Source organism: Neolamprologus brichardi, chromosome 14 (assembly GCF_056152115.1).
Source record: "Neolamprologus brichardi isolate AB-2024 chromosome 14, ASM5615211v1, whole genome shotgun sequence".
In the NCBI taxonomy this organism is placed as follows: Eukaryota; Metazoa; Chordata; class Actinopteri; order Cichliformes; family Cichlidae; genus Neolamprologus; species Neolamprologus brichardi.
In genome coordinates, this window is record NC_142117.1 from 13,716,194 (window position 1) to 13,820,666 (window position 104,473).

Here is a 104,473-nt window from a genome sequence, read left to right on the forward strand (position 1 = left end):
CCACAGAGCAAAAAGGGTGGATGTTTCTTTTTTTTACAGGAACAGGAGGATGAAAGCAACATCATAGTTTTGCATGTCTTGTAGGCCATGCAGATCTTTTGGTTGCCAGTTTTTCTGTGTCTATTTACAAGCAGTGTGTTAATATGACCTTGTATTGTTTACAATGCAAAGGTCACTGTGAGAAAGTGTCCATACAAGATGCACTGGGCTAACATCTACACCACTTTTCTACAGCAGAGGGTTAATCATATGATTTAATCACATGATTTGCAACAGGAAACACCACTGGCCAATTTTTTAAACACAGGTTTACAGGCCTGGAGCAGAGCTACTCCATGGGAGAAGCCCTGGAATTTTTAAGAGAGAATGTGCGACTTTATTGTGCATCTCTAATTGTTTTGAATTGACACATGGCAAGGACCATGTGGCAAAAGGGGTTTGCTGGGGTAGTTTAAATTTTTAATTACAGGTTCAGTGACCAAACTGATGGAAGGAGATCACCCATAAGATGCAGACTGAGACCTGGAGAGAAGGCTTCAAGAGTGAGCAAGAGAGAGAGCACAGCTTGCTGCAGGAAGCACACTGTCGGAAGCCTGGTGGGTACGTCTGAAAGTGATCAAAAGAAAGTGGTTGGAGCCAAGGTGGACAGGACCAATCGAGTTGGTGGACAGGACATCGCACGCTGTTCGACTGAAGGGCAAAGGCGAAGCCGGGTACCACTGGAGCCAGTGTGCAGTAGCCGAGGAGCAAGGAGCAACTTGAGCACCAAAGGAGGAATCGAGCCCTGACTCAGACGAGTCAGAGAACACCCAGACCTCAACCACAGGGGCAGAATAATCCCCTGGTCTGTGGCAAGGTCTCAGGGTAGTCTACCCCTGAGACTGAAGAAAGAAGAGACGGAAGAACGCAGAGACTCACCCCACGCTGGAAAAAGAAGACTGAGGGAATAGATAGTGAAGGCTGTCTACTCCACACCACCCTATTCAAGCAGTTAAACAGAGTTTATCTCAGGAAGTGAGGAAAGCATTCACACCAAGTCTGGTCAGGTTTAGGAAACCAGTTATGCCCCAGGATGAAGGAGAGGTGTGATGTGATCTCTCATTGGAGAGATCAAAAGGGGGATTGTTGAGAATAGATTCCTTAATGTAGATCAGAGTTAAAGAGAATGTAGTTTGTGATTGCTTGCAACATTATAATATTGTGGTAATGGGTGTAAGTATACAAAATAGAAAATAGGCCTTGGATGGGAACAAAGAACTGAGGTGCAGGGCAGAAGGACAATCAACCCCCACCCCCAGGGCATGAAGCAAGAGTTACTGAGGGTGAGGGGCAGACAAAGGGCAAATGGACACTACCTTAAAAGGAGGTGGGGGTCAGGGTGTCAGCGCCCTTGGCCACTGTACTAGTGTATTTCCATTGTGGGGGTGTTTACTGTAAGGGGGAGGAGACCAGAGACTATAACTGTAGCTGCTGTGTAAAACTCTTCAGATCAGCCTTTAGCATAGGACTGCATAGGAATGCAGTGTGCGGATCTCCAGATGCATCTGTAAGAATAATGGGTAATAAAAGGATTGTGTAAAAATGGAAACATCTCAGAGTGATCTCTACCAGGACCAAAAGAATCGGAGAGACCGGCGTTGTCTCGACAGCTGCGTAGAAAAAGATCCTGGTGTAGAAAGTAATATTAAATAAATTCTAACAACAGCTTATCAAGCTTAATAGTGCTGCTGTTGTTCAGCCGCTGGTTTCCTCTTTCTGGTGAGAAGTGGGCCAAAAACTAAGAAGAGAGACGGACTCGCGACAGAAAAGCCGATCAGCTGATCATTAAGCAGTTTCGATTGAAGTAGCAGCAGGAAAGAGAGAGAGAGAGGCAGTCGCTCCATATATCGGTTGTTAAGCTTAACGGGAATGCTTTACAGACATTCAGAGATGAACTTACACACTTGCTTTACTTCTCTCTGGGAAAACTTCCTCGGAGATGAAATGCTGGTTTGCTAGCTAGGCTACAAATACACACAGCCGCTCTATCACGTGATGCACACTGCTGCAACGTGCTACGGTTATGAGCCGAGTTACGCCGTGTAGCAAGTTTTGTGAGGTGCTTTTTTGATATTTAATGGATCAGATTACATTTTTTATTTCTCGCCGATATCCGATCCAGTAATTTGGGTCAGTATCGGACCGATACCGATACGTAATATCGGATCGGTCCATCTCTAGTAAAAACATCAACAAAATAAGGCACAACAATTCTAATTTCCAGATTTCAGTTTTTCACAACATAAAGCCTTTTTCACCAATATCTACAGTAAATAATATAAATATATAAACAGTGCAAACAATTTCCAGTGACAAGATATGCTGCAAACTTTATATTCATTTTTGCTCCAAATGGCACAGCAGCCTCAGAGAAAACATTAGAACAGGCATCTTCAACATATGTTCATACAAGGCAGCTCAGTTTACCATAAATTGTATAAGTGTGCATTTATTTCTGCATATTTAGCAAAAATGTGCCATTTCTTCAGTCAGTGAGGTGATAGTTAAGCTTCAGCAGCAGTTTGCTCTCAAGGTTCTTTCTGTGAAGCTGTAACTGTTTAGCAGTGAACAGGAGTCCTGCATGACTAAGAAGTCCTTCACAAGCTCCAGATGCATGAAGAGCTGTATTGACTTTGATTGACAGCTTCTTGATGTGAGGAAAGCCATGCCATAGATCCACACCTCCAGTGAATGGACATGAAAGGTACCTCTCAAGCTCCCCTGCTTCTGGCTTTCCTGACCCCATGGATCCATCATCTTCGTCGAATAGGCCGCTGTTTGTGCTGGCCTTATCCAGCTCTGTGTCTAGGTGATGTCTGATGAAGTGGAGACCTGTGGAAAGATGTATGGTTTTCAAAAGTATTAGGTCTGATCATTATAGTGCTGTATACACTGTCGGCCCGAGTTTTGCCTTAATCGTGTGTCTTGCATCATGTAGTATACATGGGGTAACGAAAAGCAGTTAAAACCTCACGACCAGCTCCCAATCATCAATCGTATGGTCGAAAGATAATCAAACCTGTTTGAAATCCTGTCGCCCCTCAATGCAGCCTCTCACACTGCGCACGCACAAACACAGAAATGAAAGTGAAAAGGTGGAGCAGCACGGCAGTGCAGCGTGTGATCTGGACACAAGAGATGGAGGCACAACTTGTAGAACTTTGGCAAGCTCATCTGAGCACGTAAGCGTAGAGCTGCCACCCAGGCAAAAGAAAAATAGAGCTATATCACGTTATAACATTAAAGGTTTCTGCAATATACCTTTCGGATTTGAACAATATAATATGACGTCCGTACAATATATTTATATTGTATGAATGTGATAATTATGTATACTGTAATAACGTGATATTATATTGTTCAATCGTGAAAGGTATATTGTACTAACATGATAGTCTATTGTACAAACACGAAAAGTATATTGTTAGAACAATATACTTTTTTAAACCTAAAAGAGGAATTATGGATTTGATCAACTGGTCTCTGAATGCAATTGACACCCCTTCTCAACGAGAAGTCTGGGCTCGGGTGAGCCTGAGTGCTGAAGATATCTACCTATTGGGAACCATGATAACAGGGTTCTTGCTGATTGGAGCTGGCTTGGCCCTGGCTTATCGAAGAATTAAGGAAGCGGAACCGGCTGTTCAAACCCCCACAAGGCTGCCCGCTGGGATTGAAATGATGGGACAAGGCGTGAGTTTCTCAAAATGGGCTCATTGAGTGCAGCACAGAGAAGATCTTGGAGAACGCACGGCTGCCGTGAATACTCAGAACAAGACCTCTGAGTGGAAAACTGGATCACATCTGAAGGGGCTAGCTCGAATAACACCTTTGAGCGCAAATTCGATCACATCTTGGGGAAGTGCACTGCAATCGTGAGTTCTCAGAACCTGCTCTTTGAGCAAAAAGAATGACAACATCACAACTACAAATGGGAATTCCTATATAAACATCTACATGCACAAGTTTCATACACTACTCCCAAACCCTTACAGTACATGACACTGACTGCCAATACACCCAACAACAATATATCACAAAACACCAAATGGGTTTAGCTTACAGCTAGCAAGTATGTAGCATAACAAGTACCATTAGTAGCATGAACTAGCCACATAGCGAACAGGTCAATACACATTGCACTCCTACATCCACTAAATGTCCAAATGGCATAAAAGACTAAAACTGTCCTTTCCAGGCAGGGCTCCACGTCTACTCACAGTTCTTTAGCGACGCACACGACTCACACCGTGTGTAGACATCCCCTGCTGAGTCAGTCTGCCAGGTGGCTTTTGGCCTGTGTTAGCTCAAATAAACTCTGATCACTGGAACATGTGCTCAATAGTGCAGCTGTGCTCTCTTGCCACAAGGGTTCTCCCCCACACAGCTGACAGCCTTTCCAACATAGCCGCCCCCCAATTTGCGGTGCAAATTGGCTCCATGGAAAGGCTGTCTATACAGACGAGGGATCCCCCACCTGGTCATCCTCATCCTTGATCACTGGAAGCACAATCAGACGTACTATAGGCCGGGTGTATGTTCTGTCACGTATCTTCACCTCTGCCATTCGGGTGTGGCCATCAGAGCCAGTAAGAATCCTCGTCACTCTCCCAATCTGCCATGATGCTCTGGGTAGCTGTGGATCCACCAGCAGAACAACCGCTCCCTCTTTTATGTCCTCCATGGGTCTCTGCCACTTCATCCGAGTTGGGAGATTAAGCAAATAGTGTCCGATGAAAGATGACCAGAATCTCGGTCGTTGTGTCATTGGGCAAGACACTTCACCTACCACCTACTGGTGATGGCCAGAGTGGCCGATGGCGCGATATGGCAGCCTCGCCTCTGTTTTAATCTGTCCACCAGGATTTGCGAATGTCTCCATCTTCGCCTCCCTAGCACTTCTTCTTCGGGATACACTACCTGAGGTAGGGAGCTGTCAGGCCGCCCCATGAGCAAGTAGTTAGGGGTCACTGGATCGATGTCAGCCACATCCGCAGAAACATAACCTAGGGGTTTGGCATTCAAGATACCCTCGATTTCTGTAAGAACGGTCCTGAGCACTTCCTCACTCACGGTCTGAGAGCCAACAGAGGTGTATAAGGCGTTTTTGATAGAGCTGATTTCTCTTTCCCAAGTGCTTCCAAAGTGGGGTGCTGCAGGTGGGTTGAAGCGGAAACATACCTGCTGCATAGCCAGTTTCTGCTGGAGGTCTGGACACATGCTGGAGAACGCCTGCTGGAACTCCTTTTCCCCTCTTTTGAAGTTTGTCCCCTGATCCGAATAAACTTCTGCCGGTTTCCCTCTTCTCGCAATGAACCTTCGGAAGGCCATCAAAAAGGAGTCAGTGTCGATGGATGTCAGGAGGTCTATATGAACGGCCCGAGTAGAGAGGCACTTAAACAAAATGCCCCATCGCTTCTCCCTGTGTCTGCCTATTGTCAATGGAAAATTGTACTTAGTAGTCAGTATAATCTTTTAATGATATGAGTTTGCATATGGTAGAATACTGCATGTTGACCTTTTGATGTCTTAGGCTGTTGTTCACTACAAGACTTTGTGTACATTCCAGAGTGCTCTGGCATTCACACCCACATCCTGGGAGCATGGGAGAGGTCATACCTTCTCTTATTGTTTTGTGGTAGGATAAACGTATCTATGTCTGTTTTAGGCTAAGTGCCTTTTGTTTAGAACAACTGCTGGACTTCCAGACCAGCAGGTTTAGGGAAGTCTTTATGGGGTTACACTCTGACCCCACACACGCGCACACACACATATGAACATCCACATTCCAACGTATACACATATAAACATCCACATTCCAACTATACACATCCACATTCCAATGTAAGGAACAAACACCCACTGATGTCTATATATAAAGACCAGGCCAGTGGCAGAGCGCAAGTCCCTGAGCTCTCACTCTCGTGCGGGTGCTCTGTGGCTGCCCTTGCTGCAAGTAAAAACTGTGTGTTTCTCCTCACTGATTCTCAGCTGAAGAAGTGTCTTAGAATACATCTCTTGACATTATTTTGGTCGAATAGAAGGCAGGTTTGAACAGCCTGAGGTGGGCAGGCGGCAGGTCAGCCTTTTGCTGGGAAGCTGGGTTTGCCCTCCACCTACGGCAATCCATGCAACTATGTTGGTGCCGCTTAACGGCCTCTCTACCTCACAGGATCCATACAGTCCGCCGAAGCTCAGCGCCTCGGTGTAGGCCCCTGCAGTAGGTGAGTTACTCCCAGCTGGGTCACCCTGTATTGCTGCATTTTGAATCTCCTTAGCTGTGGCTTTTACTAATTCTGCCCATGTGTTGAACCGCTGGGCCTCTGGGGTTTGATTACCCGGGGTCGTGTTAGCCATATGACATATGGCAGAGCGTTTTAGCTCGGTGCCATCCTCTGAGCCTGATGTACTCAACGATGGGTAGGAGGGCCACTGGTCTGGAGGTAGGAGGAGGAAATCTGGTCCTTGAGTCCACCTATTTGGGCTGGCCAGTTCAGTGAGACTTTTTGCCCCTTGTGATGTCATCAGCTGGGTTTCTTGTAGAATCCACATATTGCCAGTCTTTGGGGTTAGTAAGCTCTTGAATTTCTGTAATTCTGGTGCCAACGAAAAACCTTGAAATGGCAGGCTGTGGAATGCAACCAGTTGAGGACAGTGGTTGAATCACACCACAGCGTACATGTGGTCACCTTGAACGTTAGCTCTGTCTGAAGTAGCTTTGCGAGTTGGCTCCAGTGAGTGCGGCGCAGAGTTCGAGTCTGGGAATAGATATCTGCTTCCTTGGAGCAACCCATGATCTGGCCATGAGGAATGACAGCTGCGCATTACCGTAATGATCTTCTGATCTCAGGTAAGCCACAGAGCCATAGGCTCGCTCTGATGCATCGCAAAAGATATGTACTTCTCTTGCAATGTCAGACTGATCCATGTGCGACAGTGTGTAACATCGTGGCAATGTTAACTCTGATAAATGCACCAACTCCCCCTTCCATGTCTTCCACTGGTGCAGCAAATCATGAGGTAACTGGGGGTCATCCCAATCTCGATGCTTGTCCCAGAGTTGCTGTACAATAATCTTGGCCCGGGTGGTGAAGGGAATGATGAACCCAGGTGGGTCGTACTGACTAGCCAGGGTTTGATACATGTTCCTCATAGTGGGCTCTCCATAGTCAATGGGTCGGTGCTTGAGGCTGAGGGTGTCCGTCTCACAGTTCCAGTTCAGTCCCAGGGTTGATTCATGCGCTTCTTGTCGGTCCTGTGACAGCCAAAGTTCCAGTTTGTCTGACCATGCCTCGGATGGCAGATGACTAATCACTTCTGGCCTATTACTAGCCCACTGCCGAATTTCAAAGCCCCAGGAAGCCAGAAGCTGCCGTAGTTTCTTGACCAACTGCTGGGCTTCTTCAATCGATGAAACACTCTGTAGACAGTTGTCCACATAGAAGCTCCGTTTGATGGAGAACCTCACCTCCTCTCCTGGTTCACTATGCAGGAGGACATGCCGATGTAGCGCAAAGGAGGCACAGCAGGGACTACATGTTGTCCCAAAGGGAAGGACTTGCCATTCATAGCTGTGAGGGGGCTCATCCTGATTCATATTGCGCCAAAGAAACCTCAGGAGCGGTTTGTCTTCCAGGAGTAGGCACACCTGGTGAAACATTCCTTTTATGTCACCACTGATGGCAATGCTGTGTTCTCTGAAGCGCAGGAGCACTTCAACCAGAGAAGGGCTCAGGACAGGGCCAGGCAATAGGGACTCGTTCAGGTTAAGTCCCTTGTGTTGAAAAGAGCAATTAAAGACCACTCTATTCTTGTCATTGTGCTGGACCATGTGATGAGCCAACTCTCTTGGCTCTGAGAGGCAACCTCTGGTTGCAGTTTGGCTACAAACCCAGAGGTCACCAACCTTTCAATCTCGGCCATATATGCAGCAGCCCTAACCGTACTCCTCAGGCTGGGCAGTGACGCTTCTTGGGTGGCCTGAAAAAGTGGTGCATCCTTCCTCCTCAATAAGGGTGTGGCATACCGGAGCACTCCCTTAACATCCACGCGCCTTGTTCTGGCCTCCAGTATCTGAAGGGCTTCATGATCCTCCCTCGACCTTGTCACCTCCTTTTTACTCTTATATGGTAGAACATCCACTTGCCACAGCTTCTCCACATTCCTCTGGAGTTCAACAGACAGGGGGCTGCAGGAGGTATACAGACACTGTTGAGACTCTAGCTGTGACTCAAGCGACTTTGCAGGCCCTTGCAGAGTCCATCCCAGTTGGGTTCGGATTGCAGCTGGCCCTCCTGGTGATCCAAAGCACACCGGCTCTATAGGGTTTATGAGATGTGGGTGATCAGCCCCAATTAGCAACAGGGGTGAAACTCTGCTGAAAGTTTGTAGGGGCGAGTCCTTCAGATGTCTGTACCTTCTCTTGAGCATGGTAACTGGATATGAATGCTCAGCTAAGCCAAGCCGCTGAACAGTGAAGGCATTAGCTATGTGGAAGGATTTCTGGGGCTGCATGATAGGGGACAGTGTGAATGAAACGGAGGCCCCATGTAAAACTTGGATATCCTGACGGATAGTTCTCAAGGCGAGGTCTTCAGGTGTGCCTGTTAGGCCCAGCGGCTGAGCAGCATGGTGTGATCAGAGCCATCATCCAGGATGGCATAAGTGTCCAGAGTTTTTTACCATTTCTCAGGAGAACTCTAATCACTTAGAACACGGGTAGAATCTGAAGGTTTATCTAGGTGGAGTATTTCAGTTGCAGAGCTCACCAGGCAAGTACCTTCATTCACACTCTTGACGTTGACCTCATGCAGGATCTGAAGGTGTTTGCCTTGACATAGGCTGCAAGCTTTCTTCAGATTGCATTGTGCTGCTTGATGTGATCTGCCATATGGCTGCTCGATTATGGCAAAAATGATCATAATAATTGCTTTTGCAATTGCAATAATCATAATTATTTTCACTGAAATTGAGATCTCAATTATTTGACGATATTTATTTAACAATAACAATGTATTGAATAATGACTTTAAAGATAGTCAAAAAATAATATAAAATAGTGTGCAAATACTGATAACAGTGCAAATGTTTGCAATATAAAAAGTAAATGAAAAATGTATACATCTATGCTTAGTGAACTTTGCAGTGTTGCTCTGTGGTGCAGCTACGACACTGTAGCAAAGTTTACTTGATCCACATCTGACTCCGCAAACCCATAATGTTTCCACACCACTGAAGGTTTTTTTTCATTTCCGGAACTCAGACCTCATTTCAGCTGGCAGCTTACTGAGGAGCCATGCCACGTGAGAGCCACATTTCAGTTCCACTTCGCCATCTGGACCAAGGGTCTTCAGCATACCGAAGAGATCCCGAATCTGCAGTGCAAATCTTTCAAAAGCCTCCACATCCCCGCGACGAATGTCCGGTGCATCCATAACACTGGCAATCTTCCTGAGGACTAACTGGTGGGGCTAACCAAACTTCTCCGATAGTACTGTCTTAGTGTCAGTATAGGGGAATGGAGAATTGAGGTATGCATCAGCTATGAGACGGGCTTCATCTAGTTTCAAATGATCCATCAGTATCTGAAACTTGAAAAGCTCTGTCCCATCTGGTGGCAGCAGATTGTCAAGTGCGATCTTTAACCGGGCAAATTTGCTTGGGTCCTTCTTAATGAGATCAGGAATACTTGGAGTTGGACCCCTGTGCACTGTTGGGGAATGGCGGGGTTAGCCGACTAGCTGTCAGTGTCTGCTCCTTTAACAGCTGTAGTTCACCCATCATCCTATCCAATGTATCAATCATTGTAGTATCCTTGGGTGGAATACTCTGAGCTGTTGTTGGGCGAAAGTATGGCCTTTGGTATTCTTGTTAGGCATGGATATCCTGCCTATTGTCATACTGCGGCCACGGACTCGTTCGTGCATCGTTGGGGGTGGTCTCTGGTCCCGTTGCTCTGACAGGTAACCACCTCTGTCTGGTTCACGTGTTTGGGCATAACTACATACTGCGAACCCGAAACCGCAGACATTTCCCATGGTCGATGGAAAGGAGAAGGAGGCTGATGGGTCAGGCCATTCCTACTGGACACATGCTGCCGCATATCATTGTAGTATGATACAATGATATGCGGTCCATTCATCCATGGTGTGTTCCCATCCAGGCTGACTTGTTGGGCTAGACGAGCGGGAGGTCTGTACAGACACTGCCGATGACACGTACTGCTTTCGCCCTTCTAGCCCAGGTGCATACTGTGGTGTGTACGAGTGACGGTAGGATGTCATGTCTCATTGGTGGCCCACCAAGCTCACCTCATAATCTGCAAGGTAGGGGGGAGGTTGTACTTGGCGCCTTGAGCGAGTTGATTCTGAGACATCTTCACTGGAGAAGAAACTAGGCTGCATCTTTAAGATCCAAGGAAAGCACCATCCGGCTCGAAGGACCAATGTTAATTTGGGTTGAACCCAGGACTGTATAGGCGTTGGCTGAATAGCAGTGGTGTTCACCTTGGGGTGTCGGTCAGAACAAACAGGACGCACAGATAAAGGTTATACCGTCTTTACTGTAGAGTGGTGATTCCTCAGCTTAACAGCACAGTACAGCAACACAGTAATGCAACCGCAGGCTTACAGAGTGGTGAGGGGTGTGGGTGTGGTCTGTGAACAGAACATATACAGAATACTGAATGTAATAAACATCTAAGTCATGAATTATGATTCATTAGCTTTCTTCAAATCTAACTAGAACTACAAATGGGAATTCCTATATAAACATCTACATGCACAAGTTTCATACACTACTCCCAAACCCTTACAGTACATGACACTGACTGCCAATACACCCAACAACAATATATCACAAAACACCAAATGGGTTTCGCTTACAGCTAGCAAGTATGTAGCATAACAAGTACCATTAGTAGCATGAACTAGCCACATAGCGAACAGGTCAATACACATTGCACTCCTACATCCACTAAATGTCCAAATGGCATAAAAGACTAAAACTGTCCTTTCCAGGCAGGGCTCCACGTCTACTCACAGTTCTTTAGCGACGCACACGACTCACACCGTGTGTAGACATCCCCTGCTGAGTAAGTCTGCCAGGTGGCTTTGGCCCTGTGTTAGTTCAAATAAACTCTGATCACTGGAACATGTGCTCAATAGTGCAGCTGTGCTCTCTTGCCACAAGGGGGCTCCCCCACACAGCTGACAGCCTTTCCAACACTGCTGTTTCACATAATAAACCCTGTCAGCCGCAGTATAGAGATTGAAAATGTGACGTCATTCAAGGGTAAAACCGCAAAGAATTCTGGGAACTCGTGGCAAGAGGTACTAGCGCACGCAGGCTTTCAATTGAAATCAGTTACACAGCGATAAAAAGAAACACAAAAAACTGTCAAGAAGCTGTTGTATTATTAACTGCAATAGCCGGTCGCATGACAGCCACGGGAAGCTGACGGGTAAAGAGATCGTTTTTTTTATCGGATTATGTCGTTGAAGAGAAATTATTCGAGCCATGTTTCTGAAGTAAAAAGAGGCAACAGATCGCCTGGATTGCAGCCATTCAAAGACCAAATATAACGTCCCAGAACACTCCAGCTCACAGGTTAGTCTGCTCCAAGCATTTCCACAAAGGTCAGTGTTTTGTAGTAGTTAATACGTCATTTTTCATAACATAATTGGTGATATAGGTTACAAGCAAGTCTGGCGCTGAACAGAAATTGTGGCGCTATGCTATCACTAATTGCCCAGTACGATTACAGCATACAATATTATTGTCACTGCTACATTTCTGTAATGCGAACCAGAAATTATTTCCACTACTAATTAATTACCGTTGAGCTCAAAGGTCCTATTAATAAACGGTTAACGAATGTGTATTTATGAAGACGATTTGTGAGACTGGTAAACTTATGATAGGTACGATGGTCTTTCGTTCTACACGGTGCATTTCATGGTCCTGTACCCATCCGTTGGTAAACTGTTCCTGGGCTTGTTGCAGTGACCTGAAGTTACTGAACTTCATGAGTGTATGCACTCACTCCAAGAACCGTATAATTATAAATATGATCGTGGTTAAAGTTGGGCAGCACGCTAACGTATTTTGTCCACTCTGTGTGCTCGTAAGGGTATAACCCTTTCACTCCTTTGATTTTTTCCTCGTATCTTTTCTTTGCCTTTTCATCAAGTCTGTCTTTGTAGGGACCGGAATTGTTCTCCTTCGTTTTCTACATAACTTTTTTGGGGGGCAAAGAAAAAGCAAGAAGGTATTGGAACCGGAGAATGAACGTTTTGCGGTGCTGCAAATGCTTGCATTTGATGCGGTACTTGGATTGTTTTGCCACGAGTTACCGGCATGCAATGCGCGAAAGTCACGTGGTCTGTCAATCTCTATTGCCTTCTGTTTTAACAGTTAAAGCAGTAGAGACGAGCTGTTTGCATGTTTGTGGAACTCTAGCGTCATTAACCAGGCTAGCTGTTAGCTTATAGGCTAACCAGCGAGCAGTTAACAGGACAGCCAAAGCTGCACAAAACACCCACAGACTTGTCTCACTACAACGAAGCGCCGAAAATATGACTCGCAGATCGAGCTCGAAACAGCTGCTGTAACATAAGACTGACATTCAGCTAACCACAGCTAAAAAGATATTTAGAGAAAACTTACCATTTCCTCAGGTTACACGAGTTGAGTTGTTTCACGCTGAAAAGTTGGTTTATTTTGGCTCTCACTGAAGACACCGACAATGAAGATATAGCTGTTCTTTTGTACTGCTTTTAAGCGAAACATTCTTTGTATGTGAGGAAAATGCTGTTCATCCTCTTCAGCTCTAGCGTAGACAATTGGCTCTGCCATGTTTTCACGTTTCTTCTTTCCATGTGTCTGCTACTTTTAAACGCTTGGGCCGCTCTGCCCGCCAGTTTCAAACTGGTCATGTGACTGAACGGCCACATCTCATTGGTAAAAAAGTTACCGGAAACTCCACTGGCGGCATGTTATCTAATGTGTTAAACTAATTATTTTTTTTAAAAAGTAACGAGTCAAATTTTGCAAATGTAGCGGAGTAAAAGTACCGTTTCTTCTTCACAAATGTACTCAAGTAAAAGAAAAAAGTATTGTGCAAAAAAGGTACTTTAAAAGTACATTTTTCTTCAAGTCTTCAAGTCAAGAACCCGATGGCCCCTTCAGCGTTCTGCTGCTTAACTGAAGCACTGAAATGTGAGGACAAAGTGACACCTGGTGGTTATAATTAGCTGTTGCACGCAGGTCTATTTGATGCAGGTGATTCACTACCATAGCATAGGTAAAATAATTCTAATAATGCTTAGGATTATGTGTCGTATCTGTCCCCGGCACACGGAAGCCAAGGAACCTGAGTGTGTTGAGGAGGTGATTGCTGCAGAGCGTCTCTGACCTGTGTCAGTGCCCGACAGGTTTTTGGAAGATTGGAACTAATTTACCTTAAACAGCTGTAAATAAAGTAACGAGAGCTTGTAAATATGCTTTTCTTAAACACTACAAACTGTAACATTAAACGTTTATACACTGAAAAGCAAACATTTATGTGTTGTGTATTTTTGCTATCTGCAACAAAGGCAGGAAGACAAACAACACAATAAAACAGTTACTTCTGATTGGTATTAAAGTCCAGAGTTTTGGGCGCTTACCTGTTTAATTTATCAAAGTTTTATCTCAGCTTGTGCTAGAGTGTCACCAAGATTGTGTTGCTCTTTGACCAGGTTGCTGATTAACAAAATGCCTAGAGAGTTGTGAGGTATTTTTCCCCCATCACACACTCACACATGAAACAGGAAAGCCAACATGGAGGCAGTGAAGAAGTGGAGATCAGACTGGAAGTATCCGACTATTCTGCTTTGCATTTATGGATTCTTCAGCACAGTTAAACCACTGGAGCCTTTTCTCATCCCATTTTTGACAGGACCGGATAAGAATCTGACAACTGAGCAGGTATATATGACATATGCTAGAAAGGCTATAGTGTAATTCGATCAAAACAGACTTAGAAAAGAAATGATTTTCAGCTTTTCGGTCCTCATTGTGAAAAAGTTGGTAACTTGCTCTTTTGTACATGCTACAATGACAAATAATCACACACACATGCACACACAAGCTGGTGATTCATAGCAGAGAGATAACTGGCATCTTTTAAAAAAAAAAATCTAAGTGATAGAAATCCAATCAAGATTCTAAAACCTTTAATCATTTGCTATAAAGTCATGCATTTCCTGCTTTTGATGAGTTTTTCCCTGTCAGGTCAACAATCAAATTTTCCCAGTGTGGACATACTCCTATCTGTCCGTGCTAGTGCCGGTGTTCCTTCTCACTGACTGGCTGCGTTACATGCCTGTAGTGGTGTTTCAGTGTGTTATGCTCTTCATCACCACAGCACTGCTGCTGTGGACAGCAAGTGTGCCAGCCATGCAGGCTACGCAGTTCTTTTACGGAGTTGTGACAGCCAGCGACGTGGCCTACTTCTCCTACATTTACAGGTCATGTAGTACATCTCACAGATTTGGATTTTTAGCATTGCTCAGGGGAGACTTGACATTTTGAATATGCTCTTTATTACAGTGTAATAGATTTGAAGAGATACCGGAAGGCCACCTCTTACAGCCGCAGTGTCCAGCTCCTGGGGTATACAGTGGGCTCCGTGTTGGGTCAGCTGCTTGTCAGCTTCGACCTCATGTCATACAACAACATCCTGGTGTTCACTCTGGTTCTCACTGCCATCGCTCTCCTCACTTCCTTCTTCTTGCCAATGCCACAGAAGAGTATGTTCTTTCATCGAAAACGTGGGAGACAGACTGCAGCAGAACAGTCAAACACAATAAATGCATCACTGGAAGATGGAGGAGGTGAAATGGTGGAGAGTGGAGAAGGAGAGCCTGATGCTGAGAACCTTGAGGAATCTATCGTTACGCAGAGTTGCGGCCAAGTCCTCCTCCAGCTGTGGAGGGATTTCCGCCACTGCTATTCCTCTAGACAGCTGCTCTACTGGTCTGTGTGGTGGGCAATGGCTACCTGTGGGTATAACCAGACTGTCAACTATGTGCAGGTCAGTTATGAAGGCAGCATAAACAAAAATGTGAGCAGTAAAAGCATCTGAATCACTGCAGCAATCCAAATTGCTACTGGGAGCTGCTTTATGATGGGTTTACCTGCAGTGAACAAGTAGTGCCTTGTAGCTGCTGAAGCCTTCTCTTGTGTTAATAAAAGGCATTTTAGATATATATTTTAAACAGCAATAATTAAACACACACACATCCTTGAACAACCTAATGATACCCACACCATACTGCACAGGTGCTTTGGGAGCACGTGCAGCCTTCTCAGAACTTCAGCATTTACAACGGAGGCGTGGAGGCAGTCTCAAACCTCTTAAGTAAGCAACATTAGATGGCATCCCCCCCCCCCTCCCTAAATCAAATGGAAGTTATCAGGGACACATAAGATTTCTCAGTACCTAATCAGCTGTCCTAATTTGTCTTATCCCACGTGTACATGCTTTCCAGGTGCAGCCACTGCCTACGGGATAGGCTTTACTGAGGTAAGATGGGAGGAGTGGGGAGAGCTGGCCCTGGGTGGTTTCTCTGGACTGAGTGCAGCTTCACTGTTCCTCATGACTTTCACTGGCAACATTTGGGTCTGCTACAGCGGTTACATCGTTTTCAAGTCACTGTACATGATGCTGATAACTATAGCAATGTAAGAGTGTCAAGTCACATCAGGGTTATACTTTACCTCAGTTTAGTTTGATTTTTATTGCAGATATAAGAGCAATCTACCAATCTACCAACCTTTAGATTAAGACAAATTCTATGCTTGCAGGTATCAGATTGCAGCTGATCTCTCAATGGAAAGATATGCACTAGTCTTTGGGACAAATACCTTTGGAGCACTGGCTCTACAGACGATTATCACGTCTGTTGTAGTTGACAGTAGAGGGCTAGGCCTGGCCATCATTCCCCAGGTAAGCCATCAGATCACAAAATATGTACAGCAGCACTGTTTATTTGTCCATTAGTGTCATTAACCTTTTAAACATGTACTCTTCTTTGCAGTTCACCGTGTATTCCAGCTACTTCTTGGTTATCTCTGTTGTTTTTTTACTTCGGGGTCTATTCAGTATTTGGAGAGCACAAAGAAGCAGAAAAGAGACAATTCCTCCAGACAAAGATGAAACTCCAGGCAGCGAAGAACACAGATTCTGAACACGTATAGAGCGTTATAGTGTGTCAGTTATGGTTTCCCATCCCTAAATTGACCTCACATTAGTTCATAAGTAGCAGAAAAAAAGTATTTAAATTACTTACTTCAACATGATGAATAGAAATCATTTTTTTGTACAAAAACAATAAAAGAATGTTTCATACATCCATATAAATGAATGCTTTGGTCGTTTCTTTTTACTTAAAATTCATTTTAATATATATACTGTATATATTTACACCTTAACTTAAACTTTTTTAATACCCAATGCAAGTAAGTGGTTTTCAGTTCATCAGCCATTTCTTCTGACTGTCATTTGAAGTGTTGCAACTCTGTCAGCAGGGCGGAGACAACAGAGAAACGAGCCCCCCATCCCACCCATCCCTGATGTAGCATTCAGTCCTCCTCCTAACCCTAACCCCACCTTGACAACAGAATATATTCATTTCCTTAGTGAGAACAGTTTGTCTAAAAGGGTCCTGCACAAATAGTTTGGTTCTTTACAAATACAGTAACTGGCAGTACCCATTAGCTTTTCAAAGCAACAGTTCTGTCTTAGCAAATTCTGTGTGTTAGATACAAATACTGATATGCACAAAGAGCTAATTTCCTAAAAGAAAAAAAAATGTACAGAATTGCAGCATAATGAATGGGATATACTGTATGCAATAACTTAGTTTTCAACCAGTTCGATTATACATTGTGGCTCAGTAGAGACCAGGCTAGTTCACAGGTTAAATAAAGGGGAGGGCATCGACCTCCCCCTCTGCACACACCATCACTGTTTTGTAGCCTTCGACAGTGTCAGCACGACTGTGTCGCATATTGTTCCATTTATGACAAACTGCGATAGAAAATACAAATTCTTACAAACATTGTGTTTTTAAAGCTACTTGTGAAACAAAAACAGTGCAATAGGTGCAAGCGTGCCAGTTGTTGACCCTGTAGTGCAGCTGACATGATGGACCGCTATAAGAAGGGGTTTGTGGAAGAGCCTCCAGCTGGATACTGTGCAGGTGGACCCGCACCCTAGAACGAAAAAGGGAAGCACGCAGTGAGACTGTGTACTAAGGGTCTTGTCCAGTGTTAACTGAGAAGAAAGTATGCTAGCTATATGGCTGTTCACCAGAGCAATGGGCTGGTTATTCAAAACAAACAAACAAAAAAAAAACAAAAACAAAAGCCATCCCTCACAATAAAATCTACACAAAGAACTGAAGTCTCTTAATTTATTTTTATGTCAAATACAGATCAAAAGTGCTGTGCAAAAGTCTCGGGCCACCTCGTAGTATTTTATTCTATTGCATATAGTTTGTTATTCTTTTACCTTCTCCTATACTTTTTTTTCCATTTGTGTTGTTCTGCTGTGACACAACAAATTTCCCATGTGTGGGACTAATAAAGCTTTATCTTATCTATGTTATCAACAGGTGCAGGATGTTATTCAAATGTGAAACACTTTTCCTGTGACACACAGGAAAATACAGCATGAGTCAGCAACTGTTTGTACAGGTTCTAATATACCAAAGTCAAAATTTTGTATCACCACCTTTATTCTTCAACACAGACTAAACCCTCTTTGGCAGCTCTCTAGTAATTACGTTAACTAGTCATGAGGAATAGTTCTCCAGGCTTCTTGAAGGACATTCAAAGCTCTTCTTTGGATGTTGGCTGTCTTTTGTTCTGTTTTCTGTCAAGATGATTCCACACTACTTCCATAATGTTATGGCCCGGGCTCTGGGGAGGCCAATCCATGACTGATAGTGTTCCACCGTGTGGTTTTCCATCAGATTTGCTTTTGGCAGTGTGTTTAGGATCATTGTCATGGTGACAAATATAGCAGCACAGTGGTTCAGAAGGTCCTGAGTTCAACTCCACTATCTGTGTGGAGTTTGCACATTCTCCCCATGTTTGCATGAGTTACAGGTGTGAGTGTGAATGGTTGTCTCTGCATGTTAGCCCTGTAAAAGCCTAGCTGCCTCTCACGGGTAGCCGGGGTAGGCTCCAGTCTCCACAGTGTCTTACAGATGTCTGTAAACACAGTGGGACCCTCTCCTGACTTTTTTGAACATACTGCTTCCTGAAGAATGGCTTCTTGTCGGCCACCCTTCCACTAAGACTATTTCTGATGGATCAACTGAAGCGTCAGATGATGAGGGTCAGCTCTTATGTCTTGTGTCAGCTCTTGTTGGATTTAAAAAAAAGAAAAGAAAAAAAAATCTTTTTCTTAACAGCATGCCTTTCATTATACTTTTTGTCTGCAGTAGATTTATTTATTTTTTTGTCCTAACACATACCATTTTATGTCTATCAAACTATGTTTTTATTGTCATTTTTCACAGATTCAACTAAATAATCTGTTCTGGTTCATTTCCAAGTCTGCTATGTGTAGAAACACTGGGTCATGCATTGAGTTAGTCACCTTTTTTATACTTGAATGACTGACAGGTCAAGTGGCTTAAACAAACATCTGAAAATGTTCAGGCACAAGGACTGAACTGAAGACGCCCAGCTGCTTAGACGCAAGATATTACAGTGGCTTGCAAAAGTATTCGCCCCCCTTTGGTCTAAGTGCAGTCAGTTGCACATAGACATTGCCTGATGAGTGCTAATGACTAAATAGAGTGCACCTGTGTGTAATCTAATGTCAGTACAAATACAGCTGCTCTGTGATGGCCTCAGAGGTTGTCTAAGAGAATATTGGGAGCAACAACACCATGAAGTCCAAAGAACACACCAGACAAGTCAGGGATAAATTTATTGAGAAATTTAAAGCAGGCTTAGGCTACAAAAAGATTTCCTAAGCCTTGAACATCCCACGGAGCACTGTTCAAGCGATCATTCAGAAATGGAAGGAGTATGGCACAACTGTAAACCTACCAAGATAAGGCCGTCCACCTAAACTCACAGGTCGAACAAGGAGAGCGCTGATCAGAAATGCAGCCAAGAGGCCCATGGTGACTCTGGACGAGCTGCAGAGATCTACAGCTCAGGTGGGGGAATCTGTCCATTGGACAACTATTAGTCGTGCACTGCACAAAGTTGGCCTTTATGGAAGAGTGGCAAGAAGAAAGCCATTGTTAACAGAAAACCATAAGAAGTCCCGTTTGCAGTTTGCCACAAGCCATGTGGGGGACACAGCAAACATGTGGAAGAAGGTGCTCTGGTCAGATGAGACCAAAATGGAACTTTTTGGCCAAAATGCAAAATGCTATGTGTGGCGGAAAACTAACACTGCACATCACTCTGAACACACCATCCCCACTATCAAATATGGTGGTGGCAGCATCATGCTCTGGGGGTGCCTCTCTTCAGCAGGGACAGGGAAGCTGGTCAGAGTTGATGGGAAGATGGATGGAGCCAAATACAGGGCAATCTTGGAGTCTGTAAAAGACTTGAGACTGGGGCGGAGGTTCACCTTACAGCAGGGAAACCACCCTAAACTTAAAGCCAGGGCAACAATGGAATGGTTTAAAACAAAACATATCCATGTGTCAGAATGGCCCAGTCAAAGTCCAGATCTAAATCCAATCGAGAACCTCTGGCAAGATCTGAAAACTGCTGTTCACAAACGCTGTCCATCTAATCTGACTGAGCTGGAGCTGTTTTGCAAAGAAGAATGGGCAAGGATTTCAGTCTCTAGACATGCAAAGCTGGTAGAGATATACCCTAAAAGACCGGCAGCTGTAATTGCAGCAAAAGGTGGTTCTACAAAGTATTTACTCAGGGGGCTGAATATTTACGCACACCCCACTTTTCAGTTATTTATTTGTGAAAAATGTTTGGAATCATGTATGATTTTCATTCCACTTCTCGCATGTACACCACTTTGTATTGGTCTTTCATGTGGAATTCCAATAACATTGATTCATGTTTGTGGGGGCCGAATACTTTTGCAAGCCACTGTAAGAAATGAAAGATGAGTTAAAACTTTGCACAGTACTGATCCAGGAGACTATAGCACATAGCCACCAGACTAACCAGAAAAGGGTTGCTAGAGACCATAGGTCCTGCCATTGCCTGCCCAAAAGGAGTTGCAACAGACTTGGCCTGGCCGAAGGCTGGAAATCCTCCACCTGAAAAACATAATGTGATTTCAACTGTTACATGATGGACATGGATCTCTCTCTCTCTCATTTATCTATCTAGCTTTCTCTATATTATTTTCATATAGCTAAACATATAATTAAAACAACAATAACAATATTACCAAATCAAATAAGACCTCTTCCGTCAGGGTTAATTGAGTGAACCAAATATTACATGAAGAAAAGTCTTCAACATTTTATAGACGACCACTTGACAACTACAGCTCAAATCTCACCATAGCCATTATTGTCTACATGACACACACCGTTGGGTTGCTGGGGATACGCGGGAGGCTGAGGGAAGGGAGCCTGACCAGGAAAGGGTTGCTGGAATGTTCCACTAAAGCTGGTGGGGAGGTTGAAGGCTGCAGTATTCCCAAATCCAGCTGGCATACTCATGGAGCCTGTGCCAAATGGTGCTGCAAAATAGCAGAACAGTAACATTTAGGAACCAACAAAAGCTCAACACATAATAGGCAAAATTTGGTTTGATCTATTGCTGCGATTCTGTAACCCAGTGTGACTCGTTTTGGGCAAAAACGTCTACAATTCAGTATTGTGTGTCCAGCTGGGATTGTCAGAATCTCAGTTTTGTTTTGTTTTTTATTTGGATAGTTTAAACACATGCAATAAGAGTGTCTGCACACAAGCTGTAGAAAAAAAAGAAAAGAGGGAGTCAGAATCAGACATCAGTAAGTTTAGTGGCAGTGTCTGATCTCTGGTGAACACACAGGAGCAACAGCTGGGATCAAAATGTGTGAGACAGCCAGCTAAAAACCAAGCAATTCTATCAGTGATTTAAGAAAAACAAAAGAAAACATACACACACAGTTTACAGCTGATGTGGGATACAGGCTTCATTCATTCATTGAATGAAGCATATCTGTTAATCAGCGTGATTAATAACTCAGGGTGTAAGTTTTCTTTTAATGAACAATAAAGTTTATTATTTCCCCTTTAATTCTTTAACCAAGAAGAGGACCATGCTGCAGAAACCACAGATATTTGGGAAAGATGAATCCATCCTCAAACCTATTGTTATTAGTCATTTCTCATTCAGCTTCACTCTGTTCCTCTGTGATGAAATGGTAACTGGATTATTGGGCTATTTCAGTGGTGCTGTGTTTACTTCTTTCGAGATTTTCCTCAGTGACAGCTAAAATCATTCACTGGCAGAGCAAAGCACATGAGAGCAAAGGGGAAGCAGTTAGCACAAACAAACCTACCAAAGGTGGGAGGATACCCATGCCAATGAAGAACCCTCATCAAGCCTGTCCAGCACGCCAAGGACAATAAGACAGACAACTGAATCTAAAAATTCTTCACCATACCGATTTATTTTTAAAAATCAATCTCTGCACACCAGTAAATGGCAACACTTCTCTTGCTAACCAGTTCCATAGTGAATTGTAGTTTTCAATCTTTTTGCCCTCCTCCACTTTCCTGTCGCTTTTTCTGTGTTTGGCACTGTGATCAGATATATAATCACTTCTGAGGTAGCAGAGGCAAAGGTTGCCACTTCCAATGTGCAAAAAAAGACAGCTTTTAATACACTAACTTTATGACTGAACAAGTGCATATAATTTCTATACACACTGTTAAACTGAACTACTAAACTAAGTAAGTAAGCAGGGTGTTAAGTGAGTAAGGGGATTCTCAAAACACACACAGACACAGCCAACAAAAACAAACCTGCTGCAGCTGCAACAGTTGCTGCTCTGCCATTGCACTGGAATGGGTTGGTTGGAGCTGCTGCTGGGACAACACCAGGAGCTACAAATGGATTGGTTGGGTGTGCTGATGGGAATAACAGCATCAAATTAACATTAATTAGCATGACGTCCTAAGTTATAAGTAATATTAAACATTTTTCTTTTTTAAAGATAGCTTATAGAGGGTGTTTTGACAGTTCCACGTCAATGTCCTTTATACATCACAACAAACTAATTAACTAATGTTAATGAAACAAAAATAAATTCTTGACCATACTAGGCTGATTCTTGCCAAATTAAGTTTTAAGTTATGATAAAGTTATGATGCTTTAAGAATCATCATTTAAGTACGCAAGTTGTACAAAATGAAACTGCCAAATCTCTCTGTGATTGTCTCATAGTTTCCTCAACCTCACTCTAAAATTATTCAGAAATGTAAAACATGAACAATTACTAACAACCGTGTCAATTTTGTGAACATTGTTACCATAACAAATCAGAGACGTGTTTAAGTTCACTTACCTCCAAAACCCTGAGCCATGCTGGGCACAGCCTGCTGTATTTGTGCTGTTGAAACTCCCGTCTCTGAGCCAAACACACTCCTGTAGTGACACACCGTTAGCACATAAGTTTAGGAAAGGATGCAAAAAGAAAGGAAAAGGCCTAAGCGTATTCTGGAACACTGATCATCACAATGAAGAAAAAAGATTTGTCTGATTTATGTTGGTTTGTGCAGTCTCTTACCCTTGTGAGGTGCTGGTGGTATTGTAAACACTGGTGGCAGGTGCTGAGGTGCTGAAGACTGTATCAAGCTCAGCTAGAGCAGCATAGCGGTCTCCACCTGCTGGCTGTTTCTGAGGCAAACCACCCACTCCTGCTGCTGCTGCTGCTGCTGAGCTCACCCCACCAGGAATACCACCTCCTAGAATAGAAGTACATAAAAGCAAAGCCAGGTTTGATTTACCTCAGTTCACTTAATGCAGAAGAAAATGCTTTTAAACTTTCAAAGAGGTCCGGAGATAGCTGCCATACTGAACCTACTGAAATTAATAGGGAATAAATGTTAGGTCATTAGGAAGTGTATATTTTCTAGCCCAAAAATACATATTTATATGAGAAAAACCAGCTCAGTACAATTCACAGATACTCAAACACCAAACTTCTAATAATGTGGTATTAAAATGCTTCAGTCAAACCTAGATGTATAGCATTCACAGAAGTGAGGAGGCATTTCAGTCATGTCCAGTTGCCTTTTTGCAGCTGGTTCAGTAACATTGAGGTATAGACAATCGTGAGCAGAAGTTTACATTCCCTGTAAGAATTAATGTCCTGGCAATTTGGGGATTTTGAGCATTTCTTTGTCATTGTTCTAAGAAGCGGGATTGTTCAAAGTCCAAGGAAGTCAGTGAAGATACGAGTATTGGTCAATTCAATGGCTGCTATCAAACAAATTCTTTTTATGCTGGCAAAGAGGCCAGAAACTACCAGTTACAGTCAATCATCAGTAATGAGAAGTTAAAATGTTTTGGCCTTGTCAAGTTAAAAGATTATAGAACCTTTAGCACTGCTTATTAAAAGATTTAAGTGAATGTACGCATATATTTGAGTCCATATTTATGATTTTGATCCTAAATGAATTAGATAACCTCCCAAACGAATTAAAACTTGTGCAATTTTTTTAAGTCATTAGTCTAAAAGCCCAAAATTACCTTGACATTCATGCCCACGATGAGTGTATGTAAACTTCTGACCTCTACTGTAAGTATAAATTGCTAGAAAATGTAAACCAGCCCTTTTTTAGAGACTGCCTATCCCTGCCATGAGAAGAAAACTTATAGGGACTTAAATCTATGCGCCTAATTAAACCTAGTTTTCAGTTTGTATTTTTGTTTTTCAGTCATTCTCTAGCCCTACAATGGACATCTATGAAACAGGCTAGGCATGAAGGGTTTACCTGGCTCTGTTTTGGCAGAGCTAAATATGTTATCCAGGTCAGCCAGGGCTGCGTATTTATCGGCAGAAATGTTAGTACTCTGTACAACGTCTCTGCCAGCTCCTGTGGAGTTACTCTGGGAGGAGGAACTGAAGGATCCAAAGTCAGCACTACACGATTTGGGGAAGTTCTCAAAATTTGCAAAACTGGCATTTGCTAGTCCCCCTGAGGCGCTACCTGTATGAAAGAGAGAGATTAAAGAGTCATAAGGGGGACTGTAATTGTTGGTTTGGAGAAACAACAAAACAGGTTGGAGAGGGAAAGCTGCATGAAGGGTAAACTTGGGAGTCAGGCTGGTAAAGGGACACCTTCTAAAGGATAGATAGCAACATCTGTCCTTTGTTACACTGCACTATGCTGGCTTTTCATCAGCCTATGAGCCAAAAGAGCACACACAATTAGCACTTATATGTGTTAGAGGCTGAGCATGTGCAGGGCAGCAATTTTCTTGTGTGACTCCAATACTTCCAACTTCACCACGATACTGTGGAGAAAGGAAGTTAAAGACAAAATTCATCAAAATGTATTCACTGAGAGATAGAAAACAAGTTGCTATCTCCCAAAAAAATCTCTTTAATATGCCAACAATCCTGCAGATTTTACTGAGCGCTGTAATATCAACACGATCACTCTCAAGCAGGTCTAAACGTGTTAGAGCAGAACGAAACATTAATCTCTTAATGTTTACCTATTTTCTGCAACAGACTGCAAAATAATCACTCTGGACATCTTTATGCAACTAATTCAACACTCCATGTTAATGCTTGGAAACCCTCAGTTCACACATTCCTGCATATTACAGAGAAAAATTGAGGTTTTGCTACAGAGCAGTAATTTCCATATTGCAGCACATGAAGAGCAGATTTGTACGGAGCCCGTTAAAAGCAAACACAGAATAATAAATTATTTTGGACACCGAGGTAAAACAGAGCTAACTGGGACGCAGCACAGTTGTTGTGACCCTAAGGGGAAGAGAAGGCAACTTTTAGTAATGACACCGATACCGCTGCATTTTAATCAGCAGTTCACTGCTTTCTATGAAATATTGGTTATTTAATGACTTTTAGGTCAGGGACACTAAAGGAGTCTGAGTTTAAAGGCATCCCACATTACAGTTTACAAAAAATAGATTCTAGGGTAAAAGCTTTTGTAGAAGTAATTTTTGCATAAAAATCTAGAGATTGAGCACATTTAAAAAAAAATATTATCATTATTGCTTGAGGGGAAAATATGCATCTCCTCTTATCATCTCTTTTCATGTTGCCTTGTTGGATTTTTATACACTTTGGTCTATTTTGCACAGTAGGTCATATTAATCATTGCAACAATCAAAGATTAGTAGACCTATGTTTAACCACTGAGCTTTATCAGCTGTTAATTTTAGTATAGATGGACCAAAAAAAACAACACAGTGAGACACACACACACACACACAACACCCAAAGAGAGGATTGGGATCACAATGACTACACATACAAGATGGGTGAGAGAGTGAAAGCTGTTATGAGGGCAAGCGCAGAGAGACTTACTGTGTGAACACTGGAGAGGCAGAGCAGTGGCAAACTCACCCATACTGCGGCTGGATGAGAGCACAGTGAACGCTTGCAGCCAAAAATCAAAGAGGGAGGCAGAAATGGGGTAATGAGCAATGTAAGATGGCAGAGAAATCAAAGAAAAGATGTCAGGTAACCCAGAGGTAAACATTAAAAAGTGCTAAATCAAAGCAAATCAAATACTGCTAAAGCAAAGGATAAAAAACAAACAAACCCCAAAGCAAAACAAAAAACAAGTAAGACAGATTTGACAGCTGAAGGCAGACAGTGCAAGGCAGTCAGTATCTATGAGAAAGCCACTTAAAAATGTTTCCAATAAAAATAAACACTAAAGGAGGCCGCTTCATACAGAGTCAATATGCACCTCCAGCAGAGGGCACTGTAGTACACAACATTTTCCTGACAGGAAGTGAAGTTTGTGGCAGTAACTACTGTTCAAATAAGAGTATGTGACTTATGAGTCAAAGTGCTGGAAATAAGCCAGAGGATGTGTCAATAAGCTGCCAATGCATTTTTGAAAAACTGTAGGAGAGAGAGAGAGAAAAAGCTTTGGCTGACACCGCATGTATTGATTAGCACTCATCTATTGCACAACACCAGCATTAATTTAGAACCTCAAAAGTACACAAAAATGTTAGTTTCTCAGACATGTGGCTAAGCTGTATGAAGCTAGTGTATGCCCAAAGTAAAGTTTACAGTAAATGTCTCTAGTGAGGTACAGTGGATAATCTCCTGAACACAGTACTTCACGTCTTAGTCTCTTTTAAACAGGATCATCTGAAAACCTTACAACTCTCTGGTGTAAAGAAATGTTTACATTTGAACAAAAAAATGAATGAACGCTACACATATGGAAAGGTTTGGGAACAGAGGTGATACAACAGTTTAAACAAACCAACAAATGATGATGTGAGAGAAATTTTGACTACCATTGAGGTGTGTGTGTGACTAAATTCTTTGTCTATGTAAATTCTTACATGTCTGCCTGTGTACATAAAGCAAACCTGTTCCTCTGTGTTATTGATTTAGTTGTGTTATTTGTCCAGTAAAACCAGCTTGCTCTACCTGTATTTGGGGGTTGAAATGGGGCTTGGGGTGCAGAGGAAAAACCACCTGTCGACCCAGAAGTGTTCCCGAATGCATCAAAATTAGCAAAGTCTGCCTCTCCTTTGGTATTCTGTGCCACTTGAAGTTGTGTAGAGGTGTTGTACAGACAAACAGATGGAGAAAAAAAAAAGTGAAGGGAAAAAAATGGATTAATGAATGAATGCATACAATATCCAAAGACATGAATGACTGCAAAACAAATACAATGGGTTAAACACTACTAATAAAATGCAATGGGTGATGTGTTAAATGTGAGCAATAATCAGAGTAGTAGAGCAGTGCAACTTAAAATGCGTAGCAGCTTATATACCTCGACATTCACTATTTCCGAGTAACACTCAAGAGTCCTTCATGTGCACACCCAAATATAAAGCAGGACTTGTGTGCTTAGCACTACACACATCATTAATTTTAACACAACTGTGCGCATGTTTGTTAGGTGTGTTAACGCCACTTTAGTTCTTGCATTAAGGATGAATCTTAAAGGCTCTGAGGGAGAAATGAGAGGACATTAAACTCCATTGAAAGCAAATGCCAACAGCCACATGTTACAAGTATTAGTAACCATGGCAATTTGTCTGTCTGATGCAATTTTGATACAATCCAAGGGCACATCATGACTCCTGACGTATAGCAAATTCACATCTTCTCCAAACTGGTGGCATCCTGATCCCATCTAATGTAGTAAATACACCACCTCTGGAGAAGTGCCCACCCCACATCCAATATCTATAAACCCAGTTATTTATTGGTAAGAGATTGGTAATTGGGGCTTTTTTTGTTGTTTATTGTGGATTATGTGTGCTGAGGACTTTACTATCTTCATGTACATTGTACATGCCCAGGGAAATGAGATACTGGTGTGACCTTCTTGAAAAGGCAGTTTAACCAACTCTAGTTGGGATCTCCAACTAGCTGGCTAAGCTATGCCATGCCATGCCATGCCATGCACATTTCAATAGTGAAACTTGAAAACACTGGTTGAAGCAAATCAGACCTTGCCTACAAGTGTTAACAATAAGTTAAGTGTTAAGTGGTAACTACATTACTTGCTCATGTTTTTGTTAGTTGCAGTGTTATTGGTCTGTTGCTTACTTGTGTGGCTGTTGAAGTGTGCAAAGTTAGCAAAACTGGAGCTGGCGCCTGCATTCATGTTGGGCGGGGCAGCAAAGATGTCACCACCCAAGTCACTGAGGAGGTCATATTTCTTGTCATGGAGCTGCTGCTGCTGGGTTTGTCCACGGCTCACTACAGGAGACTGGTGACGACAAGAGATGCATTTGAAAAAAATTAAATAACTAAACCGGCATAAATGAGCTCCTAAACAGCCTTCATGCAAATTAATAAAGAGGAGATAATAGGCCACATGAAAAAACAGACTGTGGTGACACTGTCTCATCAGCGATGAAAGATGAACCTTATCTCAGTGGGCAAATTTGGTCATTTATCATAAACAAGATGAATATGCTTTTGTCTTTAAAGACATGGCTTTTTAATACTGCTGTGAAAGAATTTACAGTCTAATCCTGGACTGCACCTGTTGTCAATAAATCTGTCATTGCATTTGTGCGAAGAGTCGTTATTTTCTTTGTATCTATGAGATACTTTTTAATTAGCAAATCACTTAGCAAATTAAGTCCAATGTAAACATGTCAGTAAAGCATTTAGGGATGTGTGTGTAAATGGATTACTAAGTAACTGTGGTAGTGTTGAACCACAGAGCATTCAGCAAAGTAAACAAGGTCATCAACTGGTAGCATTGTTTCCGCTAAAGCCCCATCATAAGGTTTCATTTTAACATCGGCAACAACGCTGAGTGTTAACTGTCGATTGATAACCCAGTTCAAAGCTGAAAGTGTAACAGCGTAAATATTCACACCATTGTAAAGACCAACCTGAGGTGAGAATATGTAGTAACAACTACATATTTTCACCTCAACCCTGCTAGATATGGCATATATGGCACACTGGACAAGAACCGGTTTATGCTGTCCAACATATGTGTTAATCATGTGATGACTTGTGTGCATGTGTGTACACTATGCAAGTCTCACCTGATTTGGTGGGGTGTGCTTGTTGAGGTGTAGAGACGGTGCCGACTCCCCCAGCAGAGACTTGAGTGGTCTAACCTCTGGGGTGCTGCTGGTGCTGCTGTTTGAGGAGCCAGAGATGGAAGCATGGACTGACGCCACTACCTTGGCCTGCTCAGGAGGCACGTACCTTCGAAGCAATCAACAATTTATGCATTACTTACACTAAAATATATATATATATTTTTTGTTAGTTTTAAACTACCATTTATAAGAGTGAGACACTACAAGTTGTGTGTGCGCACAACAGAGCAGACCACGTGAATGCCTGTCTGCAGCAAACCTAGCATGTTCAAACATGCACTAGTCATTGCTCTCATTTTGATCATATTTCAGACTAAACCCTAGATGGATGAGTTGATGTTTTTTAACAACATCCATGCTTACCCAATTCACACTTTGGGTGTATCAAATTTGTCATAACAAAATGCAGAGGATAAATAAAAATCTTACAAGAAGCCGTTAAAGATGCATCACAGTTTGTTGGTTGTTTTCTTTTATATCACTGAGTGATCAGCGACAATCAGTGACTAACTTTTAAACTTAAACAGTAATCATTTGGCTAGTTCTTATTTCACAAACACCAATAACAATTTTATTCAGAGTCAAAAAAAGAAGCTCTAGAACATCTAGAAAAAGCTCATACATATTTCAGTTGATTAAAGCCTATAACTTCGTGGAGCAATTAAGTCTTGCACATAGAGCAGCTTTACTGTAATGACCTAGATTCTGTACATCTCAAGAGGGGTATTTGGTGGCTTGCTGGAGGCTAACTGCTATGAGGCGCATGTGAAACATTCCAAGCCAGAGAGAGAGGGAGAGAAAAAAAAAAAAAAACCTTTGCACAATGCACACTGACAGAGATCTTTTCTCAGCAAGCTTATGATACTGACATACCATCTCTTTTTCTCATATTTATCTTGTAGGAACTCCTTGACTTTCTGTGGTTCTCTGAAGTCTGGTACTGAAGAGGTTCTGTCATCATAAAGACCGAGCCAGATCTGTTTACAAACCTGAGAACACACAGAGTTAGAGAAAGGGATTTTTGGAGGAAACGGCACACACATGCACAGAGCTTTGCCATCAGTCATTATTAGTAATGAAATTGTTACAATAAAGTAAAAATAGACAAGCAAATAAAAAGACAAGCCACATGTAAGATAAAGTTGCAGAGTAAAGAAAAAACAAAACAGAAAACCCCCCTCTGACAGATAAAGGGGTTGCGAACCTCTGCCCTGGTGTGAACCTTTGCAGCAATAAGTACAAAAAAGCGTCTCTGTCTTGGGGTAAAATTCCACATTGGAGTGGTGGAATTTTATCCCATGCTTTGAACACATTTGACTCTGGGATGAGGGTGGAATTCTTCACGCGGACCATGTGCTTTAGGCTATTCCATTTTAGTTTGCTCAAGTTCAGGACTTTCCAAAACAAGCTACTCCAAAAGAGCCACTTTATTTTTCTGTAAAAATATTGGAGAACAAACATGTTTGGTGTACATATTGCCTTAAATAAATTGCAAAATAATATATTTTATGCATCTTAGACTGCAGTGGTCTTATTTCTGTTTCCAGACACAGTGACCTCATTATAACAGCACGGTAGTGGCGCTCTGGGGGAACCAGAAGACTCCCGGTCATCATGCAGTTCAAGACAGTAAAGCTGTAGTAGGTCTAACTTCAGGATGAGCCTTGGAGCGGTGCATCGTTATTAAGGACCACCACAATGACAACCCGGCAAATGAGCCACCAAGAAAGAGAAACAATGACATGGGGACGGCTGGTGCGAGCTGAATAGTCACAACTGGACTTTCAGGATGTCTAGAAGTAGATCAGTTGTGGATGGCATTGTTCTCCTGGATAAAACATAATAAAAACAAACAAACAAAACAAAAACTCTGTGCTGATATGAGTCACCAACTATACTTGGGCAGCTATTAATATTATCTAGGTATTATCAAAATAAATACTTTGTGTGAAAAACACTGGGACTGGGCACCAATTTATGACAAACAGTTTATAACATTGTTTCCCAAAAAGACTTTAGTTGGGTAAGCCACCAGCCACATAAATTAAATCCTCCTTCCGCTCAGTGTCTGTCAAGTGCGCTCTATGAAGACAGAAAGGTAACTTACAGGCAGTATTTATAAACCAGCCTTCAAGCGTATATGCATCAGCTCCAACCTTGAGTCTCCTTCATGTCTGCTTTCCATGCCACTTTGTCCTTCGTGGGTGGCACTGCACTATTTCATACTCTGTTTACCCGAAATATCTCGTCCCTTCGGTATTTTGCACAGTGCAACTGGTCGATTGTTTATACTTCTCATAAGTAAATAGGTGCCAATATAATGCATGAAATGCTTGACCTGTCTATTCAATAAAAGTGTGTCACAACACCTGTATTAAACTGACAAAACATTTGCCTTACAACAATTTTTGTTGTCGGAAAGTAGCATGCACTTTTTAATCTAGAGTTTGTTTTATAAAACTTTCTACAGCAGTAAAATGATAATAGTCCACATGAATTTCAAGCGTGCCTAAATTGCCTTAACAAGCATATGTGCTACAGGCTACTTAAATACAAACAGTAAAGCATAACTTTCACAACATACACAGCCCATTTCAAGATTTTTATAGGCTGACATTATGCCAACCTGTCTATTAAATATTGAATAGACAAGGACAAACAATGATGGCTCAACCAAAAGCTAATCTAACTAGTCAGAAAGGAAAGCAGTGGGAAGGTTGACCTCGGGCTTAATTTCTAACTTTATTAATTGACAGGGCCGAGTTGCCGTTCCTACCTCATTGCCATGTTTCTGTAAGAACTCGATTTCCTGTTGCGTGAAGGTTGTCATGGAGATGGACTTGACTCTGTGGGGTGGATTCAGTCCTCGTCTATGGAAAAATAGAAACAAGGGTCAATTTAATTTGAAGACAACATACATGAAAACCTCATCTTGATACACTCCAGAGCCCACCTCTCAGGACGGGACCATTTAATTAGCTGAAAGCTGAATGGTTGCTGGTGTGTGCGTGAGTGCGTGAGTGAGAGAGAGAGAGAGACTTAGGACAAGTGAGTAACTGAGGATAAGAAGTCATGATTATAGAGAGAAATGAAAGAGACAAATAATGACAGAGAGACATACTGACAGAAAAAGAAAGGGAGTACAATAACCAGAGGAAGTGGGTGAAACTCTCTTCACTTACACCGACTGAACTGAGACTGTCCAAACATTAAAAGAATGAACAATCTTCCTTAATATAGAAACTTCAATTATGGAGTAACACCCATTAGACCACACAAGCCTGGCTCACTTTCCTTAGAAGGTCACACAGTCAATGCCACAATGGCCCAAATTAAAAATGCCTGGTTACGGTAGGAGTTGAAAAGAGCAATCATTTGTCTATTATTAAGCTCCAGGCCTGATTGTCTGAGCACGTTTTCCTCGAATCGCTTACAGGTGAAAACTGATGTCGTGCTGACTGGCACGGTCACCACCTGTTTTTGTGAGAAGGTGACCACAGAACATTTACCATGCGTGAAGAGCACTTTAACTGCGAGTTAACAAAAGTACTTGTCAACACATAAAACATATTGAAATAAATAAATAAATAAATCTTCAATTCTATAAAAAAGGATCTGTGCTTCTAGTTGCTTACATTAACCTTTGTTGTTAATCAGTATAATCAGTCTTCAGAAAGTAACTAAAATTATAAATTGGACTGCAACTTCAAATGCCTTTAAAAGCAGAGAAAGTGGTGAGCAGTGAGTAAACTCAAACAGCCATCATCAGCAAATATCATTAGGATAGCCATTACACTGTGCCAACAGTGGCCACAGGCATCTTTTCCTTCCTTTTCCCTTTGCAGCCATCAGCATGTCAGGAGCACAACAGATGCACTCGCTTATGGACATGGATAGTGGATTTAATCAGCCATAACACAGATGTGTTAAAGGAAGCATTCCGACAGCACTCAAAGCCCCATTATACAATAGACGTATTTACAGGTATGGTGGACAGATATAAATGATTACAACAGCTTTTATCAACCTCAGTTTTAATCTCAAACACAGTAACATGCTACAGAGACATAATGACATGGTATTAACATTTAGGAACACACAATTAGAGCAAAGTTAGTTTTTTGATTGTGGATAATATACAAAGAACTCTTAATTCAAGTGTTTTTAAATACTTTAACTCCTGCTTTATCATCTACAAGAACTACCAAGAGTTTTGCATGTTTCCCCTGCATCTTTATAACAAGAAAAGTTTTGTATGAAGTTTACAAACTGAAGAAGTCACTTGGATAAGTGACGAAATGTTTCTGCCACTGAAAACGCTACGTCCAGGTGAACAGGATCAACTTTCTGTGGCTTACAAACACGATGTTATACACAGAGCAGTCAGATGCTGAAGGCATTGAAATACTAGACGGTCCTGTTAAATTATTCACTGCTGTTACCTCTAACAGAACTTGTTGTCATTAAACCTTTTTCTCAATACATCCGTCAGTCAGTGGATTGACTTTAATCAAAAACAACATTCACTGCTATCTGGTACAGAGTACAGAAGCTACAGTTTAGCTAATTCGTGCTGTTTGTGAACACCCAAAAGACCTGTCGGTTCACATTTAAGAACATAAAATTATGTTATTTCTTTTAGATCATTATGTCAATGTGGAAAAGATTGCATGAAAATGTGTGGGGGTTTTGCTTTCCCTTCATACAAATGCTGAGACTGCCACGTACATGACTAATGTTTAAGCAGTGCACTTTTAGTTTTTAATCATTTACTAGTGCTTTGTGTTAGGCTTACAAAAATATACACATGGACCAATCACAGCAGAACCACGTCACACTAAAGTAGAAGGAGATTACAAATCCCTAAAACAGATTTTTAAAAACTAAAATGGTCCCCCGATACTGCACTGCGGGGTAGAGAGGAACGGACAAAAACAAAAAACGAATTGTTTTTAAAATGGATACGTTTTTCCAGCTCCCTAAGGAAGATAAGTGATCAAATTCTAGTCTTACGAAGATTAAACTAGGTCAGATAGAGGGAGAGGTTTCCAGAGCCCTTGAGGTCTAAATATTATATCAACGTCTTAGCAGTGTGGTCCCATTGAGGAGTTCTAATTCTGAAAATGTCATTTTTGTTACTTCTATAAATTTTAAAATGTATATTACGTAGACTTTTTCAGGAGAATTAAATTGCAGTAACAATCATTAGCTGCACAGTATAAAGGAACTGCTTTTATCACAACGTGTCAGAGAACAGTACCACATATTGCACTGTAAAATAATCATGAACTAGTCCCTATTGCACTAGTTCAAAGATGGGAACTCGGCTCATTTGCATACTGCAACTGCCTCAGGGAAAGAGAAACTGGCAACACAAAGTCTCCAAAGAGAGGAAAGTCCACACACTTCATTTCACTGCTTTAGATCCCTGCAAAAAATGATATTTTAGTCTTTTAACAGTACTGTTATTAAGTGTCTCATACAACAGAAAATACCCATTCCTAATTTAGTGACTCACTAATTTAGTCACCCCATCCCTGTTTCACAGATTCCACACCATTGTTGAGAAATCAAATGTCAGGGTTATATTAAAGTCATTTCTGGTAACTAGCCATTGATCAGATCATGTATCAGCACATTTGGTGTCTGTAACACCTTCCCAACTCTGGTTACTCAGGAACACATAGGTCAAGTGGGGTTACTTCCCGTCATGAGCAAATCTCTAGTAAGACATCGATTGGCGTTCCTCTTAGGAAAGGCTCCACAATCATGAGGAATGTGTTTATATAGCAAATTCCAACTCCACCCTTTAAACAACTACAGCTACGGGAGGAAGAAGGTTATTAAGTAGTAAGTTGTTGTGAACTCTCCATCACTCCAGAGAAAGTCAACAGTGTTAATCTTAAAAGAAAAAGGAATTAAAAAGCCACCTGTAATGTTGGATGTGTTTGCTTTGGTTTATTTGGACAAAATAAAGAAAACATTATGGTTATTCAGAAAATTGGCATAATAAGCCAAGACAGCGATTGAAATTATCAAGTCTGCGCATGAATTTTAACTACTCACAATTCCAACATGACCTCACAGCCACTTCCTGTTGCTCACATACACAACATCACATGCTGCTGATGTAGCAGCACAGTGGGGCCACACCACTTCCTGAACCTAAAAATCAGATCAAGCTTCCTGCGCATATCATACAGACATCTATGCTTTCAGCCCCACACTCTTCCAACAGAAAGATTTTCCTTGAATGTGACCTTTATCTAACCAAAAGTCAGTGAGAAAGACAAAAGAGAAAGGATATAAGGTTTAGAACAGAGATCTCAAGCTAAAAAAATTAACTTAATTAGCTCTCATTACAGGATTTAAAGCAATAGGGCAAGCACATGGGAAATACACAGTGGCGTCCCCACAGAAACACCCACTGGTGGCGGTAAACGAAGGGAAAGTATCAGCAAGCATGTAATTTATCTAATGCTCACCACAGCTAAGCTACATTAACTCAAACCTGGTCAGTGGGCATTTACTAAGCAATAAAAACCTTACCTTTTACCTACAACATTTTTAGAATGATAATTATTCATGAACAGAAAATGGCAAGGTGATCTGTATAAAAGGTGCATACAGATCTAATTCAAGTATTTGTGCCTTTATGGGTGATGGTGGTAGCACTTATAATTTATTTTAGCATTTCATGTGTGTGTTGTTTCTCAGTGAACTACATGTCAGTGCAGTCTGAAAGGTCGATTACTGCACAGTATTGAGAATGATTAGTGCAACACGGGCAGTAAGAGGGAAACACTTCCTCCATGTTGTACATCTTTTGCCCCATTTACCACTAAACTGATGTAAAACTGAGTGACGAAGTGATTTGTTATTATTGCATTAAACTACTTTCTTTCTGAATGTATCCAGCATCATACAACATGCAAGAAGGAAATATGACAGCTGAGCTGAGACGTATGTGTGTGTGTGGCAAAATAAGAAGAAGCAGAGTGCTCCACTAATCCCAAGCTTAAAAAAATGCTTATTACACAACTGCACAAAGACTTTCATTTAAAAAAAATTACAAATAAAACCCTTCACTCTGCTACAACGAAACTACAATGCATGGGCTTCAGAGCCGTCGTAGGAGGTAAACTGCAGATACACGGAGAGAAAAAAAGCTTTTGATCAACTGCGTTGTCAGCTCTAATTCGAGCTGCGATGTTATGCCAGAGGATAAATAATTCGAAAACACAAAATAGATGAGTGAACTACGCACAACTGATAACAGATTTTACATTTATCTCAGTCTCGTCTTAAGATAACACGACTTTCGCTCGACCAGGTGTCGACCATCACGTTTGCAGCGAAAATGCGGTTAAGTGAATCAAACATATGGCTCCACAGGGCGGACCGGCTCAGTTACAAGGTGGTGCTTCCTAACGTTACCGGCAGCTGGAAGCAGCAGCAGCTGGCTTATCTGTGGACCTAGCTTGCAAGTGTCAGATAAGTTCACTTGCTAACACTGGATGCTAACGTTAGCTAGCATCTCGGCTGGTTGGTGCGCTCGCCTGACACCTCTATGCACCCCGCCCAACGCACCACACTGCAATGTCAAAACAGCTAAACTCACACTACCTCCGTCTTTTCTAGTTCCCCATCTGACGGTAGCTAGTGCTACTATTTGACTAACTGGTCGGGTTTACCCCGTGTAGCCGAAGCGCATTAATATCGTGTGCGCCATGTCTAAGCTAAGGTCACTGTGCAACTTAATACTTACAGGATGCCAGAGCAGGAGGTACAGACGAAGGAACCCACAGTCATGTTGGCGTAGGTCGGGCCTCGCTGGTCGCAGTCAAAGCACTTTCTATTGGGAGGCAAACTCGTCATTTCTCTCAGCATCTTCAGGTGTTTCTCCTCCTGTTTTCTCTTCGCACTCGCCGCCATGGTAAAGAATCTATAGAGGGGGTTGAATAAAACCGTGAGAGACGGAAAGCTAGCTAGCTAAAACTAAAAGAGCTGTGCTTTCTTCTTTTTAACGGTTGTCGACTCGTAAAGACAGAGTGAATCGCTAGGTGGGTCTGTTGTCAGGGCGGCCTCGCGTCTCCTCGAACAAGGAGTTTTCAGGCGATGGACCTGGCGCTAGCTAACGGGACAAGAGCTTTGCTGCCATCTACTTCCGCCTTCGCTTAAGTCCCGTTATGCAGCCACAGCGAGTCTTCATGACTCAAGGCCAAACGTGAGCCCATTAAACTCATCACAGTCAAAGATATCCACTACAGATAGAGGCTATTATTTTTAATCTAATTTTATTTAAGTTGGCATTAACGGTGTCGTACGCGCTGCACACCGCAGGCATTTTAACGGCATCAACGACACAATTTAAAGATTGTGGCAGTTAGCGGCTATGTGAGTTACTTTATCTTCAGTTCAAATTGTGACGTGTACATAGAAGCAGACAGTACGCTCGGTGACTTGTCTGAAGAATTGCAGCGGGCCACAACGCAAACTGAAACAAAGAGCATCATCTTGTTTCTAACGGGACAGCTCTTTGGTTGTGCTCCAGACAGCGCAAAGAGTGCCACTATTCTTTCTTTAACGCAACAGCGCCACTGAGCGGTTTTGGTTACTACAAGATTGTAACTAGACCCAATGTTAATCAAGTCATTAAACAAAATGCACTGCGTCACTATATGAAAAAAAATTAATTAAATACCTCAAGTATTAAAAGATACGTAAAATTCCTTAAACGCAATGCTTGATTATTTGTTTCAGGAAAATGTACGATAGAAAAATAATATCAGATATTTCAAGATATTTTAAGAAGAATTTGTCACAGGAGCATGTGCAAATACCCTGATGAAATGTGTGGAGAAATATGAGTGAAAAAGAGTCAGAATGGACGTGTATTTTACACACTTTATTACAACTGAATAACATATTATTACATAATACAAAGTAAACCAAATGGTATTTGTATTATTTACAAGGGTATTTTGTGCAATGGACTTCAGAACCTCTGTTGTAATCTAGGGTGAGCTGACCAGTCTAGTTCACTACTGAAGATGTCATCAGTTACTGGAACAATATTCTGTCTGAGCCAGATCTTACAACATTTTTTCTTAGAACATCAAGACTTATAGTGCTCTGCTTTGTCTGAAGGACCTGACTTTTAAATACTCAACAAGAACCAGTTATGTCAAGTTCAGCACACTCTGCAATCAGTGGGAAGCCTTAAGTCTTCAAATGAGATTCCTGTCCGTCCTTGTCCCCTTTAAATGTTTTTTGCTGCAGCTTTAGAGATGTTAATTAATTGCTGGCTGACTGAATAAAAGGCTGCTGTTGTTGTTGTTGTGGAGAAAAGTCAAAGGGTCTGCGGTTTTCAGTGTAGCCATAAAGTTTCCGGAGGGCCACGCGAGCTGCTTCTTCCTCGGCTGCTGCAAGTGTCTCTCCTGGACCCTGAGCCAGTAGCTTCTTGTCACTGAATTAACAAAGAGGTGATCAGACAAAAATGAAAATTCTTCATAGCATTAATTTTAACCCATCGCATCCGTTTTAAATTTAGAACAGTAACAACACACGAACAACAGAACACATACCTGTATAAGCCAACAAAATACAGTGGCAACACTGTGCTGGCTCCAGCAGACCGGATGAGCCGAGGCTCCGGCAGAGGAATTTTCCTCTTAGTAAGCTCTTCCACCAGTAGTCCCATGGGGTTGACCACAGTCCACATATCAAAGATGTCCTTTCCTATCAGCTGAGTCACCAGAAAATCCTAGGAAGAAGGTGGAGGTAGGATTAAAAGAACAAAATGTCCCACCACTGTACACACAGCAGAGGCAACTGAGCAATGTGGACAAATTATGCTTCCTCTAAGCGAATTATTATGTGCCAATGATTTTGTGCCATAAGCGACCTACCCTGAGAAATAATCCAGTTCGCTCAGCTCCACTGCTTTCCTGCAGAGCTCCAATCACTGCCATGAAAGTAGAACAGAGCACATCATCTGGAACAGGGAATTCTGCACTCATTGTTAGGTCTTCAATGCCCAGATTTCTGGCTACGTAAGTGATGACTGCTGGACTGGTGAGGTGCCCTACAATACTCTCCACCCCGATGGCCGGGAGGCTCGGGAAGCTTGCCCTGCACCAGTCGATCAGGAAGCTTTCAGTGAACGCAGACCCCTTTTTACTCAGCTGCACATTATCTTTTAGAACAAGAGCGGCAGTCTCGGATTCCACACCCAACCCCTTTCTCTTCTCTTGCTCCATCTGCAGGTAACAGGGATTGATGAAGGCGGTTTTCAGGAGCTCAAGAGAGAAATTTTCATGCAGGCGATGGGTGAAAGCTTGAATCTCTGCATGGTAATCCCAGTGAGGCTGCTGGGATCTGAAGAAGAAAAAAAAAGTAAATACCAAACAGAAATAGGAGTGTACAATCACTAAAAGCGTGTACAGAAAGTCTTAAAAGGCCAAGGACAAAGCTTACGGTCATTAAAATATGAAATTTTTATATATTAAATTAATGATAAAATTAGAAGATTAACCGAGATCACGGGGAGGATCTTGGTTTTCTACCCTTGGGCAAAGAAGCTTCGACAGCTAGCTACGCTTCTGGTGTTATTTGGAAAAACCATGAAACCAGTAACGCCACACGCAGCGCTAATACATCTGCATTAAACAATTGTAAAATTGCACTAAATGCCGTCCATATGCACGCTTCTCAACGGACTATGAAAAAATAAACACATTGAAATATCAAATACACGAATGGCCTTGAGACGCTCTCTAGTGATTTTTGGCGTTACCGTGGCGTCGGAGGTGGAGGTCCTTCCAGCTTCAACTTCTTCGCCATGAGGTACGTGTAAGCTTTCATCCATCGCTTTTTCTCTCTAACCTGTGACAGTGAAATATTCCTGCAGACGCGCTGGCAATGAATTCCTAATGTAAACGCACCACGATTTAGTAAGTACCCTGACGCCATGTTGGGTCCCTAAACAGCAAGGTGCAACAGCTAAAAGTGTCCGACACGGAGCAACAAAGCATATCCGGTAGGCTGGAGCGTAAAGACGGAGCGTTACCATGGAAACAAGCGTAAACGGTAACTAATATTAACGACCGGGGCAGGCTGCTGATTGCTATTTATTCGACTGTACAATTCAGAAACGCCTATAAAACCTATCGTTAAGAAGTATTGTATATTTCTGATATCAATTTTAACGATATCCACTTCGGAAAATCAAGAAAGGATGGAAGATCAAGTGTTGGTAGCAACTGAAGTCGAAGGTGGGGATGCCCGAGAAAGTTCTGACAGCAGTGGAACTCAAGAAGACCTTGGGAAAAAAGACCTGCAAAGTTCACCTGAGGAGAAAAATGAAAAACACTCAGGACCACGGATGACCAAGAAATTTCTGAGAGACCACTGTAAGCAGAACAAACTGTACATAACACCATGCCTCAATGACACACTGTATCTGCATTTCAAAGGTTTCTCCACCATTGAGAACTTAGAGGAGTACACAGGTCTGAAATGTCTCTGGCTGGAAAGCAATGGGCTCCAACGCATTGAGAATCTGGATGCTCAGACTGATCTGCGCTGCTTGTTCCTTCACCAAAATATCATATGCAAGCTGGAAAACCTTGAGCCTCTGAAGAAACTTTGCACCCTGAACGTCTCCAACAACTACATACACATCATAGAGAACATCTCCTGCCTTCCTGACCTGAGTACTCTGCAGATTGCCCATAACAAGCTGGAAACTGTTGGTGACATAGAGCATTTGAGTCAGTGTCTGAACATTAGTGTATTAGACCTCTCTCACAACCTGTTACACGACCCTGACATCCTCCCTGTGCTTGAGGCCATGCCAGAACTGCGTGTACTGAATCTAATGGGAAATGAGGTCGTGAAAAAAATCCCAAACTACAGAAAAAATATGATTGTACGCCTCAAGCAGCTCACGTTTCTTGACGATCGCCCTGTGTTTCCTAAAGACAGGGCATGTGCTGAGTCGTGGGCAGTGGGAGGGATGGAAGGGGAACGCCAGGAGAGGGAGCAGTGGGATGCACGAGAGAGGAAGAAAATTCAGGAAAGCTTGGATGGAATGGCAATGATTCGGAAGAAGGCCCAGGAAAGATGCAGACTCAGAGAGTTACAGGATAAAGGTAATCAGCTTTCAGCTTTTACTACCCTCATCTGTATACTAAGAGTAAATGTGTATGAATGTTTACACAGTATAATTGTTTCATTTCAGGGAAAACCGATGCTTCCTCTACTCCAGAAACTACTACTGAGGAAAACGGTACCCAGATTTTAACTTCTTCACAAGGTGACAAGATACAAGCTTTTGTGCAGGACTGCCTGGATGCCCATGAAGAGTTCTTAGAGAAACAGTCAAAACAGGGACTTCTTGAAAATCAGCCAGCAAGTAAACATCTTGAGACCAAAGAGGCAGGTCAACTCCTGATGAGAGAGCAGTTAGATGAAGATACCCAGGACCATTCGCCGATAACGCACACCGTAAGAGAAGAGAAAGGAAGGGAAAAGATCCCAGCAGATGAGCAAGGCAGTACTGTAGGGCACATGTTAGAGACAGAAACAGAAAATAAACAAGAAAAACAGTCCATGAGAAATGAAGCAGAGAGAGAGCAGAGTAAAAACAAACAGCCTCCCCTTCCTGAAGCCGATGACAATGTACCGGTACATAGTCCTGGACCACGGATTACAGAGCTACAAGATGCAGAGCTGCTGGAAACCATTCACCTTCCTCCAGCAAGTCGCTCATTGCGTATTGATGAGTTGCCTGATTTGGAAGATGTGGACACAGAAGACTTTAATGCAGCGTTCTCTTGTAGGCAGGCCTTTAAACCAAAAATAGAAGTCATATCAGGTGACAGCAACGGGGAAACACCAGCTGGGATTCAGAGTGACAGCATCTCCACATCCGCTCCAGCTGGGATTGAGAGTGACAGCATCTCCACATCCGCTCCAGCTAAGAGCTTTTTGTTCCTAATGAGTGGCTGCGACAAATCACCGGCTGTCTCTGGCAATTCTACATCGCTGGTGTATCCAGAGGATGAGGGTGCGCCTTCTGACCCGTCAAACTCAAAAATAAACCGAACCTCCTCTCCACCACGCTGCCTGATCGAGGAGCTTGAGTAATACCTTGATGTCATTAAATTTGAAATATGAGTTAAAATAGTAAACTGCAATTCAATCTGTAGCATATTTGTGATAGCCGTTTTGTCTGTGTGCTTGTCAGCTGTTATACTGTGAAAAGAAGAAATTCAGGACTGATTTGGTCAGTATTCTCGGGGGAATTATACGTTTACTCTTCACATTACAGCAACATTTTATTTCATTCAGGGTTTTTCCCAGACAACTGTGGTTCTTTGTGGTTTAATACAGTGCAATGGGTAAGACAATGCTAGCTGTTTTGTAACAGATATGTATAATTTTTGGTTACTTCTGACCATTTCAAAAGCAAATGTATCTATTTTGTTTGAGAGAATCCACCCAAATAAATACACTTGTAAATTTTAGGATTTTTTCCTCGGGAGACATTTAACTCCTCTACAGGAAAACTATGTTAATGTCTCAATAAAAATACAAGACCACACATGACTGGTACGGTTTTACTAAACTTTATTAGATTTACCAGCCAAGTCACATATTACTCTTAGTATTCAGCATTACCACCATGGAGCTGTATGTCCCCACACTACAGCTCCTTATTTTTTATTTTTTTTGGTGAACTATATACTGTGCCTCTGGATGAGGTCCGATTGACATGAAGAAATATTTACAACAACTTAGCAATGGGCAGCAGAATTTGAGAATAAAAACAAAACACAAGAAAATGGAATAGATGGAACAAAATAAGAGTACAAAAATAAAGCTGTACATGTTTAAATAAACAAAATCAAAATGTTGAGCCTATGTGCAACAGGCCTTGCACGTGCTAACATCTCCTCACACAGGGGTTAAGTGCAGTGAGCAGCTAACTGATAGGATAAAGGATAATACGTTCTTCTCATGTGGATGGCGGAAACACAGGCTGGCTCTAACGTCGCAACCACACCCAAGTGTTGATGAGCCAGAAAGCGACAGTGACGGAGTACAGGATCATCTCTCGCTTTGTTCGCTCTTTGTTCTCTTCCTCCAAATGTTGGAGTCTCCTGTTCAACTTGATGAGCTGTTGCCGAATCAAAAAAATTGTTTCATCAGTCTGGCCTCTTGCACCACACAAGACAGAATTCATTTATTTATCATGAGCTAACCTGCCGTCGAAGTGTTGTTGCATCGACCACAGTCATGTCATCAGCTGTCCCATCCAGAGAGGGTTCATATGTTGACAGTGCAAGCCTTAAAAAGAAAATGGCTAGTTTGAGAATCACAAAATAACCAAGTCACAGCAGCACACGGCACATTCAAATACGCGGAACAATTTAACAATGGCAATGTAATTTTTATAGATATCTGTGTCCATATATCTGTGTCCTACCACTCAAGGTAGAAAAGGATGAGGACAAGGAGAGAGGAACAAAACGAAGTGCCAGATGAAGTTACCTGGAATCATGCAGGGGGTTGGAGCTGGAAGCCGACCCCCCTCGCAGTGATGTTTTGCTAAGGGGTGGGGAAAGACAGAGTTGGGAAAAGGCGAAAGAGATATAGAGAAACCAACAATGTTGCATCCATGCACACAACTTGGATGTCTTTAATGCACCTAGACTTTCTCTAATTTTCTATTCTTTCTAGTCCTTTTAAAAAGTCTTATTTCCCTAAAGTTGTTTTCAGTGTCTTAAAACAAGTCACAACTTTATCACTTTAGTCTTCAATGGGGGCAAAGAATGTGGGTAAGTGCTCTAAAAATACCTTTTTTAAGCATACAGAAAATATGAATTTGTGAGCAATATTTAGAAGATCCATTTTCACCTTATTCTTTCCTTAAAAAGCTAAACAATTAAAAGGTCAAACACTTGCAAAACTCCTTGGAAAGTTCAGTAATGAATCCACATGCTTTGCGCAGCGTTTAACCCTGGAGTAACTGAAGTGTTGAACCTGAAGGTGAAATAAGTTGTCAGCACTACTTCACTTTCTCTTTAACACACCATCTCTGAAGTTTCAAAGGACAACAAAACAAATTCCTCAGTGTGAATTACTCCCTTTCTTACAAAGCAAACATTTATGGTGTTTGAGAAGTCAAAGTTAGGGTTGGGCGATTGGACGAATATATCGACTATCGACGACAGACAGCCCATTGGCGATCGTTTTTACAAGGGCAATTTATGTATTTATTCGCCCATGAGTAAGTTTGCTAATAATGATGGAGCTAATAGAAGCAGTCAACAAAAGAATAAATAAATAATAGCGTGGTTTAAACAGCACCCTCTTTCATCTGTGAGCAAATGCACCCTCCTCAGAGTGTGCCCAAATGCTTGTTGATGGAACTGCAGAAGCTGGGGATAGCCTAGCATACTCAGCCGGATGGTGGACACGTACATGCTCATGCAAGTTAGTCGTGTTTGAGTACTTTGCTTGCTCGGACAGCCCTAATTTTTTTGGAAATTAGTTCGTCCATATTTGGACTTCTATGATGTAAACGCGGAAATCAGTCCGTGCATGATCATATTGCTCCACCCATCAAAAAGTCTGCGCGTGCGCGAACATATCGCCCATCATTGATTAGTGGACTGACGATGGAAAAATTTTTTACATATCGCCAAACCCTAGTCAAAGTGCAACTCAAACAACTTGATTCAACCACTGGTGGAAGTGGCAGTTCAGAGCTTCAGTTTTTTATTCTTCGACAAGCAAGGAACTTAGAAACCTTTTCTACATTTTCTGGGATTAATACATGTGTTATTAATACTGTTAAAGGTTAAAACTGGTCACAAGATTCTTGAGACTACACAACCTGTACCACATGACCCTCTCCCAATCCAAAACAAATGGTGCTTATGGGCAGAAATGAAAGTACATTTAATGCCATCTATCATGAAAATAGCTGTTGCAATCTTTACGGCCTTTTTAAAACCAATACCCATTCGGGCAATTTCTTTTTCAAAACCTTTAAGCAAAAAAAATAAATAAAAAAACACCAGATGATTGGGAGGTCACCTGCGAGGGTTCTCATCCAAGACCTCCAGGACGTGCTGGTAGGCCCGACGTGTAGTGGACTGGATGAAAGATAAGACACCACTAGCGCTGTAGAGGTTGTGTTCTTCAGCCTCGGTGAGAGGGGGGCATGGGTGAGCAATGGCTGGGGGGGAAGGGGTTGCACTGCTCAGTGCCCACCATTAAGAGCAGCAAATTCAGTAGGGAAGGGAAGAAGAGAGAGTACAAGAGAAGGAGGAAGGAAAGGGATAGAAATAAGGAAAGGAAACTGTCCTCCACTGACTGTGCAAAACTAATATCAGAGTGAAAGTGAATAGGCAAAAAGCAGCAGCCAAAGACTGAACCTGCCAACCACACCATGTTCTAACACATCTGGCAAGAAACAGGAATGCAAAAGGAGCTGATTTTATGTTTCATTAAGTGACTATTTTCTAGTTCACCATTCAGGCCAGACAAGGAACCTTGTTAACAGTACCAGTGTGCTGTGTTGCAGAAAGTGATCAGGACATGAAAAGGTGTTTTTTTTGTCCGAGAACTGTGTAATATTTTTCTCAAATATTAAGCCTAATAATTTCTGTCAAAACAATAAAGTTGCCAAGCACTTGTAGTTTACACCAGGCCTTCAAACAAATACATGAAGCTACTAAAGCTTCAAATTTGAATCGCTTTGCATTAAAAACAGTCTGCTTCACTAGTTCCTGTCAGTACTTCCCCAGCTATTCCTGTCCTTCTGCGTAGAGGGGATAACAGTGTTCAAATTTGTAATTTATTTAAACTAATCAATTAATCTTTAAAGATTTCACAATTTGGAAATAATCAACCAATAAAAACATGTTGTTAATGTATTAAAAAGTAGCAAAAAGTTTCTGCATCAACACTGACAGCAGCAAAAGCTCCTGACACAGTGGCTTACAATAAAAGTATGAAACCAAAAGAAAGATGCTGCATGCTTTACATGCACAAAGACGTAATAGCTGGTACCCAGTTAATGGACCCATACTCACGCTGAATCGTTGCGTATCAGCTGAGTGTTCTGACGGACAGCCGCATTCTCACTGGCTGAACGCTCCCTCCGTAAACGTCCCTGGGGCCGCAACTACAAGGAACAGCATTGACAACTGATTTTCTGGTTATAAGTTACACTAAGGACATTATCTTAAACAATGGGTGAATTGTACACAGTGTTCTCTGTAATAAAAAAAATTACTGATTTATCACTTACCACTTCCTCACTGTCTGGAGCCACCCGCTGATCGTCTTCCATGAAGTCCAGGGGTCGCTCATTGAGGGTGAGGACTCTGGGTGGAGTTTTAAGTGATAGCATTTCCAGTGGTGTTGACTGGATGAGGTCCAAGTCTCTGGGTCTGGAGAACTGGGTGTCATCACTGCCTCCTGACAAATGAAATGTACTGTGAGACTAACCTATCACTTCTAACACTTTAACAGTATTAACAGTATGCTGTGCTTTTAATACAAAATTGAACGAATTATAATCAATTAGTTCACACCTATAGTGGGAAAAAAACAAATATCCCCTCTGCCATGCTACCTGTATGCATGTCAGCCCCTTCACATAAAAAGCAGTAAGTAACAGCTAAGTTGAGCTTAAAATCTGTGTTGCAGTGGCTTTTGCACTCATTTTTTTTCTTTTGCTTTTGAATGTCACGCTTTGTTTTCCTTGTGTGAATGCACATCACTGTGCTGTGGTCATAGTTCAACAATGCTGAACTTTGACCACAGCACACCAGTGCTTCCTGAATGGTGTGCATAAACTGTGCTTTACTCAATGCAGGGGGCAAACTGCTCATGTGTAGTGCAACTCAGTGGAAATAATGTGAGCAGTGGTACTGATGTCACATTACGTAAAACGTTCATGTTCATGTGGTTCTCTGTGGTGAAGCGAAACACAGAGACACATGCTGTAGTAGTTGCTGTGTCCCACTTTACACCCCTTTTCATTCTCTATCTTTATTAAATGTTCATAACTCCTCATGTATGGCTGTGTTAACGGAGACCATTTTTAGAGCTGGGTATGTCTTAAGATATCAAAGATATTGCGGCTAGTGTGATCACATCGCAAGATGGTTTGTAATTGTTACGTTAAAAGTGAAATACTTGATGTGATCCTGGCAGTGAAACGGCATCTAGGAGCAAAGTCCTGAGGAACTGATAGAAGGAGTTCTATAATCTGCAAAAGACTGTGAGGAACTACCATAACGGTGAGTCACCAGTGATGTGCAGACATAGTGTGACATAAAGGACAGAAAACATACAGTATACTAACCAGCAACCACAATTCTCTCTGGGACTTGCATTATAACACTGTGAGGGACCTCCTGCGATCCCAAATTAGGGTCCTCGTGGGCTGTTGGAGCCACTTTGAGCATCTCTGGGATGCGCATCCTTTGGCTTATTCCCTCGGTGTACTCCAGCTCATAGTGGATACGGTTAATTTCAGCTATATCAGCCGTTGGAGAGGGGAATGTTGCTCCGTTCATTTGGCTGTTCATCAACACAGAATTAATTGTTAGTTAAACAGAAAAAAATCCCTAAAGAAAGAGAACGTGCTGATACAATAAGCCTTTGAGCTAAAATAGTTTTACTTCAGCCACACACTGAATAGCTATTGTTATGCAGTGTGTGGCTTCAGCTGTTAAACCTAGCCCTAGCTCACAAAACCAGAATATCTCCTCTAGGGACACAGTGATACTTATCGTGGTGGTGCTAACAGAGTAGTGGAGAGGGGATTAAAGATGGAACAGGCTTGTGATGTTATCATAAGTTATCACATGATGTATTCAGATTTTTTCAGAGTCACGCAAAAGTCGAACATTGACCCCAAAGCAAACAACATTGATTTTAACATTAAAGAACTGCTGGTCTCATTACAGAGTGGTTATTTTAAAGCCCTTAATGCTCACAAGATGACAAGAAATGATTAACTTCAGGTTGCTGTACTAGCATAAGAAATATCTAACACATTACCCATATAACAACATTCAGAAACTATTATCCACAAACATTTGCGGAAATACTTTGTATTCCAGCAAACAGGTTAGCTTCCGAAAATGAAATTGACAGAAAACACTTTAGCTTAGCGCCATTTCAAGCTAGCACGTTAGCCATATTTCTTACCGTTTAGTCTGTTGCCACAGGCCGCTGTTTCGTCGAAGAACTTATTCAGAATTTTTTTGACGGAACAAACCTGCAGTCGGAAATGTAAAGCTCAGTTTCAAGTATTTTAGGTATTACAGGTGAATTAGCTGTTAAGCATCTCTATGTTGTGAGAGAGGACCTTCCTCTCTTCCTGCTTCTTCCTCTGTCTGCACGCTAAACAGGAAGTGGCGTAATTCTGGGGAAGTTATGTCATTAGAACCAAGCGCTGAAATTAAAAGCAGAGAGTACAGCCTAAAATAATATAATTTGTCTAACTTGTTAGTTTATTGTAGCTTACCATTTAAATAGCCTGTATTTAAATATTCTACATGCTTTCAGAAATGACTTTAAGTCACCATAGTAGGTGTTTTATCTTTTTTTTTTTATTGTGGCTTATTTAATTTGGCAAGAGACTTTACGAAATGCAATAACATAATTTATCTGCACTGAATGTTTATTGATGTGCTTTATTGTATTCAGTAAAGCTTAATATATATAAAACTGTTGAAAGTAGTTTATTTTTATTTTATATGCACATCGAACCATTAAAAAAAATCAGAATAATTTAGGAGCATTTGTCGATATAGCCTTTTGATGAAACTACATATTTTGTCTTATAAGCAAAGCTGGCTGTATTACTAATGAGTGCACATGTCAGTGTTGCCGGAGGTTTGGAGAGATGGCCCCACAGTCACTGTGGGTGGTGCCTTTCTTCGGAGCCATTCAAAGGCAGCCTTTGACATGAGACAGTTGCCCCTCTGCGTAACAAGCAAACGGGATATCAGGGATACCATTGCAGGATAAACAAAAGTCGTGAGTCATGTTTAAAGGAGGACTTTCATAAATGTCAGGATGCTCTTTATTTAACAGGCACAGAGCCTGCGCCGATTGAGTACTTCTGACCGTGGTTGTAACTGGCTGAAATTATGTTCCCACATATTTTTATTTTGTGCGTAATATTATTTGGCACTATGCATATCGCGTCATCTTTGGAGCTGCAGCTTGGCATGTAAGTAATGTGTTTTGGGTTTGTTTTTGGGTTTGTTTTTTTTTGGTTTAACATCGTTTCCACTGCTTTCCGTTTTCACTGTGAGCACACACTTGAATATATGATCAGGTGAATGAGAAAGATTTGATGCTTTTAAATATGACAGAAGCAGCGTGCGTTAGATTGGATTTTTAAAAGAGAGATTCTGAGTTTAAACTCTGTTGAACTTTTGATTTCACCATTTATAATTCTCACTTCTCTTCACTCTGTGTTTTTCTGCTCAATGACCACTAGGAGTCTCTCTTTCGGGTCCCCTCGTGCATTCGTGTCCACTGTTTTTGTAGCGCGGATGTAACGTGCATCTGCACAATAACTTCCAAAGGAATGTGCTTTTCTTTGGACTGTACTTGAGGGTTTTGAATTTAAATAGACTGTGGAGGACATGATTGATTCTTTCATTACCAGAGAAGAATATTTCCTCTAATTAACTTCAGGTTGCCCTATATTGAAGCCAGATGGTTTGAGGAGGAGGAGACCTATGGATAGTTTACCTGCACTCACAACATAAACAGATGCAGGCTCCTTAAATAGAAACTGACAAAGTTTAAGATTTGAGGCTTTTTTTTTTTTTTTTACATCAGTGCAAAACAATACACTTGCACTTTATTTTGTAGATTTACATTGTAACAATTAAAATGTGGTTGTTTATCTAGTGATAAAAGCAGTAGACGGTGATAATGTGTAATACTAAAACAAATGAACATGTAGAACATGTATATATATTACATGTATACTACTAATTACAGTATGGTTTCAGCTTTGCAGCAGGCTTACATCACAATTAAAATAACTGTTGTCTACCCCTCAACACAGTCACCTACCAACACATAGACAGAAAAATACAAATAAAGCACTATTTACTGAAAGTCATCAGAAAAACAGATTTTTTCCCCCAAGTTTTTGCCATTTTGTTATATAAACTATGTGTTTTTCATGCCCAGGCCAAATGTTTGTGCTGACCAGGAGATGTCCATGGTAGGGAGCCGTCAACCTTGCGTCCAGGCTTTTACCCGCATGGTGAAGGTGTGGAAGCAGGGATGCACAAGCCACAAATGGTGTATGGGTGTTGAGAGGAGGTAAATGTAGACTTTTAAAATTTGGTTTGCCACTGGCGATCTCTCCGATAATTGCTGGGGATGACTTCTGTTCATGTGATCTGGGGCTGATAGTTGTAATGTTCATTCTTCTGATTAACAGAAGCAGTGACTAATTAGTATTACTACAGTTATTTTTGACTGTTTTATCCCTTACACTTATTATATGCATTTCTTTTGCTTTTGTGTTTTAATGTTATCTAACCTGCTAGCATGTTTTGGTACCTTGCCATAGCCCTCATCCTTCCCTCTTACTTCATCTTACCCTCTTACATGTTAAGCACTTTGGTACACCATTGGTTTTTAAATGTGCTATATAAATACATTTTGTTGTTGTTGTTGTTAAACCAATTGGCTTTTGCGTCTAAAATCTTTTATACACTCAACATTACCTTCACAGATAATACCTTATAATGTAATGACCTTAAAATTGTGAAATCTCCCCTCCTCAGGACAGCGTACTACACAGTTTACAGGCAAGTGTACAGATTGGATTTGCACACAGTCTACAGGTGCTGCCCTGGTTGGATTCAGAAGGGTGAAGAGAGAGGTTGTCTGCACAGTGAGTAATTGCATTTCATCAGCATGTATCAGATGGAGCTACTTTCAATACTGCTGTGAAGTTGCACTTGAAACAATAACTGAACTCCGGGTTCAGCCTGTTGTCTAAACCAGCAATGGGCAATTAATTTTCCCAAGAAGCCACATGAGAAACTAGGACTGTTGTGGAGTGCTGCACCAATAAGCTGAACTCAACAGTCTCTGTTTCTCATGTGGCCCCATCGGAAAATTAATTGCCCACTGCTGGTCAAGACTGTATATGCAGAAGTGCACACATAACTTGGATATATCAGCAGCGTTATACTATGTGATACCTTCAGGAGTTTGCAGTGCCAATATGTGCTTCAATGGAGGGAGATGTGCTGAGACTGGAGACCAAATATGTCATTGTCCACTGGGCTTCAAAGGCACGCGATGTCAATATGGTGAGTATTCAGCTTCCCAGAAGATGAAAACTAAAGATTTTGCCAATTTATTCAATTGAAAATAAGTAACTGAAGTATGCAGGTAAAAATAGCCAAATATATGTTTGGAAGCTGGTAAACACACTTATGTATATTCAGGGTCCAGTTCAGACCTTATGTGTTCACTCTGCTAAAGCAGAATGAGCCTGTCTTGTAGCTGTGATTGGACAGGGCTGCTCTGTGGGGGCTTTGGCTAGTTAAAGGTGGAAGAAGTGGGGTTTTTTTGGGAGAAATGTTTTTTCTTTGAAGGCAAGAGCCTGGAGTGCTGTGGCTAACCCAGCTGAGCTTCCTCTCTATAAAAACTGCTCATTAATGAGACTGTCTTCAGTCCTTATTTTATATGACAGAAAAACTAAAACAAAAAATCTTCAGAAATAGAAATTTGGTTTCACCTACCAATATTTCCCCCTGGTTGAACATTTCCTTAATGCATTGAATTAATTGATTTGTTTGTTGAGTATTCTTTAAGGTTTGATAGTTTGGAAATAGGGATATTTCCAGTTTAGAAGCCAATGTGAACTCCCATGTCACTCTGTTATCAGCGTGCTTCTTGCACGGTATAACATGAGGCAGCCAGTTGATGGTTAGCATATACTTACATGTGCAACCAGTTTCCTGTACAAGGTCTATTTCAGCTGAACAGCTGTTTGCCAGATCACTGCTCAGTAAAAAGGACAGTGAACATTTGACAGGGACCAACCTTTCACTCCCTTCCAGTCTTTGTACTAAGCAAACCAGACATTGCTGCAACCTTTAAATTACTGCAGAGATACAAAGGCAGCACGTGTGCTATTAGCGATAACCTACCAGAAGGTGAATAAGTGTATTTGCTAAAATGTGGCTTCCTTTAAAATGCATCTAAGCAGTATCTATTTCTTAAATTGCATTTAAATAAGTCAAAACAACTTAGAAATATGAATTGTTGGAGATAAGGACTTCTACACAAATAAATAAACTGGACATAATCAAAACCTCTAAAATCTCAGCCTTTCAGTTCTTAATGAACTGCAACTGAGCAACCTGGCATCTGTCACAAATAAATAGCGAACATCTGAAGTAAAGCAGAGTTAAACCCTTATTATTTTTCTTGTCTCTTGTTGCCATCATTGTCTATTCTTTCCGCTCATTGCAGTCTAAGTAACTCTAGTTTTTGTGTGCTTGTTGCTGTTTTGGAGGAGTACTGCAAAGAGAGAATGGTGAGCGGAAGATATTGAGTTTCTAGCCCCCCACATGCTCACAGAAACACAAACATGCAGGCAGACACACACATAAGCTTTGCTGTTAGATTTCCCAGGAGAAGGGGCCTGCCAGAGGTGTAGCACAGTCCTTCCTCTTGCTAAGATGTTTTCACACAAGCCCGTTGTTGTTTGTTAGAGGCAGCGCTCGTGTTTGTTTTCACACGGGTTCTTTGGTTTTCACACATCTAAGTGATGGATTGGAAACAGAGATGTTCTAATCAGGACTTTCATCCTCTCTCTTTCACGTCCTCTTTGGGAACGCGCGTCTTGCTCTTCTCTTTCTTGAAAACACTTTTCCTTCTCTCGTCTCGTGAGACAGATTTATCCACAGTCTTCTGCCAGAGACATTATGCGCCGAGAGAGTCAGCCAAGCTTCTGTGTTCAGCCAGGTTCCTTCCCTCGCAACGTCTGCCTGATGCGGCATCAAAGACTAGTCATTCTGATTTGTGTGGGTTTAAGCAAATTACTATTGTTTATTAACCTGCCTTCTTTATTAGATTCGTATTGTGAAATTTCACAATGACACTTTTTTTCTTTCCTGTGTGAGATTCGAGTATGATTTAGAACAAACAGGAACAGTTAAGAAGAAGGAATGCTGACCTCTGTCGTTTTACCTCAGAGTCATAAGTTAAAGGTAGCTGTCGTGCACTTTGGTCGTGAAGATGTTTCGCAAGACTTCGGTAGACTTATAGTCCATCCCTCGTGTCTGAATCCTTTGCCATGTGCATTTAATCCTGCTGCATGTAATGTTTCTGGTGTTTGTCAGTTTGTACACTGACCAGTCTTTCAGTGTCTATATTATGTTCTGCACCTGCACTGGAGGCCAACGTACTGCATGAGAACAGCTGTTTTGTCAGATAGATAAATCTCAGTTTTTTTTAAAAAGAAAATGTACTCACAAGAATTAGTTCAACTTCTCTGCTTTCTTTTCACTCAGAATTAGTGTTGTGTTGTTTTTTTTTTTTTTTAAGTCAATAGTGCTTGTTGATTAAATTAGTGCTTCACCTGTCATTGGGCAAATTACAATGCTGTTATTGATTGCAGCATGGCAGCAACTTTAACCCACATTTTGGCAACTTTACCCCCGTGGTGTTTTTACACTACAACTCTCATCAGATTGTTTCGAGCCTCAAAAACCAGCACGAACTGGGTTTTGATGTAACAGAAAAAGAGAAAGGATTATCAGTATTTACAAAGAACCACAGTGAATATTTCAGATTGTGTGTTGGAGCTGGGCACTCTGAAACTTTTGTGATGGATCCTGTTGCTTATATATTAATAGGGGTTCTTCTCTTGAGGTGCAAAATACATTAAGGAGAATATTAAAATCAAGCACATAAACTGATTCGCTAATGTCTGTGACACACAATTTACTTGTCTTAATTTTTGAGCTTTATGTTGAAATTAACTGATTCCACTTAAGTTCAGAAAACGTTTTCAGCTGTAAATCTAACCACATGTATGAGCGCTATTTGGGGATTGCACTCACTGCTCTTTTGCCCCATTTAGTAAATCTGGGCCTTAAAGACTAACTTAAGGGGAGTTGGTACTACAGGAAAGGAAGGAAAGCGTGAATGTGAGTGAAATTTAAACTCCCAGGAAAATAAATAGAAGACGTTTCTGTGATTTCAAACTAAAAAGGTAATCATATTCCAGTATTTTGTTTACAGTTGCTAAAAACGGTGATTGGAGAATTAAATAACGTGTTTTTTTTAGAGTGAAAATTGCAATTCATTAAATGACAGTGAGTTTATTTTTTTAATTACAAGCCTGACTTCCTTGGACTGCTCGTAGCAAACGACTTCCTGTCACTATTAATCCCGTCACGATTTCTTAAGATATATAACAAAGTGCGTTGTGAGGACAAAGGATATGTCAGCCTTGCCTTTTCACCACAGCAGATTTAGACTTCAAAAGAGGCAAAATGTACACTGAGAAAAAGCCGAACATTCTGACTCTGGTTTTAGTTCAAGTTACAATCTAGGCACTGCTCCCCCTCGCCTCTTTTCAGCACTCATCACTGACAGACTTTCTTGAACTGTTACTTTCTTTGGTGCTCTGGCCAAGTCGTGGTGGTAGAACCCACTGTGTGTTGTGCGGGCCAGCTGACCACCTGCTTCTCATTTCTGATGTGAGACAGTAGGCATCATCCAAGGAAATCTATGTCAGCCACTGACACCAAGGCCGGGGTGTTGACACTGGGAGGTCATAAACAGCCTGCATGTTGCCCGAAGCATGTGTTGAGACTCTGGATAGTCTGTAATAGTTCTATTTATCCCTGCTTGTGAATGCCACTCTGTCTCACTCTGTTAAGCTTTGGATTAGGCTTTGCTTTGGTTAGATTGGTGCATGTGTCTGTATAAAATTAAGAGACCATGGGCACATAACAGCGTGAGGACAGAAACCATCTGGTCCTCACTAAAGAAGCCTTGGCTGCTTTCAGTGCACTTTTGGAACAGTTGTTATGAATGGTGCTTAAGACTAGATCTTGTTGTAGTGGGTGTTTTTAATGAGACAGCGATCAAAATCAGTAGAAATTACAACTTTCTTGCAAAAAGTTAATTGATATAAGTTGTGATATTATAGGTAGCAACATCCAAACAAACTTTGTTGGGAATGTATGGTAGAACAAAGATTTTTCTAACACAAGCAAAGTCACCAGGCGGTGTGTCAATTAAACCAAGTATATGTAGCAACAGAAGTGGACTGGACAGTTTTATTTCCAGACTTTAAATCTGAGGAACTCTGTTGACAGCCTCGGGGGAATTGCAGTTTCAGTGTAAATCACATTTTCTCTCATGGAATCTTCTTTCTTCATTTGAACTTGAATGTTTGATTCTGCGGACCTTGGGTTGTCTATTATGGGATCACTTCTCACCCCAGTCACTGAGCTCCTGTCTGGACGGGATTTCTGTCAGATTAAACACACCAATCTTCATCTATGTCAGTGTTTGAACACTTATGTACATATTCTTACAAAGGTGTGAATTAGGTTGGGCTTGATTGTATGACATAAAGCTGAATGGATGATGGAGATGGAGTTGCAGGAACACGTCTGCAGTCTTTAGTGTGGTAGATTACAGTAGGTCGTCTCTGGAAGTTTTCTTCAATGATTGCCGAATGAAAAGGCTTCAATACAACTGAAGTTCTCTATGACTGTATTAAAGTTTTTGGATGAGCTACAGAAATGGGAAACAGCTATAGAGTGAGTGGCTTTTCCTGCAGAGTTGTTAGGATGACTGCAGTAAATAAAACAGTGGGAGACGGTGACTCAGTTACCACCAGGTCTCTTCTATTGTGTATTTACTTTTGGTACAGGAAGCAGAGACTCTGTTTATTATGTGCATTTGACTATGTAAATTTTCTTTTAAGACTGTGTTTGTGCATTTTGATTTGTTTTACAGTATTTCAACAGTGAAATGTGTCTTAGAGAATTGGGAGTTATTTTTGTTCGTGTTGCAGTAGGTTTATATGTGCATGTGTTTGGATTTTCATGGTTCTCATACCTAAATGTTCTCATACCTAAATGTTGTTTTTGTTGTTAATGTGTTTGAACAGGACTGGCTCTAGAGCCCCAGTTTTTAAGGCCAATATGGAAACCACTGGAAAAATATTAAGAGGTAAAACAATGTAGACTAAAAGCAACACAGCAGTGTGCTTGTGAGAGGAAAAGTACTGCAGAGGTGTACTAAAGGTGTGCACTTTGAGTGCTTTGGTCAGTAGGTCTGGAAAAGACGTTACTACATTAATAAAACTTAGCCTATCTGAAAGAAGGAAATACAGCCAGTAATAATGCAAACCCAGTAAATTAACAGATGTATCAATATGACACTTGGTTCATTAAGACATGAAAGAATCTGATGTATTATAATCAAGTATTTCATTAAATCATGTTTAACTTAATTACATTAAAAGACTATTTTAGTCTTGATTCTGTACAAATTTGATATAAGGTCAGCAAGTATGAAAAAAGTAATCTTTTTTAGGATTCATATGTAAATGCTTTTGGAAAAATAGAAATATTTTAAAATAAAAATAGCTTGCAGCCAACATGAAAAAAACAAAACACCACAAGAACATTGGTTATACGAGTCGATATTCAGAACTGATACTTATCTGGAAAAGATAAACACTTTAGACGCTGTTAAAAAGTTTTAGACCCTCCTAATCTCAACACACAGATGTCTGAGGAACTTCAAAGAATGGTGATGCTATTTTCTGGGAATTGATTGGTCAGTAGGTGGTGATTTCATACATGTTGATCTCTAATCTGGAACCTAATCTGATCTGTGTTAGCTCACAGCATATGTTACCATGGCAAGCTAGCGCAGTAAGAAGTTAACCATGTTCATAGTATTGAAAACCAGGTTTAACCCTGAAGTTACCAAGGAAGGTTCAACTAGCTTTGTAGAACAGCTTCCTGCACTATGAACCAAGTCCAGCATATCCAGGTTATCTTTTTGTTTTCTGGATTCACTTTCCTCACCACTGGTGATCAGGATAAGTGTTCACACAAAGCTGATTAGCAACTCCTTAAATTAAACCAGAGTTTCCACTGCAGGTTGATATGAAGGGGTTGGCGTTGGCAGCATCTAACCAGTATAAAAGGTTTTTTTTCACGGGTCATAACGCTTTTCTTCCACAGAAAATGATCCCTATGAGTGCTACCTACACCAGAGACATCAGATGGTGTTTCAAAAATCGCTACAAAATATAAAATATACACCAGTAAAATACAAAACTGTTGTAAAGAAACATGGTTAACCATGTTTAACACTGAAGTTACACAAATAAAACAAAATCCTGTTTTGTAGTACTGGCTTTAGGGCTCTGGTTGTTGTGTTTGTAGCATTTCAAACACAAATTGCCAGCAGGGAAGTTTCAGAGTGCCCAGTGACAAACTTTGGAACATCAACACTCATAACATGATTGAAGGTGTTTCTTTACTTTATATATATATATATATATATTTTTTTTTATCATATAAATGCCACTAATGATATAGGCAAATACCTAATATCGACTGAAATTGACTGATATATATGATAATGGTCGAGCTTTAGTTGGGTTCTGCAGAATTTCAGACATTTGTACATATGCTAAGCTCATTGCATGTTTCCTCTTTGAGTATTCTGTGGAGGTGTTAATGCAAACTCTTGTGCTTTACGCTTTACTGTTTTCATTTTTCACACAAGAAAATTAATGTTTCCTGCATACACCATTTAGGACCGGTTCAGGGAACATACTGGAAATTGTTAACTCTAATCCATTGGGTTTTGAATATAGCTAAAAAATACTTGCAACTTGGAAAAGATTCAGGAAAAATGATTTGCTAATGCCTTCACTTGGTATGGTGTGTATCCTTTATAGAGCCTCTGCCAGTGTTTAGTCCTCTGTCTTCTACTGCTTTCACATGTCTTTGGCAGTAATATCACACATTCCTGGATCTGACTCTGGACAGAAAGAAAAATCTGTTCAGGATGAATTTTTACTGGTATGCCTGTTCCTGCTCTGAACTTTAACAAGAGTGTCAGTGAAACAATCTGTCCTTCAAGAAAGAGAAAGAAACCATAGTCTCTTTCTGGTCTCTGGAAGTAATTAAGCTCAACGATGTAGTCAAGCCAAAATATTAATATGTGGTTACAATCAAAACATGGCTGAGGAAAAATAAATAAATCTAGTCCTAGATTTAATTTGATAGAAATGTTCGTGAAGACCCAGGATGAAGGTGTATAACGTCTTAGTAGCTCCTGTGGTTGTTCTCACAAAACAGTGATGTCTTTCACAGGTTTGGAAGGAATCCTCTTAACTAACATACCATGCGGGGAGTTTAGCTTCTCTAAGTCTTTCCGTGCACTTAGGTCATAGCAGAGCTCCAGGTGAGTTTTGAGCATTGTGCTTTAACTCCTAAGCAACAGAAGCAGATTGTTCTTTCGCTCTAGGTACAAAGGAGTCATTTTAGAACAGTTGTAGTTCCAAGCTAAATCATTGTCAACAACTATGATCTTAACACAACCTGGGATATAAGACAGCACTCTAAAGTCCCAGCTCACACATGTGCAGCAGGCAGTGATTTATTTAAATTATGACAACTGTGTGGTTGTAATGATGGCAGGCTGGAGTGCTTATGTTGGTCTTGTCTGAAAGGTTTCTGCAACAATAATTTAGGTCATGGCTACCAAAGCACTAAAGTCTGTGAGGTGTGGAAGTCATAACGTTTGTTTCTGACAGAAATGAAGTGCAAATGTCTAAATGACCACTGACAGGTCGGTTGTTGCTTTGGCTAGCGCTTTGTGTTTTTATTAATAGTGGTTAATGAAAAGCTTCACTGAAGGTTCCTGTGCATCTCTGGCGTAATATGTGCTTAATGACTGAGAAACCAATACCAATCTCCCAAGACATGTTTTAAACACATGGTAGCGATCAGCTTTTGAAAACTGAGTTAAAAGCCGCAGATGCCTCTGGCTGAATACATCAGACCTTACAGCAAGTTAAAATTAAATGTTGAACTCTAATAGTGATTGGATGCCAGAGGTTTCCATGATCCACAGAAAAAACTGTATCATCATAGTCATAGTCATGTGTGATTTTTCAGGATAAACATAGTTTGTCTTCTTATTAAACATTGAGACTAAGACAGTGATAATGCTCGTTATGTGCTAGCGTTGCTTCCTATGTGACCTGTGCACCCAGTCATCCTGTTTTCATTCCTGAAGTCTCTACATGTGGATGTAGGAATCATATGCCGAGACACAGACCGTGAATATGGCTCGTCTAACAGCAGGACACAGGGGGGAGCAAGGCAAGTGCTACATGATCAGCATAGCTATCAAAGGAGGGAGGAAGATTAGATCAATTGCTGCCATGTGACAGGGAAGTAGCCACATGCTAAAAAAAAACACCCCGGCATCTTTTCAAATAAATTTAGCTATAAATTTTTATCAGGTTAATGCTGAACAGGCCACAGCTAATGGTCTGTGAGATGAGCCATGTACACTCAAGGCTCACTGTTGAATTCCTACAGTAGCAGTGGAGTTATTCTTCCATGAACTCGGTTTGGCTGTGCTCTATAGTGTTAGTATTGGGTTTAGAAAAATAAGCCTAAGAAAGAGGCCCCCTTTTTCGAGATTTTTGAAGTGGACAAGTGGTGAGTTTTCCACCAAGAAAATGCCCCAGAGTTCTGAAAACTACTTTAGGGAAGTTAGCAAAAGGGACAAAAACCTTTTTTGGCCTTCACTAATCTAAAACTGGAGAAATATCTGATATGCAGCTGTTTGGCTATAAAGCAAGCAGTGCAATTCTGATTGTTTTTCAGTGTGAACTTTTCTCAGAAGAAGATAAAAAAAAATGCTATCTCAACCTTTTGCTGTCTTATAGGAGAACATCAAAGGGCTGAAAGCACAGTGAGTCATTCAGGCCTACACACTTCACTAGTTTTTCTAACAACATGGTTTTCTTTATAACTCGTGTTCTTGCTCATTTAAAGGTAAACTTTTCTTTTAATATATGACAGTAAGTAGGCAGCATTAGCAGTAAGGAGCATTAGGAGAAATGTTGGAAGTGAATGGTGAAAGTTAGAACATGCTGACGCTGTGTAACTTAGTACATCTTACTACGTGTAATATTTCACAAAAGCTAGAAAGACCCTGGCATGGATGTTGTTTCACAATGAAAAGTAAATAGTAACGTTCAAAGCTTTATTAAACTGAAAAATCATCCTTAGCATGATCATGTTTATTCCATATCTGAAATGGCAATACGGAGATGCTGAACAATCTTGTACCTGCAGTACAGTTAGGCATAAATCTACATCCATGTTTCATCCTCTCTGTGGAAGGCATTTTTGAGGAAGATGGTTTTCCCAGATGTTGAAGAAAACTCGGGCAAAAAGTTCAAATAAGACTATCAAGTCAGGGGCTCCAGTTCAGCTTTTTTAATCCCAATTAATGAACTGGTTTTTCATTTTGGAACTTTGGTAATTACAGAGAAAAACGCTGGTGTTGTCCGTGGATTAAATGTTGGGGGAGAAAGCAGGATAGCATACAGTTGTTGTGATTCATGTCTCTTGTACTGCACTGTCAGAGAACAAATAAGGTTTTATTATTTACTATTAGGAAATGACAGATAAGAAAAAAAGCATGTTTACACCAAGTAAATAATCTGTGTCCCCCTAAAACATCTGATCCATCCTTACAATAAAAACAAGTTTTGAAGAGACAAATGGGAAGCATGTGAGCTGCACAAGTGAGTTCACCACATGGTTGAAAGTGAGCAGGGCTAATTGTTTGTCACATAGAAAATTAAGAGCAAGGAGAAAGGATGCTTTTCAAAATACTTTCTCACATATCAATGCGTCATATTAACATACCCAGCTATCCAAAATTAGGGCTTTCCATCACCAATGACCAGCTCTGCCTTTTACCCCCTCTGTTATTGTATGCTTCAGACGGGACAGACAGTTGGCATTCTTCCTAAATGTTCTGAGCCATGATTGATTGTATCCCTTCCTCAAGCTCGCCATATCTTGAAAACAATCCACCTTTTGTCTCATCTTTAGTTGCCGCTGAGCAGATTGTTGAAGCTTACTTCCTTCTCTGTGACAGGTTCTTTAAGCTCCTCAGCTGTCCCTGAATAACCTTTGACCTTTTGGTATGGTTCACAAGGTCTTTTGCTTCTTCTCCGCAATGGGACACTTCTACATCATAGCTAACACACATTTTCAGCTTCGATAAATAATGATAAATAAAAAATATATATACATATATGTAAAACAAATAACTAATGGAATGCACTGGAAAAAGATACAAAATCATCACTTGGAACAGCTCACATTTGAAATATTACAACTCATTGGGAAATAGCAGTTATGTGGAGCTGCGGAAGTAGAATAGCAGTTGAAGAATGTGTCCTGTTTCATGAACGTTTCCAGAAGTTCATGGTGTATATTTAGAGCATAATCTCACAGTTTAAATAATCTTTTTGGTAATGTGTAACATTAAGTTGAAAAATGCCTGTTATTGTAGAGAAGTGTGAGCTGAGGCTTTTTATTTACTGGTCTGTCTGGTAAGTATTTCTTTTCACAGTTAACTTGCCATAATAGAAACAAATCTAGAATAGGTGGGAAATAAACACCGGTCCTGCTCCAGACCCAAATTCCATCTATTAAGGAAGAATCAGTAAATCTACTCAGGCTTGAATTTCACTTATGACAACTGAAGCTCTGCTGCATTCATTGAAGAGTGCTGAGAGAGACAAATCATGGAGCCAACGCCTGCTGATTCAGTTATTGATCCAGACTTGTATCTTTAAATGTTTTACCATGAGGAAAATGGGCACATTGCTGAGGGTTTGTTGATTTATTTAATGTCCATGTACTAAAGGTAGTTTTTTTTCTAGGGGAAGGAAAAACGGTGGTCCTTGGAGAAACTGGAAAGGGGGGGGGGGGGGCGGGGTACTGTATGCTATGCTGAAGGCAGTAATGTCAATAACACCTGATGAGATATCCAGGAATAAGGACTCGGTGGTTGATAGTTGTCTATGGAGAACACAAAAGCATTCAAACAGCTGTCCTCTCTGTTCGGCCTAACTGATGGGAAACACAAATCACTTCCATTCATAAATGAAGAAGAAAACAGTTTCCGTCTTGTTTTGAACTTTATCAAGATAAATACATGGATACATTACAAGAAGATGAAAGCTCTGGCAGAAGGCTCACAAAGACATCTGTTGCAACAAGCTGAGATCATATACAGTATCGCTATGTTTAAAATCGATAGCTTCCTGATAAAATAAGTTAGTGTAAAAATGCACTACTTTGGCTCTATGGTGACCCCTTGGGTAAGGAAGGGAGCAGCTGAAAGTACCTTCTTTTGATGACTGTCTGCAGAGATTTTGAGGCTGAATTATGTGGAATTCTATAATTAATTAAAAAATACATTAAATTCCTGCATATAGGTGACGGTTTAAATGGAAAAACATTTTTGTTTTTTCAGTCTTCTCATTAAAATAAGTGCTATTTAGTAACGATGACAGGGCGACACAGTTCACATCGCTAACACGTTTCTTTTTAAGCGTTGCGTTGTTTTGTGCTGGAAAAAGCTGGATTTTAAAAATGCCTTGAAAGGCACTAAGTGAACACTTCTCCCTGCGCACCATCTTGATGGTGATGACAAATGACCCTGAGCTAATACGGAGAGCTCATTAAGGCTCCAGGGAGCTGCAGGATCAAAGTAGGGATGTGTGAGTGAGGGGGCAGGGCTGTAAGGTTAAGAGTCTATGTCACTTCCTTGTGAGTTGATGAAAAGTATAGAACAGGGTTGTGTCTCTGTGGACAGCTATAGGTATGCACATGTGTGTGTGTGTGTGTGTGTGTGTTTTCCCGGATGGGCATAAAGTTTCTTAGAGCCTCTTCTTGTTAAAGATGAATGGGAAGAGTGTTGGACTTCCATGTAAGTAAAGGCTTGTAAAGCCAAGGCTTACATTATTTATGTGTATTTTTCTGAGGAAAACAATATGCTAATTATAAAAATAAAACAACTAAGGAAAAGTGATTTACAAAGAGCTAAACCCAAAAGATAAATATCTGTAATATCAGCACTGATCATTGTCTCCTTCAGAAATTCTTGAAATTAATTGTGAATCTGTGTCTCCCTTTACATTACCCAGAAAGCCCTGCATGCCCTTGGAAACCAAGTGTGGGTGTGGCCTGAAAAAGAAATATGGCGACCCATCCTTTGTTTCTGAGGTCCTGCAGAACTCTGCAAACTTTTTAAATCCTGTAACAACTAATGTTCAAGCGAAGCATTCAATTTACGAGGATATTTGTCACGGCTGCTGCTTTTCCTTGCTTCTGATTTCACCCACTGTAAAATATGGAGCCGTATAGTATCTCTTTATCTCCACAGGGAACACACATGGTTGCAATAATTCAGCATCGCTCGTCCAAACTATGGCTCTTTGCATCACATCGCATGAAAGGATTTGAATAGGCTATTGATAACGCATCTTGCGTGCTCAGCTGGAGACAATTTTGTCTAAACTGACTGCTGTGGCTTTGTGCCGTTATCAGGAAGCAGCTTTCACATACACAGACTCAAATCCTTTCTTTATTTCTTATTTTTTTGAGAATGCAGATGTGGGGAAACAGATATATTATCAAGTATTTTACCTGAACAACATAAACAGTCTTTCATACCCTGTTGGCTTTTAATAACTCTGGCCAAGTCATCGGTTGCTCCATGGGTGTCTTCCCCCTGCAGGATCAACATAAGAGTACTGCTGAGTATGTTAAAATCGAAAGCCTTCTTTCTTTCTCCCCCGAAACCAAAGGCTTTGTTTCACGGCTTATTGAAAATGCATGTGCCTTTAGATTAGCCTTTGCATGAATAGTTAGATAGCGGTATATTGAAGAAATAGGACATTATTCCTTCATTACCCCTTGAAAAGCTAAACAAATCTTAAAAACCACCATTAAAAGCATGTTATTTTATAATAGCATGTTAATAAAAAAAAGATTATGACTTTCACAAAGTGATACATCAGACTAATTTAAACAAACACTGTTGTCGTGTTCCTTCAATCTAATAAAAACAAGCTGCCAAATGATGCATTTTTTTAAAAGCGCGCTGTTTCCTGTTTTTTTTCCCCAAACTGTTTCTCCACATTGGAAATTTCCTGTTATTCAGAATAAACAAACTCAATGTACAGTTAGGGGCCACATTTAATCTTTTTAACAGATGGCGACAAGATACTAAATAATATTTCCTTTCCACCTTCTCTGACAGGAGATGCCTATATCTGATGTCTGCATATCACTGACAGCGTATCCCTTTTCAAAAGCAGTCCTGTAACACTGTATCATGGACCAGAACTACTGTGGCAAAAAACAGCAGTATAACATTTTACACTCATTGATCAGGATCAAGTCTATGCAGCTATCTTTGGATTGTAGGGACGATAGGTGCCAACCTCATCTGACCAGCTATAAGTAATGGTGTGGGATAGTAAGGTGGTATGAAAGATTGTAGTGTTTTCAATAGAAAGCAGTTTAAACAGTGGGGACCTCAGTAAAACAGAAATACGCAAACAAAAAAAAGTATTTCTGTATATCAAATGAAAGCCCGTTTTACAAACCAGAAACTATTTTAAAGTAATGCTATAAATTAAAATGTCTTCCTTTGTTGCTCGATTATAACTACTGCAGATGTTAGTGATATTTACCAGACCTGCCTGTTATAAATCTTCAGCCAACAATCTGTCTACTATAAAAATAATACTTAGAGCAATATCTCATTGCCATGTGTCATAGATCATTCATATTAATAGGGTTTCTTGTTACCGCTTCATGCATATTAGAAGATAAAGGAAAATTTGTGTGGTGAAATCACACCAGATTAGAAGGTTGGGAAAACCAAGTAAGAAGTAAGGTAAGATAAACATATTAAGACTTTGAAAAGAGTTTTAATGCCAGTATTTTTTTTTTTTTAAATTTGACCTCAAATGAGGACTTTTAGTTGGGTAGTAGAAGGGACACTTAGAAGATCTCCTCAATTCCATTGACATGCCTTCTGTAGAGGAAACTGAATCTAGGGACAAAAGGGATGACTAAGCCATCACTTGAGGTGAGGTCACCAAGGTTCGGAGGGGCCTCTGGAGTGAATGAAATGTGTCCCGAGTTTCTCAAGGCTCTGTATGTTGTGAGGTTGTAACAGCTAACACGCATATGCAATGTTTGTGGAAGTTGGGGAGATTGTGACTGGACTGAAAAACTTGGGTGGTGGATCCCCTCTTCAAGAAGAGGGTTTGGATGGTGTGCTTCACATTTAGGGGGCTCATACTCCTCAGCCTCCCCTGGCAAGGTCTTAGTTCATCTCTCTTGGTTGTGTACTGTGGGTAAACGGAGTGTTAGGTTCGGTGGTCTCAGGATTGTGTCTCTTGCACTTGAGCAGTTTGTGGTTGAGCAGCAGGGATGAGACTTTCTCCTGTTCTTTCGTTGTGCTTCATGAGTGCACCGATCCTTAAATCCTGTCAATAGACTTCAATTTTATTTATATATCACTAAATCACAACAACAGTTCCTCAAGATGCATTGTATTGTAAGGTGAAGACCCTACAATAATACAAAGAAAAAAATAAAAAGAAAGGAAAGAGGCAAACAAACAAAAACCCTACAAAAAGTTTAGGATGCAGTGAGGCCAAAAATCTTTTTGTCACATTTAATTAAGCTGCAATGTTTTGTTAACTGTGAATTAACTTAGTGAACTTAGCCTTCAATGTTCTTCTTTCAGATGTTAACGAATGTGAAGTGGATGAAGGCGGCTGTGAGGGGTACTGTTGCAACACCATTGGCAGCTACTACTGCAAGTGCCCTGAAGGCAGTAGGCTGGGGCCAGATGGCAAGGCCTGCAATGGTAAGGTGGACATCTAGAAATAGCTGGCGTACAAACACTGACTCCCTGGGTTAACTTCATTGTTATCAATATAATATAATATAATATAATATAATATAATATAATATAATATAATATAATATAATATAATATAATATAATATAATATAATATAATATAATATAATATAATATAATATAATATAATGCTGATTAATTATGACATCACTATAAAGCTTTTTGCACAGAAAGCCCTAAATGCGATCATCTTCTCTTCCAACATTTTATGGCAGTCCACTTTCCTGCTTCAATTTACCTTTAGTCTGAAATCATAAATGCACTGAGTAATTAGTTACGGGAACTACAATGAAGGCATTTTTGCATGGGCTTACTTTGGCTGCTTGTCAGCCTGTGGTCAAGTTTTTCCCAGCGAGATAGCATCGCAATCAAGACACAGTCACGGAAATTCTGTGCAAGTTTATTAGGGTAAAAAATAACGTTATGATTGCCACCTAATGTCTCTACCCGTCAGTTGTTTTTATTTTTGATGCAACTTCCCATTTGAAACAGTTAAAGTTATGGCACCAAAACCGCTTGGTTAGGAAAAAATAATTATGTCATTGCAGGAAAACACTGGCGTGATCCATTTTTCAGTATCTGCCCATCTTCTTCTCCTTCCTAATCCTTTCTCATTCTCTTGATTAGAAGCTTTACTGGAGTTGTTTCTTTATGCAGATGATGCACTCAGTGTTCATCTACTGTATCCGGTCGTTAAGTCTGATGTCACTAGCTGTGTCTGGGCCTAAACTCCGCTGCAGGTCCATATATCAAACGATCACTATGGCATTACTGAGAGTTGAAAAACTGTCTAAAGTCTTTCATCTTTAATAAAATGATCAGCGTTCTGCTCTACCAGATGTAACAATTGAGTTTAACATCCAGGCATCCATGAACTGAACTGAACTGAATTTAAGACATTTAACGGAGTTAGAAGTTAGCAGGAAGTTAGCTCTCTAGCTTCTATCTAAATACAATATAGCATGTCCTGACTGCGGGGTTTTGGAAACAAATTAAAACGTACAGCTCTGTTATCACTTCCAACATAAATGAAGACAGAAAACTAAACAGCAGTGACGTTTGTAGGGTTACTGAAGTTTGGCTAGCTGGTATATAATGATGTGCTACGTGACCGCTAGCGACACAGCTATGTTAGCATAATATAAACAAGCTAACTTTTTTTCCACTCGGTAAAAGTTAACGTGAGTGTTCTCGGTGGTCAGGAACACATGTAATCGCATGGCAGGATGCTGTAAAAGGACCAAACTTCAGCCAGGAGAACAACTGAGATAATCCATCCACAATACGAGCTTAGTCATTCATATACTGCTGCATGGGCTGGGCTGTAGTTACATCCTAAGGTTTTAAAAACTGATCTTAAATAAATGATTAGCGGTAATAAAAGCCGAGGGAGGTCAACAGTGATCACTGACTGTTTTAGGAGCTTTGAGATTAAATAGAAGAAAATACAAAACATTAAACATGTTAACAACACAAAAGCCATATTAAACGCAGACTACTTTAGGCCCGGAAGTAGGATTCGTCAAGTCATCACTTAACGACCGGATAGGCAGACACATGCCATCCTTTACATGAGCCTGTGGTACTGTGTTCCATCAGCAATAGCACAAAAAATGATCACTGTACATTTAATTTAGGCCTTTATTTTACCATTCATTGTATACTTTTTGGGCTTTTTAATCTCAGAGAGAAAAAAGTTAACTTTAGAAACTTTTACATAGTGACACACCTATTATTGACTAAAAACATCTATAAATGAACGTGAGCATTTGTTTACATTCATCCATGTGAGGTAATTCAGTGGCCTTTGTGTTTTCTCCACAAGTATTTCTTGAATCTGCTACATTTAAATGATCTGGCCTCTGTAGACCTACACATGCATCTGTCCACACAGGCAGTGCTGATAAATTATAACAAGCATGCCCTCCCAGTTCATCTGTCTCCTCTGAAAGAAATACGCTGAGTTAGCGGCACGCCCATTTGTTCCTAAAAGCTACAGGTGTGAACAAATGCTCCTGATCTTTGACCTTTAAGACAGGGTAGTGTCACTCTAACATGTTTATGCCTCACAGGTTGCTGGAGAAGTCAGGAGTGAGCAGCATTAGCAGCTGTTCATTTCTTATTTTAGGGGCTTTTGTGTGAATTTGCGTGAAAGTATAGCCTGATACTTACATAGTATTTTTCACTTGCACCAAACACTCATAGACTCACACTCCAATAGATGCATCAAGGGCAACTTGGGGTTCAGTATTTCGCCTAAGGACACTTTGACATGCAGGTTGGAGGAGCCAGACCTGGGCGGGTGACCCATTCTATCTCCTGAACCACAGTTGCCCCATTTGTTCACCATATGTGGTTAAATTACTGGCAGAAAAGAGTGTTTTTGACTTTAACATGTGGCAGAAAAGAAAGTGACGTTACTATTTTTAGAGTTTTATCTGACCAAAACTGAAGCACCCTGAAGATTTTGGTGAGAGAACTTGCTTTGAGTTTTTGGTTCTCACTAAAATGGGGTCTTTTAACATTCAAACTACCATTTTTTTAAAAAAAGAAAAAAATTCTACCTCATTTGTGCCACTAAAGCAGTTCAGCAGCATGTTAGTAGGGCTGCTGTTTGGCCTAATTGTATGTGTTAGCTCAACAGTTCTGCTGTCACATGATATGACCTCCTGACCTGTGACACCTCCAGCCCTGCATGCACCTCACTGTGTGTCTCACGCTGAAATTATCTCAACTGGGGAAACCAATAAGCAACCTTGACAAACTTTTTTCTGTTCAGCTGTTTTGGATGTTAAGCATCATTCACAATAGCAGCCATACAAAAGAGCCTTGTTTCAGTGGCACACACCTTACAAGTGCAATGTGCAGTAAATTAACATCCATGTATATGTTCAAAGAATGGAACAAACCATTAGGAATTTCTTCAGGCGACTATAGTCTTGCAATCACTTTGGAGAGGATTGCCCACATGGGTTTGCCAGAGATTTAAATGTGCAGAGAGCAAAACACAAACACAAATAAATGCACACATAAACTATCTGAAAGTGATTTAGTATATTTGTAGTACTTAGGAAATTCTCTGACCTCAGAGAAATCAGAATTATGGTTGTGTTGTGCTTGCTCAAATAAACTGAACCACATGTTCCTGGGAAAAATACAAAAAGAAAACACAAAATAAAACTTTATTTGGGCAGTCATTGCACATACAGACATAACACAGGAATTAGTGCACTCTGAAAAAGTCAGAGATGACAAGCAGGAAGAGTTTTGGAGGATCTTATGAGCACTGTCCCCAATACGTATACGTGAGTTGAGGTTTCAGGTTTTTGGCTTCACGGCTTCCTTCTCTCTGACACACATGAGGAACTGTAGGAAACACAGTGAACAAATGAATCGTGTGCAAAGAGCATGATAAACCACTCATCACTCACACCAAAGAAAGTGTAGTTGTAAAAGTCTTTCCTTCGGAGCTCAGAGTACATGTAGTTTGTGCTGCTGATATTCACCGTTTCATTGTTTTGTTCACAGGAGACATAATATGCAGTTAGCTTTCAGTGTTTTTCTTCACTAGTAAAACTGAATGAGCTGATGGGGGAATAAGCTGAACAGCACACTTAATCATTAACATTTAAAGCATCAGAAATTGGAGCTTAAAATTGGTTAAAATTACACAATTACACCTCTTTATCCCACAATCCCGTAAAATTGCGTTATTCATTTTCTGTTATTTGGCGTGTGTCAAACAGAATGTTTAATTAGACCACCTCAATGCTGGGTGGGAGTTTTTTTTTATTAAGGATGTAATAAATTCCTTGTTTCTAAAAAGCTCATTTTAATCCTTCATTAAATTAAACGCTGTTCTCTCACAACTGACCACAGTTACAGGTGTCTCATTCCTGAGCAAAGCGCAAACTTTTAATCAAGAAGCAGGGAAACTGTTCCATATTCATCACTGTGATGGCTGTAAATTTCATATTTGAATCAGTCAGAAGCAAGGCGTGGTGCATGAATACATATAAATATATATCTGTATGAGGTATGCATCCATTGAATATCTGTGTGTTCAGATGTAGACGAATGTGAGGAGCTCAATGGAGGATGCCAGCAGACATGTGTCAACACACCGGGCTCCTATCACTGTGAGTGCAGTGAAGGCTTCCGTATGCACTCAGATGGTCGAACTTGTATCGGTAAGTACTAAAGAAAAGGATTTACAGCACTTGTGGAAACTGTTTTCTATCTACTCCTCCCCACACCGAATTTTTCCCACATTAATAATTCAGGATTTTTTGCAGTCATTCTCTTTGTAATAAAACAGATAAAATACAGTTTTTAAAAAATGGTTTGAATTTATTGCACTTTTGAAGGATAGCCTGACATTCTGAGAATTTGCTTGCGAGCTTTCTTTCCAAGCTTTTGATGGGAATATTAATGTCAATCTCACCATATTTATTTTATGAAACTTAAGCAACAGATCATCTGGCGATCAGAGCCCTTTACTACACGTTCATGACATTAGAAAGGTTATGCCATACAAATACTTAGGATACACACTGATAATGCACTTACTCGGAACATGGATGCAGAAAGTGTGTATACGAGAATCCATCAGCATCATTGTCTCTGATGTTTTTAGTGTTTATGGCAATATTTTGTCATTTTATATAGAGATACTGTAGAATCTTTCTTATAGCATCAGCAGCTTAATTGGAAATTTAACAGTCAAGCGCAAAGCTCAAATGTTTAATTTAAAACAGCAGTAAAAATCATAGAAGAAAGCATTCCTCACTCTCCATGGTATTCTTATGTAGACTGTCATGTTTGCCAGGCTAACTGCATTTTATCTGACCCCTCACATGTGTTGTTCTTTGTTTGTGTTGATGAACTCTGGTAGAAGGTATAGGGTCCCCTTATGTAAGTATAACTGCTATAAATAGTTCATTTAATCCTCTGTCAGTTAAACTGATAAATGAACAACTCAGTGCTTTTAAACATGCAGACATGGTCAAGATGATCTGCTGAAGTTCAAACTGAGCATTACAATGGGGAAGAAAGATTGTTGGTGCCAGACGAGCCAGTCGAAGCATTTCAGAAACTGCTGAGCTGCTGGGATTTTCCCACACAACAATTTCTATTGTTTACAGAGAACAGTTCAACAAAAAGAAAATATCCAGTGAGCGGCGGCTTGCTGGGCGAAAATGCTTTCTTAATGTCAGAGGTCAAAGGAACATGGTAAGACTGCGTCAAGCTAACAGGAAGACATTAATAACTCAGATAACCAGTCATTACAGTCACAGTATGCAGAAGAGCATCTCAAGATATGAAAACTTGGACTACAGCAGCTGAGGATGACAGTGGGTGCCATTCCTGTTAGCTAAGAGCAGGTACCTGAAGCTACAGCTCACAATAGATGTCTGAAAAAATGTTGCCTGCTTAATGAGTCTAGATTTGTGTTGCAACATTCAGACGGTAGGGTTCAGACTGCGGGTGTTGGCATAATGGTGTTGGGAATAGTTTCTTAGCACAACGCGAAATTGTAATCCCAAAGTGGGCGATATCATGGATGTGGAGCAAATGTGTGACGCTGTAACATGAACCAAACTCTCTGTGGAATGTTTCCACCACCTCGATAAATCTGTGCCACAAAGAATTAAGGGTGTTCTGAAGCCAGGATTAGCAAGGTCTACATAATGAAGTGGCCAGTGAGTGTTCAGTCCAATGAAAACCAGACTTCATTGGTAGCAGTCACTGAACACAGTTAATGCCAGAACTAATTTATTCACTTTGGGTTTTGTACAAATGTAACAAACAGACATAGTGAAAAAAACAGAATGAAAGTGTAGAAGCACAGAGCTTCATTGAATAATCCTTGTGAGAAATTCAGACACAATTTAAAAGGAGAAATGCAAGGCGGTAAAGTACTTTTACCCTTTTAGGGCCATAAAATTTGTCATTTAATGAAAAAATTTGTTACTTGGAGAAAATTGGTACATCTCTGTTTCTATGTATGTCCCCTAATGCTCTCAGTTTCCAGCTGCAACTTTGTGTTAAAGGATAGGTACAGATGCAGAGGGATGGCTAATTGTGTCTGTGGAAGTCATCAGTGTTAAAAGCCTGCCGTTCATTCACTTTTACAGCCTGTGTCATCATGTCTGTGTTTAGAGCACCCTGAAGGCACACGGCTAATATTCATATTTGGCACGTCATTAAGTTGCAGGAATGATAGGATGGAAAGATCATTAGAAAATAAACCAGAGGTAGTCACTGGACCAACAGGCCTATTGAAGACCTTTTTTTTCCAGTTTCCTGCATTTACCCAAGTGTTTTCCACAATTATACAGCTGTGCAACTTGAGCTGTGAAAGGTATTTTGAATTGCCAGAAAATTCAGTTATATTTATCATCCTTTCTAAGTTACTGAAAACTTAGTGCGACTTTCAGCCCCATTAAATTTGCACTTGAGCACCTGAGCGGATGGGCTTTATGACTTTTTTTTACTGAGCACTCGTCTATCTTCTTTGCTCTTAAGCTGTGAATTCCTGCTCTGTCTTGAATGGTGGATGTGAACACAAGTGTGTGGACACGGGGGACAATCACTACAAATGTGAGTGTCGGAAGAACTACCAGCTGAAGAGGGATGGGAGACACTGTAAATGTAAGTCAGCCTAACTTTTGGTGCAGAAACATCTATTAAAGTGGTAGAGCTGTGCATTACACAGCTCAAAATCTGAATAGTCTTCATGGATTTTAATGCACTTATTAATTTTACTAGGAATCTTGTTGTGACAGAAAATATATTAATGTGCATGATTCAGATGTCAAGAATACAAATTGTCCTCATCAAACTGTCCTGACCTGGCTTCATTCTGCAAATATATGTATGTGTATGTTTCTCCTCGTGTTAGTGAGGGACCCCTGTGAGGAGAGGAATGGAGGCTGCAGCCAGATGTGTACTTCAGAAGAAGGCCGAGTTCACTGCAGCTGCCGACCTGGTTTTGCACTGGCTGGAGATGCTAAGAACTGTGAAGGTGACAAAGCCCTCTCTCTCACTCACATAGCTATAACTCAGATAAGACCTCTGGTTTCCTGTATGTGAGAAAGGAAGTTTTCTATGCAGTCCTGTGAGAAACTAACTACACCATTACTGCTTCCTATAACTAAGAGGGCAAGTAGCAACGAGGCGCTGCTAATCAAATGCACTTAATTATTAGATCATTGGCAGGTGTGAGCAGGTCTAAGCATTCAGGTGTGTGTCATACAATGCCATAATCTTCCCAGCAAACTCACCCTTTTAGACTTAAAGAAACTACAAAAAAAACTCCCAGACTCTGCAAGCCTCAGTTAGCATACTGAATGTTAAAGTTCCCGATTGTTCAGTTACAAAAAGAATGAAAAAGTATGACTTGTCTATAAAAACAACATGGCAGCATGGCACAGAACAAACTGCAAGGCTTCTGGAACAATGCCCTTTGGACAGATAAGACCAAAGGGAAGAGGTTTGGCCATAAAACACAAACACAGGATATCATCACAAAGACCTCATTCCAACTGTCAAGCATGGTGGTGGAGGTGTAGTGATTCATGCCTTGCAGTCATTGAGTTGACCATGAACTCAACTGTGTACCAAAGCATCCCATATGGAAAAGAATGTCCAGGCACAGCAGCAAAACTATAACAGAATGACATGAAATAAAAAAGAAAATTATCAAGGTCCTGCAGTGGCTCAGTCAATGCCCAGATGTCAACCTAAATTAAATTTTGTGATGGGACCTTAAGAGAACTGTGCATAAATGAATGCCTACAGATCTCAATTAAATGAAACGGCATTCAAAGTAGGCCAGATTCCCTCCGCTACATTGTGAGAAACTCATATGGAAAGTAGTTACTTCATGTTATAGCTAATTGTGGTTCTACAAGATGTTGAGAGCTGTAGTTAACTTTCCACAGGACTGCGCACATCTACTTGTTTTAGGAACTCTGGATTTGGTTAGAGGCTTAGCTGCTACTTGACCAAGAAAGTCAGGTTACAGGATACAAGTTTCATGAACACTGAAATCCTGTTTACCTCCGCTGTCTCTTAATATGACGCTGAATAATATTCTGCAGTTTTTGTAATACAGTAGATAAATCTTTGACACAATCAGTGGACTTTTCTCATGCTCATGTGTTTCTGCCTACATGTCTTGGTGTATCTGTTGACATTTGTCATACCAGTATCTAAAGTGTGTTAATATTTGCCTCTTATAGACATTGATGAGTGCAGCTCTGGCCATGCCAAGTGTTCCCACGGTTGTGTCAACATGTTGGGCTCCTTTAGCTGTGTGTGTCATCCGGGGTTTGAACTCGGTGCTGATGCTAAACAATGCTACCGTAAGTAAGAACTTCAGCCTACCTTCCACAAACTGTAAAGACTGCTGAGTGCTTTTTATTATGCAAATAAGGGAACAACTTACATCATTTTAGAATGACTTTGTTGAAAATGTTCTGATTCAAATGTGCCTTATTTTTTTTTAATTTTTTTAAATTTTTTTTAATTTTTACGTTACAATTTTAACAAAATGGCTTTCGGCTGCTCGGCTGTGAGAAGTTGTCACCACGTCAGGTAGCTCCACAGAGTTTTATTTTACACCAAGTGCCCTTCCTGATGCCACCCCAAAGGGATTTTTTGACTGTAATGGGAATTGAACTAGTAACCTTTCCCTTGCTAAATAAATATGAATACCACTACACACTATAGCGCAGGCTGGTGCAGATTGCACATTCTAAAATCATTTCCTTTTTTTTTCTGCTAACAATAGAACACAACGCAAATACCAGGTTACTTGTAAACTGCTCTTTAATTTGAATCACAAAACTTTGCTTGTAAATATTTCAGTGTAGCACACAGGACTGACATGCGTGATATGCCTCTAAATTCAACCGAGTCCTAAGTTATATCCTATTTAAATCCATCATACTCTCATTAGGTATTTATGTTGAGCATATAAAATGCAAAATTAAATGTGATTTACAGAGTCACTATTAGCCAAAAATGCCCCCTGTCATTGACCCTATATTTCATCTGTGGGTGTGTACTGTTGTTGCGGTTTGATCCTTTCATCTCCAGGCATTGAGATGGAGATTGTAAACAGCTGCGAGAAGAACAACGGAGGTTGCTCTCATCATTGTGAGCATACCACCAATGGCCCTCTTTGCTCCTGTAACCAGGGCTACCAGCTGGACCAAGACAGGAAGACCTGTGTAGGTCAGACCTTCTATATATGTGTGTGTATATATATATATATATATATATATGTATATATATTTAAGTACTAAAAATGCTTTAAAGACATAGTACTCTGTCTTTATTTCTTTATTTTGTTTTCACCTGTTTCATTTAATGTGTTTTGGCTCTGTGCTTCAGTCCTTTAGAAGGATCTCTTCATACCAGCTCTTTAATACTTTCCACAGATAATAATGAGTGTGTGAGTGAGGAGTCCTGCTGCAGCCACTTCTGTAAAAATTATCCAGGCGGCTATGAGTGCAGCTGCTGGCCTGGTTACAGACTAAATCCAGACGGTTGCAGCTGTGACGGTAAGGTTGGACTCTTAGCAGATCATCTAGTCTGGTACTTATTAAGGTTTTCTGTGTTGTGGCAAAGCTGTGTATGACACAAATTCTAAAAAGCGTATTTACTAAGTGAGTCCTGAAAAATTAATCCTTTCAAGGCCAGTTCCTACTAGAAAAGGGGGGGAAAGAACATTTTACTCAAAAAGCGATGTACAGTCAAGTGCAACTTCTGGATGGGTAGAAAAAAAATCCATATCTGTGTCATCTTGCAGTGCTACACTACCTTTTCATATACTTGCACTATGTTTGCATTTTCTTCTGTTAGACATTGACGAGTGTCTGGCAGAGACCTCGGACTGTGAACAATACTGCATCAACAGTCTGGGAGCGTACGAGTGCTTTTGTCAACAGGGTTTCCGTTTGAATGAGGACCGGCGCTCTTGCGTGTGTGAGTAACATTTTCAGCTTTCCAAATACCACTCTGCATTTCTTCTTGACATATAACATTGTACTTGGTCTCTTTAGCTCTTTACGGCAGAGAGCTGGAAGAGGAAGATGAAGAAGATGAGGAAGTGCAGCTCGAGGCTGGCAGATTACCAGACCTGCTGTTCCGCAACGCTCCTCAGCTCCTGCAGTACACGGCAGCCTTGCGCTCCCATTACGGCAGCGAAGATGATGACGACGATGGTAGTCACCGTGGTGACAGTGAAAAAGTATTAGAGATCCTGAGAGAGCGCAGGGGAGAGCTCAGACTGGAAAGTCACATAGGTACAGTAAAAAAACAAAACCCCAAAACAAGAAAAACATAGCATGTGTGCTGAGTCTGCACTTTGTGCCTGACCAGATCACTATTATTTTATTACTCTCCTTTTGTTTTCCTATTAAATGTTGATGATCTTCAGGAATTTCCTTTGGAATTTCCTTTTTTAGTGTGTCTAGATGACTCATTTGGGGAGGACTGCAGTGTAAGCTGTGAAGACTGCGTGCATGGAGCGTGCAACGAAAACAGAGACCGATGCGAATGTTCGCCTGGCTGGACGGGGGTCATCTGCAACGAGAGTGAGGATCTTTAAAAGTGTTCTGAAGTGACGTCTTTCCTTCATAACACAAACACTGTCCTTCGGGCTAAATCATGTGCCACCTGTCATCAGTGTACTGTAGCAAGTTAGCTTAGCATGACGACTTTGCTCCATCCAGAAGTAATAAAAACTATATGGTGGGATTTCTAAATACTAGGCTATATCTCATTGGCTTATTTTGCACAAAAAATTTAAAAATTGTGGCTTTATAAAAGTATTTCGTATACAAATGACACATTATGACAAAGCCTTAGAGGGGAAACTGGCTCCATATTTACCATTATTTTAAGTGGCACATGATCATCTTCTCATCTCACTTTCAGACAGAAAGGGATGAAGGGGAGACATTTATTTATTTATTTATTTGTATGGGAAAATTGACCAAATCGAATGAGTCATGTCCAGATCACATATCTGATTCAGTTGTACATTGAACAGTACAGCATAGACAGGCATGCACATAGCCTGGATTGTAGCACATGTTTTCCCAGAGCTATTTGAACTGCCTTTAGCAGTATGGTCTAGTTAAAGAAAGATGACATAGCTCCCTGTGTGCATCGATCCAGCGTCATGTATCAAAGCCTGACGGCTCCTGTGTGGGAGGCTGTGTTGTTTATGGGCTCCAGAACACAAGAGGGCCAGGGGAATCAATTTGTCTGCTACTACAGTGTGGCCAGGACCCACAGCAAGAGCACAGCCTGAGGCCAAGGATGTCCACTACTGGGTTACAAAGCAAAGCTTCATTGTTCCCATCCAACTCTGTGATTAATGGCTGTCTTTTGGTCTGAACCTGAGGAGGAGAGCCACGTGTGATAAGTCCATTAGAAGCAATCTGAAACGAGAGTCTGAGGGAGGCAGTGTTCAGATGCACACCCTGAAGGTGATGGGCCTGGGCAGCATTTTCAGGTGGAGTAGATGAGGAATATTGCTGCCTGAGGCAAAGATATGGGGAATGGTGCAGTAGGCAACAACATAGGGGGCTATAAGGAAAAAAAATATGGGCCATGTTTGGCCTTTAAAAAATGTGAGATATAACATTTTTATTGTATGAAGTTGTGTATATATATAAAAAATATATAATTAACTGGGTTACTCTTTCCCACATCTCAAATAATTGAATTATATTTGAATCATATCGCTGAAATAGTGTGCCAACTCTTAATACGGCTGTTGAAGCATTACAAGTATTTATGGTGTTTAAAACGAGCTCTCTTTGTTATACATGTTGCCTCAGGATGCCTTAAGTATTTATTTTATTTAACCAGGAAGTCCCTTGAGATTACAAACTTTTTTTCTAGGGAGAACTAGAAAAGGTCAAGAGGGTCAAGAGGGTACCTCAATACAAAACGACACCCTTGCCTACTCACCTGTTCACTGCCTTTTTCATATATTATTATGATTTCTCTAAATACGTCTTGTCCCTTCATTTATATATTAATTCATTCATATTTCCTGTTCTTATCCTGTTCCACAGGGTGCTGCCGTTGCTACACTATTTTAAACAATTTCATCCTGCGATATAAAACTGTTGTAAAGAAGCTGCGATTTGGAAGTTAAGCAGCAGTTAACTTGATGGATTCGAATACTTGAGCACGTCTTAAACAGCCAGCTGTTTCTTCTCAGAACTGCTAACAAGGCCATTGAGATTAAGAAAGTCAGGCAAACCCACAACACCAGGAAAGAGAGGACGGAAGCTGAAAGTGTTTACTGCCTAGACCAAAACTCTAGCTTTTGATGTGTTTATTTTCAAATTTAAAAAATATATATATATCTTTGGATTTCCACACTGAACTTTTTTTGAGCCAAAAAAAATCTTCATCTCCTTTCTCTTCAGCTTGTCCACAGGGGAGCTACGGGCAGGCCTGCAACAGCCTGTGTCGCTGTCAGAATGGAGGCTCCTGTGACCCTGTGACTGGCAAGTGTTTGTGCCCCCCTGGGGTGCAAGGCTTGCTCTGCGAGGATGGTTTGTATACACGCATTCCTACAGACGCATGCAACCACCTGGGTCTAGTTTGCTTGCGACCCCCTCCACATGAATTTGACTATGTGATTAGACATCTGTCAGAATGCTTTTATCCTCTAAAACTGACGAGTCATTAAAAAGATTTATGCTGTTTCATACCAGGGCGATTATCTTATAAGTAACTAGATTCATCTTGATATCCCAGTTTTTGGAAATCACTGCCCTATATTCTGCTTCAGTGTGTGCTGAATGAGTCATTACCATTATTAAAGATGTCTTCTCACAAATGAGGCATGTGGGCTCTGTTGTATTTTTGAATCTAAGCAGGGACTAATTTATTTGGCATTATTCTTGCTCACAGGTTGCCCAAAGGGTTTTTTTGGGAGGCACTGCAGAAGAAAGTGCAACTGTCCCAACAGTGTGCACTGCCATCGTCTCTATGGAGGCTGCCTGTGCCCTCCAGGATTATATGGGCGTTTTTGCCACCTGGGTGAGTGAGAATTGTTAGAGTTCAAAATATTGGTGATAGCAATGTCAATGTTTTTAATGTCACATATTAAAGAAAAGCTTATCAGTCAGGAAATATGAAACTTTTACTGCATTAGCTGAAGAGAGACTGTCCATGCAACTGACAATATTTGCTGTTGTGTTTCCTTATAAGATGACAATAATAACGTAGTTGTCAAAAAAAGTGTGAATAATACTTCAAAATCAAATCATTCAAAACCAGTAACGGTAAGCATTAGGTTGTGTCAGCTGTTAATACGTTTTCAGGTTTGCACACACACACACACACACACACACACACACACACACACACACACTTCAGTTTTCATAGTACTCAAACTGCCAACATTGTCAAAAATCTACATTAATTTTACTTGTAATGAATACACGTTCTCAGCTTTCCGTTTCCTTTGGATGACAAGTTCACACCGACACGTCGCTTGCTTCACTTAGCCGTTTTGATGGTGGCACCAGGTGTGGAGGCAGCTCTCTGGGGAGCCAGTGGCCCTCCACTTTCTCCTCGATGAGGTGGACCGCCAAAGCAAACTCCTCATCGTCCAGCATGCCATCCCCGTCTACATCGGACAGCCTCCAGATGTGGGCGAGCACAGAGTTGGGCAGAAGAGTCTTTGTCATCCACTCTTTGACTTTGGTTCCGCTAAGTTTGCCCTCAGTTGGACTGAGGTTGTAGAAAATCTCATCGTATTTGGGTTTGTATTTCTCCACTACCCACTCATCGAAATCTAGCTCGCTCCCCTCATCTACGGGAGGTTCTTTGAACGGGTCTCTGCTGTAATGCTCGGGCTTGAATGTTCTCAAAAATTCCCCGTCCAGCACTCCGTGGAGGGATCTCTTTCTCTGTTCTTGTTGTTGGATGTAGGGGACCAGCTTGGCGATGTCAGTGCTGAGGAGTTTATCCAAGGAGGCCATAAGGCTCGGTTTCAGCTTCTTGAACTTTGAGAAGTCTTGCCCCAAAAGTTTCTCCTGAAAATATGTGCAATCGCATGTGAGACTAACACAGAACATTAGAGTAAATGAAATCTAACAAATATGGTATTTAAACAACAATCAAAGAAGTTGTTTTGTTGACCTGCATCTTTGTGCAGTCGGGGAAATCGCCAGCTGGGACACGATGCTGCTGCTGAATCTTGTTAAAAATCACGGGAAGCTGGTAGATCAGATTATGCTTCTTGCTTTCTCTACAAAAAATGGTTGGCATCTCCTGCTTCAGATAGCTGATAATGTGTGCATGAGCCTGTGAAGAAACACAAGGGAGTCACAAAGGTCACCACAGCAGCTGGATTTGTAAATGTATATGCAAAGTACCGGTTGGAATTTGAAACAGCTGATTTCTGACCCTCACTAAGCGCGCCCTCTTCACCAGGTCATTCAGCTTGCGTACTGCAGCGTTGCGTGGCAGGTTCCTTATATCGGCCAACAAATCCTCCTCCTCCAACTCTATCAGCTGGTAGTGGTCGCACATCTGCCTCGGCTCTGACCAGAAGGATCCGATGTAAACCCGTAAAATCTCAGGGGTTCGAAACACTTTTCCCAGTGACCACATGAGGGCGCCATACACTCTCATCAGATGCTGAGAGTCCACCCTGTCAGCTTTGTTGAGAACCACACGCAACTTGTCCTCATAACCGCACAGGGCCCCGAATGCTCGTGTGAGCTCATCAGAAAACTCCAGCTTATGCGCGTCAAACAGCAGGATGATCCGATCGACACGCTCTGCAAACCAGCGCAGCACTGCTGCGAAGTCATAGCCTGGGGAGAAGGAACAGAAACATAGGGGTTTCATTAAGACTGTATGTAACACAGCCTCACAGCCTCAAGCCATCGAGGAACGTTTTACACATCCCAGAGGTCCTCACTGGTTTCAAGCCATTTCGGTTACACCCACTGAAAAATGTGTCCATAAAACGAAGCAAAGGCTTTTCAGTTCCTCTCAGCTTATCTCCTGCCAGCCCAAAGTCATACTGCTTTCATCAGCTTTGCTTCTGCCTTCAAGTGTTTGAATTTTGCTGGCTGAAATGTTCCTACTTCACTGGGTCTACTACATTTATCACTCTGCTCCCACAGTCCAACATTAATAGAAGCAAAGGCTTGTTAATTTCCCCTGGCAGTAAAAGGGAAATTAGAAGACATTCAGCCTCACCTCGGCTCAGTTTTCTTTTAGCAGCAGTCAAGATGCCTGGCGTGTCAATTATGCTGATACTCTCAAGGATCTGATTTGGCATCTGAACACACTGAAACCTGTAAATGTGATGCATTTCAGGATTACTTGATTCATTTATAGGAATAATGGCAAAGCATAATCCTATCAGTACATTACACAAACAGGAATTCTCCTCTGTGAACGCTCATCACCTGTTCAGAAACGAATTTCCAAAAGGGTCGAGGTTGCGAAAGGGCTTTTTCGGGTCCATCGTGAGGGCATTCCCAGGGATGATTCCCTCGACTTCTCCATACATGAGGGCAGTGAAGCAGTCAGTGGTTGGCTCTGGCCCAACTCTGCTACCAAGAAAATCTTGCTCTATGAGATACCTTGAGACACACATGGTGCAAACCAGCACTGTTATCTCCCTTTGTTTAAAACATGGCAAGTTAATGCATGCAGATCCTTTTTTTCCTTTTTTCTTTTTAATGATCCAAGTCCTGAGCTTACCTGATAAAAGTAGTCTTTCCTGTTGAGTACTGACCCATCACCAGCACCATCGGTTTGTTGTCAAAGTCTGCGTCCTCATAGCTTGGTGAGTGAAAGTGATGGAAAGAATAGTATTTTTCTACTGGCAGCAGCCGCTTGTAATAAAGATTCTTCAGCTCCTCTGTCACCATGTTGACGTCCCCCATTGCTTTCGGGGTGCTCCAAAGCCTCCGGAAGGACATGGCGACAGCAGTTTTACTCTTAATTTCTCAGTGTGGAAGCTGCTCGCTCTTCTTAGACCCAACTAAATGATGGAAGAATGTGCACAAGGCATATTATCAGATTCTCACAGCTGTCTGCTTCATCCTGCAGCGGGACGTTAGAGAGGGTGGAGAGGGTGTAACTGGAGCCTGCAGCTGCACCTAACATAAAGCCAATATCGAGAGGGACAGGGTGGAGTGCAGCTCAGCTTTTGTTGCTGTGCGGGGACAGTTTTGGCAAGATTCACCCACAGGGATGTAACAATTGTCAGACTTAAAGGTCATGCACAAAACTTAAATCTGCTTATTAAATGCGTTTATATACAAGCAGAAATTAAAGTACTTGCAAAAACAGTCAGAGGAGTCAAAGTTCAATAAATCAGGAGAAACAGGAGGCAGCGGTCACATGACTTCAGCCAGCAGAAATCTATCGTTGTCATAACATGGTGACTGGGTGTGTTTGTTTGGCTCATACTTAAGTGCATTTCGATAGCAAAGAATGTTTAATTTCAATATATTTTCCTTTTTTCCATGAAATTGTGACCAGCTAAACTTTAGACAACAGAAGGTGAAGTTGGTTTAGTGCAGCATTTCTGCAGCTATCAGTCTAATGAACGTATTTTGCGTAGTATTACTCAAACACAAGAGGATAATCTAACCTTCTACTTCCATACTATCAGCCTTTTTCTGTCTGTTTTTAAAACCTCTCAGCTTGTCCCAGGTGGACGCACGGAGCGGGCTGTTCCAAGGAGTGCGACTGTGTTCAAGAACATTCCACTGGCTGTGACCCCAAAACGGGAAGCTGTTTCTGCAAGGCTGCATATCACGGCCCACGATGTGAACAAGGTATAAAAAGCAAGTTTATTCCTTGACAGGAATGAAGTGGTTAAGATTTGTGTTTGGTTACATTTTCAGGCCAAATGCTGAAAATAGAAGAGGGCGTATTACTTTCTCAGCTGTTTTAAAGGTTCTAAACATGAACAAATATGTTTCCAGTTGCAGTAACACATCTCTAATGTGAGCTACAAAGGGGAGTCTTGCTGTTTCCTTGCAGTACAGTTTTAGTATAATAGTGTGTAGAAGAAGAAGAGTTTAGGAGGTCTTTAAGAATCAAACTTCTACTCAATGAAGGTATCCAAGATGTTTTGTTAGAGACTGCACATCATCTTAATCTTTTATGCATCTGCGTGTCTCATTGTAGAATGCGATCCAGGCTTTTTCGGGCCCGGCTGTGAGCAGCCATGTGACTGTCCAGGTGGAGGGTCATGTGACCCCAAGACTGGAGAGTGCAGCCAGCAATGTCCTGCAGGGCTTCACGGACATAACTGTCAACTGGGTAAGCAAAAAAATACAAAAAAAAGATTTAAAGCACTTTGTAAAAGCCAATGTAAGAGCACATGTTCAGTTATTTTGTCTAACGTATGCAGTGCAGTTATTTTCAGATGTTTGGCTCGCATTAATAATATCACTCGTTCCTTTTAACCCCTACAAACGCAGTGTTCTCCACAGAGCTCGATTCCACAGAGGTCGATTCCACAGTGCACTCATGTGGTCACAGCTTTTATAGTGAAAGACCGCACAGTGTAATAATGTGTGTGAATTTGTGAACTGCGTGGGCCGGCATACTGACACGTGTCAGCACGCATGCTTATAGTTTGCATAGTTGTTGCTTGTGCAATTGTGTGCCTTTTTCAAAGCAGCGCATTTTGTTATGTGTTTGCCCAGCTTTGTCACATTTTTAATTTCCCGCAAAGCATATAGATCTTTCTTTACTCCTCTATCCTCGCCTCCTTAGTCTATTCATCATTTGATAGCTTTGACTGATTACGCGGATGTAGTAGGTGAAATGCATCAAAGGCGTTCTATGAATTCACCTGGTCAGTGCAGGTGTTCTTGTTGTTGCAAACTACACAACTAGAAAGTAGGGTTCCTGTACAGCGGGGTGCCCTCTGGCTGTTTACTCTGCTGGTTGATGGAAAGTTCAACCCTCTGTGCTGTGCTCTAGAGTGATGCTGAATATTTCTCAGGAGCCTCTGGTAAAAACATCACTTTGTGTCTCTGTGGAGCGGACTAAGATAACAGAGTTACCATGTGTCAGCACTAGTGCACAGTCCAAACCTAGGCTTGCTGGGTTTGCAACCCAAATAAAAGTGTTTTTTTCCTTTTTCTCTAGGTTGTCCATACCTTAAGTTGCAGGCCAGGTCATGACAGGGGCGATTTAATTCAGTTATTACAGCAGGAGCTTTTGGCAGAGGCTGAATAAATAAGCATCAAGTGATTATGATTTCAACATTTTCACTTGTCCAGCTGCCTCTCTTAATCATTTTTTTCACTGTTGTGTAACCCAGTCTTTTATTTTTTCTCCTGTTACATCATGTCTGTTGTGTATTTTGTGTTGCTAGCCTGCCAAGCTGGAAGCTATGGAGAGAACTGTCTTCTGACCTGTGATTGCAGTGGAGCTCCTTGTGATCCCATAACTGGACAATGCATCTGTCCTGATGGAAAGATGGGACACTCGTGCCAGGAAGGTATTCATTATTGCAATGTCCTATATTAATAGAAAGAAGACAATCAATTATCTTTCTTGTTTGCAGGCTGGACATTTGTTACCCCTCTCAGAGAGTTACAGAAATGTGCAAAGGTTTTGAGCCATCCCTCTTTTCCTTTAATTTGCTGGAAAAACATAAATAGAATTGTACAAACATTTTTTGCCTTATATACTGGGTTTCCATGTTATGTTTGGACATTTTTAAATAAATCACTGCACCTAACAAGCTTGTAAGTCAATATCTTGACGAATATCTATGACGAACTTTAAACAACATGAACTCCCTTAGTCAATATTTCTTTTAATTTCTTTAAGCAGGCTTCAGGAATAGTTCTCCAGGCTTCTTGAAGGACATTCAAAGCTCTTCTTTGGATGTTGGCTGACTTTTGTTCTGTTCTCTGTCAAGATGATCCCACACTGCTTCAGTAATGTAGAGGTCTGGGCTCTGCGGAGGCCAGTCCATAACTGATAGTGATCCATTGTGTTATTTTTCCATATAGGTATATTTTTATTGAATTACCAGTGTGTTTGGAATCGTTGTATGATTGTACTTTTCAGATGATCTTACATAGTGGATCAAAATCTCATGTTTTCATAACTCCATCACTTTTTACAAGATCCTCGACCTCCCTCGTACATATAAACAATAATTTGGACCAAAAATGTCAAATTTAGATTCATTATTCCTGACCTGTTGCCACTGATTTTCAGTGTGGGTCTTGTGTAGTTTGGCATAACTCAGCCTTTTTTCTCCCTGTTTTTTTCTTCCATAAGAATGATTTCTTGACTGCCGTCCTCACACTGACACCATTTTTGATGAGGCTTCAGTGAGCAGTAGCTTGTTCATCTGAAGAGTCAGATGGATCTTTGGGGTCCTGTGTCAGATGTTTGTTGGATTTTTTCCTGTTTCTTAAGGACAACTTTCAATTACTGCTGTGAAGTATCATTTTAGGACTCCCACTTTTTCTGCTCACCATGACGATATGGGAAAGGTTTCAGATTCTTGGAGTTACCTCTGTTGGTGTAAAAATACCTTTTTTATTCCTTTCAAACTGTGTTGTCTTTGGCATTTTGTATAAACTGGTTCATCTCAGGACTGGACTGAAAATGAGCTAAAAAGCAGTCAATGACCAAAGAAAAGCTTTGAGAGACCTACAAAAAGTCTTGAGCACTATTGCTCAGGATGACTTTAAATGACAAAAAAGTCTGAAAAAAAAAATCGTGGATGGCTCAAAACTGCACTTTACTACAATTTCTACAATATTCGAATGTGTATTAAATCTGAGAAGTTAAAAACATAAATACTGCATACTGCTCTATCAAAGTGAAAGGTACTTGCTGTTTCCCAGACTGCCCTGATGGATTCTGGGGGTCAGAGTGCCAGTCTTCTTGTCCTGAGTGTCAGAACAGAGGCTCGTGCAACAAGCAGACCGGTACATGTGAGTGTGAGCCAGGATTCATGGGACAGCTCTGCCAAAACAGTGAGTTTGCATGAAATTTCTGAGATTAAAACAAAAAAAAATCATTTAATAAACCAAATGTGTAAGCTGTAGCTGACCTTAATGCTGATGATAATATATTTAATGAGGCATACAACATGTTTTTTTTCTTATTCAACCTCAAATTTTAAAAAACAAAAACAAAAAATGATGATGTCACACTTGGATTTTGAAATTACTGTAATCTCCTCGACTTGCTTGAACACTTTAATTAAATTTAATTATAGAAAGCTCGTGACAGAATCAGTTGTCTGATTAATCACCTGTGTTGCGTAGAGTGTCCTGCTGGGTACCATGGACCAGGCTGTCTAACACCTTGCTCTTGCCACCCTGATGCCAGTTGTGACCCACAGACTGGGAAATGCATTTGCCCTCTTGGAAAAAGAGGCCACGATTGCGCAACATGTGAGAATGTAAACAAATGAGACAAAAATAAGAGAAAATCTGACAGAGTAGCAGAGAAAATAACCCACCCTTCACTGTAATGTTTGCAGTATGTCATCCTGGTTTCTGGGGACAAGGGTGCACCAGTTCTTGTCAGTGCCATGAACAGTCTCTGGGCTGTGACCCAGTCAGTGGTCAGTGTGCGTGTGAGGCCGGCTACACAGGAGACCGATGTGAAAAGAGTAAGTTATTGCCTTAGCTAGTAAATCATTTTGTCTCATTTTGTATATTTTACTAAATGCTGCCACCGTGGGGCGATTTTAGTTACAGCACCACAGTCAGTATTTTCTGGATTATTTGATTTTATGTTTAACAAGCACAATACAGTTTAAATGTTTTATTTGATCCTGATACTGTATAACTGTAGATTTTACATGTTATATAAATCTCTGTTTAAAATGATAGATGGAGACACATGTGGGGAGTCTTCTGGGTTTATTTTTTTTTGGATTGGCATTTTTTTTAGTTGGACATTCAAGAGACTGTGTAATGTGCATGCTCCAATTCACAGAGTGTATGAATGGCACTTATGGTCGGGGCTGTGCCCAGCTGTGCCAGTGTGAGAATGGAGCCCTCTGTGACCATGTGAGCGGAGCCTGTACGTGCTCTCCTGGATATACGGGCACCTTCTGTGAAAAAAGTAAGCCATGTGTTGTCTCTGATGTTATTTCTGATCTTATATCTTTGCATAAATATATATTGTGTTCCTAATATGTCTGTTTTATGTAGCCCCAACCTTGCTACAGCCTTAAAAATCTCAAAAATGTTATTAAATCACTTGTACAATTTTTTTTTGGTATACTGGCTTTAGAGTGAAAGTTTGATTTAAGGAACTTTTAATTGCATTATTAGACACAAATGTGGCTATAATTGTGTCTTTATATGTACTTTAAGCTATTAATAGTGATTTTGGTTCCTTCTCACTTCAAGAATAAACCCTTAGGATCATTTTTTTTCTTAAACCTAATTCCAGAAGTAATCCAAGTTTTGAGATCCACTGTGTCCTTCTGCCTCCCTCGCTTGCAGCTGAATGCAAACAAAACTTAGTCCATCCCTGAGAAGAAATGAAAGCCTTTGCAATTCCGGTACTCTGGATAACCATGCAACATTATTCACAATTGACTCCAAAATATGTCTGTGGCAGTCCCGTCATAAGCGGATGTCTCATTTTAATAGAATGCCATGTCGATCCTCTTTAGCTAAGCAAAGTAATTTAAATGTTTCCCTGCGAACTTGAACTGATCAAATCATGGATAAACACACTCCTTTGACTTTGTTCTTGTTTTCAGCTCATCCCTCCGGTGGACTGTTGTGTTTATGAGATTATGATGCATCTATCTATCCATCTATGCACTACATTGCACGATTCGTCAGATTTTAGTGAACCTTGCACACAATGATCACCTACTGAGTTTTTGCCTAAATCATGCTCAAGGTCAAGTTTTATGGGAACTTAGTGAAACCAGATTTGTGTGTCCCATGTATGACTTTCTGCAAATTCTCTTTATTTTTATAATAGCTGACCAGTCTCAACAAAAAACATACACAAAGCAATACCATGTGATGAGTCACATGGTGAGCTCATGACATCACTGATGTTCTAGATACGCAATTGAAGCCAGAGTGGAGAATATATCACTTTCTCTTTCTTGAGGATTTAATGTTTTTCTTTGCTTTATTTGACATAATATCAGCATATATTAGCTTGAGCAAGAGGAAGTTGCAGTCAGTTATTTTTACCATTAATAAATTATTTTAAAAAGCCCCAAATCACTACCAATATATTTTGGCCAATTATTTTTTATCACAAATGTAAATGTTTTGCAAAATGTAATTCCTGACTCTAGTTTGATGTAAGATTATGGCATTAACGCTTTGCGTCTTTAAAACGGTCCACACTGAACGCTCCGCTCCATTCCTGCTGACATTTTTATTTTTCATCACTAGAGGGTGTTGCAGGACATTCTTCAATCTTTTCTCCAACTTCAGTGAAGCGTCCGCCAAATCCCGTGACTCGTCCCGCTGTCCTTATAATATCATGAGCGAACCATTTCAGAATTCCAAGATATAATTTGTATCAGCACCCTGCCATAGCAAACCTTTCACATAACAAATATTCACCTGTATTTGTCCTGAACTACAAGACGTAACGGCAGTCTGAGAGTTTTAACGATGTAATAGAGTTGTTTTGACTTGAAGTGGCCTCCTGTTATTACAAAGCAAAAGATTTACTGTGACTGTACTACTAGTTCCAGAAATTCATAGCGCCTCCCTAGTACACAGGGCATTGTAAATCACAGCCATGCCACACCAGAGGAGAGCTTCACATCCCTAGTCATAACAGGTTAATGGCTGCAGTCTGATTGGACGTTGCTGTAGAAATGGAGCTATCACTCTGACTGGATTTTAGTTTCTGAAGGCCCATTCCCCTCAAACAAAGGTGTCCAGTTTCTCAGTGTTCTAATGAGCCTCTTCCTTCAGGAAAAGTCAGGAAGAGGCCTTGGCTTGACAACGTCCAGACCTCTTTACTTGATCGGTTTCAAAGAATTAAAGGGAACAAAATGACTTCTCATTAGAACTTAGATCTTGTTATTCACAAAAGTAGTTGGCTCCACAAGATTCAGATAGCTTGATAAGGCCAAAGGCCTTGTTGTGTTCAGCATTCTTGTGGTACTGAGGTTGATGCTAAGCATTCCCATCAAGTATTATTGGAGGAAAGAGGCCTGACATGCATCCAGCACACAGCTTCTTCAATTAAAGCCGATCATGCCGCGCTTCTGGTCCGCAGCTTTGATGTCTGCATCAAAAAAACCCCCCAAAAAAACAGAGTTCATTTTGTTGCAGTAAAAAAGAACTGTGGTCTGAGGAGCATTGAACATCCGTGTTCTTGTTGAAGAAACTGGGCCGTTTTGTTGTTGCAGCATTGACCTCTTTCAGTGTTCGCAGACCCTGAATAGAACCAGGAAGTTCTATTCTGAGTTCTCTCTATCCGCTCTATTTCTGTGGTCTGCTCTCCCTGGCTGTGTGGTCCCTGGACCTGCTTTATGGGCTGACAGCAGTGGCTCTTACACAACCGGGGATCTGGAAATAATCCTTCTGTCTTAAAGAGCTCATTTAGTCTCGAGATGGAGTCTTTCAATGATGGCACACAGTATGTGTGAGTTTGTGTGTGATGGTGGACCGAATCCTGTGTTCCTACCTATAAACAAAGACTCAGAGGGAAGACTCTGCATTTACAAACACTAGCAGACACTGGGCTCATATCAAATGACAGATTGCAGCTCTGTGGTTAATATGGAAACCAGTCGCCCCCTGCTGGTGTATACAAATACAAAGTTTGTCATTCAAAATTGTGCAACTGCCTAAAGACTTAAAATAAAGTGCGCGTGCTGCTGTAAACTTTGTCCGCTGAAAAGGAGAGTAATTGCTACATCTGTTGATGCGCTTATTGTTCCTCTTATTAAAAGGGAACATGACTCATCTGAGATGCTTTCTGTTTATATTTTAGCAGCAGAGATGTGTTGAGGTGCTCGCGATATATCAAAGTAATGGCACTAAGGCATTTTTTCCTGCAGGACAAGCAATGCCAGCTTGTTGCCATGGTGTCAGCAAGCGCTATGATAATAATAAACAGCAGACAATAAACCGACGATTTTGCTACCACAGAGTTAATGTACAGCTGCATTAAAATGACAGCATCCTCAGTGGGCTAGCTTTAATAACATCACAGCCTAACCACTACAGAGAGAGTCAAAGACGTCATGCTGTCAGCGTGGGAACACAACGACGGCCATGCCAGAAACTGCTGAGCAGCAAAGATACTTTTTTCCCAATTTGAGGCCTTGAGGCAGAAAAAGAGGAGGAGTGGACACCGTCATCAATTTGAGCGAGAGCAGGAGGGTATGATGCATTAACCGTAGGGGAACACCCTGACTAATGCGGCATTTATAATACATGAAACCACCAAGTTACACATTTTTGCCAATTTGTGGCTTCCTTTGGTCACGTTGTGCTCTGCTTTCCTTATTCACAGAAGAAGTAGTATATAAACGGAATGAAAGAGCTGCTGGCTGCTGAGATAATTTGGACAGACTCTATGCAAACCATTTCTCACACACTGCTGCAACAGGAAACAGAAGAGGGTACTCGAAGAGAGAAATGTCAGTCAGTCCATGCTTTGGCGGGGAAATAGCAGCGTTCCAATAAATAAAGATCAAAGTTTTTGTTTTGCAGGATACGACTATCATCCGAGTTTGCCTGTGATCTCCACGGTGACAAATTGACCGATCAAAAATATAGGCCGTGAATAAACAGAGTCATTCTTTCCTGCTCTAGTGAAGTCATGCTTGCAGATAATATTTACATCCAAGCAGTGGAAAGGCTCATTCATCCCGCAACCTCTGGCTAGGTTCCTCTGGATGGGGAGGCACTGTGTTTACCAAACTCTGTGAGTGTCACTTGACTATACACACACACTCGAGCAATTTCTCTAACTTTCCTTGAGAATGGGAAACAGACCTTAAACTGGCATCGCCTTGCATCTGCAGCAGCACTGTCGTGTGTGTGTATGTGTGTGGGTACAGTAACACCAGGCTTTGTTTTGTCGAGTGTTGGTGGGGCCTGTGGACTCAGCAGGTGCTCTATTTACCGGCTCTTTGTGCCCTCTCTAACCCCCCCACCCTCCCAGAGGGAACGGCCTCCGATCCGCCATAAACTTTTGATGTGGCCCAGATCCACCACACATGTGGGACATGAGCTCACTTAACGAACGCAGACGCTTTGCAACAGCCGCAGTGTGGTACTGCAATTTGATATTGGTATTTTCAGTAGGACAGAGAGAGAAAGTAGGAAGAAGGGGAACAGAGCGAGAGTGGGAAAGGGGAAAAAAAAGAACTAAATAAAAAAATATTGGCATCTAAACCTTCTCCTCTCCTCTTTTTTCTGAAGCTGCCAGTTCTAACCAGTCGGATGTTTTATCTCGGCCCACAGTGTGCCCGGACGGCTTTTATGGTCTTGACTGTGGCCAGATGTGCGAGTGCAGGAACGGTGCCCGTTGCCACCACATCACAGGAGCCTGCCTGTGCACCGCCGGCTGGGCAGGACCACACTGCATTCTGGGTAATGGAAGCCACATCATTAAAACAGGGTGTGAGGGAGGCCCTCACTGCAGCCCATCACGACATCCTCTCCTTAAACTCAGCTATGAAGTGTTTGTGAACAATTATCTCTATAATGAGACATTGCCAATGACTTTTTTAGGGATGGGTAAGGGTGGAGAAAGGAGGGAGCGCAAGAGTGCCCTCTGGCATACATGGTTTAATTGAAGTCTATTCTGGATAAATGCACCCACATGTATATAGCGATCAACATTAGGAAAGAGAGAGCTCAACTTGGAAGAGACTTTAGCTGCTAACCAGTGTTCTCAGGCTGAAGTTTCTTGAGGATTTCATGCCATTGTTTTAATGAAGCCAGTGAAATACCCACTAAAGTCCTTAGTCTGTCATTCTGCAGTCTTATTCAAGACTTTCCTCTCGCCCACAGCCATTTTGTGGTTCTAACTACCAGAACCAGAGTGAGCAGAAAGCCACGAGCATGACTTAATCATGCACCTCTGTCATTATTGCATTTTCCTCTTTCTTAAACCCCAAATGCCATCTTGGACTTTGATTATTACTGCGTTTACAATATGGGTGCTAAAAACCATAATGTCTCAAATGACCAATTAGCTCTCACGTCTGTTTTCTAGGAATGCAACTCGAATATTATTGAATATTTGTGTGTGCCTGCATGTGTGTGGCAGAATGCCCAGAGGGTCAGTTTGGAGAGCAATGCAGTCAGACCTGTGAGTGTCAGAACGGAGGCCAGTGTCACCATGTGACTGGGAGATGCAGCTGCACAGCTGGGTGGACCGGAGATAGGTGCCAACTGCGTGAGTGGCTCTTCAGTTAAACTGCTAATTACTGAGCATGATGAACGTAATGTCAAAGAAGTCTATTTGTCAAACCACTGTGCTGTGTTGGAGAACTTTTTGGCAGTATAAATATCAGTCAGCAGACTCTGAAAACTGACGTTAGTCATGTTATCTATCTCGGGAATCTCTTGGCGCAGTTACTGCACTGGCAGAAATGAACTCATGATATAAGAAAGGCTAGAAAAATATAATAGAACGTTTACAGTCAAAACTCAAATGCTTATACTATGTTGTGTGTATTCAGCCTGTCCTGCAGGACAATATGGAGAGCACTGTTCAAGTCAATGTCTGTGTCAAATTGGAGGGACTTGTAACAGGATCAGTGGCCGGTGCTCCTGCCCACTGGGATGGACTGGAGCAGCTTGTGAATTGGGTGAGTCTGACAGTACTATGGATTAAACTGTGTTGTTCACAACTTTTCAGCTGCCAGTTAATGCAAATATCTAATCAGCCAATCACATGAAAGGTTTAAGCAGCATTAAACGTGGTTGTGGTTGCCAGATGGGCTGGTTTGAGAATTTCAGAATCTGCTGATCTGCTGGGATTTTCCCACACAACCATCTCTATTGTTTACAGAGAAAGGCAAGAAAAAGAGACAATATCCAATGAGCGGCAGTTGTCTGGGAGAAAATGTCTTGCTGATTTTAAAGGTTATAGGAGAAGGGCCAGACCACTTCAAGCTGACAGGAAGGCAACATTAACTCAAGTAACCACTCATTATAACCAAGGAAGGCAGAAGAGCATCTCTGAACAAACAACACATCAAACCTTGAAGCAGATGCACTCCAGTAATAATAATGGATTGCATTTATATAGCGCTATTTGGGGCCCTCAAAGCACTTTACAATGCCACTATTCATTCACTCTCACATTCACACACTGGTGGAGGCAAGCTACAGTTGTAGCCACAGCTGCCCTGACAGAAGCAAGGCTGCCAGATCGCACCATCGGCCCCTCTGGCCATCACCAGTAGGGTAAAATGTCTTGCCCAAGGACACAATGACCGAGACTGTCCGAGCCGGGGCTCGAACCGGCGACCTTCCGATTACAAGACGAACAGCAATCTCTTGAGCCACAGTAGCAGAAGACCACACCAGGTGCAACTCCTGTAAGCTACAAAACAGTAAACTGAAGTTACAATTCACTAAGGTTAACTAGAATTAGAAACAGAATATTTGAAAAACTATGATGGGCCTTGATTTCTGCTGCAACAATCAAATAGGACATTGTATCGCCTTGTATCAGCAGTTCAGGCTGGTGTTGTTGGGATACTTTATTGTTCCCTTCGTACCAACTGAACATTGTTTAAACACCACAGCCTTCAATGCTGAGCACGTCCTTCCCTTTGTGACCGGTTTGTGTACTTTCTGATGTCTTCTTCCACAGCAGGATAAAGTGCCATATCACAAAACTCCAATCATCTCAAACTGGTTTCTTGAACATCACAGTGAGTTCACTGTACTCAAATGACCTCCCCAGTCACTGAATCTCAATCCAACAGAGTACCTTTGGGATGTGGAACGGGACATCATGGATGTGCAGCTGACAAATCTGCAGCAACTGTGTCATGTCAGTGTGGATTACAATCTCTGAGGAATGTTTCCAGCACCTTGTTGAATCTATGTGGTGAAACACGCAGTTCTGAAGGCAACCGGAAGGTCCAACTCACTGCTCAAAAGGTGTATGTAATAGATGGATAGTGAATGCACATTGTAGGGAAGCTAAGAGAAACAAAACTTTTTTTTTCTTGATTAAATATTTTGTCTTTCTGTCCCTGTCTTCATAATTTGGTGCCTTGGAAAAGCCATGTTGTATTTATGTGATAAATTATTACTTGAATGTAACTTTTCTCTTAACCTTCCTTTCCATCTGTCCCAGAGTGTGAAGAAGGACGTTATGGGAAGAACTGCACCGAGGTCTGCCGCTGTATGAATGGAGGGAGATGCGACAGAGTGACAGGAAAATGTGTGTGTCTCCGTGGTTGGACAGGAGACCTCTGCCAGTCAGGTGATTTCCTATACTTACAGCATAGTTGTTTTATCATAATCTAGTACCTGCTGCTGCAGGGTTTTTTTTCAAAGACACATACAATTGTAGCCTGTCTCTCAACATCATGAGAGACAGGCATGCCCCTGTGCTCCATTTGCTAACATTTGGATATCAACAGCAGAAAAGCAGAAAGGTTTGTTTACTCCAGGAAAAGAAGTTGATAGCGTATACCATGGTATGTCAAAACAGTTTGTGCAGTTAGCCTTCCAAGCATATAAAAGGTAAACATCTTCTAAAAGTGCATCCTTGGCTGTGATGTTGCATGCTAACTGCGAGCGCTTGTGTTTTTTGTCTGAAGCCTGTTCTAAGGGATTCTTCGGGGAGGGTTGTGAGCAGAGGTGTGACTGTGCCCATAGTTCGAGTTGCCACCATGTGACAGGCCGCTGTGAGTGCGTGCCAGGCTGGAGAGGAGCCAGGTGTGACAAATGTGAGTGCGTACAGGACTGAGGAAATTGCGGCTGAATGAAACTGGCACTAAAGAACATAAGAGTGAAGTGACTGTGTGTGTGTGATGTGTGTATTGACTGACAGCCTGCCTCCCGGGGTTCTACGGTGCTTCCTGTGCCCAGCGGTGTCAGTGCCAGGCTGGAGTGTCCTGTCACCATGAGACGGGGAGCTGTGGCTGCCCAGCTGGACTCACAGGGGCTGGCTGCGAGAAAAGTAAGAAGGAAAACAAAACCTGTCTGAATGAATTCTAATCATGAGGTGATTAGTGGCTTGCTTGCTCAATTTTTAGATCTTAAATATCCACAGACTTTCACTAATGTCCTTTACCTGTAACAGGTAGTCAGGAGAGTATACCTACATGACATTTGAGGCCATTTAGCTACCTTGTTAAAAACACTGTCGCCTTGAAACAAACCAATTGTGTGCTTGTGAGAATGTTTCATTATTCAAACCGTACCCTTAAGGAGTGTATATAAGCAGCGTCACTCCTCAGCCCTTCACCGCGCCTTCTACTCACCCACCCTCCTCCCCTTCCTTACGGCCTCAGCTCCCTTCCTCTCCTCACACACTCCCCAGACATCTGATAAATGTTACACACCGGTTGCCAAGTAAAACAGAAGGCATTGTTTTTGTCTCCTCGGCGGCGGATAAGGGCTTTTGGAAGGCAGACATGCATAATGACAGCACCGTAATTGCCTCTTTAGTCTGGAGTCCTTTCTTATCTGTCCCCCACGCTGCCTGCTGCTGCCTGACTGAGTAGCTTAGTGCTGCGGTCTCACCCGAAAACATGCTCGGTTCACAGATTCATCTTGTTCCCTATGACTGATTGTCTGGGGACTTCATTCATTATTGTGATGAGCGCATATGTATGTATGCAGACAGGGTGTGTGAAAGAATGTCCCTCTGTGTTTGCCTGGGTTTGGGCACCAGGGAAAGTTGCTGCAAGTTTTGGTGTCATTAGCAGTCAATACTGAATGTCCCAGTATGTTCGCAGGATAATCTGAGGAAGGAAAGGGAAACGGCATGCGTCTTTGTTCCCACATACTATTGAATGTGTGCATAAAGGCCTTATCTGCTGCCGTAATTTCACCAGCACTATGGATATCTGCACAATGTTTCTTGCATTTTCTGGCATTGCACACCCAATGCCCTGATGGGCATTGGGTGTGCAATGCCCATCAGGGATAACAATGAAAAATTAAGACTGCATTTGAGGCTCATTCCTTTTCATTTTTATTTATTTTATTTATATCCAGCAATTTGTATCTTCTTTTAACAAAGCTTTAATTAACACACACTTTTTAGGCTAAAAATTAACAATAGGATTTTCAAAAGCTTACTAATTAACATGCTTTTAAACTGCACTGCAGCCCCAAACGTCTTTAGATATTACCAATGGTAGGTTCGGGTCAGAAGGCAAATACCCGACACAGCTACCTGTAAGCACCCCAGCACAAAGTTCATTTTAGGTCTTTTTACACGGATTCACAACCTGCCTCGCACTCTTCTTCTGGCAGCACTCATTCCTAAATCAGTATCAGTATTTCCATCGGTAAGAACACAGCCGACTCAACCCACCTCAATCTCTGCGCTCCATTTGATGCTTGGAGAGCTTCAGACAAACAAAAAATCATAATATATATTTACACACAAACATATATATATTATAAAGATATTGAATTATAAGCATAATACACTACTGCTGTCTTTGATCCAGCCATGAGAGGTTAGTTGTTCAGCTGACCTGTGCATCGAAGATTTATCATTCACCTTTGAACAAAGAAGGTAAATGATCCCAAAAATTGCTTCTTACATTCTTCTGTTGTGTTGATGTGTGTGATGTGCTGCCGGTTTGATCATTTTAGCCTGCCCTGCTGGAGTGTTCGGACAAAACTGCAGCAAGCTGTGCCAGTGTTCAGGAGACCAAGAGCAGTGCCATCCGGTGACTGGGAAATGTAGCTGCTTGCCTGGTTATTATGGGCCGCGATGTGGGCTAAGTAAGTATACTGTTAATCTTCCATTGCAACCACTGGTTAATAAGACGCACCTGCTATTATTCATTTATTTATTTAGTTTTTAATAAAACAGGAAGTCTAATGAAATAACGGTTGCTGTGGAGTACATATTTGGCTACACTTTAGATTTGCACGACTCAATGATAAGTTTAATTTAAGCCAGTAATAGTTTTGTGTGTCTGGTTTTTCTGTAGGATGTAGAGCGGGGACTTTTGGACTGAACTGCAAGTCCAGGTGCAGCTGCATCAATGGTGGTCGCTGTGACTTCAGGACTGGTTCCTGCTACTGTCCTCCTGGCTTCATAGGCAGCGACTGCAGCTCAAGTAAGTCAAGAAAGCTCGAATGTCCTTGTCCTCCAATAAAAGAGCAACAAAGCAAGTCATATTTCTGGTGACACTGGGCCCTCTGACCACCACCAGTAGGCAATGGGTGAAGTGTCTTGCCCAAGGACACAACGACCTAGACTGTCCAAGCCGGGGCTCGAACCGGCAACCTTCCGATTACAAGGCGAACTCCCAACTCTTGAGCCACGCTCGCCCTTATAGCTTCATTATTTGGAGTCACAGTCTTTCTTTTATCCTGTCACCCTCCCCTCACTCCCAACCAGTTGCGGCAGATGGCTGCCCTACCTGAGCCTTGTTTCACTGGGGGGTTTTTCCTGCTACAAGGGAGTTTTTCCTTCCCACTGTCACCAAGTGACAAACCTTGATTTTCTCTGTATTATTGTAAGGTCTTTATCTTACAATATAAAGTGCCTTGAGGTCAATGTTGTTTTGATGCAGTCCTATATAAATAAAATTGAATCTAACTGGATTGATTTAGAGACTTTTTTTGATACAACCATTCTTTATGTTGCGTTACAAAATTCTGGTCGACATCAACTGAAGTAATGCAGATGCCTGTAAAATTAATACATGCATAGCTTTTAATTTGTTCTTTCATATGAATGAAAGCATATCTATTCATGCAGGTTGTCCAAGTGGATACTATGGGAAAGACTGTGCTAAGATGTGCACGTGTGGGGAAGGAGGACAGTGTCACCCAGTAACCGGGAGGTGTATCTGTGGCCCTGGTAGGACGGGATTGTCCTGCGAGCAAGGTAACGTTAAACTGAGGATGTTTATTTGCAGTATATTAGTGCAAAATTATATATCTGCAGAATTTTAGATGCAAAGTGGCAAGAACAGTGCTGCACATCAGAGAATGATATTCAAAGAACTACAAGAGGAGTTTCAAGACTGACTCTAAACAGGATGCATACTGGCACATTTAACATTTTGCAGCAGCTTTAAAGCAAGAAGAAATGACTGCTAGATTACAAGTGTCACCTCGCTGTTCAACTTTAAGCAGAACCATATCACACATATCAAACAGGCTTTATATTTAGACATTTTTCTTTTACAATCCTCTCAAGTTTACAGAGAGTCACCACTGAGACTGCCATGCATCATTAGGAACCACTGGCTCTAATGAGTTCTTTAGAAACAGGACACTTAACTAGAAATGAGAAACAACCACTAAAATGAGGGTGTAGTTTTCAACATTTTCCCTGTGTATTTAAGTTACAAATTCTCCATTTCCTCAGTGTAAGCGCTGCGATGATCACAGGGCTTTTATTCCCACTAAACAGAGGCAGAGCTGAGTTTTCTTAATCTCTCCTTTTATCAGCAATTCAGCTGGATTGCAAACGGGGAATTTCCAGCGCTGCCTGCACTAAATGTTCTCGTCTTCAGCCTCCTGCATGTACTTGGACATACCACCTCTTAAGTTCCTCTTGTTGAATGTTTACATAAACCTAAAGTGGCTCATTCTCTGTGTTCCGTGTCGCTGGATTTGGCAAGGAAGCAAATAAATAAACAGGGGAATCAAAGACGGCTTGCTTATTGTTTTCCCAATCTAAATTACCCAGAGAAACATGATTATTCTTTTATATCAGCGCCAAATTAGGCTACTTTGCCATCTCTTTAGAAACTGTTGCTTAAATAAACACGAGCGTGGTTAGTGCAGTCGCGTTTGTGTGTGTGCGTGCGCGTGTGTGTGAAAGAGACAAGGGAGAGCGCGAGCTGTGCACTGTGTGTGTTTTAAGTTTGGTGCACCCACTAGTGCTTTTGCTGAACAGAAGAGTTCTTGTGTATTATGATGTTTCCTGAAAATTGTTTCTCCAGTGTGTCCCAGGGGGCGCTATGGCATGCAGTGCAGAAACGCTTGCAGCTGTTGGAACGGGGCTTTGTGTGACCCCAGTGATGGGTCCTGCAAGTGTGGCCTCGGCTGGACTGGACCCCGCTGTGAGACAGGTACTCCAGATATTTCACAACAAAATTTGATTGTGGTCATTTCAAATTAAAAGCCAACGACAAACTTTATATTGCAGTAGTTTGCAGTAGTTTCCCCATTATTAGCTACATGATAGACTTCAGTCTGCATTTATGAAGATGTTTTCATTCATAATGTTTTCAGTGTTTAATGTTTGATGCACACATTTTTTACTTTTTTACTCCAATAATCATCACTCAGGCTTATATGTCACATTTCTTTCTAGTGTTATCAACCCATTGTGTGTGTCTGTGTGTGTAGCCTGTCCACAGGGTAAATATGGGCTTGATTGTGCACAAGACTGTCCATGCCTCAACAATGGGACCTGCGACCGCTTCACTGGCAGCTGCAGCTGTACTGCAGGATACTACGGCCACTCCTGTCAACACAGTATGCAAACCCTCACTCGAAATAAAGAAAAGAAAACTTGGTTATAAGGTTACTAGAAGTCCCGTTGACGTTATGAAATGTAGATCTTTTTCAAACTCCCCTGGTCACATAGAAGACTGAATGAATCCAGATAAAACACCTTTTTAACCAACCTAAATCCTCTGTCTTGTGTTCCTCCCAGCGTGCCCATCTGGGTTTTTTGGAGTGAATTGCGCACACACCTGCGTTTGTAAGGTGCTGCAAGCATGCGATCCTGTGACAGGCAAATGTGCGTGTCCACCGGGCTACCATGGCTCACAGTGCCAAGGACGTAAGTATGTTACATGCAACTACATGGGAGTAAAGGTTAAACGAGTAACAAAGAGGGATATTGGTAATTCAGCATGTCTGCGAAGACTTAAAACACAGCAGTGCTCACAGTCACATGTTTGTGCTCATTGTTAAATGGCCACCTGGATAGCCAGCTGCGACGGTACATGGGGAGATATGAGCATGAATGAATGAGAGACTTCCAGCAAAATGTGAGTGTGTGGTGGCTGGCAGACAGGCTGTTAGGTAGGTGGGCAGGCAGGCTGGTTATTTGATGAGAGACAGGTGTTTCCCTAGTGCTTAAAGCATTCTTGTTACATCCTCATGCCCTCCTGCAAGCTCGTGGGGCTCTCAGCCCCAGTTTGAGTACCTTAATGGCCACTTCAGTACCAGCAGGAGATGGGACTGAGCACTGAAGAGCAGCTAGAAGGTAGCCACCGACCTGGATCGATCAGGGTGTTTGTGTCAATCTGAGAAAATGTTTATGCACAGTTTCTTATAACTAAATGCTGTTGTTAGTATGTGAATCCATTCATTTCCATTAAATTTATATTTGCATGTGTGCTAAGAACTAAATTTCAATTTCCAAAATGTTTATTAAATGTGTTAATCGTCATCTTGTTCTAAAAGCTTTACTTTGTGGGATTATGTTAAAAAAAAAGGATATTTTTACGTATACATGTGTTATCAACTACTTACAGCAGGTTTCAGTGCACTCCCAGTCTATTCATGTCTAATGAAGCAGTTTCCGTGTAGTTAAAGAAGAACTTGAATGATCATTACTGTATGCGTGTGAATGTTTCTGTTTTTTCTTCTCAGGATGTCAGGCTGGCAGCTTTGGACCGAACTGTGAAAGATCATGTGACTGTGCTGGCGAGGCCCCATGTGACCCATCGACAGGACGCTGTCTCTGTCCCCCAGGAAGAACGGGGCACAGATGTGAAAAAAGTAGATATTACTTTTATTAACATGATTCACTTAAATCCAAAATAGATATTAAAAAAAGATAACTTAGGGTGTCTTGCGTCAAGTCTTTCCTTTCTTTGAATTTCCTCATTTCTTTCACTGTGCCTTGTTTTTTTTTTTCTCAGCCTGTGACGAAGACCGTTTTGGCCCTGAGTGCTCCCTGCTGTGTCGCTGTTCTGGCAGGGCCCGCTGTGATAGGGTGAATGGACGTTGCCTGTGCCCGCTCACCTGGCTTGGCCCTACATGTAGTGAAGGTAAACACACGAAGAAAATAGATACTTGCACTATACAAAAGACTTGAGCAACCTCTAATTTTTGCATATGTGTGGAAGTAAATGGAAAATAGGTGGAGGAATTTATTGAAGTCTGCAAACATACATGGAAATACAGCACACAAGGCAAAATACAAGTAGTCTTCAGGAATAGTTCTTCAGGCTTCTTGAAGGACATTCAAAGCTCTTTTTTGGATGTCGTCTGCCTTTTGTTCTCTGTCAAGATGATCACTAACTGCTTCAGTAACGTTGAGGTTCAGGCTCTGGGGAGGCCAATCCATCAATGATTGTGTTGCACTGTGTACTTTTACTGCATTATAAGTGTGTTTGGGATCATTGTCATATTGAAAACTGAAGCCATTGCCAATCAGATCATTTCCAGATGGTATTGAATGGTGGATCAAAATCTGATGTAATCTGATGATCATTCCATCACTTTTAAAATGATTTGGTTTTAGGCCTTCCACTTCTTTGTTTTGTCTACCATTTATCAAGTTTCCCCATTTTTTTTTTTTTTTAGGATAGATTGCATAATATATATTGCATGATATATCTCATATCACGCTTTTATCTATGAAACTCATGGGAGCCACCTTGGTGGTACAAAAATACTATGTTATGTCTGTCAAACTGTCTATTGCATTTTTTGTAGATTCAGTTAAATAAGAGGGAACAAAGCTGCTAGTAGCAAAGGGCCTGAAAATACAGTTCAAAATTAGTTCTCTGCTAAGTTGTCTGTTATATCGCAAAACAAAAAAAAATGAAAAAACATGCCTCTAAAATTGATCAGCCACAAGAATTGGAATTAAAAAAAGACTGAAAAATTAGCCAATGAGTGAAAATGCTTTTGAAAGACCTTCAGAAAGCCTGGGGAACTATCAAGACTACTTAAAATCACAGGAAAGTACAATATAAAGAAATGAGGTGTGACTCAAGACTTTTGCACAGTATTGTAGACACAGACAACCATGTATCATTACATGAGAGGACTACAGATTATCTGCCTAACCTCTATCATCTTTTAACCTTAAACAGTGTCCTCCCCTTTCAAATTAACAATTCACATTGTGAGCACTGACTTTTTGTCCCCTTTTGGGAGACACCAACCCATAATGTGTCTCTGTAAATCCACTCAAGTCCCCACAACATGACTAATACCTGACCACACACACGCACACACTCACACACACAGAAAACATAGACACCCAGGGTCAAGGGCTGTAAAGCTGAACCAGCTTTAGTGAAATACTGTGTCATGAAGTGTGAGAGGCTGAGCCCCATCACTCTGTGTGTCACCCTGTCTCTCTCAATAGCTGCTCCCGTCTCCTGACAGTTATTTTAATCTGCACCCAGCATGAAGCCAGTCTTGAAGCTGTCTTCATTTTACCTCCTCAAAGCCAAGCGCACGCGAGACTACGTAGCAGTTACTTCTCCTCCAAAATCCCCAGAACATTTGCTTTTGATTTGCAAATAGTGCTGATGTCTTCTTGCCTTTTTTTTTCCTTTTCAGCACCGCTCCACCAAACCCCGGGAGTGCTGAACTTCTCTGTGTCCCAAAGAAAGAGAAGAACAGGCAGCAAAACCACATAACCCAAGCAGAGGTACAAACATCTGACTGGGTGTTCAAACACAGGACTTGGCTCAGTGAAGCATTACTCAGATCATCTCGGTAAAGGTAATGCTGGTGTTAATATGTTCGCTCAAACTTGTAGTCGGCTGTCAGAAACTGGCACTCAATCACCAAATCCCAAGCTCGGGGGCGATCAACTAGTGGACCTGGCATGTGAGAGGCCTTCAAAGGAGCATGAACTCAAACGTACCCAGTCAATCTAAAATTAAAAGTTCAGAGTTACACAAGCTCCTTAGCAATACCCACACACACAAATACCTGAATTACATTTGTTACTGACATGTGATTCTTTTCATCCACTGCCACTTTTTTATGTGGGTGTCCATAAAAGGCTTAATGTTTAGTGTAAAAGAATGCCAAGCATATATCTATGTAAAAATAAAAATGTATGAAACAGATTTAGAAATACCGGGGCAGCTTGTTTACTTATTTTAAAACACAAAAGATGAACACATACAGAAAAAGTCAACGCGAGACACAAAAATATGGTCTAAAATTGGAAAAATAGAATATTTTATGTGCACCAAAGTGGCCTGTTAAATCCTGGAAAGAGTCTCGCAGTGGTGCTTGCACTTTTCAGATACATTTTTTGCATTTTAATGTTAACGCTTTTCCCTCTGAAAAGAATGAAGATCAGATAACCAGTTCATTTGTGAAGAAGCTGGCTCTGGGACACAATAATGGCCCAATATTCATCTCAACTCACTTTAAGGTTAAGTTTGGCTTGAACAAATTTTATTTCCCTGCAATTCAAACACTCAATTTATTAGCGCTGACCACATTGCTGGTCGCGAGTCATTACATTTAAACTTCTTTCAGATTTGTGTTCGCCGAGTGAGCTGCTGACACAGAGGTGGGTAATTTTACAAAAAAAACCCCCAAAAAACAACAACAAAAGAAAATGTTACTGCACTTTTCTCTGGACTTACAGTAGTAGAAACTCATTTCACCCTTTCACTACTGCACTACTTTTACAAGACATTTTATCTCGATTGGTGTTCGTCTGTTTTTATTTTTTGTAAAAAACTGTATTTGTATTATATCTCAGGTCGGTGCCAGTTGTATCACTCGTAACCCTACTGTGCTCATTTCCTGGCATATCAGTGGTGCTACATTGTTTAAAAGAGAAGATACATTTGATTTATCAGCCAGTTAGTATGTTTCATTTTGTCATCTGTGACGGTGCCGTGAACCAAATAAATAACAACAAACACATCTGTGGACATTTCCTTTAACTAACCATCTATTTTTTTTGTAATGTGTGCTATGAACTCAGCGTTGCATGGTATTGATTTTTGTGATCCCTAAGTTGTGTGCGCTGGGGGTTTGGGGGTGGGGGGGCAGTAAGGTATGGATGGAGGTTTCAGCTGTCATTGAGAGCTATGGGATCATGTGGCTCTTTGTGTGTTTGTGTGTGTCAGTGTGCAAATTTGAGCAAGGCAACTACCAGACATCTCTCATCATCAGCCTGGGCAGGGTCAAGCATTAAGGCCATGCCTGCCTTCCTGATAGTAAATGGTGGGTTACCTGAGCTGAGTGTTAAGGTGTGTGTGTGTTTGTCAGCATCAGAGAGCAAGTGCACTCTCCCTGAGGCATTTTTCATGTCCACTGGAGCGTTTTCTCTCCCGTTGGTCAACGCGGCTGT

At 41.3% G+C, this 104,473-nt stretch overlaps 7 protein-coding genes across 15 annotated transcripts; 3 read left to right on the forward strand and 4 right to left on the reverse strand.

Moving 5' to 3' along the window:
• Positions 1-13,829: 13,829 nt before the first annotated feature.
• LOC102784374 (thiamine transporter 2) lies at positions 13,830-16,373 on the forward strand. Its single transcript, XM_035911629.2, has 7 exons — positions 13,830-14,007; positions 14,314-14,549; positions 14,632-15,115; positions 15,364-15,442; positions 15,573-15,765; positions 15,889-16,030; positions 16,122-16,373. The coding sequence occupies exons 1-7, from the start codon at positions 13,861-13,863 to the stop codon at positions 16,269-16,271; spliced, it is 1,431 nt and encodes a 476-aa protein (XP_035767522.2). The 5' UTR covers positions 13,830-13,860; the 3' UTR covers positions 16,272-16,373.
• Positions 14,578-36,985, reverse strand: agfg1a (ArfGAP with FG repeats 1a). Of its 8 annotated transcripts, XM_087850866.1 has the most exons (16): positions 36,605-36,985; positions 31,613-31,706; positions 29,710-29,825; positions 28,777-28,942; positions 27,818-27,980; positions 26,681-26,800; positions 25,592-25,663; positions 24,024-24,239; positions 22,814-22,991; positions 22,592-22,671; positions 22,050-22,154; positions 21,584-21,628; positions 20,594-20,776; positions 20,251-20,345; positions 17,211-17,298; positions 14,578-15,081 (listed from the first exon to the last, which is right to left on the reverse strand). In XM_087850866.1, exons 1-15 carry the CDS (start codon positions 36,769-36,771, stop codon positions 17,239-17,241), a joined length of 1,860 nt encoding a protein of 619 aa, XP_087706992.1. In that variant the 5' UTR covers positions 36,772-36,985; the 3' UTR covers positions 14,578-15,081; positions 17,211-17,238. The 8 variants fall into 8 exon arrangements, with proteins under 8 accessions (XP_087706992.1, XP_087706993.1, XP_087706991.1 ...); XM_087850867.1 differs by lacking the exon at positions 14,578-15,081 and having other exon boundaries at positions 16,460-17,298; positions 20,624-20,776; XM_087850865.1 differs by lacking the exon at positions 14,578-15,081 and having other exon boundaries at positions 16,460-17,298.
• A 744-nt stretch (positions 36,986-37,729) lies between these two features.
• On the reverse strand, positions 37,730-39,947 carry mrpl44 (mitochondrial ribosomal protein L44). The gene is made up of 4 exons (XM_006799888.3): positions 39,635-39,947; positions 38,748-39,216; positions 38,424-38,602; positions 37,730-38,305 (listed from the first exon to the last, which is right to left on the reverse strand). The coding sequence occupies exons 1-4, from the start codon at positions 39,808-39,810 to the stop codon at positions 38,134-38,136; spliced, it is 996 nt and encodes a 331-aa protein (XP_006799951.1). The 5' UTR covers positions 39,811-39,947; the 3' UTR covers positions 37,730-38,133.
• On the forward strand, positions 39,874-42,445 carry dnaaf1 (dynein axonemal assembly factor 1). Its single transcript, XM_006799885.3, has 2 exons — positions 39,874-40,991; positions 41,081-42,445. The coding sequence occupies exons 1-2, from the start codon at positions 40,076-40,078 to the stop codon at positions 41,986-41,988; spliced, it is 1,824 nt and encodes a 607-aa protein (XP_006799948.2). The 5' UTR covers positions 39,874-40,075; the 3' UTR covers positions 41,989-42,445.
• Positions 42,446-42,454: 9 nt separating this feature from the next.
• mffa (mitochondrial fission factor a) lies at positions 42,455-48,273 on the reverse strand. Of its 2 annotated transcripts, XM_006799882.2 has the most exons (8): positions 48,079-48,273; positions 47,228-47,445; positions 46,166-46,335; positions 45,948-46,039; positions 44,947-45,108; positions 43,396-43,452; positions 43,107-43,191; positions 42,455-43,021 (listed from the first exon to the last, which is right to left on the reverse strand). In XM_006799882.2, the coding sequence occupies exons 2-8, from the start codon at positions 47,439-47,441 to the stop codon at positions 42,890-42,892; spliced, it is 912 nt and encodes a 303-aa protein (XP_006799945.1). In that variant the 5' UTR covers positions 47,442-47,445; positions 48,079-48,273; the 3' UTR covers positions 42,455-42,889. The 2 variants fall into 2 exon arrangements, with proteins under 2 accessions (XP_006799945.1, XP_087706999.1); XM_087850873.1 differs by lacking the exons at positions 44,947-45,108; positions 48,079-48,273 and having other exon boundaries at positions 47,228-47,453.
• A 608-nt stretch (positions 48,274-48,881) lies between these two features.
• Positions 48,882-104,011, forward strand: egfem1 (EGF-like and EMI domain containing 1). The gene is made up of 38 exons (XM_035911664.2): positions 48,882-49,108; positions 50,089-50,223; positions 50,694-50,803; positions 51,123-51,227; positions 65,791-65,913; positions 70,036-70,158; positions 72,497-72,622; positions 72,873-72,995; positions 74,215-74,337; positions 75,074-75,211; positions 75,418-75,540; positions 75,842-75,964; positions 76,042-76,284; positions 76,447-76,575; positions 78,430-78,558; positions 78,920-79,048; positions 82,687-82,821; positions 83,177-83,311; positions 84,378-84,503; positions 85,873-86,004; positions 86,299-86,427; positions 86,517-86,648; positions 86,978-87,106; positions 91,456-91,584; positions 92,267-92,395; positions 92,682-92,810; positions 94,316-94,444; positions 94,785-94,913; positions 95,018-95,146; positions 96,799-96,930; positions 97,143-97,271; positions 97,919-98,047; positions 99,114-99,242; positions 99,523-99,651; positions 99,833-99,961; positions 100,780-100,908; positions 101,052-101,180; positions 102,709-104,011. The coding sequence occupies exons 1-38, from the start codon at positions 49,026-49,028 to the stop codon at positions 102,786-102,788; spliced, it is 4,872 nt and encodes a 1,623-aa protein (XP_035767557.2). The 5' UTR covers positions 48,882-49,025; the 3' UTR covers positions 102,789-104,011.
• On the reverse strand, positions 79,181-82,094 carry LOC102780535 (EH domain-containing protein 2-like). The gene is made up of 6 exons (XM_006799880.3): positions 81,737-82,094; positions 81,439-81,615; positions 81,227-81,324; positions 80,423-80,835; positions 80,156-80,320; positions 79,181-80,049 (listed from the first exon to the last, which is right to left on the reverse strand). The coding sequence occupies exons 1-6, from the start codon at positions 81,955-81,957 to the stop codon at positions 79,489-79,491; spliced, it is 1,635 nt and encodes a 544-aa protein (XP_006799943.1). The 5' UTR covers positions 81,958-82,094; the 3' UTR covers positions 79,181-79,488.
• Positions 104,012-104,473: the final 462 nt, after the last annotated feature.

What these genes read in the sequence shown, in the direction of transcription:
- LOC102784374 (XM_035911629.2), top strand. Translation starts at nt 13,861, where the DNA reads ATGGAGGCAGTGAAGAAGTGGAGATCAGACTGGAAGTATCCGACTATT. An exon ending in AGAATCTGACAACTGAGCAG is followed by an intron (nt 14,008 to 14,313) that starts GTATATATGACA and finishes TTTCCCTGTCAG; the next exon opens with GTCAACAATCAAATTTTCCC. An exon ending in GCCTGGCCATCATTCCCCAG is followed by an intron (nt 16,031 to 16,121) that starts GTAAGCCATCAG and finishes TCTTCTTTGCAG; the next exon opens with TTCACCGTGTATTCCAGCTA.
- agfg1a (XM_087850866.1), bottom strand. Translation starts at nt 36,771, where the DNA reads ATGGCGGCGAGTGCGAAGAGAAAACAGGAGGAGAAACACCTGAAGATG. An exon ending in CATGGCTCAGGGTTTTGGAG is followed by an intron (nt 22,155 to 22,591) that starts GTAAGTGAACTT and finishes TATTCCCATCAG; the next exon opens with CACACCCAACCAATCCATTT. An exon ending in AACTGTTGCAGCTGCAGCAG is followed by an intron (nt 21,629 to 22,049) that starts GTTTGTTTTTGT and finishes CGTGCTGGACAG; the next exon opens with GCTTGATGAGGGTTCTTCAT.
- mrpl44 (XM_006799888.3), bottom strand. Translation starts at nt 39,810, where the DNA reads ATGGCGTCAGGGTACTTACTAAATCGTGGTGCGTTTACATTAGGAATT. An exon ending in CCTCCACCTCCGACGCCACG is followed by an intron (nt 39,217 to 39,634) that starts GTAACGCCAAAA and finishes TTTCTTCTTCAG; the next exon opens with ATCCCAGCAGCCTCACTGGG. An exon ending in TATTTTGTTGGCTTATACAG is followed by an intron (nt 38,306 to 38,423) that starts GTATGTGTTCTG and finishes TTGTTAATTCAG; the next exon opens with TGACAAGAAGCTACTGGCTC.
- dnaaf1 (XM_006799885.3), top strand. Translation starts at nt 40,076, where the DNA reads ATGGAAGATCAAGTGTTGGTAGCAACTGAAGTCGAAGGTGGGGATGCC. An exon ending in CAGAGAGTTACAGGATAAAG is followed by an intron (nt 40,992 to 41,080) that starts GTAATCAGCTTT and finishes GTTTCATTTCAG; the next exon opens with GGAAAACCGATGCTTCCTCT.
- mffa (XM_006799882.2), bottom strand. Translation starts at nt 47,441, where the DNA reads ATGAACGGAGCAACATTCCCCTCTCCAACGGCTGATATAGCTGAAATT. An exon ending in AACCCCCTGCATGATTCCAG is followed by an intron (nt 43,192 to 43,395) that starts GTAACTTCATCT and finishes TTTCTTTTTAAG; the next exon opens with GCTTGCACTGTCAACATATG. An exon ending in CAACAACACTTCGACGGCAG is followed by an intron (nt 43,022 to 43,106) that starts GTTAGCTCATGA and finishes ATTCGGCAACAG; the next exon opens with CTCATCAAGTTGAACAGGAG.
- egfem1 (XM_035911664.2), top strand. Translation starts at nt 49,026, where the DNA reads ATGTTCCCACATATTTTTATTTTGTGCGTAATATTATTTGGCACTATG. An exon ending in TGATGCTAAACAATGCTACC is followed by an intron (nt 74,338 to 75,073) that starts GTAAGTAAGAAC and finishes TTTCATCTCCAG; the next exon opens with GCATTGAGATGGAGATTGTA. An exon ending in AGGGGCTGGCTGCGAGAAAA is followed by an intron (nt 95,147 to 96,798) that starts GTAAGAAGGAAA and finishes TGATCATTTTAG; the next exon opens with CCTGCCCTGCTGGAGTGTTC.
- LOC102780535 (XM_006799880.3), bottom strand. Translation starts at nt 81,957, where the DNA reads ATGTCCTTCCGGAGGCTTTGGAGCACCCCGAAAGCAATGGGGGACGTC. An exon ending in GGAAAGACTACTTTTATCAG is followed by an intron (nt 81,616 to 81,736) that starts GTAAGCTCAGGA and finishes GTGTGTCTCAAG; the next exon opens with GTATCTCATAGAGCAAGATT. An exon ending in GGAAATTCGTTTCTGAACAG is followed by an intron (nt 81,325 to 81,438) that starts GTGATGAGCGTT and finishes TCACATTTACAG; the next exon opens with GTTTCAGTGTGTTCAGATGC.